The 144179-nt window shown below is 42.9% G+C and overlaps 1 protein-coding gene, 1 non-coding gene and 1 pseudogene across 3 annotated transcripts; all 3 read left to right on the top strand.

The window, feature by feature from the left end:
- The first annotated feature begins 10796 nt into the window (after positions 1-10796).
- LOC143436498 (large ribosomal subunit protein uL6 pseudogene) lies at positions 10797-11923 on the top strand (annotated as a pseudogene).
- A 17823-nt stretch (positions 11924-29746) lies between these two features.
- On the top strand, positions 29747-71942 carry E2f7 (E2F transcription factor 7). Of its 2 annotated transcripts, XM_076920188.1 has the most exons (13): positions 29747-29956; positions 30600-30692; positions 37964-38236; positions 44816-44984; positions 49287-49577; positions 51000-51158; positions 52543-52677; positions 61665-61850; positions 62340-62409; positions 64219-64702; positions 66189-66444; positions 67199-67620; positions 69262-71942. In XM_076920188.1, exons 2-13 carry the CDS (start codon positions 30600-30602, stop codon positions 69430-69432), a joined length of 2709 nt encoding a protein of 902 aa, XP_076776303.1. In that variant the 5' UTR covers positions 29747-29956; the 3' UTR covers positions 69433-71942. The 2 variants fall into 2 exon arrangements, with proteins under 2 accessions (XP_076776303.1, XP_076776304.1); XM_076920189.1 differs by lacking the exon at positions 61665-61850.
- A 12152-nt stretch (positions 71943-84094) lies between these two features.
- LOC143436552 (small nucleolar RNA SNORA17) lies at positions 84095-84230 on the top strand. Its single transcript, XR_013106508.1, has one exon. It is a non-coding gene; the product is annotated as a small nucleolar RNA SNORA17 (small nucleolar RNA).
- The last annotated feature ends 59949 nt before the right edge of the window (positions 84231-144179 follow it).

Below are 144179 nucleotides of genomic sequence, written 5' to 3' on the forward strand. Positions count from 1 at the left end.
ATTATAGCTGGAGAAAACTGGTCCTCTTCAACACTGGCTTATCCCTCTCTTGATCATGCCTAGAGAATATCTTTACCTAGATTTACATTTTCCGGCCTACAGAAAAATGTCATAGTTTGATCATGTAGATTGCACACTTTTTTCTTCATTCATCCACAGGCATTACATTTTAACTTCCGTGTGTCTGCATTATATTTCTTGCCTCTTTGATAACAATATCTATTCAAGAGCGCTTGATCTTGGAATTATATTCTCCACGTTGTGTTGAATTCACTTACTCATTTCTAAGCTTTTAGTCAATTCAGTTCGACTTGGGGTACTGAGTCACATCTTCTGATGATAAAAACATAGTACACTAATTACTGTCCAGTGGTTGTACTTCTTGTTATTACTGTGATTAAAATTTCCTGCCGGGCGGTGGTGGCACACGCGTTTAATCCCAGCACTTGGAAGGCTGAGGCAGGCAGATTTCTGAGTTTGAGGCCAGCCTTGTCTACAGATTGAGTTCCAGGACAGCCAGGGCTACACAGAGAAACCCTGTCTCGAAAAAAAAAAAAAAAAAAAAAAAAAATTTCCTTGAACAAGGGCTGGAACAATGGCTCAGTGGTTACAAGTACTGGTTGCTCTTTCAGAGGACCTAGGTTCAGTTCCCAGGACATCTGTGGGAAGTTACAACCATCTGTGACTCCAGTTCCAGGGTATCTAAGGAATTACACATGCACAAAGTACATATACGTACATACAAGTAAAAGATTCATAAACTGAAATAAAATTTTAAAAGATCCTTTTTTTCTTTATTTTTTTAATTTTATTTTATATTTTATTTACATTTAAGATGCCATCCCCTTTCCACATTTCCCTTCCCTAGAACACCCTGTCCCATGACCCCCCCCCTTTCCTTTTTGCTTTTATACGATTTTTTTTTAATGTTAATCAAAGGATTTATAAGTTTGGTAATACTCATTCAGAAGTGTAACCCAATACCCAACCTAGATATAAAAACTATCTTTGACTGGTGGAGACATGTGAACATCTGCCTCCATGCCCCCTCTCTCTTTCTCTTTCTCATCACCTACCTTCTCCTCTTCTTCATCTTCTGTCCTTGCTCCATCTCTTCCTCTCAATACTCCTTCCCACTTAGCTCCTCCTACATATCACTCTTCCTGTTAAAGTAGAACTTTTCTCTCAAAATACAGTTAGAGCATACTTATTCCTAATTGTACCAGTGAGGTACAAGATAGTCCTAATACCCAGTCCATCATTTTGTTGACAAACCAGAACCTCTGTCATCTCTTCTAACTAAAACACTTACTTTTGATCCTGACTTTTTTGGCTTTAGAATGAATGTCAGCTAAAAACCATCTACTCAGATCTTTTCTCTCAAAGTCAATAGCCAGGATTGGCTATGAGACTATGGGTCTTCAACCCCGTCAGAAATCCAGAATGACTTAGTTAACTGAAGTTATGGGAAGCACTAAACATAACTTCTAAAACTTAGCCAATTTATAGAGACCGCTGAACACCTGAAAAGCCCCTATACTACTGAACGTTGGAGCATCAAATCTTCAGCCTTCTGGCCCAGAATCATCTGACAGACCTTAGTGATGCAGGATTATTAAGGGCTGATTACTCTGTCTAGGCAGATATAATCAGTAGACTATTCTGCATGTGTGTCTTTTTCTGGACAGTAATTTGTCTGTAGATGGAGAGAGGCAATTCTTGCCTAGTGGCTGTCACCACACAACTGGAGTAACTCCCAAGATGCTTAATTTCTTCTTAGAATCCATGACAGGAAGCTGTCAGGAGCAGACAGGTCTCTAATCAAAATAAACATTAATATATAAATATTAATAGCGTCAGTTCTATGGACTTCTGATGTTTTGAAAACCAACTATCCATGTAAGGTAACCTGGACTGTTGTCTGTTCACTCCTCTCAGCTATTTCTAAATAAAATATGGAAAACACCCTAACAATAAACTCAAAACCATGAATTTGCTATAGTCCCTTAACTCATAGGTTAACCGTCCCAAATCAGTTAAAAAAAAGTTAAAAAAGGACTGGGTCTAGGCCTTGTATTCCTAAATGTGTTATACAGGCACAATGCCCATGAAAGTATCAATATTCATCTCATTTTTATATTAATAAGAGGCTCGTACCAATGAAAACCTTAAATTTGAAATCAAAGTAAATTTTGTACCATTTAAGAAATTATAACTTCATCTTGATAATAATTATACAGATTTCTACCAATAGGTTATGGCTATGCAATAAGTCCTAGTTAATCCCCCCTGTTCCAACAAAACCACTACATTTCCCTAGAAAGACAGACCATTATTAACCACATTAGTCCCCAAGCTCAGGGAATAGGGGCGCTGACTCTTCTTTAACTTCTTCAAGCTGATTAAGGGCATTGAGATTTTAGAAGAGGGGTGGGGGGAAGAGTAAGTTGATAAACCTCTGACAATGTGTCTTCACTGAATCCAGATGGAATTCTAGGACATCGGAGGTTTGGGCAGGTCTGCTCAGTATGCTTGATGAATAGATACACCAAGGCTGTGTATTCTGCAATATACAATTCTCAGAACAAGTTTTAGTATCAAGAAAAAAATTCCCCCCCCCCAGGGGGCTGACATTTTTTTTAAAGATGTTGGTTTTGACAATTTTTTTTCCGCTTGTTAAAATTGGTTGTAGTATTTACGTTTCAGATTTTATCCCCTTACCCTACTTCCTCCCACCACCCAGAAACCTCCTATCCCATCCCCCTCCTCATGCTTCTATGAGGCAGTGACCGCACCTACCCCCCTCACTATCCCCTCCCCGCCCTCACATCCCCCCCCCACTGTGTGTTCATTTTTTTTTATGGGACCAAGAAACTCCTCTCCCACCTATGTCCGACAAGGCCATCCTCCCCTACATATACCTCTGGAGTCTTGGGTCCCTCCCTATGTGTTACCAGGCTGGTGGTTTAGACCCTGGGGGGCTCTGGTTGTTTGGTATTGTTGCTTTCCTTCTGGGGTCACTAACCCTTTCTGCTCCTTCAGTCCTCTCACTAAGTTCTTTATTGGGAAACCCCTGATCATATCAGTGGTTAACTGTGAGCATCGTCCTCTGAGTGTGTTAGTCTTTGGCAGACCTCTAAGGAGACAGCTATATCATGTTCCTCACATTATGCACTTCCAGCCATCCACAACAGTGTTTAGCTTAGGTGGCTGTACATGGGGTGAATACCCAGGTGGAATGGTCTCCTGATGGCCCCTCCTTCAGTTTCTGTTCCATGTTTTGTTTCCCTATTTGCTCCCTTGAGCATTTTTGTTTCTCGTTCTAAGTAGAACTGAGGCATTCCCTCTTGGTCTTCCTTCTTCATGAGCTTCATGTGGTCTGCAAGTTGAGTCTTCGCTAATCCAAGCTTTTGGGCTAACATCCATGGAGATATGTTTGTGTAACTATCTTCTTTTATGGTTTTTGGAAGATTACTTTCTTGCTTTTTCTAGGTTGTAGTTTCCCTCCTTGTGTTGGAGTTTTCCACCAATTATTCTTTGAAGTGCTGGATTTGTGTTGAGCTACTGTGTAAATTTGGATTTGTCATGGAATATTTTGGTTTCTCCATCAATAATGATTGAGAGTTTTGCTGGGTATAGTAGTCTGGGCTGGCATTTGTGTTCTCTTAGGGTTTGTATGATATTGGTCCTGGATCTTCTGGCTTTTATAGTCTCTGGTGAGAAGTCTGGTGTAATTCTTATAGGTCTGCCTTTATATGTTACTTTGCCTTTTTTCCCTTACTGCTTTTAGTATTTTTTCTTTATTTTGTACATTTGATGTTTTGACTATTATGTGGCAGAAATATTTCTTTTCTGGTCTAAACTATTTGGAGTTCTGTAAGCTTCTTGTATATTTATGGACATCTCTTTCTTTAGGTTAGGGAAGTTTTCCTCTATAATTTTGTTGAGGATATTTACTGGTCCTTTAAGTTGGGAGTCTTCCCCCTCGTCTATACCTATTATCCTTAGGTTTGGCCTTCTCATTGTGTCTTGGATTTCTTGTATATTTTGGGTTAGTAGCTTTTTGTATTTTGCATTTTCTTTGACAGTTGTGTCAATGTTTTCCATGGTATCTTCTGCACATGAGATTCTCTCTTCCATCTCTTGTATTCTGTTGGTGATACTTGTGTCTATGACTCCTGATCTTTTTTTTAGGTTTTCTATCTCCAGGATATTGTCCCTTTGTGATTTCTTTATTGTTTCTACTTCCATTTTTAGATCCTGCATGGTTCTGTTTAATTCCTTCTCCCTTTTGGTTGCATTTTCTTGCAATTCCTTAAGGGATTTTTGTGTTTCCTCTTTAAGGGTTTCTATCTGTCTACCAGTGCTCTCCTTAAGTTCTTTGAGAGTGTTATTTATGTCTTTCTTAAGACATAAATCTATCATCATCATCATGAGAAGTGATTTTAATTCTGAATCCTGCTTTTCTGGTGTGATGGGGTGTTCAGGGCTTGCTCTGATGGGGGAGCTGGGTTCTGATGATGCCATGTAACTTTGGTTTCTGTTGTTTACGTTCTTGCGCTTGCCTTTTGCCATCTGGTTAACTCTAGTGCTGCCTGTACTTGCTGTCTCTGACTGAAGCCTGTCTTTCCAGTTATCTAGCTTGTGTCTGATCTCCTAGGGGTCCAGATGTCTCTGTGATCTTTTCAAGCTGCACTGCTTACAGTGGTACCTCTAGGATGCCTCAGGATATGGTGCCTCCAAGGTAGCAGTCCAGCTAGGTGTCTGCTGTTCTGGGTGCAGTGTCTCCTCTAGAATATCTCAGGATATGTTGTCTGACACTCTGAGTTCAGTTGTTCCTCTGTGGCTCTGGGTTGAGTGGACCTTCCAGTATATCTCAGGTGGAATCCCGTGGTCCACACAACAGCAGACCTGGCAGAGGTCTGGTCCAGGCCTCAGATCCGAGAACTAGTTTCTAAGACACTGTCCAAGTTAGAACGCCTGGGATCCCCGCTTCCTCTGGGTTCTTGGAGGTTGGGGACAGAGCTACCACCCAAGATCTGCTCAGTGCTCTGGCCCAGACCGGAAGGAACCAGTGTTCCGGGCCGGGAGTGACTTCCTGGGTCCTTGTGGGTCCCAGTTACTCCCTGTTTAGGGCGGGCCCTGCTGTCTGCTTACCTAAGATACTGCCCGAGTTACAGTGCCTGGGATCCCCACTTCCTCTGGGTTCTTGGAGGTTGGGGGCAGAGCTGCCACCCAAGATCTGCCTAAAAGATCCTTAACAGTATTAAGTATTTGATGTGATAAATGATAAGGAAAAAAAATATTTGCTCTCATCTACCATCCATTTTCTTCACCCCTCATGGAAAATCCTCATTTATAGACAAGCATGTGACTATCCAAATAATGGATAAAATTCGGAACTCTTTGCAATGAAATGTGGCATCGTGATGAAGTCCTGCCCAGTGTTACAGAAGAACTAGGTGGCAATGTCTAGGAGAATCTTAAAAATATCAATATATCGTCTTCCTTTCTTCATTGCCCTTGGTATTTTTTCTGCACTGTGGGTCTTTCTGGGATGGTGGTGATGGTGTCTGGGTTTTGTTTGTTTTTGAGACAGGGTCTCATGAGTTCCAGACAGGTCTCAAACTCTCTAGATAGCTGAGGATCATCTGGAACACTACTGATCCTCTAGCCACAACTTCCAGAGTGCTTGGTTTACAGAAGTGTACCGCCACACCTGATCTTACTATGTATTTCTGAAGGCCAATGTAGACTTTCGTGCATGCCAGGAAAGCACGTTATCAACAGAGGTACATCTTCAGCCCTCTTTGTGTGCCTTTAGTGTGGATATGACAGCTGGAAATTTTGTGTCCTCTTAAAATCTGGTAATAAAGAGAATGAATGCCTTTAGACCCAGTTCTAGAAAAATCTAGGTCTCTGCAGCCATTGGATTAGATTCACATTGCCACCCGGAAATGGCTTAAGAGAGATAGAAAGAGACAGAAAGTTGTTTTGTAATTAATACCAAACCTATTTAAATGGATAAAATCATGACAGTGATGGTCAGTTATTTTTCCTGACTATGATAAAATACTACTTGGTCTTCACTGTTTATTACATTCATAATTCTTCCTCAATTATTATAGTTACCAAATTAAAAGGTTATACTAACTCTAATTGTCTAAAAACTTTTACTCAAGAATTAATTATTACTTTTATCAAAAGATAGATAGTACTTATTTACATCAAATCTGTCCGATAGAATTTCCTCAGTGGTGGAAATGTTCATTACCTGTATTAGAATTTTAGCCACCTGATATATGTGGCTATTAATCTCTGGAAATGTGGTCAATAAGTGATGAGAACTCAAGGTTTAAATAACTTAGTTTAAACTATTCAAATTTCAATTAAAATAACTACATGTGGTTACTGTCTCTCATATTACAGACATCCATTCCTTTTTAAGCTATTCATACATAGTATCATAACATATTATGCTAAAACATCTACTTCTGGAATGAAGTCTACTTGAAAGGCTAGATTTGACTTGCTAATATATGATCAATGTAATAAGATGAGGAAATTTGCATCTACCAGAATTCTTATTAGAGAGATCACTGTATGATTCAGAAGGTAGTTTCATTTCAATCTCACGGTGGTATAAGAGACTTTGAGGGAACATGAAAATAACAAGCATAATAAAATTTGTTCTCTGTGATAGAGAACTATTGAATTTTAGACACCAAAAAGAAATCCAGAGAAGGAAAAGGTAAAATGTGGAGGAGTGAGTTTTTGTGAGAAGAGTAGGAAAAGAAATAAAACAAACAAACAAACAAAAACAAAAAAAACCTGCACAACCTGTAACAGTTCCTCTTTTGATCCCAGCCTTTGTTCAATATAACATGTCAAGATTATTAATGTCGATATCTGTTGCATGTTATCTACTGCCCTGTCCTTCTAAACACATGGTACAATTTCATTTCCTCAACATTCTAAAGTTAGTGTGTCTTGTACTGGAGTCGTGTGAGTAGAAGTGACATGTGTGACATTTCTGGACAGAGCAACAAAGCACTTGGGCATACTTTTCCACATTCCCTCTCCCTCAACACCATATTCAGAATTATAAGTTTCCAGTGATCAGTGAACCTGAGTGAGGACAACATTGAAAAGACCGTATGTTGACTTGTGATGTGGGAAATAGTTCTTTGTAATAGTAAGTCATCGGGAATTGCAAATTGTTTGTTACCATAGTGTCTTAGTTCAAGTTTTATTGCTGTCAAGAGACACTCTTAATAAAGCAATAAACTCTTTTAAAGGGCAAACATTTAATTGGGACTTAATTGGGACTGGCTTACAGTTTCAGAGATTTAGTCCATTATCATCATGTTGGGAAGCATAGTGACATGCAGGCAGACATAGGGCAGAAGAAGCTGAGAGTTCTACATCTCAATTCAAACGCAGCCAAAAGGAGGGTAGAATTGCACACTGGGAGGAGCTTAAGCATAGGAGTCCTCAAAGCCTGCCTACATGGTGATGTACTTCCTCCAACAAGACCACACCTACTCCAATAAGGCCAACCTCCTAATAGTACCACTTTCTATGGCCAAGCATTGAAACACATGAATCTATGGGAGCCAAACGTATTCAAATCACCACACACAACATAAACAGTTTATATCAACTGATATGAAAATTGATGGCTCAGAAAGGAGCATTGCTGTATTTTAAAAACTCAAATATTAACATTATATTAAGGAGGGAAAATGAATGGTAAAGAGAACATATGTAGATCATGAAAAAAAGATCTTTTTTTTTTTTTTTTGCTATAGCAGAATATCACTAATTGAGGAATATACATGATAGAAATATATTGGGTCACTGTCCTTGAGGTTGGGAAGTCCAAAAGTATGGTGCCAGGATCTGCCCCTTTTTGTTTCATCACCTCATAGCGGAAGAAAGAAGGGGAAGAAAGTACAGGAGAACAAGAAAGCAAAAAGAAGCCAAACTCACTCTTGAAATAATCCCCCTGTTGGGACAAGGAACCCTTCCAGGTAACATTAATCCATCCATGAAGGCAGAGGTCTCACAGCCTAGTTACCTTTTATTGTGTCTCCCTTGCTAGAGCTGCAGTACTGGGGTCAAAGTCTTCAACACACAACTTTGATGGGCACACCCAAATGATAGTGTTCATCTTATATTCTGACGTGTTTTGGATATAAGATCAAGAAAGCAAAAACATGAAGCAATTATCCTGGGAAAAGAACTGTGGTTCTGCCTATTTGTACCTGGAGCTGACCAGAATCCAAAGAGTCTACAGTGAAACAGTTTCTCATGGAAATGGTCATGTAAACCAGATCTGAGCAATAACTTCAATTGGCATTCTAACAAAGAAGTGGGAGGGGAGGGGGTAGATCACACAGGGCCATACCCCTGAACAGGAACTACAGACAAATGATGACTATTGGGAAAGGAGAGTCAGCCATGCCTAGAGATGAACTCCTTCACTGGTTGTCCAATATAAAGCAGACAGCCCTGAAACTATATACACATAAACAACAAAAATAGACCTAGCAGGTTGTATTTATATATTTGTACATGTGTATGGATGGATACATATACTGCTATCTATTTATATGTATAACAAATATAACTGGAAAAGAAAAAGGTATCAATATAAGAGTTGGGGAAGGGAGACATGAAAGGAAACAGAGGGAGAAGACTAGGGAAGAGAAGGGAAAAGTGACTTAACTATATTTTAATGAAAATGCATGAAAGATAAAAATAAACAAAAAGGATAGCTGTATCTTGGAGAATGGAAAGTGAACCAAATAACTAGTTACCAGAAAATTTTTTTCTAATAATCATTAGGACTGTCCCCAAATACTCTGTCTTACTATCCCTCAAGTGAAATTGTTCTCAATCAACCTTCAAAAGTACAACACAACCACATGACTTGCCTTTATCATTTGTAAGTAAAAATTAGGTGAATCAGTTCTGCAATTTATTTAAAGCAACAGCTTTAAGAATCAGAATATGCAGAATCTTACCCTCCTTGGCTTGCCAGTCTGTTAAATTAATAACTCTGTCTTGGGGTCCATTTTCAGTTTCAAATCAAGTACTTTGGCTGCCAATATGTTGATGTTGTTAAAGACAAGCTTTAACACAATGGGCAGGAATAAAAGTATTCCCAGGACAAAAAGGCTAGCATGATCAAGCTACATATGCCATTCTTGAAGCTTGGCCAACCTAAGACAGAAGTGCATTGCTTTTGATAATGCATATTCCACAATGGGTAAGGAGAGCATTCTTGTCAGAATGACCTAAGATAGGCTCATTCTTGTTTATGCAATAAAAAAGGGGGAGATGTGGAGCACTTTTGGGGCTGCCTGGCAGGAATCTGACATTGGCCAAGGACAAGGAAGTAGGCTGCAGGCAGGAATCTGACAATAGGCTAGAAAAAAAAGTAATTTCAGGCGGAATCTAAATCTTAGGCTAGAACAAAGAAGTAGGCTTCAGACATGAAAATGACTTTGGACTAAGACAGGGAAGTAGGCTCAGATATTTTGGGCACCCTGATAAACCCTTACAAATAGTAATCATGGGAGTGGTCGTGGGACTCTTTTTACTGCCTTACTTGTTCTTTGACTATTTGCATCTATTGTATTGCTAGTTCCTCAACCTAGAACTAACCTTAATACTTGCATGAAATTAAACTGGTATAAAAGCAAAATGAAGGATGAGGGATGGAATAGGGGGCTTATGGGTGTGGGGGGAATGGGGAAAGGGGATAACATCTGAAATGTAAATAAATAAAATATCCAATTTAAAAAAACAATTAAAAAAGAATTAGAATATGAAAAGACTGTCATAGAATATAGTTGTAACCCAGCCTTCTATAGGTGAGAGTACTAATAGTGTGAACTTGAAGCTTACTTGAACTGCATAGGCAACTTTCTCCCAAAACATACAAAAAAGAATCAGAACTTGAACCCTCATATTTCCTTATTCTTGTATCGATCACTGTGATTGACATTTTGAAATCCTGGATAGGAAATTCTCAGCTGATTTTCAGTAGTGTCTCCAAGAAATGTTTTCACTATTTTAAATGAGACCCAGAATTTCACCACAATAAAACCATATCTGTTCTGAAGATGCAATGTGATTAGATTTTCAGTACCAACCAAGTAAAGAAATGAATTATGCACTGAACCTTGGAAGTCCAAATAGAGTCAGTCTGTGAGGTTGACTTGTACAGGGATATATGCAAATACAATCAACAGGTACCTGACTCCTGAGGCCAGCTGTTGATATACTGTGAGTTTTGCTGTTCTAGTATCATATCATAAGGGTTAGGAGTTCTAATAGAAAGAGAGAGAAGGGGCAGAGAAAGAAATTTGGAGAGACACAGAATTACTATACAAATAAGCAGTAAACAAACACACACACACACACACACACATACATGCACTCACACAAAACCACCACCAAATTCCTAAGAAGAGAATAAATCTTGGAACCTGTAAAATTCTCCCTACTGGAGTTTTCCTAATTCCACTTGAGTCGGTTTAAGTAATTTATCATATCTTAGAGACTGTCAATTTCATCTAGATGTTGAAATTTTTACTGGCAAAAAAAAAACCCACGTTTCTTTGTAATACACATCAAAATGTACATTCGAATTCTTTAAAGGAGACTGGAATAGAAGGATAAACCAGAGCTTGGATGGAAAGCTGACCCGGACTATCTCCCAGCCACTTGATATAAGGGAATTTGATCTAAATACAGAATGATATAGGGTCCCATCTACTGTAAGAATGAAGACCATTCTCGGCAATCAGACTGTCCACATTTCAGAAAATGTCGACATCACTCTGAAGGGGCACACAGTCATTGTGAAGGGCCCCTGGGGAACCATGCAGAGGGACTTCAGTCACATCAGTGTAGAGCTGAGTCTTCTTGGAAAGAAAAAGAAAAGGCTCCGGGTTGACAAATGGTGGGGTAACAGAAAAGAACTGGCCATTGTCAGAACCATCTCCAGTCATGTTCAGAACATGATCAAGGATGTTATACTGGGCTTCCATTACAAGATGAGGTCGCTTGTTGGGAGCGACCCTGCTTAAACATTAATGCTTAATGGCCTAAGTCAGCCATAGGCCTGTCAGCCATACATGCCTACTGACACAAAGTCTTGGCCTCTGTGGGAAAGTACTAACACTAAAATAGATAGCTATAGATATTGTAGACAGGTAGCCTTGGTGGGAAAGTACTAGCCTAGATCAGAACAAATGATCAATAGATCTTATGGACAGGTACATAGTGATCTATTCTGCCCTGCTTCTTCTGTGAACTTTTCACCCAGCCAATATCCTGTTCTGAGAGACATCTGTACTCCCCCTGAGAACACCTGCACTCCCAAAAACAAAGAACACCCCACGTCACCCCCCTCCCCATATCCTGCTTCTATGTGTATATAACACCCGTGTGGAAAAATTAAAATTTGACAGCTTGATCAGACTTCCAGACTTGCTGTCATTTCTTGCATACCCCTGTCCCCCATTCTCTCTTTCAGGTGGTCCCTGGTCCCAGTCCACCGCCCTAATGGTCAGGGCATCTGCTCACTTCCCCAACAACGCTGTTATTCAGGAGAATGGGTCTTTGGTTGAAATCCGACATTTCTTGAGTGAAAAAATACATCCTCAGGGTTCAGATGAGGACAGGTGTTGTTTGTTCTGTCTCTCAAGCTCAGAAGGATGAATTAATCCTTGAAGAAAACGATACTGAACTTGTTACAAATTCAGCCGCTCTGACTCAGCAAGCCACAACAGTTAAAAACAAGGATATCAGGAAGTTTTTGGATGGCATTTATGTGTCTGAGAAGGGAGCCGTGCAGCAGGCTGACGAGAGAGACCTCAGTTTCCTAGCTCCAGAAACAAGATCCTGATCACAAGTACAGTTTGGGCTCTTTGGGGACAATAAAAGACTTATATATTTGAAAGGAAAAAAAAGGAGTGATAAAGACTGGAAGGTAAAAGGCTTTACGTGTTGCAGCTCTGGCTGGAATCCCAGTTGAATTCATCCGTACAATGACCCCCAGACAACGTCAAATGAAGCAGAGGAAGACAGTAGCTTTACCCAGCTTGAATTCAAACCAACATGAAGAAGAGATTGCTGTGAACTGAAGCTACTAAGCTTGGGTATGGTCTGCCAGCTTAGGTGACTGCTCAGATCTGGACCTGCTCACCAGATCTCACGCTACACTTAATCAAGCACGAGTAATATGGCAGTCCACATTCAGAATCTAACATCCTTTATAAAGGAGCCACCACCTTCCTCGTCTTCAGGAAGCATGTCCGTAAAGACACTCGTTTTGAAAGGAAAAAAAAAAAATGAATCCACGGCAATATTCATTATATCATGCCTAGGAGTGTTTACCTTGTGTGAGCTTCCCTTCAGTTTCATTTCATAAAATATTTCCATGTATTATGACTTCTGCAAGGCTTCGACTTTCCTTCTAAATAGTGTAAGCCTAAAAGTCTATGGTTTTCCCATTAAAATGCATAGTGGGATAAACATTCTCATGAGTGACACGCTGGCTTCATCAGGGTCAGAAGCCCAGAACAGTCACCACAAAATCCTCCCGCTTCCGTTTTCCAGTGATACGGAGCTGACATGTTGATTTACAAAAGTTCTGTAAACATCTAGAATGTGATTCAAATATATCATGGCAGTTTTATTGGACTAGCCTGCCTCTTGGTTCAACTTCCAAGGACCACGGGAACACATATACCCAGAATGCTTTGCTTCGGGATACATGTTCTTTTCTTTGAATGTTCAGTAACTTGAGCTTTAACAATCGGTAATTTTTCATCCAAAACCATCCATTGTTCTTTGAGTTGGTTCTCATAGCCTTTTTTATGACGGTATTTATGTGTCTCTCTCCCTATGAAGAGCAAGAGCTCAAACAGGGGCAATACTTCATCCTTCAGCCATTTTCTCTTCCAGCCCTATTCTCGATGCACACACAGCAAATGGCGAGAATCTCTCTCAGAGTTGAAAATAAGTCTGAAAACTAAAAATGTCACCTGCTTGGCAAAATGCAAACAGATTTAAAGGGAAGACAATATCTCATGATTAATTTTGGCAAGGCCATTTAAGAAAGTAATTACCTGTGGAAATTATAACTAATTATAAATTAATTATAAAGGCAATGGTAGGGAACAAAAGAAAAATAAGTGTAACAGCTCAGAAAATAGTAAGAATATATTTTTTAAAAACGTAGCTAGAAAATAGTTCACAGTAGAGATGGGTAGATAACTAGCTTAAGGCTGGAAAGGCATAAAGGATCTCCAATTTAGGGCCAACCTGGTCTGGAGAGCAAGTTCCAGGCTAGCTAAGGATACACAGAGAAACTTTGTCTCAGAAACGTTTTGATATTAGCTAGCTAATGTTCCCTACTCTTTCTGCTTTTCTGTTTCTATGTTCACAGTTTCTTCTCAACTATGGTTTAAAAGTTGACTCTGAAAACAGCTGTCAGTGTATAACCTAGGACCACATAGAGAGTCCCTCTTGATCACTGGTCTTGAAGAAAAACAGATAAAGTGGACATAAACTGATGGGTCTTGGCTTTACACTTTATACTTATCCACAGGGCCACCGAAAAAAAAAAAAAAAATACAGACAACATGATTTAAAAAAAAAATCCAATAGAATTATCTTGGCCATGTAGAACCCATTGCATCCATGAAACAGGAAAAACATCAATAAAAGATCCATGTCTGAAAGAGAGATCTTGGAACCTATCTGCTGTATCTTCCCATTGGCTCAGCTTAGGTTTTCTAGAACGCAAGTCAATGAAATCATACAGAACACGCTCTTGTGCGTAGCTCAGTATTTTTGAAGCTCTAGCCACCTCACTGTGTGTCCTGCCTCTTTTCTGCCTGACTAGCAGCTAACTATATCCCTCCACTACCATCCCCTCCTTTGTTCCCCTGTTGATGGACATCTGGATTGATTCCAACGAGCGTCATTATAAATAATGTGGCTGTGAACTGTGCAAATTTTGTACAGACATGAATTTTCATTATCTCAGGCAAATACCTATGTGTGGGATTGCTAAGTAATAAAATTGCATGTTTTACTTAAGGAACTGCAGAACTGTTTTTTTCAAAGCCTCTTGCTGTTTTGCTTTCCCTCGGGCCATGCATGAGAGTGGCAAGGCCTGCATCTTGTCGTCATGGTTTGATTATTAATGTTCTCACTTCTCAAGGTGTCCCAGTGGTTGGTTAATGGCTTGACACTGTAGTTTCCCATCACATCTTCCTGATGGTTGATAACCTTGGGCTATTGATGACTAATAACTAAGATACTGAGTACCTCTTGGTGTGATTATTGACCATTCATACATTTTAGTTTTTGAAACTTTTTTGCTCAAATCTTTTGCTCATTTATTTTTGATTTGTTTGACTTCTGTCTCTGAATTGGGAGAGCTCTTCATATATTCTGGAAAGTGTATTTTCTTTATATGTGTGTGTTGAGAATAGATTCTTTCCCCATGCTGTAAAATGACGTTTTAAAAAAAGCTGTAATTTTGATAGTCTACTCTATTCTGTTTTTCTTTATGGTTTATACTTCATTCCAGAATTTTTATGCTTTCATATCTTTATCTATGATGCATTTAAAAATATTATTTTGCCTTGGGTGTATGTAATATAAGTACTGATCTGTCGGTTTATTCCATGTCCAGTTATTCCAGTAGTATTTGTTGAGACTATTAGCCTGTGGTTAATCCACTTACCTTGAGCTTTTATCAGATATCAAGTAACTATATGTTTATGTGTATACAAATAGGTGTGTGTGTGTGTGTGTGTGTGTGTCTGTGTGTGTGTGTGTGTCTGTGTGTGTGTGTCTGTGTGTTTCTGAACTTTCTATTCTGTTAAACGGATGTATGTACTTTTAGGAACTTTGAAGCTTCATGACATCTTGAAGTTGGATAATGTTCTCTAATTCAGTTACTAATTTTCAAAAATAATATTTATTTTCAGCCCTGAGCATTTCCCTTTTACATTGTATAATACAGCTTCAACGTCTACAAAAGAAAAGATGGCAGAAATGCTTATTAAGGCTATGTCAAATCAATAGAACAATTCGGAGAACTTAAAACTTCCAGGATTTCCAGGTGAGCAGGCTGGAGGAGGCATGTTTCCTGGTGAGTCTATAAGGGAGGAAGAGGGTAGTGGGGAAGGGGTCACACAATGACAGGACATTCCCCCGGGAGATAAACCTAGGATGAGCTTCTGAAGTACACTAAGTGAAAGGAAACTCAAAGGAGAGATGTCTAGACTAATTATTCACTATAAAATGCTGTAAGCCAGCCGGGTCCAGCTGAGCAGTCTCCTGTCCTAGGAAGAGAAGCAGGAACCACTCCCGAAAGGAAAGAGAACAAATGATCTGCAGTTCTAACCTCACACAAGCCCACAGCCCTCCGGAGCAAGCGTCAAATCCAGTCGCAGGTTATAGAGAGACAGAGATACCTGACAGATGGGTAAGATTTTGTTATCCAAGATGACTCAGAGTGAAGCGCTCATGCGCGGTTTTCAGAGAGAGAGTAGGGTGTTGAAATGTGAGTCACTCTGGGGACCTGAGATCCGGACCATTCACAGGCCCAGGGGACTCAGTTTGGCCCTGGGAGAGGGAAAGGGCAAGAGGCAGCTGGGAAGAGCAAAGAATGCAAGTAGCCGGAGGACCAGTGAGCTACATACATAATGATTGTCGTATTAAGTGGAGATTGCCTGACCCTAGAAGGCAGAAGATTCTCATCAACTACAAATGAACTCTGAGCTGGAAGCTTGAAAATCAAACTCTGGAGTGACCTCCAATCCAAGAACTCTAAAGATACACAATACTCTCTCATGGCATCCCTCCTGCATGTTGAAACATGCTCAGGGGATTTTGTATTATTATTTTATTATTCTGTGTGTATGGGTGTTTTGTCTGCACATAGGTCTGGGCACCGCTTACATACAGGATACTCAGATGCCAGAAGAGAGTCAGATCCCCTTAGGTTAGAATTTATATAAAGCAAGTCATGAGCTGCCATGGTAACGACCCAGGTTTTCAAGAAGGGCATCCAGTGCTTTTAACTGCTAAGCTATCTCTCCAACCCCAAGATGATCTCAAAAGTCCCAAGACAGGTCCTCCGTTTGTACTAATCTTAATGCTACTGCTGCCTTGCAACAGCTAAAACTTAAGTAGCCCACAGCTAAGACCAGAGCCTGCAAAGCCAAATGTGGCCAGCAGAGGCCACTGGTGTGCAAATGAAGAAAACTGCCACTGTGAAGAAGTCTGCAATACAGACTCAGGAATAGCATAAACCATAGGAAAGACAACAGTCCATATGGTGACCAATTCACATAACTGGCAGGGTCTAACTTTCAAAGGCCCAGGAAGAGTCTGCTCCAATATCTACTTTTTTTGTTAACTTTTCTCCTTCACTTTTTCCTTTGTCATCTTTTCTTCCCTTGTGGTGTTGCTTTCTAATTACATCTTTAGAAAGATTTTTACTTTGTTGCATTTAAAATGTTTCACTTTTCCTTGTCATTCATCTTCATACATTCATCTAAGTTTCCTATGTCCATTTCTCCATGTTGAAGCAACATCTTTCTTTTCCTTGGTTTCTTGCTCACCCACCCCTCTTTACTTTCCTCCCTTCACACTCTACTTTGGTAGTATTTGGGTGTGTGTGTGTGTGTGTGTGTGTGTGTGTGTGTGTTAGCTACTGATGTGAACAGACACCATGACCAAGGCAACTCTTATAAGGACAACATTTAATTGGGGCTGGCTTACAGGTTCAGAGGTTCAGTCCATTATCATCAAGGTGGGAGCATGGCAGCATCCAGTCAGGGATGGTGCAGGAGGAGCTGAGAGTTCCTCATCTTCATCTGAAGGCGGCTAGTGGAAGACTCACTTCCAGGCAGTTAGGATAGGATAGGATCGTAAAGCCCATGCCTACAGTGACACACCTATTTCAACAGGGCCATACCTCTAAATAGTGCCGCTCCCTTGGCCAAGTATATTCAAACCTTGACTGTGTGTGTGTGTGTGTGTGTGTGTGTGTGTGTGTGTGTGTGTGCCCGTGTGCATGCGCACACGCACACGTGTATTGTACATATGGGGAGGGACATATGTAAGGGGTAGATAGTTTTATGCATACATGTAAAAAACCCAGAGATTGATGTAGTGTGTCTCCTTATATAGAAAGACATGTTCCCTAACTTGGACCGGCAGTTCACTGATTCAGATATTCTGGCTGTACATCTCGCATTGAGATCCACTGCCTCTGCCTCCAGAGTGTGAGAAAGCACCATCAATAGATTTGACCAACCAGAGGAAGATAATAAGAAATAGAGGACAAGGCTGAGGGAAAGCTGCATCCAAGCATCAATAAGAAAACAAAAGGTCTGATAGTGGTGCACACTGCTAATTCCAGGACTCAGGAGGCAGAGGCAGGTGCATCTATTAGTTTGTGCCCAGCCTGGTATACAAAGTGAGTTTCGGGACAGTCAGGGCTCCACAAAGAAACACTTTCTGAAAGAAGGAAAGAGAGAAAGAAAGAAAGACAGAAAGAAAGAAAGAAAGAAAGAAAGAAAGAAAGAAAGAAAGAACATGATCAAGTATCAAAGACTGTGATACATTCGAGAGATCTAGCCTAAGAATCTATGGAAAAAGAAAGAGCCAGCTGAGAAAAATACTAGAAGCACAGAGAACATAGCAGATGAAATTGTTGCCAAAAAATGCCCAAGTCTAGAGAAAGTCAAACACAAGAGGTACTCAGAACCCCAAACTAACATGAACAAAGAACCGCTTGCATATAACCATAAAGATGTCAAAAATACAAAGCAAAGAAGTTTTAAAAGCTATAAGAAAAAGAAAACTCCAAGTAAATTACTTACAAAGAGAGGACCATTAGAATATTATCAAGTCTCTCATTAGCACCCTCAAATCCAGGAAGCATAAAAATATGACACATATTCAAGCCCTGAAAATAAGTAACTGCCAGATAAGAGATATATTCAGCAAAATTATATAATACATATATATAATTATCTATTAAAATTGACAGAGAAATTGGGACATCTCAAAACAAACATAAATAAGACAATTTATGAGCCCCACCCACCACCCCAGCAGTCCAGAAGGTGCTTAAAGAAATATTAAACCCAGAGGAGGAAGAAAGGCAGCCTCAATCATGAGAGCCAAAGAAAGTTTACATCCCACTAGGGAAATGTCTGCACAAAGAGGAGGTAGGAAGCAATCTATTTTGTCCAGCATAGAGCATCAATAGATTCTTCATACTAATAGGAAACAAAGCAAACAACAAAACAATTCAGCCAATCAGAAAAATATAGCAAAATTACAGGAATTAATAAGTGCCTCTTAAAAGTCACTTAATTGTAAAAAACCTTAACTCACCAATAAAGAGACACAAGCTGTCTGACTGAATTTAAAAGAATAACTAAACCCAACCTCCTGTTGTCTGCCAGATGCATGCTTCAGTGGTATAAAGAATCCCACGGGCTGAGTCAAGCGGTGAGAAGCATTTAAAAGAAGAAAACAAACAAATTAACAAACAGAAATTGGAAACAAAAGACAGACAGAATTATGGTGTCTGATAAAGTGGACTTGAAATTTTTCAAACCAAGAAAAATGTACATCCTATCACTATATGATAAAGAAAACACTTCATCAAGACAATGTAACCATTGTAAATGTCTGTGTCGAATGTTGCACTCCCTTATAAAATGAACACTGGCAGACGGAAAAGGCCAGGTACGTCTTGATACAATGTTGCGAGTGATTTCAATATCTCCCCTCTAGGTAGGTCACAGACACTAAAAGCTAGCAAAGAAACTTCAGAGTTAAACTACACCGCAGACCAAACAGACTACATGGGTGTTTGCAGAAGAGCCCCCCACTTTGATCTCAGCAGCCCATGGACCCCTCTCTAACACTGACCACATTGTAGACCAAGTCTTAACAAATCCAAACTTGGATTATCTATTATATCTTACCAGATCATAATGCAAAAAATAAATGAATAAAACCAAACCTACAAGAAACTACACATGGAAAGTGAACAGTACGTTCTTGAGCGATCAGTTGATCATTGAAGGAATCAGAGAGGAAATTAAAAACTCCTCAAAATGAAATGAAAATAAAACACCGAATTGCCAGAACCTTCAAGATACAGTTCTAAGAGAAAGTCTTATGTTATGCTCACATATATATTATAATATTATATCATATCACATCACATCACATCATATTATATTATATATATGACCAAAGGCTGTATCTCAAGGATCTAGAAAAATGAGAACAATCCATGTCTGCCAGAGCTCTTGGACTTTATCCTGAATATGGTAATTAAGCAGATGCCTTCTTAAAACACAGAGTCTGGTGGCTGGAGTGCAGTTTGGGACAGAAATGTCTAGCTGCCCCCAAGAGTTCCCGCTCTTCACCATAACAAAGTGGCAACAAATCACTGTCCACCTTGAGTACAGTGCAGCACGAAGTTCTGCTTCTTCCCTCAACAGAGGGTGAGAAGAGTGAGAGATAGTCCCTCTCTGCCTAAGGATACGGCAGCTGGGTAGGTCTGAGAGTCCCCCCACCCACAGGAAAGGCACCAGCCATCCAGGAACAGTTAGCAGGCTTGAGTGAGAAGTGAAACCCTTGCTAAGCCGCTGAGGTTCAGAGGTTCATTTGATCTAGAAATTGATGTCCTCCTGGACGATGTGCAGGAGACCATTGCAGGGAAAAGCGTTCCATCAGAGGTAGCAGGGGTTTTGTGTGTTCGAACCACGGGCAGAAAACGAAGCATGGCTGTGGACTAGCTGGGATCCGAGCGTGGCGGAAATTAAATAAACAAGGAGAGGAACCTGAAGGAGGGATAAGCAAAGCAGCAGGGTAGAAGCCAGATCTCTGAGCACCTATAACCCACCAAGCAGGCATTGTCCTTGACCTCGCGTGAATATTTGGAGCAGAAGGAAGATGCAGTGTGACATTTTAATTGGCTTACTTTACCTGTTCTTCATGAACACGTCACAGAGAGATTCCAAGTAAGACGTTCTGTTTTGAGACTATTAAAATCCAGGGAGACTGGTACCATATGCTTACAATCAGGTGGGATGGTGGAGAGCATAACCTGTGTTTGAGTCCTAGATAATATCTCTGTGGTAGTACCACAGAGAGAAGGCTTCTTGTCTAAAATCAGAGCACAAATGATACTTTTTAGATGGCTGGCTGGCTTAAATTAGAGGCCTGTGGGCAGGAGCAACAGAATAATATAGGGTACATTTGCCCAAACTAGGTGGGCAGCTTGTATTTATATCAATTGAGTTTTGTGTTCTTTGCGCAGGCATTTTGGGGGTTGGAGATTTAAGGTTATAAATCTGGCTGGTGTATTATAAGTCTCCAGTGTTTTCATTTCACGAGACTAAGGGGATCTGAGTGAGCAGTAGCTGGCTTTCTGCTGGCCAGCCACAGGGGGCAGATGGCCTAAAACTACAAACTACGCAAGCAGAAAAGTAGCTCCCAGCTGCTTATAAAGTGCAGGGTGTTCTCTATGGTGAAAATACATGATAATATTATTATTTCATTATGAGTATTAATAATTAATGTATAAAGAATAAATTACACCAGCGGAGGCTTTTATGAATGCACACTGAATTGCCCAGCTCATAAATATTTTTATAGAGATTTAATAATATATAATATATAATATGTAATGTAATATATATACTAATCTTTTGTGCCAATAAGATTGCCAGTGACTTGAAAGACAGGACTTGGGGGCAGGTCAAAATACCACCTGTAATTACCCTTGCCAACTTCCTGGAAAAAAAAAAACAAGAATTAAGCTGCCTATATTGGTTAGGGGTCTTCCATACTCAGAAAGAACAGGACATGTTTATAGAAACACACTGGTCTAAAAGAATTGGCCAGCAATTCAGAAAGGGAGCCGCAGGCAGGTGGAAAATTCCAGAAACAGTTGCCTCTTGAGTCCAAAGGCGGTACACCTTAAACCAGGGGAAGCAGATTTGGCACAGGAAGTGTGAAGTCTGTGTGCTGGCAAAACAATCTCTTCCCCCTTGGAGAAGCTCACCCTTTTGCTCTGTCTATGGCCTCTCTCCTTGGACGAGGCCCATGCACGTTATAGAAGTCACTCTGTTTTACTTACTCTCCAAGTTCCATGAGGAAGAGATCTGTGAAGCACCTTCACAGTAACTGCCGTAATACGGTTTAGTCGAATAGCTGGGAACTGAGGAGCAGACAAGGTGATTAACTATCAGACTATGCAAGTCTATCGACTGCCATTTTAAAGTAGAACATTGCAATACCCCGTCTGCAGTCATCCAGCATTTGTCTCTCGACAAGGACATGGCGTTTTCCTTCTCTGAGGGACTAATTGAATATTAAGAAATAACGAAATCATGGGAAACTGCTAGATGGCTCATTGCACAAGGTACTCGCCAGGCAAGCCCGGTGACTAAAGTCGGACTCCAGAATTCATGTAAAGGGTAGAAGAAAAGAGTTGAGTCCACAGGTTGTTATCTGACCTCTGTGTGTGTGTGTGTGTGTGTGTGTGTGTGTGTGTGTGTGTGTGTGTTCACAAGCATATGTACACAATAATATTTTTTGAATCATTAGACAATAAGAGCCCACTGATTTTTTTTTTACCACTATAAAAATTTTACATCTTGCTCCTGTTAAATTTTAGTCTCACAGGTAATATGGCACCTCACATTGTCTCTTTTTCTGTGTTCTCAGTTACGTATCCTGGAGGTTTATAACATGTCACGCCTTTAAAAGAAGCACTAGGAAAATGACAAGATATTCACATAACCATGTTGTCCTTAAACCAGAAATTTTGGTTGAATTTTATTGACTCTGACTGTGGTCTTCTTTGCAATGTTTAATTACTTTTAAAAAGATCAAACAATTACACAAAGTCTGAGAAAAAAGAACAATTCACCCTAAGGGATATTCTGGCGTTATGTCATTGTGATTGCAAATATCTATAAAATATTTAACAGCTACAAGAAAACTAACCAGTAAACTGGTAAAAACAAACTTCTAGAGTAAATGTCAGTGAGCTTAAGAAAGCAGTGAGCACATGGGAATGCTATCCAGCGAGGAACCGGTGCTGAGAACCAGAAGACATCCTGCTTTAGACCAAAAGAGCAAGCAGAATGCCACTGCCTCAGCTAAGAGAAGGTTGAATAACTGAAATAAAGAGGACTTAGACACATAAAGGACATGCATGCCATCAGCTTATTAAAATGAACTAGGTCTAAAGGGGAAGAAATCAAGGCAACGAGTACTAAACATGACAGAGGTGTGTGATGGCTATTTTGGGGTTGTTAACTTGACTATGTCTGGCATGAACTATAACCCAGAAATGAAGGGTACACCTGTAAGAGACTTTTTTGCTTGGTTTGAAATGGGTGAATCCACTTCAACTGTTTGGGAAGGATTAGGAGGCGTGGCCTTGTTGGAGGAGGTGTGTCACTGGGGGATGGGTTTGGAGATTTCAAAAGTCCATACCATTCTACCTGCTGCTCACATTCTCTCTCTCCTCCTACCCCTCTTTAGTTCATGGTTGTTGCTGCGACAGGAGAATCGAGCCAATAAGCAGCACTCCTCAATGGCCTCTGCATCAGTTCCTGCTTCCAGGTTCCTGCCCTGTTTGAGTTCCTAACCTGATTTCTCTCAGTGATAGAGTGTGATGTGGACCTATAGGCTGAAATAAACCCTTTCTTCTCCATGTTGCTTTTGGCCGTGGTGTTCAAGAACAGCAATGGTAACCCTAACTAAAGCAAGACTGCAGGATGACAATCTGCACTACAATCTATCTATTTGGGCCCAATACACCATCTCTGCTGTTTCTTCAAGGTAGAAAAGCTCAACAAATAATAAAGTGACTCTCAGTCAGTCACCCTCCCTCCTCTACACCAAGGCTCAGGGAGCATTGTGGCAGAAGAGGTAGAAAGAATGTAAGAACCAGAGGATGGGTAGAAACCTGTGAGATGCTCTCTTCTGGATATATAATGTGGCCGTCTCATCTGGAACTTACTGCCTACCCAAGACCAGCACAAGATCAAGTCAGTCAAAATTCACATATAGATGGAAGAGGATCTCACAAGACCCACCCTTAATTGAAGAACACATCTTCTTTGGGATGTGGTCACTGGTGGGTTTCCCATGCTTCAGTAGATGCCCTGATACTCATGCATGCACATGCAGGCAGCATTAAATGAATTTGATGGCACAGGGAGAAAGAGAGAGAGAGAGAGAGAGAGAGAGAGAGAGAGAGAGAGCAAGCGAGCAAACATGAATGACAGGGGGATACATGGGAAGAAATGGTGATGTTGGAGAGAGAAATGAAGGATGAATAAAAACATATAAGAAAGCTATGATGCTGCTATAGGTTGCACGTGCACATTAATTTCTGTTATTTATATCTTACCACATAAAATGTAATATATGCAAGAGTAATATTTATTATACAGTGTCATATAAATCAGTTATGTACATATTTTTTAAAATCGACATTTTTCTTATTTGAAATGAAGTTTAACCCCAGTCTTTTCTCCTTTACCCCTTTGCTACAAACTCATCTTTCTGCTACATAGTGGAAATGTTTCTATTTTGCCCTACAAAGTATTATAGTAATTAAATTCTACTAAGTAATACTGTTTCATGGGTATTAAAGTTAAACCCAGACATTTAATTTTAAACTGAGAAACAAGAAAGCCACATAGTTAGTATTTGGTCTGACTTTATAACAGCTATACTATTAAAATTTGGATGTGTGTACGTAAATATTCATAAAGTGAGTTAATGAATAGAGATGTACTCCATTTGATCAAATATAGAAATAAAACATGTAATTCCAGAAATAGTCTTACAAATCTCACATCAAGTAATCAGCTTGATCCTAATCAAGTACTAACTAGGAGTTAGTAGAAAATAATTTTAAGAGGCAGAAAGAGGTTTCAGAGACTAAACTAAGCGTCCAAGAAATATTTAAAATAAAAAAATTTTCAGGCTTTTCAAGGGTCTTCCAATTTAGCCTGCCACATAGGGGAAACTAAGCCCTAAGTGCGACATGAAACCATTTATTCCATGAGAAAGCTCATGGTCAACCTTAATCTCAAATACTTGTAGCTCTGCTTTCTCAAAGTAAATTCTTTACTTTCTGTAGAGGACTGGAGATTCAGAGGAAGTTTGTTCATCATTTTCTCCAGAATCTCAGTTCTAGGGCAGTAGTCAGTCCATCATTACTACCCAGTGTGTCCATCATTACTACTCCTCCAAACACCATGAGCAAGCTTGCAGCATAAATAATGTCTGATGTAAAAAAGTACCGTGCACACACCCATCCCGACTCCAGTACACACTCAACTCCAAAGTCATCCAGTCTAGATCTAGGGGGTTTCAGCACAATCTCCTCCCACCCCGCTTCAGTGAGTACATGACAACATACATAGATGCACACATAAACACACCAAGTATCTTTCCATGTACTGAGAGTGCAACTCATAGTTCCAAGAAAACTGGCCCTGCTCTGTTGTGCAAACAATCCTGGGACTCTGTGGGTGACAACAAATGAATTCCCCTGTTCCCTATGGGACATACACTCATAGTTTGGGCACCTCCCTTGGGACAGCTGGACATCTACATGTCATTTAGGATGGGAATCATAACCAACCTTCAGTGTTCTTTTCTTTGTATTGTCATGAGCCAATCAGAGACTCATGCTCCTTGGGTTGCTCAGAATCTATCAAAAACAAATGTTTACCTTCTCTGGCCTGCTTCTAGTTAGAGAAGCTAGTGCATCAGGTTCTCATATCCATGAATGACTGATGATAAAGACTTTTTTTTTTTTTAATGACAAGTTCTCACTATGTAGCCCCAGCAAACCTGGAACTTACTGTGTTGATCAGCCTTGTCTCTGCCTTCCAAGTACTAGGATTAAAGACATGAGGGAACATGCCCAGCTCAAAGACCGTTTGAAACAGCAATTCTCAGTTCAAGAGGAACAATTAGCCTAGTCCGGTAATGAAGGTCTGTAACTCAGCTACCACAGAAGCTGAAATAGGAAGGCCACCATTTCAAGGTGACCAAGGCTATGGAGTGAGTTCATGTCCAACTTGCAGGACTTAGCAAGATCCTATCTCAAAATTAAACTGGAGAAATTGCTCTGCAATTAAGAATGCTGGCTACTCTTCCAAAGGAGCCAAGTTCAATTTCCAGTAGCCACACAGTGGCTCATAACCATCTGGAACCAACAAGTTTGATGCCTCTTCTAGACTCTGCAGGCATCGGGCACACAAGTGGTGCATAAACATACATACAAACAAAAACACCCTTACACATAAAATAAATATTAAATGAATATTAAGTGTCAAAAATGAAAGGTTGGTGACATAGCTCAGTGGTGGAGTATTTGTTCAGTCAGAACAAATAGCTCTCACCTACTCCACACTGTCCTAGTACAGGGGATTAAACCTGCAACCACTCAACTCCAAAGTCATCTAGTCTAGACTTCAGCACAGTCTCCTCCATCCCTCCTTCAGCGAGTACACAGCAACACACCTAGATGCACACGTAAACACACCAAGTATCTTTCCACTATTATAATCCAGCTATTATACAGATCTGTTAAGTGAGGTTTAAGAATTGCCAGGATGCAAAGCCAAGAGCCCTCTGTCACTTGAAACCTGCAGCTGTACTTGGGAGCACAGATGGCGCATTAAGAGCAATTTATTTCCATTGCTCGTGCAAGAAGAGGCAGATAACAAAGGAAGCTCACACGTTGACTGGACAACCCTGGCCATTCTACTTCACTACAATGTATTCTTTCCATAAAATGTGATTAATACCATGACTTTGAAAATCTTGGTGTTCGGGATCCCCCCCCTAAAAAAACAAACAAACAAACCCAACAAAACCCCAAAATGGTAAATTTGCAGGTTTGGGGGAAACGCAGTGGTTCTCAACCTGTGGGTCGGGACCCTTTTGTGGGTTGACCAACTCTTTTACAGAGATCACCTAAGACCATTGGAAAATACAGCTATTTATGTTATGATTCATAATGATAGTGAACAGTACATCACAAAGTAGTAATGAAAATAATACTATGTTGGGGGTCAGCACCACATGAGGAACTGTATAAACAGGGTGCAGCATTAGGGGCAACCCCTGGAGACTCATACATTGCATGATGGAGAGTGTCAGGCATCATCTGTAGGAATTCCGCTCTGCCCAGCTCTTGCATCCCTCCCGCCTCTCACCCACTCTCCTCATCCATCAAAGGTTTTCATTCACAACCACAACTCTTTCATCCGTGGAACAGAAAGACCTCAAAACCTCTGCATCTGCTTCAGAGAGCAGCACATCGACCTAACCCTAGATCTCACTGATGGGATCTGTGGATCCACTGCTGAACCACAGAATCAGGAGAATCCACAGCAACCAACAAGGAAGCATACACCTGGCACGATTCAAAACCCATGCACTGGGTGTTTTAAAAATGCTCAGTACTCAAGTCCAACACAAGATCAAGGGAATGGGGAATACTTGCTTGTGGGGTTCAAGTATTGAAATATTCAGGCATCTCCTGAAGTGGGTGCTAAAGCACACACTAGGTTGAGAACAAGTTCAGCACATCATGGCTATCTGGGGACTGATGCCAAATATGTGATTGTAGGACATTCTAGTCCGTGACTTTTCAACAGGCATGAAATCTGATGCAACAGTTTTTTATCTAGATACTAAGTTTCTGACATGAAACCGGATGTATCCGTTTTTAAAACGGTCCCAGGTTCTCCTGTTGAGAGGTAAGAGTGTGTGTCTTCTCTCCTGGAATATGGCTGAACTTTGGCCCACTGCATCTGAAAAGAAATTGATAGCCTCTTCCTTCTTAGGCTTGTTATGATAGGTTATCCTCTTTACCAGCTGAGACTCATTCTAGAGCCCTGAGGACACCAACAAAGAAGTCCAACTTCCTGGAGCTCCTGACCTTCAGGGAAGATCGGGACACACGCAGGAGCCAAAAGTAGGGGCTGTCACATATCATCTGATCAGCCAAGACACTGGTAGGATAAGAATTCTAGAACTTAAAAGGATCCATTTAATAAGTGTGTCAGAACAGTATCTCTGAGCATGTCGATCAAACTGTAACTTTTCCAATTGTTCTCCAGACCTAAGATCATTGTTACTTAAATGTACAAATCTAAAATTACATGTCCAGTTCTTAACTCAATAGACACCACTCTTGAATTGAAACTGATAGAAATAAGGCTTTTTTTAAAATGTCGATGACACAAAACTCTATAATCTCAATGAAACAAGCACATAAGTTTTGCAATGTCAGAGAAATAAATGGGCTTTATTTGTTGCTTTAATTTGGGTGTATGGGTCTTTGAATGGTACCCCCTGAAAATGTATATCTATGTAATAAAGTCTGGAACCCATGGGGATTACTTTATTTAGATGACTTTCTAAATTTATATAGTAAATAAAAGTATTTATGTAATGTTTATATATGTTATATATATGAACTGTTTTTTTAAGACAGTCATTTATGGTAAATTTATTGTAGCAGCCATAGAAAGCTACTACAGTCATAAATAATGCATTTCCTCATCTAAATTCTCCATCTACATGAGGAAAAAATATAGTAGATTCCAGTTTTACTCTTTCCATGTCCCCATGCTTCTCTACCCATTTACAAGATAGATTTCAGTTCAAATTTTTCTTTTGGTGTGTGTGTGTGTGTGTTCGTGTCTGTGTGTGAGAGAGGGGGGCAGGGAAAGAGGGAGGGAGGAAGAGAGAGAAGTAGAGGTAGATGCTAGATGTCTTTTTTTTAAATAACTTTATACATTTTATTTATTCATTTATTCATCCCTTTGAGACAGGGACTGTCACTGACCTAGGATAGCTTGACTGTCCAATGACCTTCTGGAAGTATCAGGTCTCCACAGCCTGGGTTACAGAATACCCCACCCCCAGCTTTTAAAATGGGTGCTGGGAATTCCAACACTCCTGCTTGTTTAGCAAGCACCTTACTGATTAAGCCATCTCCCCAACCCCACACCTTTCTTTTGACACGGGTGTCTTTCCATTATCTGGAACTTACTGATTAGGCTAGACAGGCTGGCCTACAAGCCCCAGGGATCAGTCTGTGCCTGCTGGAGCTGGAAGGACAGGCATCACCACACTCGCCTGGGCACCAGGGATCGAACTCTGGTCCTTCTCACACCGCAAGCACTTAAATGGCTGAGCCATCCCTATAGTCTTCAAATTGTTATTTGCCATAGACATATTTTTACTACTATTGTTTATTTGCCCGTGCTGATTGTTTTACATGCTTTCTGATCTTTTCTAAGGTATGGTCCAGTGCCATTTTTTGGCTATATTTACCAGCAACCTGGAGTAAAAACTGAAGGACTTGATTGAATATTTTGAATTCTTCAGACGGCTCATTGTACATATTTGAGAGCCGAGGGATGAAGGGTGGAACTTTTGCACAGAACCGCTAAGAAGGAGTAACGAGAAGGATAGTTTTGCACTGAAGTTTTCAAGTGGGGAAACACTGGTGGGCATGTGTTAAAGAGGCCGTTATAAATCCCAGCGAGGGTACCCTACAAAATAACAGTACTCGGGGAAAGTGCGGAGATCAGTACCAGAAACTCAACCTGGAGCTTAGGAGATGTGAACAAAAGCGATGTCCTCGAACGGGTAATAAAAGGCATTTGGAAATAAAAGAAAACCTGAATAAATAGTGACTTTAACAAATGTTCTCTACTTGCATAAGTGGCTGAAACTGGGTACTAGATGTGAGTGACCTCTTTAAAGTATCTTTTCGGTTTTGTTTTGTTTTTTTGTGCAAATCCAAAACGGTTCTAAACATGAATTTCTAGGGAGGGGCCTAAAACAGCAGTCTTTCCTTAGGTTCATATTTTAAATAAGAAACCGAAGGAAGTGAAAGATCTAATAGAAATCAGTAATATTCCAGATAGTCTTGACTGCCCCCCCCATCCCCCCAAGCTAGTCCTTTACCAGAAACTATCTAATAACACATCCTCGACCATTTCTAAAGCTCTGGGAAGGAAACACCAAGAAACCTTTGCAAAAACCCCTTTGGTGCAGCTTGCCGGGGATGTTCCCAGGGCTAACGGGCGTGCCATCTGCTCGCAGCCCAGGTGCTAACCAGGGTTCACATGTCACCCTACGGTGCCGGGTGCTAGGGAGCCGCCCTGGCAGGTCCGGGCAACTCCGCTGCCGCAGGTTGCTGGGGGCAGGGCGGCGTCCGCAGCATCACGCGCGTGCGGATCGTTTCCCCGGCTCCATCTGCTGCTCGGGGGCCGGCGCAGGTTGGTCCCCCCAACAACAAAAGGGCGCCCCGCGGAGAGCGCGCCGGCCCGCGCCGCCCCGCCCTGGCTTCCCGCGTCCGCGCCCGCGTCCCCGCGGGAACCGCTCCCGCGTCACCGCCTCCTCCAGGTACCCGGAAGGGGGGGGGGGCGAGGCGACAACAATCCGGCGGGCGGGCGAAGGGGAGGAAAGGCGCGGCGCCGAGCGCCAAGACAGCGAGAGGGCGGGGCTTCGGGCCGTGCCGCCGCGCCATTGGTCGGCATCGCCCCGCCGGCCGCCGCTCATTGGTGAATGCTCAAATTCAGTCTCAAGGCGCCAGAGGAGGTGTTTTAGCGGGGACCGCGATCCCGGGCTGGAGCTTGGCTTAGGCGGGTAGGAAACGCTGTCGCTACGCGGACGCCACGGGTGGAGCGGAGGATCTGCGAGCCTTGCCCTGCCCTGCCCATGTCGCCAGCCGGCCGCTGAGATCTACACGCTCTGCCCACGCACGCGTGCGGCTGCGGGCGTCCCCGGAGATAGCCTCCATCGCTCAGCGACAGTAAGGAAGCGTGCGGGCCCCGCGGATGGGGAGGCGGGAATGCGGAGAAGGGTTACCCGCCGCCCTGGCTGCCACCCCACAGGGTCTGGGTCCAAGTGCCCCTGGGGTTGTGCTGGCTGCAGCGCTGGGTGAAGGAGGCCGGCCCCTCCCCCACGATTTAAGGGGTTCCCTGGGAAGAGTTTTACTTGGGGTGTGCTTAGATGCCTAGGGAGGAGCTGTGCGCTTCCCGCATGGGTTGGTCTCCAGATCGGGTTTCAGTCTACCCCCTAGATCAAACCCCCTCAAAGTTGAATTCCTCCCGGTTCTTTGCGCCAAAATTAACTGACCTGGGAGACCTTGTAACTTTCTTGACATTTGCCTAACACCTTCCTTACTTGGTAACTATTTTGCCTGTTGCTTTTCGGGAGGAGTTACTTTTTGTTCAGTTCTTCTTCTTCCCAGATTTCCACTGATTTCTAAGTACATTTTAAGTGTGTGTTCGTGTGAGTTTTAATGAGGAATGGAGGGTGTCTGCATTCTTGGAAAATCCCAGGAATGCCCTAGGGAAGGGGAGGTTGATGTTCACAAGTGGCATTTTGTTGGTGTGGTTGTTGGAGGGAGAAATAAATGTGAAATCATCTTCTGATATAATTGTGTGTTCCAGATGGAGGTAAACTGTTTAACACTAAAAGACTTGATCAGCCCCAGGCAGAGCAAAGTAGATTTTGCCATTGAAGATGCAGAGACTGCACAGAAGGTAAGCACGAATACTTTATAGTCTCTCCCGTATCTCGGATGATGGTGCCTAGATTTCTTCTTGTATGCAACATGATTGTGGTGACCGTTATAGAGGAGTTTCTAGAGAATGGAGCCATTGTGACCTTTGTTTCAGCTCCTCTTAAGTCATCACTGCTGGAAGCAGCTCCTAAAGTCAAAGGTGCATTCTGGATGCCGTGATGCTGTAGAGCTCTCAAAAGGTGGTTAAGCTGATGCTTTGCAGAAATTCGAAAAGCTAATTCCCTGCAACAGAATTTTGTAGTTAGAAATACCGGATTTAATGTTCAAATGCTGAGAAACACCATCTTCCTCCTAAAGGACCAAGTGCAGAGATTTCTCCCAAGAGTTACAGTCTTGCCTGCTATACAGGGGTCAATGTGACTGACTCTCACCAGCCACTCTGAATAGTTTACAGCCCTTCTGCCTCAAATACACTGAGCCACACTCAGCAATGTCTAACCCACCCTGGCCTGCATCAGCCAAGCAAATGTCCTGTTGAGAAGGTATAGCTGTGAAATCTGAGCATTGTTTAAGCAAAAGCAAACAGATGTAACAAACCAGTTTCAGAAACCTTGAATAGAAATCTACAGTAGCAACTTCCTTGGGCATTAAACCTCTCTGGATTCCAGGTGTTAGTTTTAGGTTAGCATCAACAGTGAACCTGCCTGGTGACAAAAAAAAATTTTTGCCTTCATACAATATTTGGCAGTTACTGTGTTTGTTAGAGGGGGGTGGACATGTATATTCAGACACCATTGTTTTTAAAGAGAGTGGTTTTTTTTTTTTAATTTATTTATTTATTTAATGTATATGAGTACACTGTTGCTGTCTTCAGACACACTAGAAGAGGTCATCAGATCCCATACAGATGGTTGTGAGCCACCATGTGGTTGCTGGGAATTGAACTCAGGACCTTTGGAAGAGCAATCGGTGCTCTTAACCACTGAGCCATCTCTCCAGCCCTTAAAGAGAGTGTTTTAAAAATTACCTAAGACTACAACCTTACGTATATACTCAAAGTTTTGGTTCTGGCGGTTCCAAAATAAAACTTTTCTGTTTTTCTTTGTAATTTGGATAGTTCTGCCTAGAAAGTGGAGTGTGTGTGTGTGTGTGTGTGTGTGTGTGTGTGTGTGATATATAAAGTCTCTCTCAGTACTCCACTTCTCTTTCTGGTCAGTGATTGACCAAGTACTGTTCCCAAGGTTTGATCACCACCACCACCACCCCCAGTTTGCCTTGGTAGGTGATGAGTTTTCTCATGTCGGGGGAAGGGGGTACAGAGAAATTCAAATGACCCAAGAAATTGGGAGAGTGGTTAAACAGTCTCTTTGAACTAGAATGAATCAGTTGGGGTTTAGCTCAGAAAGGAGGCAAGGGATGAGAACAGAGTGGTTTTGTGGGGATCTTGGGGTTCCCTTTGACCTCTCCCCATTACTGAAGAATAAAGAGGTTTCCTAAGGAACATGACGGTCACAGAGACCTGGGTTTGATTTCCTGCTCTGCCACTTACCAGCTACATGACCCCATATACAAACATTTTTAAGGTCTTTTGGCAAACATTTGTGTTCCAAAAGCCAGAGATAAGGAGGTTTGATATCGCCTAACCTGTCTTAGTTCATTGGTTACCTTTATAAATCAGAGCCAGTGCCTAGCATCTCACCCATTGGGTTTTTGTAAAGAGACCCAGATGCAAAAGTAGCCAACTATGTTATACTCACAGACTAGAGGAGGAAGAAATACATGCATAGGCTTTGGGAAGCTTCAAGGGTAGGTAAGATTTGGGTTAAGCCTTACTGGGTAAGGAAATTCAACCTACCTAAAAGAGTTAGTGAGAAGGATGTTTCAGACAAAAGAAATGAGATTTGGGCCTTTGAGAACATTTGAGAAATCCAGAATGGCCAGAAGCCAAAGAGGCAAAGCTATTCCTTCCTAAGGTCCCTCTGGGAGATACCTGGAGGGATCACTGAATCACTTGTCCTTTAGAGGACATCTTTCTTGATATATACATTAGTCCAGATCTGCATCATGTACTATATGATCCACACATCTTCTGATCGATCACTCATGGGGAAACTTGTTTCCAAAAAAAAAAAAAAAAAAAAAAAACTTTGACATTATCACCCAGTTTTACTGTTCTTCGTTCTGGTGTCTGTCCTGGCCACTGTATTCATTGAGGTCAAAAGTTGGAAGGGGACAGGGGACAGTTTGGGACAGAGAAGTGAGTGTTAAGGATGGAGCTGTTAAGAAGACTTTGTGAAGTTGCTGGTCTATGCACTGGACTTGGGGGGAATACACCTCAGGCCCTGGAACGTGAGGAGATGGGGAGCCAGCAAGCAAGTGGGACCATGCAGGACCTGGTGGTGGTAGATGCCTGCGGTTCAGCACTGTGGAAGCTGAGGCAGGAGAATTGAGAGTCTGGAATAACAGGCTAACACTACCATGCCTGTCTTCCAAGTGTGTCCTTTAAAGGCCATTAGTGTCTTTAAGGAGGAGCTAAGACAGAAGGTGGATTTAGCTTGGGATATATACCTGTGTGCTATACAGACAGATGACTCTGCAAGAAACAGCTGGTGGCCTGACTTTAGAACTCTTGAAAAGTTATAGCCGTGGACCCAATCTTGGAATTGTGAGCGTGTCGGTTGACCTTAAAGCTGCATTTTATGAGTTTGGGTGAACTAGTCCTGAGAGAATAAAAGGAGCTAAAAGTCTGGATATGGATTCTTGTTGAGTGTAGGGAAGGGAGCCCAATGGAGGAGGCTGAGAAGGTACAGTCAAAACTAGAATGAGTGGTGTCTGGGAAGCTGCAGTCTAGATTTTATAGAGCCAAGAATCACTGCCAACCTTAACCACTTCAGTGGTTATCAGCCAGATGGTTTTAGCATCAGTTTGATTTGGCAACCAAGAGGTGACCCAGGTGAACACCAAGGATTTGAAGAGACTAATGGCTGCCGAACCTCTTGGAGGATAACAGGAGGGAGGTCTCAGTGTGGATCGATCTTTTGAGGAAGTATGTTCTGACAGGAAGGAGAGTTGTTGGCCAGACACCTCCTAACATGGAGCCTCTGCAGTGAGCCTTTAACAACAGGTGGGGGTTTTATCAGGCAAGGCCTTGCATGTGGCATTAGAGAGAAAGTGATGTCCGGAGGAATAGCTTGGGTGTGGCGGAGGGCAGAAAACCAGTGGGACATAGCGTGAGCTGCGTGTGAAGAGGGCACTAGAGGTTAATCCACTATCATCAAGGTTCTTGACAAAGCTGGTGGCCACATGTGAAGAGCTATATAGAGACGCAGACAAGTTGGAAACCAAGATCTTTTGGCTTCCAAGCCTTCTCTGTGGCAGTATACAGCACAATTCCCCATAGCCATAGCACCTGTACTTATTAATAAGAATGATATGCACTTGCACGGAATCTCATAGATGGCAGTGCTTCCCTTCATTGTCTGAGCTGATAATCACACGGTGGCTTTGTGGCAGATAAGCCTAGGTTCATTGCCTCCTTCATATCTGAGAGCTATGAGACTATTTTATGGCTGGCTTTTCTCCGATCTCTGACTGAAGTGATGTCCAAGATGGTGCAGTTTCGATTTCCTAACAAGCAGATCCCACTTGAGTTTTATGTGCGGGGATCCAGTGCCCAGGATTGAAGCTAAGGAAGGAAGAGAGTGGAAAGGAAAGGAGCAGAACTGAGCTGCAGGTGAGCCGTAGAATTCTGAGATTACACTGCAGGGAATTCAAGGTGACCCCTCTGAGAGGTCCTGAGCCAGTAAAGAGACCGCATCTTTGTTTGCTGGGGAGGACTTTTACCGGTCATTGAGTTCAGGGTTGGCCTCCCAGGAGTGGGTGTAGTCCTGGGCTCGTGGACCCTCATTAGCCAAGGCAATCCAGCCAAAGGTGTGTGTTGGCATGGCTCCCAACAGCTGGGAAAATGACTCAGTCATTCCTGAAGAGACCTGGTTGCAAACAGAGTCTACCATATGAGTAGGCAGCCTTATTAGAAAGCCTTGGGAATTAGTCTGAACCCTATCTTCACACACACACACGCGCACACACACACACAAACACACACACACATATGAAAACATGGAACCAGGTAGAATGAATAACCTGGTCTGAACTATTTTAATCCCATTTTGCTCTGCCCCACACTGTGTCCAGAAGGCAGTACAGACAGGGGGCACAGAGTCTAAGTAGATCATAGCGCACTTTCTTGCCCCCCTAACACAACTGCCCTCACAACACAATTCTTTGTGCATTTTTAAATGTCGATGTAGAGGTGTCGTCTTAGAGTTTCTGTTGCTACAATTAAACACCATGACCAAAAACCAAGTTGGGGAGGAAAGACTTTATGGCTTATACTTCCATATCGCTGTTCATCATTGAAGGAAGTCAGGACAGGAAATCAAACAGGGCAGGAACATGGAGGCAGGAGCTGATACAGAGGTCATCGAAAGGTGCTGCTTACTGCCCTGCTCTCCCTGGCTTTCTACAAGAAAGCAGGACCATCAGCCTGGGAGTGGCAGCACCCACAGTAGGCTGGGCCCTCCCCCATCAGTCACTAATTAAGAAAATTCCTTAGAACTGTATCTCATGGAGTCATTTCCCCAAGGTTCCCTCCTTTCGGATAACTCTAGTTTGTGTCAAGTTGACATAAGGCCAGCCAGCACAGGTATGATACAGTCCTAACCCAACCACATTACTCAATTTCACTTGCAGTTTCTCACATAAACTATACTAAAAATGCATCTGCCTGTGAAGAAATTGCTCATTCTGAATTGCTCCGTCACTGCAGAGAAACTTAAGAACTCATTCCTGTGTGGACATGTTACCCCCGGAAACAGAAGGGAGGGAGAGTAAATCTGTCTACTCATAAGCCCCGGACACACCTTGTGCCTTGAGGGTACTTTTTGGCAAGACGTAGAGTTCATTCGACACCTGGACTGGGCAAGTCATCATACGAATATGACCTGTGGAACCGGCCTCTGCGGTTGCATGGCCTCATGGCTGAGTCAAGACATTCATCCAGGAAGCTAAGGAAAAATGCAGTGTGCTGTATTCAATTGGGGCTGAGCACCGGGGCAAGTGGAAGAGAATGGGAAAGGGGGCAAGGCGATAGCTAGGTTTTCTTGGAAGTTCGTTATGCACTAGTGAGCTAGCTTGAACCCTTGAGGTTGGTATTTTTATGAACGTTGTTTTTCAGTTGAATACATTTCACTGAAATAAGGGAAGCAGGAGGAACTTGCCCACTGGCCTGAGACCCTCCATACATAACCACTCTCCCATGTCGTGTCTCCAGGCACCACTGGGCACCTTTTCTAGGACTTAAAGATAGTTTCCTTCTAATCTGCACCCAGAACGAGCTCTTTTGTAGGTGCGCCATTTTTAGAAACTTCTCTCAGCTGCCTTTCACACGCTCAGATTTTCACCCAGGCTGATGTATACATCTCCGAGCAATGTATTCAACCTCTATCCCTCAGGTTGTACAACTTCATCCATAAACTGGAATAAACAATAGTACCTGTGTCAGAGAATTAAGTTAGGAATTGATACAAGCCCAGGAAGCAGGGCACGATGTGTATCATTTCCCCTGAGGGGTCCCTTTGTGGGCACCCCAGAATGGCTCACTATCAGGGTCTTGTTTGCAGAACTGAACAACCCTCTAGGATGGTTGGCCGCCTGCTGCTGCTAAAGTGTGAGAACTGGTCACCTCCATCACTCCTTCCCTGCACTTTAGAATACAAGGGAGTGTCACCTTAGCTAATTGGCAGCTTCTGCTGACCTGAAGAACAAGAGTGTTTGGCCTGTGTCTAGTTAGGGTTTTTACTGCTGTGAAGAGACCATGACCACGGCAACTCTTACAAAGGAAAGCATTTCACTGGGACAGGCTTACAGTTCAGATGTTTATTCGTCCATTATCATCATGGGAGGAAGCATGGCGAAGTGCAGGTAGACATGGTGCTGCAGAGGAAGCCGAGAGTTCTACCTCCAGATCTTCAGGCAGCAGGAAGAGAGAGTGGTACTGGGCCTGGCTTGAGCTTCTGAAACCTCAAAGCCCACCCCCACTGACACACATCTTCCAACAAGGCCACACCTCCAATAATGCCACTCCCTATGAGTCCATGGTGGCTACTATCATTTATATGACCAGAGTCTTCTGACACAAACACCAGTTTCTCCCAGTCTTCTACCTCTGTCCAGAACAGGACTGTTTTAAGCACTGATCAGCCAGAACTGGAGCTTACAGTAGCTGTAGGGTGGTTGATACAGCACAGGAAAAGTGTGAGGTATTGAACCTTCCTCCTTTTTCATTCTATGAGTCACTGGTGACAAGAAGAGAATTTCACTAAAGGAAGGAAAGGACCTTTTCTGCTTTACGAAAGGTGAAAACAGTGGAAAGATGTTTGCTTCTGTTACTTGGATCCAGATGTTGGCTCTTTATGGTGTTGGGTTGTTTTGTTGTTGTTGTATCATGGGCTCATTTCCTATGTACTACCAAAAAAAAAAAAAAATTGCAAAAGTTGAAAAGCAAAACCTTGGCACAGAACCCTTCAAAACCTTGCTAGCAATTTGATACCACCCTTGGGGCATCTAAGCTTAGGACCTACTGGAAACCTCACTTGTTGTAGAGGCTGTAGGTTGATTTACAGTGACAAACTCAAATGGTAAATCATGTGTGGTGGAAAGGCTGCACTAGTCCTGTGAGGTAAGGGTCACGTGACAGGATACAGGACTCAGGAAATACAAGGCAATATAAGCAAAGCACTGCTCAGAAAACACGAGGCAGCCCTCGGGGTAGCTTACGATGGTATTTTATTGGCTACTCTCCCTTTAACTAGTCCTGTTACACGTTGCCTTTGAACATAGGACTACCAAAACATAACTGTTCTTCACTGGTGAATACAAACTTGTTAGGGTTTTGAAATATACCGCCCTGTGAACAAAAAAAAAAAAAGAAAGAAAAGACTCAATTGGGCTTCTTTGTTTCCAACTATTACAGGCATCTGTCGGTAATAGATACATTTGTGCAAATGCAAAAAAAAAAAAAAAAAAAAAAAGTAGCAGATCTAATGGGGTTTCTTGGAGCCACTGTTCAATGCCCATGGACCTCTCTATCCAATTATCCAGTATTGGCTCTTTCTGACCTTGAACATGTGATCTGACTGGCTTTCCAAGTCTGAGTGGAACATACTCTGTGCCCTTAGCAGACACCTGCCCTTTCTTGGCCTCGCTAAAAGTTTTCTTTGCTTCAAATAGGAAAATATATTTGTCGATCGATCAAGGATGACCCCGAAGACACCAATGAAAACTGAGCCAATTGACCTGTCCAAGCAAAGAATCTTTACGCCAGAAAGAAATCCTATTACCCCAGTAAAGCCAGTTCAGCAGCAGGTGGAGCCGTGGACACCCACAGCCAACCTGAAGGTGCTCATCAGCGCGGCCAGCCCAGACATAAGAGACCGGGAGAAGAAAAAGGAACTGTTCAGACCCATTGAGAATAAGGAGGACGTGTTTGTGAACTCCCTGCAGGTAATGAGCTGTCAGGGGAGGGGTGGGGGGTGCAGGGCGGGGGGTGGGGGGTGGGGGGGGCGTTGTAAAGCGTCACAGATTTACATGAGTATTTAAAAGTCACACCACAGTACCTAGCCCGGTCAAGTTCATTAAACCTGGCATCATTTGTTAATGGCTGAATTCTCTCTCACTCTAGATTCTTATTTTTCATAATTAACTGCTTTCTTCCCTTAACCAGGATTAAAATAACTAATAGTAATTTGATCCGATGGAGAAATTTGGATTTTGATTTAAATTATTTTATTTGTTTACATTCCTGTCGTTGCCTCCCCTAACCCCCCCCCTCCCACAGTTCCTCATCCCATTCCTCCTCCCCTTGCCTCGGAGAAGGTGCTCCCCCTAACCCCCGCCTTCAGGCTTCCCCCTTCCCTGGGGCCTAAAGTCCCTCAAGGATTAAGCACATCTTCTCTCATTGAAGCTGTAGACATATGTGTGCCAGGGGCCTTGGACCAGCCCATGTATGCTGCCTGGTTGATGGTTCAGCTCTCTGGGGTCTGGGTTAGTTGAGACTGCTGGTCTGCCTATGGGGTTGCTCTCCCCTTTCAGCTTCTTCAATGCTTCCCCTAATTCAACCACAGGGGTCCCCAACTTCAGTCCACCGGTCTGGTGTGTGTATCGGCTTCTGTCTCAGTCAGCTGCTGATAGAGACTCTCAGAGGACAGCCATGCCAGGCTCCCGTCTGTAAGCACATCACAGCATAGTACTGTCAGGCCTTGGTGTCCCCCTCCCCATGAGATGGGTCCCAAGTTGGGCCTGTCACTGGAGCTCCTTTCCTTCGGTCTCTTCTCCATTTTTGTCCCTGCAGTTCTCTTAGACAGGAGCAGTTCTGGGTCAGGAATTTTGACTGTGGGTTATATAACCCTGTCCCTCTGCTTGGATTTTTTTTTAAGCGCTGTTATTTTGTTGTCGATTGATTAGTTGAGTGTGGGTATGTGGGGTGGTGTATGCACACACGTGCAAATGCCCTCTGCTGTCTTAATCACCGTTCTATTGCTGTGACCCCATCAGTGACCATTTCGGGCTGCCGTTTAGCTAGTGTGACCCTCTGCTGTACTGTAATGGCAGGAATGGAGTGGTGGAGGTGATGAGGTGAGGCATTTTCTTCTCATTTTTCTCTTATAAAGGAAAGCATTTAATTGGCACTTGCTTACAGTCTCTGAGGCTTAGTCCAAGATCATCCTGAGGAGCACAGAGACACACATGGCACTGGAGAAGTAACCTGGGAGAGACATCCTGAACTTCTAGACAAGAGGGAGGCACTGGACATAGGGCTTTATCCTTAGTAGGCAAGCCCTCTGCCACCAAGCTACATGCTCAGCCATCCTTGCCGAGGCTCTTAAGCTGTCTTTAAACTACATTCCCCATGAAGAAGCAGGGCTGCTCAATAAATAGCATATTCGTACTGTTTTAAAAGACTTAACAATCAGTCATTTTCCCTCCCACCAAAATTTTCTGAGATCTCCACCCCCCCCCCCAGGAAAAATGACTTGCAAATTGGAGTCTTTTCAGCTATTTTATTCCCCTTTTTGCTGGATTTTTGTTTAAGCTGTAAAATTTGCCAGAAACACACACAGAAATTGGGAAAGAAAAAGAGAAGATGTCTCAAATTACAGCGTGAAGCTAATAGAGCAGAATGAGTTTAATCTACTACACGTACCTCTACAGTGGAGTCTTCTGGGTAGCTAGAGACAAGTCATGCAGAACTGAGAACAATCCCTTTATGCTTAATGCCAGAAATGGTTCATAAATCCTCTTTGTGTGTCTAGTCCATTCCTTGGCCTCCTCTCTGGATTTTATGTGTTTTGACAATCGCAGGAAGCCCAGCATCAGAGACTGGGCTCAAATCACAAGTGACTATGGCTAAGTCCCATCTTTAAGTCAATCTGTTATATATGTATGTGCTCTTGCAGACTTGCTTTGAGCTATTCTATTGGGGTTTAAAGCTTTGTAAAATTGAAACTATTATCATGTGTGGACATCTTGGCTTTGCTTTTTATTTTCTTGTTTGTTTGTTTTTTTTTTTTCCTCTGTATTTTTTTTTTCAGGACAGGGTCTTACTATGTAGCTCTGGCCATCCTGAAACTCACTACATAGAACAGGATGGCCACAAACTCACAGAGGTCCACCTGTGTCTGACTCCCAAGTGCTGGGATTAAAGGCGTGTGCCAGTCAGCACATTCTCAAGAATCATTTAAGGTTTTTGTCATAGTTACAGATGTCCTTTCGTTGCTATCCAGTGATTCACTGCGTGAGCACCATGACTACCTGTCTCTTCTGTCTGCAGCCATTAACGTGGTTTGTAGTTTGGGGCTGATACGAATATATGGCTTGTTCGTATCTCCTAGTGTATATGACCGACATTGCCTAGAGCAGTGGTTCTCAAAATAGTATTTTGCAACTTCTTTGTACCCAAAGGATCTTTCAGAGGGCTTTTTTTTTAATGTGTGTGTATCTGTTTGTCTGTATGTGGATTGCATTCATGCAAGTACCCACAGGGGCCAAAAGAGGGCATCAGATCCCCTGGAACTGGAGTTGCAGGCAGGTATGAGCTGCTCCATGAGGGTACCGGGAATTGAACCCAGGTCCACTGCAAGTACTCTTAACCACTGAGTTATCTCTCCAGCCCCCAAATTACTTTCTCAGTAATGCTAAGGTGTTTGACAATTAAATCCCCATTCTCTTCTACACTGAAGTTCAAGTGATTACAAGAGGTAGACACGTTAAGTACAAAAATAAGCATTAAATCATTTTCTGTGAAGCCAGCACTGAAGACATTTGAAACAGACATGGAAACCTGACCTTCACTCAGCAGCATAGGTGTCTCCATTTATTTTTCTACTATATTAAATATCAATTGATAAAACTAACTCCAGCCACTACCTTCAATCCCAGCACTCGGGAGTCAGAGGCAGTTGGATCTTTGTGAGTTCAAGGCTAGCCTGGTCTACAGAGTAAGTTCCAGGAAAACCTGGGCTACACACACACACACACACACACACACACACACACACACACACTAAACCCTTTCTCAAAGCCAACGACAACAACAAAATTCAAAATACTCACACAGAGAAAGCTCTGTGGGGTCCTCAGTAGATTTTAGGAACACAAAGTAATCCCGGGAACGCAAAATTTGAGAATGACTATATTTCCCCATTAGCGGAAGAGCCGACATTGCATGCATACATTCATTGAGCCGTTGGTCCCACTTTGCTCCCAGGCACCTGCCTGTCTCCACAAGGCGTGTGAAACATTGATTGACCCATGTCTCCTCTGCAACTGTCGCTTATTAGTCTGTCAAGGTACCGTGTGTCTGTGGCATCTACTGGTTTTCTCTTGACTCTCACTCATAATATTAAACGGTCCACATGACTGCCGGCCGCCATGGATTTCTTCCTCTTCTGTGTGATGCCTGGTTGTGTGTGCCAATTTGTATTGGGTTGCTTTTTTTTCTCATAATGATTTCTAGGAGATGGTTTATATTCTTGACACTAAACCATCATCAGTTACTTGTGTTATATATGATACATGTATCTTGGTTCCGTTGGATTTACTTTGTTTTGCTTTGTCTCCTTTCTGTTGATTCTCAGCTCACAAAGCTCTTAAGTTTAACATGGTTTTTTATTAGAGCCTTTCCTCTTTTTTTAAGATTTTTTTCTATCCTAATTTATTTTTTAAATTCACATACATGGCGTGCCTGCTTCTCTGTTTATGTACCATGTGTATGCAGCTGCTCATGTAGACCAGAAGAGGGCCTCGTATCCCCCTGGAACTGGAGTTACAGATGGTTCTGGGCCACCATGCAGATTCTGGGAATCAAATCTGGGGCCTCTGCAAAATTAGCCAGTGCTCTTAACGGCTGAGCCCATCTTTTTAGCCACTAAAACCTCTTTTAAGGATGGTCTTTTGAGGGCTGGAGAGATGGTTCAGCAGTTAAAAGCACTTGCCCCTGCAGAGGACATGAGTTAAGTTCCCAGCATGCACCTGGTGGCTCACAACCCTCTGTAAGTCATTTCAGAGAAATACAGCGTCCTCTTCTGGCCTCTGTGGGCAATGCACACGCACATAAGAAAACAAGTAAATAAATATGACCTTTTTGTATCTCTTTAATCTTTCTCTAGCCCAGAGTTAAAAACCTATTCTCCTACATATTCTTTATTATAATTTGCTTTCTATACATCTTGAGTTACATTCGGAATTGCTTTTTATATGTAACATACGTCAAGAACACAGCTGTCTGTTTCTGTTTGTTTAGTTATCTGTACATTTTTCAGGAGCTCTCCCTCTTTCGGTTGGCAAGGTGACATTTATCATATGTCACAATTCCGGATGTGCACGCTTCTGTTTCAAGAGCCTTTTCTTCTCCTCTGGCCCATTTATCTCTCCGAGGCCAGCACCATTTGGCAGTAAGATTTGCCAGCCACGTTCTTTAAGTGTGTAAAGTGTTCCCTGCTCTTTCTTCCATATACTCTCCAGATCGGCTGTTTGCTTTTGATTTTTCAGACACAATGTCACTACATAGCCCTGGCCTCCTGGAATCCTCTTTAGACCAGGCTGGTCTCAAACTCATGGAGATCTGCCTGCCTCTGCCTCCTGGGCTAAAGGCGTAGGCCACCGTGCCTGGCTCTAGATTGGATTTTAATAGGATTCATTTGACTGAATTGATTGGAGAACCGTTAACCAACCTCTCCATGGTGCCGAGCCTCCTATCCGTGAAAGCGGTCACATTCCCAGTTGCAAGTGCTCTCTAAAACAGCGGTTCTCAACCTTCCTGGAGCTGCGACCCTTTAATATATTTTTCTTCTGCTTTGATGACCCCCAAACATAAAGTTATTCTATTGGTACTTCATAACTGCAATTTTGCTACTGTTATAAACAGTAATAAAAAATTTTTTGGAGATAGAAGTTTATCAAGGTGATGGTGATGCACAGGTTAAGAACTGCTGCTCTAAGATCTTGAAAATTTGTGAGATTTATTCCTAAAACCCTTATCATTCACGTCGCTGCTATAAATAGAATCTTTTGAATGTATTTTCTCTTGCTATACAAGGATACAGTTTGGGTTTTTGTTTGGTTGATTGATTGGTTTTGTTTATTTGTGTTTTTTGTGTTCTTTTTGTTTTGGGTTGGGTTGGGTTTTGGGTTTTTCAAAACACAGTTTCTATGAGTAGCCTTGGCTGTCCTGGAACTCTCTCTGTAGACCAGGCTGGCCTCAAACTCCTAGAGATCAACCTTCCTCTGCCTCTCGCGTGCTGGGATTAAAGGTGTGCAGTTTGGGTTTAAAACATGTCTTTTTGTACTCAACTATCTTGCTGATTCCTTCTCATTTTTCAGATTATTTTTTGAGTGAACAATCATATTCTTTCCGGAGTGACTAGGGTTTATTTGTGCTTTCCGGTCCTTTGCCTCGGTTTCATCTTAGTGTCGTAAAGTACTCATTGGGATTTCTCACATAACCCAGAAAAGGTCCAGTGACTTTGGGTATCTATATGTCTCAGGGTTTTACTGTTGTGAACAGACACTATGACCAAGGCAGCTCTTATAAGGACAACATTTAATTGGGGCTGGCTTACAGGTTCAGAGGTTCAGTCCAGTACCATCAAGGTGGGAGCAGGACAGTATCTAGGCTGCCATGGTGCAGGAGAAGCTGAGAATTTTACATCTTCATCGGCTGCCAGGAGAATCCTTACTGGCTTCCAGGCAGCTAGGATAAGGGTCTTAAAGCCCACGCCCACAGTGACACACCTGCTCCAAGGCCACACCTCCAAATAGTGCTTCCCCCAGGGCCAGGCATATACAAACCATCCCAGTATTCTTGTTGCCTTCCCAGTTTTAAGGGGACACTTCCAAGGTTTCTCAGCCAGCCAGATACCTAGCTTTTGTATTTTTCATGAATACACAACGTGAAATTTGTCAAGCGCCTTTTTCTGAATCTATTGAGATAATCAGACCACGTTTCTCACTGGGTCTGTTTATTGAGAAGCCTTTTATTTTCAGCGAAGACCTGTTTATATGTGGGTAGAGACAAGAATGCTACTTGAGTAGCCTTAGACCAAGGACAAATCTGACTTACTGGTCCTGGTGGAGTTTCATCAAGATTTAGCCCATCTTGAAATATATGACAGTTTCTCGGGTCACAGTATCTCACGCTTTGTCGGTAACAGTCACCCAGAGTTCTGAAAAGCTGCACAGGGTCCAAGATGAAGACTGAGATGCTACCTCTCCAGCAAGCACCCGCTGCTGCTGTTTCTGCTGCCGGGTCTGCTCACCTAAGACAGGCCAGGGTAGAGCAGCCTGCCAGGGAACATCGTTCTTGTTTTAAACCTCTAACCGTGCGTCTCAGCCTCTTGTTATAAATGAGAAATGGCTTAGTCCAGATAAGACAATAGGAAAGGCATTAAGAGAATTAGACTAGAAGTTGTTTTCGCTGGAATCTTGACCGGTGTGGATTGGGGTCACTTTGCCCACAGCTTTTCAGTATCAGCAGTTAAGGTGGTGACCATGACATCCCCCCTCCCTTCTGTCTGCCCCCCATAGCTTGACGTGGTTGGCGACGGTGTTGTGGATGACTATGAGAAGCAAAGGCCGAGTAGGAAACAGAAGAGCTTGGGGCTACTGTGCCAGAAGTTTCTAGCTCGCTATCCAAGTTACCCCTTGTCAACGGAGAAAACCACCATCTCCCTAGATGAGGTCGCTGTCAGTCTTGGTATGTATCACCCCATTGCCTGGAGACCTGCCATCTGTGACAGTGGGAAGCTGGTTACGTCGGGTGGGCCAGAGGCATCAAGTACCCTCGCTTACTGACAGAGGGGCCCTGTAAGAGGGTAAGGAGAGGGGTGAGGGCAGAGCTGCCTCCACCACCATCAAATGTGCATATTCAAAGAAGCCTAGATTTAAAGAGCCAAGCAGAAACTCTGGGTTTTTAACCTTAAAAATGTGGGGATTGAAACTATGGCTTAGTGGTAGAGAATTTGCCTAGCATGTTTAACCACTAAATCATTCAGGGGAAAATGTGTTTAATGGTAAAAGGTAATATTTTATATTTACATTGTATATTCGTCTCATCTTAAGTTCTTATTTCAGGATCTAAAAATAGAAGCTGGGCATGGATATCTCCAATCCCAGTACTTTTGAGACAGAGGGAGGACTATAACTTTAGGGCCAGCCTAGGGGACTCACTGAGACTCTGTCTCATAAAGAAAACTACAGGTATCTTGCTCTTTATTTATTCGAAACAATGCTTCAAAGAGTTTGGAACTAGTACTACTTCCTATATAAAACAAAAAATCGAGAGCAAGAACATGACGCTTGACCGCCCGCCTCCGCCACGGGCTCCACAGCAAGCCTGTCAGAACAGAAGACGCACAGCTGGACGTAACTCAAAGAGCTAAGCCTCCTAACAAAGGAGGATGCATATGTGCCCGTGGCGGGAGCATGCGTAAAGTGTGCTGCCTTGCACAGCTGTAAACACATACGCAGTTGCTTTGGAAGAGAGACCCCTAGTGGGCAGGGACTGCCTTTGGTTTCAGGATGATCGACTTATTGACAGTCATTAATTAGAATTCCTGATAATCTGGAGGTTTAGGGAGTATCCACTTTAAAAACAAGGAAGTTTTACCTACGGGGGAGGATTAAAGGGGAGAAGCTAGATAAATGGCCAATAGTTTGCATTTCGTAGCTCTCTTGTCTTCCGTAGCCCAGAGAAGCATGTTGCAATAGCAGGCTGATAGTGTGAATCGTTTGAGCTGATAGCTAAGAAGAGTCTGACTGTTAGATACTAAGACAGTGGAGAGACTGTGGGTTCTGAGGGGAAGACTTGGGACTAGGTAGGCAGATAGTGCCTGGCACTGGACTTTCCAAGCTTGTAACCTTTTCTCATGTGTAATATAATCTTGGAGAGAGGTCACAAGGTTGGGCGAATAAGATTAACAAGCTTAACTCAGTCCTGGCAGGAGTCTTAGGAAATGACCTTGCAGAAAATGAGGGCTAAATGAGATCATCTGGTATCCCCATCAGGGTTCATAGTCTCCCCTGGCCCTCGCATGCCTGCTGTATACTCAAGTTTCCCCTGGAGGTTTTGCATTGGTATTAGTGTTGCAGAACACAAAGACGAGAGGAGTTTGAGGGGGAATTTACAGTCCTGGGGAGGATAAAAGAAGAGAGAGACCCCTTTTCATCTGACCTGTAAATCGTGCCATGTTATAGCTGCGTTGGGACCAAACTCCAGAGATTAGCAAACAGCTTCTCAATGCCTCATGATGACACAGACGTGCTAAGTAAAACGAGCCATCATCTCTTCTCACGTGAGACTGAAAACTAGTGTCTCTAGGAGCTGTTTTCCTCAGTGACCATCTCTTGGCCTTGAGTCCGAACCCCTTGCTCCCTCCTAACTTGCAAGACCCCCCATTTACCCAAAGATGTTCGGAGTTTGAAATTGTCGTTTCGGGAGTCTGCTGCATTATAGACTTGACTCTGGTGTTAATGAATGATCATTTAAAGACTTGGGAACAACTTTAGTAAATTGGAAACGGAACAGCCTTCGCTTCTTATACTGAGCTGAGTGATGTTCTCCGTCTGTTCCTAGGGAAATAGACTAAAGAAAGCATAGTTGTAATCGCTAAGTCCTTGTATGTACCTAGGACCATAAGTAAAATTAATAAGACCACCTCAGAACAAAGGAGGAAAAGGAGGCAGAATGCCGTTAAGAAAGCCTTCCTTACAGCAAGCCCCAGAGTAGCCTGTAGGTCCTGAGACCTTCGAGTGGAACTTTATGTGCACAGTCCTGTAAACCATGAGACTTAGGCGTGATCAGGATGATCACGGGCTGCCACGTTTGGCATTTACCAAACTGACCTACTAAGTGCCCGTTTTTTGCACAATTCTTATTCTCAACGCTTTCCCTGCTTGGGACTCCTGGCCACTAGGTGGAGACTGGACAGCTTATTTATCAAACACAGAGTAACACAACAGCCAGGCATATGGCCACCCCCAGGGTGTCTCAGTTGCATTCACTTGACATTTTTAATGGGAAGGTTTGTGGGATGGTGCGGGCTACACAGGATGTGTTGTTATGCGGAAACAGGCTGGAGAAAAGAACCAGACAGCTCTGCACACGAGGCTCCCGCCCATACCTTCCGGCAGGACAGCCGGCACTGAGCCTTGGAGGAGGGACAAGCCAGTCAGGATCGTGAGTGGAAATGTTCTGAATTGACCATGAAATGCCTCTTCATGTGTGTGATAAAGCCCCTCTTCATCCCAGAGGTCCCTTTGTTATTTGGTGTCTTTCTCCCATTATATCTTTGAAGAGACCTTCCCTGGGTCTGTTTCTGGCAAAGGAGACAAACAGAGCATCTTTACAGACGGTTGGGTTTTCTACAAAGCTCCTGGAGGCTTGAGTCTGGATACTTAGATGAGAGCAAAGGGGACAGCAGGCCTGGGGCTGGTTACACCACAGGATGAGTCACGAACCAGAGATGGTTAGAATCTGCCTCTACCGTGACTCTTCATGTTAGTGGGGGGTTTTAGGTAGTTCCACATCATGTAATGCTGAGATAAAGGTAACATCTGTTGAGGACCCTTTATAGTAATGGTCAACAATTATTTCATAGGATAAGTACTGCACTATAGAAAAGTTAAAGAAGTCGGGCAGTGGTGGCGCATGCCTTTAATCCCAGCACTTGGGAGGCAGAGGCAGGCAAATTTCTGAGTTCGAAGCCAGCCTGGTCTACAGAGTGAGTTCCAGGACAGCCAGGGCTACACAGAGAAACCCTGTCTTGGGGGGTGGGGGGAGGAGGGGCGAGGGGAGGGAAGGTTAAAGAACTTCCTAGGGTGGAACACTTATAAGGGATAGACTGAGGAGTCATGTCCAGGGAATCTGATTCTAGCCTTTCACACTTAACTAGCATACATATTTTCAGTAATTAGAAGAACAGTCCGACTTGGGGGAGAGCAGGGAAAGGAGGTGAGTTTCACGGCAGCCTGCTCTGAGTTGTGTGCTTCACTGTTGGCCTGATGTTGGCAAATGGTGACTGAGAGGACAAGGAGAGCTACTGCCAACCAAGGCAAACAGACGACCCGTGTTCCTCCAGCCACACAAGAAGGGACCCCAAACCCTTGAATCTGGGGTTCCCAGTTCAAAGTGGAAAGCAATATTTATCATACATTTTCTTTACCAGACTGGTCAGAGTTTGTATATTAATTAATTGCTACATTAGTCAAACTCCCAAGAAAGGCCAGTACTGTCTGAGGAGGAGATAATTATTAGCACAGTGTAATTGATGGTTAATTGTTGCTCTCCATGTGACAGGATGTAGGATCATTACAGGAACACACTGTGGGTGAGCCTAGGAGGCTATCCCCAGAAAGACTGAACTGAGTAGGGAAGACCTACCCAAAATCTGGCAGCATGATCCTATGGGGTAGGGTCCCCTGCTGACCAAAGTGAGAAGTCGGGACCAGCTGAACGTCAGCCTTGTCTCATCTGCTTCCTGACTGTAACTGTACTCGCTGCTTCCTGTCCCGCCACCGTGACTGTTCACCGTGATGGGCTGTCTCCTCAGACTATGAGTCAGAGTGAACCCTTCCTTACATAGCATCTGTCAAGTATCTTGTCGCAACAATGAGACTAGTAACCAATACAAGTCTACAAGTTAGGAATGCAGTTCCCACCAGCCAGCTGTCATGTCCAGTAGGGCCCGCCGTTAGTCATACTGGCCCCTCCACCACAATGCTCGTTCACTTTGCTTAGCTGTGTTGTGTTGTCCGGTCACACAGGTGGCAGTCTGCCCGTCTCCAGAGTTTGCTACTCTGGATGTGTTTGAAGGTTGGTTCCCAAGAACAAGCAGGGTCTGTTTGAATCTTCCTCAGACAGACTCGTGGATTGCCCACAGTTGCTGGGCATTAACTTGGACATCAGACCCGCAATTCACAGACAGACACATGCCAGGACTTGATACTCAGAAATGTGCAGCGTTTGCATGATGGCTTTTGGCTTCTTCTTCGCAAACAGGTGTGGAAAGGAGACGCATCTATGACATTGTAAATGTGCTGGAGTCGCTGCACCTGGTCAGCCGGGTGGCTAAGAATCAGTATGGTTGGCATGGCCGGCACAGCCTCCCCAAAACCCTGAGGACCCTACAGAGGCTGGGAGAGGAGCAGAAGTATGAGGAACAGATGGCCTGCCTCCAGCAGAAGGAGCTGGACCTGATGGAGTATAGGTTCGGAGAACGCAGGAAAGACGGGTCTCCGGATCCCCGAGATCAGCACCTACTGGATTTTTCTGAATCCGACTACCCCTCTTGTGAGTCTGTCATAAACTTGTGAATAATAACCAAGAGAATAAACATGGGAGGTGGCAGTGTGACAGCCCTGGGGGGCGGGGGGCACTCTCTCACTCTGCCTACTGAAGGTCAGAGGGCTCCCCGCTGGGCTGCCCAGTCCTCGTCATATGTGACCTCTCTCCTGGTTAGAATACGTGAGCCGTATATGATGGTCACATACTGTTTGCCTTCTCAAAGCATTTTATTCAATGACTTGTTACAGTAAATTACCAAGGAAAGCGGCCTCAGTCGCTGAATCTGTTAACACAGACAGACAACACCTGCTTGCCTTTGGTGCCATTTAGTTGTTTGGGGTTTTCTTTTCTTTTCTTTTTTTTTTTTTAATATCTATATGTCTTCCTTTTCCTTTCTTTTCCCCAATTTAACATGTCTCTTCTTCTCACTGTGAACATCGGTGCCCATCAGTCTCGCATCCTCCCATTGTGAGGATGGCACATACCAGGCATCACTGGCACCCTGCCTTGCAACATTAGACACTAAAGGAAGAATAGAAAGGTTTTCTTAAGCTCCCCAGCTTCATGCCTTTTAGCCCCGACCCGTGAGGAAGTTCTTACCTGTTTAGCCAGAGGAGACAATCATCTATCGGGATTCTCTACCTGCCGTCCACAGAAACACACAGATAATCAGTTTCCTCTCTGGGTAAAGACAGGCACCTACTCTGTTAGGGTACATTCTAGACATTGTGATAAGAGAGAAAAATGAGGTTCTTGGGCTAGGGAGATAGCTAAGGACCTGAATCCAGATCCCCAGTACCCAAATAAACTAGGGCGCCATGGTGAGTGCCTATCTGTGATCCTAGCACTGGAGAGGCAGAGATAAGAGGATCCCTGGGGCTCTCTGGCCACCCAATCCAGCTGAATCAGCGAGCTCCAGTTTCTGTGAAAGACTCTGTCTCAAAAAATAAAATGAATAAGCAACTGGAATATGACACGTGGACCTCCGGGTTCCACGTGTGCATGCACCACCCATACACGCAAATGGAGTTATTTTGAAAGACGAGTCAGTCAGTATTCAGAAAATAACTGAACCCTAGCCCTCTCCTTTTTTTCTGCCTGCATTGATCTTTTCAGAAAGTTGCTTGAGGGAAACCGCCATGTGGCTTCCATCACGTGATGTAAGTATGAAGTGTTACAAGCAGCAGAAAATCCCCATCTCGGAGTCTTCGACTGCGATAGTCGTCTTACAAGATGCAGGAAAATCCTCCCGGATTTCCTTTATGGGCTTATTTTTGTGATGTGCATCCAGTAGGCTATTACTGGATGATCCTTCCATGTGTTGGTGGGGCGAGATAGCTCTGGAAAACTGGTGGCGAAGTCTTTCTTGTGGTAAATTCTTGTTATGATGATTTCGATTCTCCTTCCTCCTCCCCCCCCCCGTTTTAGCATCTGCAAACAGTCGAAAAGATAAATCTCTACGAATTATGAGCCAAAAGTTTGTCATGCTGTTCCTCGTCTCCAAAACCAAGATTGTTACCCTGGATGTAGCTGCCAAAATCCTCATAGAAGAAAGCCAAGACACCCCGGACCACAGCAAATTCAAAAGTAAGAGCCTTCACCTAATCCACGTACTCCACACAAAAAGAGAAGACGGCAGATGCTCTTTCCCGCCTCTGAAATAAATATGTACAGAGAGGGTTTTTATTGATGGTGCTGGCTTTGGAGAAATGTGTTCCTTGTGCTCACAAAAGCCCTCTGTTCTTTAAGAGGTCACTCATCTAATAGAACCCTGCCAAACCCAAGTCAGGCGCCTTCCCCCCAACCCCCAAGGTTACAGTGGCCAGGGAGGCAGAATGCACCCCAGGAGCGCAGGCCAAGGAGGGTGTGGTAGCTGTGCATTTCTCTATGCTGACACTACATCCAAGCAGACTGTCTGAGTGTTCTTTCCCCTTTCTTCCCATCCCCCGCCTACTTCTCCGAAGGGTGGAGATGAAAGTTGTCTACAGGTAAGCAGGCGAGGAGTGCTCAGGGTTGGTGTCCGGGTGGGGGACAGGGCTGCTCTTGGAAGGGAGACAGTCTCTCCAAGTCATACCCACACCCCTCTTCCCTGAGAGCGTTTGCTGCAGGGTCCGTGCCCTAGTGAATTCGCCAGTTGCTTTTTGGGGTTTGGCTGGAATAATAGCCACCCTGTGAGCAGGACGATAAATTAAGATAAATTCCAGCCCTGGCAATGGCCCTGACAGCAAGCTGAAGTCTAACCCTTTATTCATTTCTTGAATAGAAAAGTAGGCACACTATCTTGCTCTGTCTTTCTTTTTTTCAAAAAAAAAAAAAAAAAAAACAAAAACAAAAAACAAAACACCCCTTCTCTGTCTTTCTGTGTCTCCCCACTTGGCAATTGTACATGCAATTTCCAACAGTTTTTCCAGAATGCGTTCAGATGGCCCTCACGCCTCTCCCCCTTGGCTCAGGTTTTAGGTGAGCAGCTGCTGTTTTTCATGACTGTACCTCATGACCTTGAGTCTTGGGCGTTCTGTGTACCCAGGAGTGTGGCTTCACTGGCTGCCCAGGGAATACCTGTCATTTTCACAGGCCAGCTGCCTGTGAGGCAGGTGCCGCTGCCTCATGCTGAGGGACACTCAAGACAAGCATTTGCTGCCCACATACCAAAGCTGTATTCATGAAACCTTCGGTCTCAGCCTGTTTCCCAGTAGTTTTACTATAGTGAAGCCCCCCTGCTTATCAGCAGAGGATTCTTAAGATTCCAAGTTGTGGGTGAGGGAAGGACACTTTGTCCTCCTTCCATCTTGTGTGTCTGCAGAGGTTTCGGGTACATAGATCTTGAGTGATATCATGACAGAGTCACTAATCTCATACTGCCTGTCCTCTGGAGGTTTATGTGGTGGCCAAGGGATGTTCCCTGTCACCTAAATTACAATGTGACAGCATTACGCTTGGCATGACCGTAGTTGTGTTTTATATCTTCAAGCAAAGGTCCGGAGGCTCTATGACATAGCTAATGTTCTGACCAGCTTGGCTCTGATAAAGAAAGTTCACGTGACAGAAGAGCGAGGCCGTAAACCAGCCTTCAAATGGATCGGGCCCGTGGACTTCAGCTCCATTGGTAAGGAGAAGCAATTTGATAAGGACCTCCCATATAGTCCTTTGTATATTCTGCATATAGACAGCAAAACTGACCTTTTCCCATTCCCCATGTCACATGGAACATTAGACTAATGACCTCCTTCTTGCTAGCCAGAAAACATCGGTGCGGGTTGCCATGTGTACATCTGAAAGGAAAGTACTAGATGCTTAGACCGTGAGTTTCTGTAACTTTCAAGTATACATATTTATAAGGTTTTTATTTGGTTCTGGAACTTTGTTCCTGAAAGTTTAGGACTAAAGGTCTAAAACGACACTTCTGGGTTACTTCTATGTAGACAAAATAAACCGTCATTTTATAGGGAAGTCCCAAATAGCATTAAAAAGCTACAATCTACTCAAAACTAGCATGACATAAGGCAGGTAGCTTCTAGATCTAGTGGGGACATAGTGACTACCTTTTATGTAATTTAGTTAAAAGGTTAAATACACCAGGATTTTGCTAAACCATCACAGGTGTTACCTTGTGTTTATTCACAGTTAACATCTAGGCAGTCAGGGGCTGGGTCTTCTGTGAAAGGTACTTTGCATGTGTCTCTGCTACCTGGGCACAAGCCTTTAAGATTATTCTTAAATTGTTCAGTGTTGGTGTTAGTGGCATAAATTTATAAGTAGGACTTATAAAAGTTGCAGTTCTCTGCTTCCCTGATAACATTAGGATCTAGATTCAAAACAAAACAAAACCACTTAAAATCAAGTGTAACTACTTCAAACCCAGTGAGTATTTACTGAGTGTGGACTGAAGGCCAAGTACTGTACCACATGCCATGAGAGATTTAAGTTAAGTGCAGGGCAGTCCATGCCCACCTGAGATAAAAGATGTCATCATTGTCCTGCTTCAATGCCTTTGGCTTCTCTTCACCTGGGAAGCCTCTCCTTTGCATTTAAAATAGTCCTGCCTTCCTTAATGGTAGGGATGCATTCTGAGATATACACCATTAAGCACTTTCATCCTTACGTGAATATGACAGAGTCCAGCTACACCCAAGAGGTCACTAGACAATATAATCTTACAGGAGCAGTGTTACATAAACTCTACACCTGACCCAAGCATCCCGTAACATATGACCATGTTGTCTCGGCCCTTATCTGGCTCAGATACCAACCCCATAATGTTCTCCCTGGTCACCTAGAGCAAAGAGCATCTATGCTGGACAGCTGCAGTATGGGAATTTCTATTTCAGGATTTCCCTTGCCTTACACATCCAAGGGCAGATCCATCTTTTGTCAAAGGCGTAGACTTGGCACCAGTTTGGAAGTTAGAAAGCAATTGAGTTCTAGGTGGGTGGTACTGGCTCTGTAGGAATTTAGAGCATGCAAATAAGGATCCGTTGCATTCCGTTTTGGTAAACTTGAAGAATAACATATTTAGGGGTAAATCTGCATTGGGGAGATCTCCCGTCCCGATTTAGGTATCGAACATGGGGTAGACAACGAGGTGACATACAATGAGCTGGGAACACACTTTTGGACATCCTGTAAAGTTGAGCCAAGAATTAATCTTGGCTCTAATAGAAGCAACAAGGAGTCTTTGAGCGTGGAGATGATAGAGGAGAAAGATTGCCATGTTGGTGATGCCGTCGAGCAAATCGGATCAGTAGAGACACGAGGTTCTTCCGTTGAGAAACCGAGGAGTTCCGATTCCTGCACAGCCTGTGAGCCCACAGCTGCCGAGCCCTGTTGTGGTTCAGTGAGGGTGAATTGCAAACTGATCGGACCCTACCCTTCAGCAGCCTGTATCATTTCTTCTACATTCTCCAGCTCTGGTACTGACGCTTTCTGTCATCAACCCAGCGACCACGCTTAGGAAATCCTTGATTTCCTCTTCACCCCTTAAGGGTCTCACATTTCAACTTCATTACTGTCTCCCCCTTCTCTCTCGCCGGCAACACAGTTTATTGTATGTGGGTGGTTTTTTTCTTTTTAATTTTATTGGGGTATCACTGGGACGCAGTAAATAGCAGAGTTTGATAAGTTTTGAGTGCGCATGTAATTTGGGTTAAATAATGAAGGTACCTTCCTCACACGTGGTCCCTGCTGGCTCACCCCTAGATGCTCTGCTTTTAGGACACACACTCAAGGTCTGCGTGTATAATTCTAGAATTATAAGTGGGTTATAGTAAGTTGATCTTCATTACCCATGGATTCCATATTTGTAAATCCACATGCCACTAAAATTTCTTTATCGCTCTAAAATAGGGTTCATGGCTTTTATAGTCATTTACATATATGCAAAACAACAAAAGGGGGTGGGGTTGAGTTTTCCAGTGGACTCATTCCAGATGAGGGTGTACAAGGCTTCTTGTTTCAGCTTCACGGTCTTTAGTGTCATGTGTTTACATGCTTGTACTTTTGGTCAGTGACTCTGCTTCTTGAAATGCTTTCCTAGAGGGACATCAGCAAGATGGCTAACTATAGACACCCTCACGTTGTGGTCACCACCCATAAAGTGATTTTCATTGCTACTTTATAACTATAATTTTGCTCCTGTTATGAATCATAATGCAGATGTCTGATATACAGGATGTATATTCCTTGTCACAAACTCACCCAAAAGGGTAGCAACCCACAAGGTGAGAAGTGTTGATCAAGGGGAAATGAAAGTGAGAACCCAGCAGTCTCCACTCACCGGGTACCTGAAACGTATCTGCAGCCCTCACGGGTCCTAGGAAAGAGCCCGCCATCTTGAAATTCAATTCAGGCAGCCAGGATGTTGTTCCTAAACAGTTCAGCTAGCTCGGCCTTGTGAACAACCAGCCTTGTTAACCCTCCTCATCCCAGGAAGTTCCCTGGGCAATCCCCCCTGAGTAGCTCAGTTTACAGAGGTCCCTGTGTAACCAGTGGCTCTTCCTAACTTCTTCTTGTCCCAGAACCACCTGACCATTCATGTCAGCCCACCCTAGCTAGAGGAAGCGTCCCAGCAACAAGCTAGTGTCTGAGGCCCACAGTGGCATCGTACCAGTAAATCTCTGGGAAGCTTGACCCACCAGGGCCCCGCTGGGAAGAGTGGCCCACTCCTCCATGACCTTAAAAGCAGCCACCAATCCATTGAGACTTCTGGAAACCAGTTCTGTGGCCCTGCTCATTCTCCTCTGGTCCCAAATGGTGACTGGATAAACTCTGTTCTCAGTTTCCTCCCGAGGAAGCTCTAAGAAGCAGACTGGACCCCACCTACCTATTTTCAGACCAGGAACCTGCCAGACCGCTGACCTTGAGTATATTAGCTTCCAGGGAGCCTGAGACTTCATCCATGCAGCCCTCGGATATTCACAGGAGCCCTGACAAGTTTCACTTGTTTACAATGCTCGAGTATTAGCAGGCACCTCGCTCCTGAGCATGCTCTCCTGCACATCTGGACCCTCGGGGACAGCATTACCTCTGTAACGGAACAGACGGGCACCCCACATCCAGATACACTGCAGAACCACCGGCAAACGCGCTTCCCCTGAGATAGCTGCTTGGCAGCCGGCAGCGTGTTCTGCATGCTCTGCAGCGTGAGCCTCTAAGACACCCACATATGTTGCAGATGTTAATTATAACTGAAGAAGTTGCATGACTAAAACATCTGCCCGGAGCCTAAGCCAAACAGCCTGTCCGCATACTGCCATTGGACATCGTGCCAGGAAAAAGCCTTGCTGTAGAAACCACCCTGTAAAACTGGTAGTCAACGGTTCTTCCAGCTGGAGAGTCAACACACGAGCTCCAAGTCAACGCACGAGAAACATTTTTAAGATGTAATGGAACCACATAGGAAATTCAGCCACGGACTCCAAAGGAAAGGAGCTTAATTACCTGACAGAATTCAAAAGTATAATTCCAAGAAATTTAATGAGCCATGAAAGTGTATGGATTAAGAAACTAGATTATTGTGTGTATAAGAAATTTAGTCAAGGAGCAGGAGATCAAGTGAAAACCAAAGAGAAATCTTCGAGCCAAATAATAACAATTAAAAAAAAAAAAAAAAGTCAAGAGGCCCAACAACAGAATAGATTATGCAGAAAGAATTTCTGAACTTGACATCCTTTGAACAGGACAGGTTAAAAACAAAGAAAAATGAAGAAAAAGAATAAAACTTAATGCCTTTGAGACTTACTCAAGCAGAAGTAAGCAAGCATTCGTATGGTGGTATTCAGAAGGGAAGGCCCTGAGAATCCGACACTGCTTAGAAAGTGCCGTGAAGTTCTCAAGTTCTTGGGAACGACAGAGAAATCCAATCTCGAGAAGCACTCAGGCACACGCACAAAATCTAAGAGGCCCGACAACAGAAACACCTCTCAGGCATGTTATCATATCCAAACGCACAAGATGCAAGTGTCAAGTGGCATTTCCATTGGACCAGCCCACCTCTCAACCCGGGGCCTTACACCAGGAGAGAATGCAATGATATTAGTCAGAATCCTAAAAGAGAAAGTGGACATCCTAAAAGCTCCGTGGATAAAAACACTTGCTGCATGTCTGTGAGAACCAGTTAGGATACCCACACCTCCAAAGGGCTCACAGGCACCCTCGCCTACATGGATGCCAATGACTGATCGCATATATAATTGTTTTAATCCTAAAAGGGGAAAAAAAAAATAGCTGAGAATACTATTTCCAGGAAAGAAATCTTTGAGAAATGAGGCTAAAATGTTTTCTAAGACAAAGCAAAAGCTGGTTAAATGCATCCCCACCAGAACAGCCTTGTAGACTTGTGAGAAAAGTCCTCAGGCTGGTGAGGTGACTCAAGAGGTAAAGCCGCTTGCTGCCATGGCTGACAGTTTGTGCCTGAGCCCCAGAACTCAAAGAACCACCCAAGATAACTCTGAAATGACGAAAGCAGTCTTAACACCAGGAGCCAAAGGATAACTATACCACAAGAATATAAAACATGCAAGCAAGGTTGTTTCAGAAAAGAGAGAATCAGACCTTATTAATGTAGAAAGCCGCACCTCCAAGAGGAAGAAAGGAGGATGCTCAGAACAACCAGAGAATAACGAACAGGATGGTAACGTACGTCCTATCAGCGATGACGGATGCACACAGATGACAACCCCCCATCAAGATGAAGGCCGCTGAATGAGTACACCGAGGCAATGAAAAGCAAACTAGAGTAGGAGAGAGATAGGCTACACAGACAGGGACTGAGACGAAGAGTAGCTATAGTTTTACATCAGATAAAATAAGCATTTGTATCACACATGGTAAAAAGATGCAATGGGAACTTGATCATAAAAGGACCAATTCAACCAGAAATGTAAATGTTTGTATATACACTTATTACTAAAGTATCCAAGTATAGAAAGCCAACATGATTAGATCTCTGTGAGTTCGAAGCTACCCTGGTCGACAAGGTCAGTTTCGGGCCAGCCAGGGCTACATAGGGCAACTGTCCCTCAAGAAATGAGTGACTGGTTGGAGGCTTCACTGCATTCTGCGATGGGTGTGTCAGCCAGATTTTAAATATCCACAAAGAAACATCCAAATGAAGCTATACTGTTAGAGTAAACGGACAAACGGACTCTTAGTAGAACATTTCCTCTGACAGCTATAGAGTTCACCACCACATCAACATGAGGAGCTTTCTCTGAGGTCATGCACGTGCCACACCAAAAACAAGTCCCATCCATTTAAATTAATTAATTAATGAGTGTCTAATAAATAAATATAGTATCATCTCTGGCCACAAAGGAATCAAACTAGAAGTCAACAAAAGAACTTTGTAAGTTGTACAAATAACATTACATTAAACAACATTCCCTTGATGTTCCATCTGTGGAAAGATCAAAGGGGATATTTAAACTTTTTTAAAAAATAAAAGATAAATGGAAATTAAGTACAACGTGAAAATCTGTGGGATAGAGCAGAAGTAACAAGAAGGAAGTTTGTAACAAGTGCCTGTATTTAGCAAAAACAGGTTTCAAATAAACAGCTTAATGAGGCAAGTGAAAGCCAGAGAAGAGCTGAACACAGTAGAAAGACATGTTAGCTACCATCTTAAATCTTTCACCATTCTTGCCTGGCATAGCACCATCAGGGCTGAGACATAAGTCGGAAAGGAAAGAATAGTGAAATGACCAGTTTCCAAACAGTGTGACTATGTAAAGGAAAAAAACCTAGACACCACCAAACCTTTTAGAAGCAACAAGTGGATTCAGACAGATTGCAGAATACAGACCAGCAGACAAGAATGAGTTATGCTTGCACACAACGATAACAAGAAAGAAGCCAAGGAAGCGATCCTATTCACAACAAATAAAATGCCTACAAGCAAATTTCACAAAAGGGAGGATGTATCTGCAACAAACTGCAAACCTGGTGAAAGGAATTGACCACAGCTTCTCAAAACTGTAATCCCAGTACTCGGGAAAGAGAGAGGAGTGGATCTTTGTGAGTTCTATGCCAGCTTAGTCTACATACTTAATTTGAAGTAGCAACGCTATAGACACCCAAAACAAAATGGGGGAAAAAAATTCTGAGCCAAAACCAGAAAACCAGGAGCGTTACAATACTTCACTTCAGAGCCTTACTGCAGAGTGGGGACCCAGACAGGATGGTAGTCCTTGACTCCAGAACATCCTAGAGCCTAGAGCATCCAAACAGAGCTACTCCGCTTGATAGTCAGCCAAGCAGAATAGTAGGCCGAGAAGTCCTGTTTACAGCCAACTAATCTTTGACAAAAGTGACAAGAGTCTCTTCAATAAATGGTGCCAATAGAACGATAACATTTTCATAAGACTCTGGAGTTTCATCTCACTAAAAAAAAAATAGGCCATTAAGCCATGATTCTTCTAGAAAACAACAGGTGAAATACTTCAGGGCATTAATCTGGGCATTATTTTTTTTTTTTTTTAGTACAATCCCAAAAGCATAGTCAATAAATAACATTGGAAAATAAGAATATATCAAACAAAACAAAAAAAAATCTCAATACAGCAAACAGTGAAGAAGAACTCTACAAAATGGCAGGAGATCATTGTGAACTGTCAAGGAAATAATTTCCAGACTATAAAATTCAAACAACTGGTGGGGAGATGGATAAAAACCGGTTACATGTCCAAGTGTCATTCGTCACAGGGAAGTGTCTCGCTCCAGTTAAATGACTGTCTATCCAAAAGACAAAACGCACGCTCTTTGGATATCACTGCTAGGATCGCAAAGTAGTATAGCCATAGCCGGAGGCGACGTGGAGGTTCCTCAGAACGGAGAGCCGAAGCTACCTGTCTTCCAGCAATGCCACTAGTAGCCATGGGAACGGAGACCAGTGTGTTGAGGAGGTAACTGCAGTCAGGGTTGTCACAGCACTGTTCGCAACAGCCAAAACAGTGGAATCAACCTGTCTATCGTCAGAAAAACAGAGAAAACGTAGCCTGTGTGAACAGGAGACTAGACCACTTCCCGCTGATGAGGCAGTAACATTTGGTCAACAGTGCCCTCCTTCCTTGCCATAATGCAAGTTTCCTACTCTTGTGCCTGCCCTGTGTGAGCTACGGGAGGCTCTCCACTCCCAGTGCCTCCTTCCTTGACCTCCCGCACTGTTCCGACTTCTCATACCTACTGTACTGAGCATTTTGGGGAGCCCTTCCCAAGCCCCCAGCATTCTGTCTCCTGGTTTGCCCTCCTCAGCATTCTGCCTTGTGAACTCCAGCTCTGCCATCATGCTTTTGTTCACCCAGCTGCACCCTCCTCGGCAGGAGAAGCTATCAGGTTCCTTCACCTGGACCGAGAAACATCCTCCAGGAAGTGCAGTTGAACAGTCAAAGCTTGCCTAATTTCATTTCCCCTTTAAGGGGTCATTGTCTTCCCAGATCCTAAGAGCCACGGATGTGTCCATTTCTGCTCGGCATTATATTTGATTCAGGAGAGCAGGCAAATACGGTCCCTGAGGCTGGCTTGACCTATTTTGTTGTCGTTGTTCGTTCTTTTTGTTTTATTTTCTGATTTTATAAAAAGAACATATATTTGGGCTTTTGTTACGGGAAAGTGAAAGCCGTAAAGATTTTTTTTTTTTTTCATTCAGTCTCAAAGCTGTTTGAGGTGAAAGTGCATTTTCTGAAAGTCGAGCTGGACTTTTCAGTGTGTGTTAAATCAGATTTATAATTAAAATAGATATGCTTTGAGCTTTATAAGAAACAAACAGCCAAGGCAGGTATGATGATCTGGACCACAGGGGTGGCTGTCCAAGTTCCAGAACTTTCCAACCTGACTTCACACTGACACCCTGAAGCATAAAATGGTCTCCATCCCCAGCCTCTAGCCCTGAGGGCTGCTGACTTTATTCCTTTGGTCACCTGGTAACCAGGCCTCTCGCTGAGTAAGAGAGAAATGAAAAAGGCAGAGTAGGGAATTGAGACTCGTTTTCTGCATTGCCCTGGAGCTTCAGTGAGAGAGGCTGATCTCAATTCATCTTGAAAGTGAATCTCAAAACATGCGTATGGACTGAACCCGGTCAGGTTTCTTTGCTGTTGGACCCTAACGGAGCATTAAAATGCCAGGCCTGTTCTAATTCGGGTTGAAGAACATCTTGCCCCACTTTGGTTGCTGTTAGCATAATTTTACGATACATATGGGTTCACTCTTCATTTTATAGTTAGCTACTTTTCTTTTTCCAGTACATGGAAAGAAATTAGGGTCTGAGATAGCTCGTTAACTTTTTTTTTTAAAAACTGAGTAACTCCATTTCAGTTTTAAGTTCAAAGCCATCTCTCTCTTTTCTAATTTATTTTTGTTTTATATACAATGATGTATTGCCTTCATGAATGTCTGTGTGGGGGTGTCAGAGGCCCTGAAACTAGAATTACAGACAGTTGTGAGCTGCCACGTGGAAACGGAACCTGAGTCCTCTGGAAAAGCAGCCAGTGCTCCTAACCACTGAGCCGTCTCTCCAGCCCCCTGGAACCATCCCTTTAAAGAGATGAAAATGACCCAAGGTGGTAGCTATACAGCATTCCAGTTCTCTGTCTCTCTCTCTAGATGAAGAACTGTTGGACGTCTCGGCATCCGTCTTACCAGAATTGAAAAAGGAAACATATGGCCAGATCCAAGTGTGTGCAAAAGAGAGACTGGCGAGATACGGTTCCTTTAACACGGTTCAGACATCTGAGAAGATACAGAGAAAAGTGAACTCAGAACCCAGCAGCCCACAGGGAGGAAAACAAGGTATCTGCCCTTGTTTGGCCCTTGGAGTCCATTGGTCGCCATGGAGACGTAGCCTTGGCGATATGCAGGCATTTTCAAATTATTTCTCTAGACCACGCCATTTTTTTTTTCTCAACCGCCAACTTTTCGCTCGCCTGAAGTCAAACAATTATTGGCTGCAAAAGACATGCTGACTTCACAGTGTGTGAGCATAGCCCCACGCCTGAAATTGATCCAGGCAGCCTTGATCAATCCGCTGGCTATGCTTGGCCTCCTCAATATGTCACAGATGTTTATGACTTGGGAAACAAGACTGGTTTTGCTTTCTTGCTTATTCTTAATGAGACCTGGAACCGTCATTAACACTGACTTCTGGACACTGCCCTTTTTGAAACAAAACCAGAACAGATTTGAGGTAGTCTTCACAATCCCTCAGCTGTGAGGAATGTTGTGTGTATCCACGCAAATAAGGCTTCTTCTGTATTTGCTAACCTTCACGTTCTCCTCCAGGGTCAGCCTATTCCCTGGAAATTGGAAGTCTGGCAGCCATCTACAGACAGAAAGTAGAAGATAATTCGCAGTAAGTAAGAACCCAGAGTGTGTTCTCTTCTATTTCTTAGTGTTAATGTTGGTCATACTGAAATTGATCCATCGCAAAATGGATTTTTTTTTTAAGCCACTCTTTTTATGAAGGAGTGACACATCTTTCCCTATGTGCCCAACACTGGGATAATATGACACAGATGTCTGAAAACTGCCCCCTAAGCTACCGTACCTTAAAGGAAGCAAAATGGACAAGACTGACACACTGAGAACTCACGAGTACTAACCTTACTTTCTCATCCCCGTAGCTCAATTATCTAATAAACACCGGGTGTTTTCCCAGCAGCCCGTGTTTATTACCCTCTATACCAACAGTCTTTTCAGAGGCTGAGATATTTATCCTCCTTAAAGAGGGAAGAAACTAGAATCCCGAGGTGTTGAATAAGCGGTCCGAGTTCACATAGCTCACACGCGACAGCTGATTCAATCCCCTCTGAGTTTAAACATGCTATGTGATTTTGAAGGTGTCTTAAAGGACACAGACAGAGCACTAGGAAGGGACGAGAAGAAACAGACTATGCAGCGGGGCTGAGAAGAGGCACAGAATGGTAATTAGTGGAGCTGCCGTTTGTCCAGACAGGACAGTTAGATGAAATATCATTAGTAAGAAGCATTTCAGGGGTGAGTGGGCATCGTGAGGATAAAGGCTATTACTATCAAGGCTGATGACCCAGGTTTAGTCTCTGGGTGGGAAGCACAGACCGTCTCCCGATGGCAGGTCACAGAACAAGGGGTGTGTGTTGGTCCCCGTCTGTCATGGTGCATATCGGAGCCATGTCGGCTGAACACAGAAAGACCGAGGACAGTGTAAGACGGTGACTTAGGAGTCAGAGGCATCTGACGGCATCTCGGGGTGGGGTCATGGTGAGCTTTCTGGTGGAGAGGGAGGGGCTGACCGCCATGCCTGGGTAACACGACTCTCAGAGCTCAATCGCTTGCCTAGGGAGGCCACGGTTGGAGAGAACAAATCATCTTCGCAAAACTGACCCTGGGCAGTGTGTGATCTGCGCAGCCAACAAAAATCCACACCCTCTCCCTACCAGAGGTTAATCTACTTCAACACATGAACTAAATTTAAAGCCCATTAACATAGTGAATGTTTTTTTTTGGGGGGGGGGGTGGTTATGTATAGAAGGTCCAACTTAAAATGGGGCTTAATTTTGAATAAGGACCGCCTAAGCATACTTTATTAATACTGAGCAAACTCAGAGGATAACAAAATACCAACCTGGTAGGTGGATAAGTTTACTTCCTCGTTGCTCACTCCCCCCACCCCCACACGCACTGAATTCTGGGTAAGCTAGATTAGCTTTCCTGTACATCAGCCTGACCCAGACTTTCCCCTCTACTCTTGGTCTCCCAGTAACTGGGAACCCCGTTATTACCATCGAACAGACCTGCAACGAGGCTCAGCTTCTCGTCTTTAGGAGGGTGGATTAATTTCTGAGCTTGGCTTGGGTTTGCCTCAGTAATAAACAGGAATGAGGGTAGCTATGACTACATAGCATTTGCTTCAGGGCCGAATGCTTGATACGTGGTAACCAATAGCTATGGAGGAACCAGTGTCTGCAGTCACCTGAGAGCCCCAACATCTCTTGCACACTGTTATCTCATGTCATCCCTAGCCATCCATCCAGAGTTACCCCATCTGCCTCTGGGTGACAAGGGAGGACATCTGACTATCATCTCTGGAGTCTTGCATCACTTCAGGCTTGGAATGCTGAGAATCAGGAGCTGTGGCAAAGCTCAGAGATTGGATGGTACACATTGTATCTTTTTATTTCAGCGGGGAAGCCTTTGTCAGTAAGAGAGCGGTGCCTCCAGCCAGCAGCGTCTTGGACCCTGCCCTCCCCGTGGACTCCGAGTACTGTGTCAAGCCTTTAGCCCAGCCCGTATTTTCTGTTGCTCAAACAGATTTGCCGCCCTTTTCCACACAGAATGGTCTAAGTGGACAAGTAGGTGTCCCCATTCCTTCTGCAGCCTCTGATGCAGAGAGCTTAAAGCCAGCTCTGCTCACCGGCCAGCCCCTGGTCTACGTGCCCTCCACCTCACTCTTCATGCTATACGGGAGTGTGCAGGAGGGACTGTCCCCAGAGTCAAGGTCAGAGGAGGACGGTGGTGGCTCCAATGTCCCAGCTGACCTGTCAGTGGCACCCTCTGCTCAAAAGCGCCTGTGTGAGGAGAGGAATCCTCAGGAGGAGGATGAACCCGCCATGAAAAGACAAAGTCAGGAATTTGAAGACAGCCCCTTATCCCTAGTTATGCCCAAGGTAAGGGAGTGTGGGTGAATGAATGTGTCTGGTGTTCGCTCTGAGTTTAATGAAGTCACATACTCTCAAGCGGTGTAGTCTGGAATAGGACTATATTTTCATGTGTTCCTCATATATTTCATGAAGCCCTAGGCTGGCTTTCCCAAAATAATCGCACCATAAAATAATACTATAAGAAAAATGATTTTTATTTAAAAGAAAAAAGTCACACTTATAAATTGCCCCCCCCCCAGTGTATATGGGAGAAAAAAAACCTTGCCTGTCAGTACAGAGTAGTAACCACTGTTGACGTGTTTGTATGTTTCTTCTCAGTATTTTTTTATGAACTTTAAAAAAAAAATAACAAGTTTGGAAACATTACAGAAATCATTTGGGCCCTGGGAACAAACAGTGGGGTTCCTGAGCCAAGACTGTGGGTGCCTCTGGAGGGCTGGGACAGACTGGGTCAGCTCTCTTCACTGCCCAGAGATTCTGGTTCCTTAGCTACAGAATAAGAACAAGAGAGACTGAGAGACAACCAGAGGGCTTTCCTCCCAGCAATTCCAGTGGGTCTCAGTAGGCCAGGCACTCAGCATGGAAATTACTCCGTTAATTAAGATGATAGTCCCATTAATTAAAAAATAATAATAATTCTACCTTTCCCTTGCCCAAATGGGTTTTTCTGATTTTATATATAGCCCAGCATTTCGGATTAGAAGTGTAAGGAGCCAGTAGGTGTCCCCCGTTCCTTCTGCAGCCTCTGACATAGAGAGCTTAAAGCCAGCTCTGCTTGCCGGCCAGCCTCTGGTCGTGCTAACGGTAGAGCAGGTGGAGGTGTCTGAGAGTAACTAGAGTGGATTATGTACATGCGTGAAATTGTCAAAGAACTAACTTAGGGCAAAGTAAATCAAATGACAAGCACATGTGTCAGACACCAAGGCGGCTCTGGGCAAGCCCACTTCTCTTAGAAGACCCTAAAACAGTGGTTCCCAGCCTTTCTAATGCTACAACCCTTTAATACTGTTCCTCGTGCTGTGGTGACCCCCCCCCTTCCAGCCATAAAACTATTGTTGTTGTTGCTTCTTCGTAACGGTAATTTTGCTAATATGAATTGTTAATGTAAATATCTGATGTACTTTCATTGTTACAAAATGACCTGGGGGCCGCAACCCCCAGGTTGAGAACCCCTGCCCTAGGAGACTACAGCACAGCACCAATACTCCTTATGGGTTACCAGCACAGGGGTTTCATAGTCCGAATGCCATGGCCAAATTGGCATCATCATAATCTCAATCGTGTGTACTTAGGTGTCACAAGCTTACACATACACACACACCTGTTTCTCTACTGTACCTATTAAATAGAATCAAAACAACCAGCCGTGAGTCCAGATGACACACGGTTGTTCTCTTGTCTATGTGGTATAGATAATTTAAGAAAACTCTTCTAAAGTTGATTACTGGAATTTTTACTTGGCTTTTCTGCTTTCTGGTTTGGTTGTCCGTAGAAACCCTCCAGTTCCTCAGACCTCGCCTGTCGTGTGACCATGGGAAACGGGAGGTCTACACCCCTGGAAGACGTCCGTGTGAAGGATCAGCTCCCTGTTGCGGAAGAAGTTTCAGGAAAGGCTGTCCCAGACGGCTTCGTTGCTTCTGAATGTGGAAACCCATCAAGAAATCCAGACACCGAAAAGTCTTCCAACGAAAATGAGATGACCAAAGACCCCTCCCTGCTGCCGTATCTGTATGTGCAGTCTCCCGCAGGTAAGGGCTTCCCGAGGCGTTCACACTGTGTGCACTGGGCTTACATCTTTGCCGGTGTCACCTGACCAGAGAGAGATGTTTCTTGATGTGCTACACCTGTCTCACTTCCGGCCTCCTGAAATGAAGGATGAGACGGCTGGTCTCCATTTACCAACTACAAAGGGAATTAAATACATGAGATGGATGGTGGGGGGTGGGGGGTGTTTGTTTGTGCATCACACTTTTTTTTGATGTAGAAACCACATATTTAAAAGATAACTTTATTGTTTGATTGACTGATTCAAGCGAATCTGGCATTGGTTCAGCATGTTAGTCCATTATCATGGCAGGAAGCATGGCAGCGAACAGGCAGCAGGAGACGGTTCTACTAGGCGTAGCTTGAACATAGGAGACCTCAAAGCCTGACCCCACAGTGAGACACCTCTTCCAATAAGGCCACGCCTCCTGATGGTACCACTCTGTGGAACAAGCATTCAAACACAAGACTCTACGTGGGCCAAACCAAACCTGTTCAAACTACCACACTGGTCTACAGAGTGAGTCCCAGGGCAGCCAGGACTACACGGGGAAACCCTGTCTCGAAAACAAAGACACTGTAGGTAAATGTTGCCACGCAGTCTTAGCCACCAGGGAGAAGGTGCCCTCGGTCACTGATCCGTCGTGGACTCCACTGGAGGAGCCATGAGAGATATGAACGTGAATGGAGTCCTGAATTGTGATTTTTTTTTTCAATTTTGTTTTTCTTCTCTTTCAGGGTTAAATGGTTTTAACATGCTTTTACCAGGCGGTCAAACCCCGCATGCCATGGCACCCTCCTCAGCTCAGCTGCCATCCTTCGGTGTACCCTGCATGTTCCTACCGTCTCCAGGCCTGGGCCCCTTTCCAGTTCTCTATTCTCCCGCGATACCTGGGCCCATCTCTTCAGGCCCCGGCACTCTCCCAAACACCGGACCCATGAACTTTGGCTTGTCCACCCTGGGATCTGCCTCTCACCTTCTCATCAGCCCAGCAGCCATGGTCAATCCAAAGTCCTCCACCCTCCCTTGTGCAGATCCTCAGCTTCGGTGTCAGCCCTCACTAAACCTGAGTCCGGTGATGCCAGGCTCACAGGGTGTCATCCGCCCCGAGTCCCCCGGTTACGTGAGACATCCGGTATCCATGGTAAAGGCAGAGCAGGTGAGACCCAAGGCTCCGTTGTTCCGTAAATGGGGTGTGCCTACATACGGTTAGCTTTCCTCTCAGCCACTTGACTGATACGAACAGGTATTACATCAGGTTCTACCTGGTTTTCCGTGCAAACCCGGTGTTAACTGCTTATTCCACAAAGCACTGGGCTCCAAGACAAGAGAAGCCATGCTTTAAGACAAACCTTTTCAATGTCATTTTGCTTCCCAACAGCAGAAGGAACTTTATGGGGAGGTCTTCATACTTGGACTGCTTCCCTGACCTGGCATTCATCTCTTTAGGCTGTTTTAAGGAGGCCATCCGGAATGTAACTGAACAGTTGTAGTACCGCTCACTCAGTTCTACACGTTCTTCTTGGCATCCACCATTTCTTAAAACATGCTGCCCGGGCAGTGGTGGCGCACGCCTTTAATCCCAGCACTTGGGAGGCAGAGGCAGGCAGATTTCTGAGTTCGAGGCCAGCCTGGTCTACAGAGTGAGTTCCAGGACAGCCAGGGCAACAAAAAGAAACCCTGTCTCAAAAAAAAAAAAAAAAAAAAAAAAAAAAAAAAAAAAAACATGCCGCCCAGGAGCCAAGGTTACACATACACACACTCATAAAACACACACATGCAACTGGCGCTCACATAATCGGTTCTGTGCTTAACTGTGGGATTTTTTTTTTTTTTTGTAGCCCTGTCAGTAAAAGTCTGTTAAAAATTCTTATAAGACATCGTTCACAGTCACTAAGTACTTCCCTCAAAAAAAAAAAAAGTCATTCTGTTTGGCCGAAACTCTTCAGTCAAGTTATGCAGAAGCTCCAAAGTTTGCTACATAATTAGTCATAATCATTTGTAGACACGACTTGATTTGGTTTTGGTTTTTGCAGTGCTGGGAATCGATCGAACCTAGGGCCCCACATAAGCTAGGCAAATGCTTTGCCACCGCTCCATAGCCTTTGTCTGAATGTACACTTTTTTGGAAAAATAATGTTTTTATTGAATCTTTAAGAATTTCAGAGAGTGTATTTTGGTTCCATTCATCTCATTCTCTAACTCTTCCCAGAGCTCTCCTCCCAACCCCCATCCAACGCCGTTTTCTCTCTGTCTTTCTAAGCCTGCTCAGTCCAGTTTGTATTAGACAGTCCCTCCTGGGCATGGGGCCTGCTCCAAAGTGTGGTCAGCATAGCCAGTGTCACATTAAAGAACGCTGCCTCTCTCTTTCCCAGCCCAGTCAACTGCCCGCCAGAAGCTCCTCAGCTAGCAGTTGGGACATTGTGCTGGGTTGTTTTTTTTTCTTTTTTTAATTAAAATAACCAGGATGTTCTCACATAATCCTTCTAGCCCTGTGACACTGATATTCATCCCTGATGGGGATACAGAAACTGAGGGACACCGAGGCGAAATAATTTGTCCAGTATCACAGAGCTAGTGAGGGCAGAGGCCATCCATGGCCCTGGCCTCTAGACCTCGGCCACATCTGTAACACTTTTTGGTAGGCTGCTTTTCTGTACCCAGATACTCAGCATTGTGCTAAGGGCTGGCTGAGTAAGATAGATGAGGGGACAGGCAGCTTAGTGACACCCGGTGGGAAAAGATCCCCATCTTGGAGCACAAAAACATCATTTCTGTTCTCTGCTTCTTCTCTGTTCAGTCCCCTGCACCAGCGACTCCCAAGAGCATCCAGCGGAGACATCGGGAGACGTTCTTCAAGACTCCCGGCAGCCTTGGCGATCCTGTCCTTAGAAGAAGAGAAAGGAACCAATCACGAAACACAAGCTCAGCCCAGAGGAGACTAGAAATCTCTAGCAGCGGGCCTGACTAGGCTGATGCTTCAGTGGATGGGGTGGCCTCAGTATCTGACGTTCCCTGTTGTCCCAGACAAATGTCTTAAGTGGAACATGGGCCACCCCGGTCTTCGGCTTGTGTCCTTGCTCTCTCGCTTGATCCACTGGTTCTGCTAACTTCCCAATATCATGAGTCATCTATTTTCCTGGAAGTAATTATTACTAATTATGCATCTAACATCACCTGGCGTCCAGGCTGTGCACAGTGTCACTGCGGTACAGCCGTGTGACTGCTTTGGTTTTTCTGAAGGGGGGTTGCCTAGCACTTAACCAGGGTAAGTGTTGGTGAGTGCCTTTTCACCTGCCCTGAGCAAGTCTGTAGTGAGAACTGTCTCTGCAGCCTAAACACGCTACTGCTTCCTTAGGCTCCGGGAAGCCACCTTCAGTCAGGAATCCTATGGTATTATTTATTTTGTCCCTGAAGTGGGACTTTACTGCACAAAGTTTACAACGTATCATCCTAACATATGTCTTCAGGGTATCGTGACTTGAATGTTTATACTTTGTTTTGTTGTTGTTGTTATGATTTGCCCTGCACTTATACTACAACTTATTAATAACGTGGATAAATGTATATACGTGATAACTGTCGAGACCAAAATAACTGTGAATGCTACACCTAGCCATTAATGAACTGTGCCGACCTCTCTGGGGGTGTGGGAACGAAAGCTGAAGTCTAGGTGCCTCGTGACCGCTCCTCCAGCAACGACCGACAATGAGGTCTCACTGTTTGTTTAAAACAAAACAAATCCTCCTGTGCTCGTCTCCCTTCACTCCTAATTTAAACGCTCACTGTAGAGTGCCGGGGTGCGTGCTTTCTCACGGAAGCCATTTATAATAATCAGGACGACGGAGCAGAATGGAGACCGTTAGAACCGGAACCTGGATGAGAGTTTCGGTTGAATTATGAAGTACGGTGAACAAGGAGACAGAGCAGTAGACAATTCTCTTATTCTCTCTTTCCTTTACACATTTTCCTTGTGTTCGGAGGAGAAGAGGAGGGGCATCCTGTCCATTTCCAAGAGTGTTCATTCATACGTTCCGCGGTCCTCCCGGAATAAGCACCGTGAGCACAGGGGTCGGCTGTTCTAACAAATAGTGCTGGAAACTGCAGGTGGCCCTTCGTGAGCCGAGTTGCTTTAGGGCTGTGTTCTCCACTGATGTCACCACACTCTTCAAAGTAAACCTTTACTCTTCTACTTCCTTTTCTCCTCTTCTTCCGATCAGTTTTCTATTTAAGCTTCTTGTAGTTAGAGTCTTAATATAAGACTATTTTTTCCTTTGTATTTTTGTACCCTGCAAAATACTATATAAAAGGATTAAAAAAATATTAATTTAAGAGACTCTGGGAGTCTGATCAAAGTAGTTTTATATTAACCACAGGATACTTTTAACCTTGCTGCCCCAACACTAGCTTTGGGAAGACTTGAGATAGGTAGCCAGTTTAACATATTGGCTACTTAATCAAATTCTTCCGTCAACACTAAACTTATAAAGTTGCAAGAAAAGGTATTCCCTTTTTTAAAAAAAAAATTTTTTTTTTTTTTTGAGTCAGGTAAAAAATTGCATGGTGTCTACGACTCTGAAGCCACACTGCTGGTTCCTTGCTGGAACACGAAGTAAACCCCTTTTCAGGAGTGTATCGGACATGCAGTGAGTGAGTCTGCTGTGCACTGCTTGCTTTTGAGATCCGTCATGCATAGGAATTTCCACAAAAGCATTTCCGTCAAGAAACACGTATTTCATTACAAACACAAACCTTGTTTCTTCTCTCGTTCCTGGATAGTCTTCATTTATTTTAACCTTTTGCTATTCCTTATTATTATTATTATTATACTCAATATTCTGTTTGTGAATTGACCATATTAACCTCAGAGAATTTATGATTCTTGGGAGGCGTCCAGCAATTCCATCCATGGAAAACAAAAGTTACGTCTGTATTAGGGTCCCACTCGGTGTGGCTTCTGGCTCCTCCGGAAGACTGGGCTTTGAAGCTGTACAGCTAGACCCGGGTGCCTGAGCCGGAGAAGCGGCGGCTTCTCCTTTAATGCAAGAAGATATAACTGTTAATGGAGGGCACCGGCTTTGAGTCAGCACAGAGGGAGGTGTGCTGTCTCAAACCGTGCCATCTGGGGTTTCCAAAACCCTTGCATTCCGGTACAAGAATTGGGGGTATAACGTATACTTGAACCTACATGCTAAGTTTACATTGCCCAGTGTAAGGTGCTATTCCTGTCCTTAAGTAACTGATGTAAAGCTGCTTCCTGCTTACCTCGTTGCACTGCTAGGCTTACGTAGGTGTCCATTCTATTGCTGCTTGCCGTTCCATGGTCATGGGTTTTGGCTCTGCTCTTTCCTAGTGGCTCTCTTCATCTGTAGCCAATCCACTTGTAAAGCTACCACCATGTAAACCAATCTCTTTCCTTTTAGAAAAATACTAAGCTTTATGAAGTAGCAATGAAAATAAATGCATTTAGTAAGACGTGTGTTATGTTACTTTTAAGACATTTCTGTGTGTCTGTGTGTCTCGTGGCGTGTGGGTGGAGGTGAGGTGACAACTTGTAGGAGTTGGTTCGTCTCTAAATTGTACCAGGGATCAAATCGCTTGGTCAGCTTCAGTGGCAAGCATCTTTGTCTTCTGAGCCGTCTCACAGACCCTGGTGAGTTCTCTCTGCTGCAGTTTATTGTAAGATTGCTAACAACAACCGCATGGATGCTCTCATCTTTTTACTGAGAGCTTCCTGTAGTTCTCACACGTACACACACACACACACAGCAGCAGGCTGATGTGTAAGCTCAGGGAGGTGGGAGGGGGAGGGAGCATGGAAGCATGCTGTTAGCTTTGTGTCTGAAGTCTAACTGGAAGTTTGGAGCTTCCAGAGGAGACTGAAATTCAATACAGCAGTCAGTCACAAAGTCAAAGGTGAGACCACCTTCCCAGCTCCTGATATTCATAAGGTTAAAGGCTTCTTGTTGTAAGACTTGCTGAATTTCATTCACACCAAAGCCTATTAACTTGGGTTTCCCCCCAACTCTCCAGACTCAGAGGGGTGTGGTCCATGGCGCCCAGGTGTCAGCTCTGCTGTCACATCAGTAGGTGGGACAGCTGGGACTTGAGCTGGTTCCACAAGGAACTTGATCTTTAACCTCTACAACATAGGCAATGCATTTTCCTCAGGCCATTGCTCCTTCCACGGCGTCTGGTTTCTCTGCAGTCCCCACAAACCAGTCGCAAACTGTTCATATCCCCTTAGCCCACATCCAGTGCCCTTTCTCCTGACTAATCAAACTACCCCAGCGGAACATCTCCCCAGGCGAGTCAGTTACCAGAATCACTTCCTGCTTCAGGAAGGGCTGGAAGTGAGCAACAGGGAGACAGACTCGTTCCTTGGAGGCAGACATGGGTGTATAATTCAGATACTTTCACTAAATCAATTTCTAGTTCCATTTCTTCAAACTTTCACAGCCTCTAGAGTGAGGGAACTCAATAGATGTGTTCCTCTTTGTTCTTTGGGGGTTTTTGTTTGTTTTGCAAAATCTCCATCACTCTGCAGAGCTCAGCACCTTTGAAATTCAGCATTTCCTGTAACTGATGCTGCAGCTGCACTAATATCCTGTTACAATAGCCTTCCGAGGTTCAGGATGTCCGCACCGCTAGATGGCCACTGAAGCACTTAATATTTCACATGGAACAGAGTAGTTCTGGTGATTAATTTGTTTAGGTGTTAAGGTAGGATTGATTCTGTCTTTGCTGGCCTGGATACATCTGGATTTAAGAAACCATACCAAAAACCCAAATGGCTTCCATTCTCCCACATCTAAATCCATTGTTACATGTAGCCCAGAGGTAACCTTTCATTTCAGTGGCTCTTGGAAACAAGTGCTCTGAAAAGCCCAGGTGTTAATGGGTTAAGAAAAAGCTCAGATCACTGATATAATTAAGCAGTTTGTTTGGGAGAGGAGGTATACTTGTGTCTGTATAAATGTAGGGGGTGGGGGTCAGAGGTCATCTGGTGTCTTCTTCTATCACCTCCTACATTATTTATTGTCGGGGGTGGGAGGGGTGGTCTCAGCCACCATGGTCCACCTGTCTCTGCCATCCCCTACCCCAGCTCTGGAGTTGCAGATGTACACTGCTATTCGCAGCTTTTACATGGGTGCCCAGGATTTGAACTCAGGGCCTCAAGCTTGTACACACCCAACACTTCACCCACTGAGCCATCTCCCTAGCCTCGAGGTTCACACTTGACAACACAATTATAGGTATTTAACTTAAAAGCTGCCTCGAATATGAAAACATTTTCACAGCGTTTTATGAGACACTACTCTGAGAAGCAATGAATTAATTCCCCCAAGCCCTCTAAAACTAACTTAGCACTTAGCCTCCTAGGGACAGAAGCTGTACATGACGTATCTATGCTGTATGACCTTCTCAAAGGCATATCTTCAAAACAGTGGACTAAAAGGGAGTTGCCATAAAAATTACAAGAAATAACAATGATAATAATAATAATGATAATAATAAAACTTTAGAAGGTTATTTCATTGTATGGCTTCCTTAACATGACACTTACCTAAAATTATACCACATAGTGTTTTCATTCTATTTCAGAAGAATGGACTACACAGTGTGTCTAATGCTTATAGAATGGATTTGGTCCCTCCATTCGGTCCTGCCTGTAACTTGCAGTCATATCCTGGACAGCTCTCTGTAAGTCACTGGCATGTGCTTCCCAGTCCGTCACTGCTTGCAACTTGCCTTGCCAGCTGTGTGCAGTACCCACTACTGCTGCCTCATGTCTACTCCTCCTCCTAGTTCTTATCCCAGTGACTGTAAACCTGACAGCTACATTTTTGAGCCTCTAGTGCTTCTGGGTACTTGATGTGATTTTGACAGATCCACTCATGCAACACTGGTAGACAGACAGGACACTGGAGCTGTGCCTTTTAAGGGAGAAGCAGGGATGCGTTTGAATTTAAAAAAAAAAAAAAAAAAAAAAAAAAGAGCAAACTAATTGGTTGTTGATGATGATGATAAACATTTGTGGGCAAAACAGCAAAATTGTGCTTAATTCAGTTCTGAGAGTTAATGTCGCTTATGGTAACTGAACTTTGAACCATGCTCCTGAAGAACTGATGGTGTCTGTGCCATGATGCTGGCATGCCTGTATATCAAATTCTGTGACTGGAATTAACTTCATATTTATTTTATTTTTAAAGATTTATTCATTTTATATGAGTACATTGTCGCTGTCTTCAGACACACCAGAAGAGGGCATCAGATCCCATTACAGATGATTGTGAGCCACCATGTGATTGCTAGGGATTGAACTCAGGACCTCTGGAAGAACAGTGAGTGCTCCTAACCACTGAGCCATCTCATCTTCTAATACAATGAAACCTGCATTTTATTAGAAGACTTTTTAACCGAGGATCTCTGTAGTACAGTCCTTACCTTGCACACACTATCTGAAACTGCAGAAGCAGCTGAGAGACGTTCAGCAACAAGCATTTTAAAACATAAACATAAAACATCTCTTCAGTCAGGGGCTGGAGAGATGGCTCAGCGGTTAAGAGCACTGACTGCTCTTCCAGAGGTCCTGAGTTCAATTCCCAGCAACCAGATAGTGTCTCACAACCATTTGTAATGGGATCTGATGCCCTCTTCTGGTGTGCCTGAAGACAGCAACAGTGTAGTCATACACATAAAATAAACAAATAATTCTAAAAGTTAAAAAAAAATCAATCACGGCCCTAGAGCATCACATGAAGGCTGGAGGCAGGAGGAACCAGATCATTTCCAATGATTCCTTCAGGCTTCCTGTATCTGTTTCCCTCACAAGCTACAGCAGTTACAGCCTAACACAAGAGAAAAAAAATGCAACTGTTTGGAACTTCTTCCACTCCAGATTTCTTAGGAAGTCACTCCTCCGTTCTTATAAATGCAAACTGGCATGATGTTGCCTGTGCCCTGTGTGCCCTGGAATACTCACCTCCAGACCCTACCTGCCCTTGGGGGTTGGAGGTGAGGTGGCACAGAGTCACCGGCACGGACTCCTCTAGGAGCAGGTGAGAAATGCCCCCCAGAAAGCTCATTTGAGCGCTGCTGCGAGCTCCTTTAATACCCTCCACCCAAGCCCCATTGGTCCCAAGAATTTTTTTTTTTAATAAATGAAAGCGTTTAACTAAGCTTACTGTTTCAGTGGACTAGGATCCACGGTGGTAAAGCAAAGTTATGGCAGCAGGAAAAGTTGAGAGTGTACGTCTTGATCTGCCGAAAGCATCTCTTCTAAACAGCAGTTCCCGATTGGCTGGCGGCATTGTCTGCACCAGCAACCCTTGGTCTCTCAGGCAGTCCTCAATTAGGTCCTCCTGCAGGAGATGTATTTGTGGCTGCACAGCCTGCAGCGTTCACATAGAGGCAGCCCCGCCGTTCCTGCTATGCATCTTCTATAGTTTAAATATAGGTCCCCTCTTTCAAGAGCCGTAGACACAGAGCTACAGGCGGTTAATGACAACTGAGAGAGGGGGAGAATCAGTCTTCTAATTGTGTATCCAATACCAAGCAGTCAGCCCTAAAGTATACATCTGAGCAATATGAAATGGTTGTATTTGCATATTGTGACATAACAGAAAAGAAAAGGAGGCATGGATTTAAGAGGGAGAGAGGGAGGGGTCCTGGGAGAGGTTGGAGAAGAGGGGAATGTTGGAAGTATATTCTAATTAAAAATAAAATGAAATTAAAAATACATCTAGCTTTCCCCATGGTTCATATGTTCACACCTTGATGCCATCGGTACAAGGTGCCATCTTTGGAAGGTATGCCCTAGGGGGAGAGCCTTGTGTCACTGCAGGAGTAGTACACCCCTGGCTGTCACTTCTTTCTCTCTGCTCCATAGCTAGCATTGTGACCTTTCTCTCCAACATTGCCATCTGCTCCCCTCACCAGAAGTGGCCCAATGTAGGTTGTAGGTGTCATGCCTTTGAATCTGTAAAAGAATGAGCTCAAACAAACCTTTTGCAATTATAAGTTAGCGACCTCCCATATTTTACCACAGGAATGAATAGCTAACTACAACAATACTCACCTTGGACCAGCTAGGTCCAGACAAGGTTATCTTCTCCAGTAAATAAAACTATTCGTGGGACAGACGCATATGGGTTCTATAAAGGGGACATGGGTCCCTGAACGAAACTCAGGCTTAGTTAAAATGGAAAATGCATCCAGGTAGTGGTGGCAGACACTTTTAATCCTGCGGATGGGGAGGCAGAGGCAGGTGGATCTCTGAGTTCAAGGCCAGGCAGCTCTACAGAGCATGTTCCAGGACAGCCAAGGCTACACAGAGAAACTGTCTTGAAAAACCAAAAACCAAACAAAACAAACAAATTTCAGAAACTTGAGGCTGGCCAGCAACAGGAATTCCACTCCCACCTCCTCTTTTTCCTGAAGTGACAGGACATCAAGCCACAAGAAAGGATAAACAGGCTGTCAGTCTTTGTGGTGGTTTGAATTTGCTTGGCCCAGGGAGTGGCACCATTTGGATGTGTGGCCTTGTTGGAGTAGGTGTGTCACTATGGACATGGGCTTTCAGACCCTCCTTCTAGCTGCCTGGAAGCCAGTCTTCTCCTGTTTGCTTTCGGAACAAACTGTTGAACTCTCAGCTCCTCCTGCACCATGCCTGCCTGGGCACTGCCGTGCTCCCACCTTGTTGATAATGGACTGAATCTCTGAACCTGTAAGCCAGCCCAGTTGCCCTGGTCATAGTGTCTGTTCACAGAAGTAAAACCCTAAGACAGACAGTCTCTAACCTTACGAATTGCCATGACATGTATTCCTTTCTTCTCTGGTCCCTGTTATCCCTTTAGACGTCACCTTGAATTCCTGGATGCAATGGCCAACTCTGTGCAATATTCATAAGCCTTCTTCATCCTTCACCAACACTGGCATCACACTAACAAAACTACTGCTTTACACACAGCCCAGGGATCCAAGGCTTGGGAATCTGCCTCCGGTTTTTTTGTTGTTTTGTTTTGTTTTGTTTTGTTTTGTTTTTCAGCCACAAAAATAATTTCAGGTAAGAAGACTCATGATCTCAGGTCCTACCAAGTCTGCCCCTTGGAGCTGCCATCCATAAAGCTTCAACTGGGTATGCAGAAGCAGTTGGCTTTTTCACCCTACGAGGCCGTCTTCTCTAAATGACTCAATCGTTTCAAGAGCACACATCTCAGAAGCATATGCAAGCTAATATGTAAAGGTGCTGGTTGTTTGTGAGCCCATGAGAACAAAATTGAAGGTCTCAACGACACAAATTGGATCTGTTCACCTAACGCACTACTACTGAATAAATAAAACATCTAGGTCTGTACACAGTAATGTGCACACATCTGAAGATAGTGCTGAGTAGGAACAGAAATGATACAAAGATGAGATTTTGCAATACTTCACATTTAAAGCACCTTTGCGCAAATATATAAAAGGATACACACACACACACACACACACAGAGAGAGAGAGAGAGAGAGAGAGAGAGAGAGAGAGAGAGAGAGAGAGAGAGGCAACCATGAGCTATTCCAGACAGGAAGAGCTTGGTGGCGGACAAGGCTACTAAGAGGTCTTCAACTGCATCTGAAATATCCTGTTTCTGTTACAGCAAAGGGAGCCAAAGGCACCAGTCATTCTGCGATAGCAAGTACTTGTGTCCGTACCTTTCTACCTGATGAAATGGTTTATACAAATTACTATCTTTAACATACAATTTTAGAACATGCTACCCATTTTTTGAGTGTGCCATAGGGGGTACCTATGTTTGGACTACCCATGGGACCATCGGTTTTGGTTATTGGGTTGGCCCAAGTATCTGCTGCAGCTTCCCACGGGAAGTTTGTGCATCATCAGATGCAGAATTCTGAGAGGCCACAGAAATATGGGAGGAAGTGATGTGTGTTCCTCTGGAGCAGAAGTTGTGAGGTAGAGCTCATGGTTTTCTATGTCTGTTTTTCGACCTCAGCCAGGAAACCAGTTGTCCCAGACCAGGGTCATTCGGTCATGCATGGTCTGGAACAAGAAACAGATCCATGGCCAGACCAGCCTGAAGGGAGCCTGCAGGTGAGCAGACAGAAAACACATTTTTGAGCTTCTGAGACTGGGGGTTGCCTGCTACCTTGAATTTATGGCTATGCTGGCTGACACACTTTCAAAGCATAATGGGAAACAGAGCATCCCACATAGCACAATTGGTGTGATTTCCTTTCTCTCTCTCTCTCTCTCTCTCTCTCTCTCTCTCTCTCTCTCTCTTTCTTTCTTTCTTAATTTCTTTCATTTTTTAACAACTAGTATCAATATATATTTATTTTATTTTTTATTGGATATTTTCTTTACTTATATTTTAAATGTCATCCCTTTTCCCAGTACCCCCCCACCCAGAAATCCCCTATCATACCCTTCTCCCCCTGTTTCTATGAGGGTGCTCCCCCACCCACTCCCAATTCAGCGTGCTAGCGTTCCCCTACACTGGGGCATTGAGCCTCCATAGGACCAAGGGCCTCTCCTCCATTGATGCCCAACAAGGCCATCCTTTGTTACATAAGTGGCTGGAGTCATGGGTCTTTCCATGTGTACTCTCTGGTTGGTGGTTTAGTCCCTGGGAGCTCCGGGGCGTCTGGTTGGTTGGTATTATTGTTCTTCCTATGGGATTGCAAACCCCCTCAGCTCCTTCAGTCCTTTCTCTAACTCCTCCGTTGGGGACCCCATGCTCAGTTCAGTGGTTGGCTGCAAGCCAATTCTGTATTTGTCAGGCCGCCTCTGTATTAGTCAGGTTTTGGCAGAGCCTCTCAGGAGATAGCTATATCAGGATCCTGTCAGCAAGCACTTCTTGGCATCCACAATAGTGTCTGGGTTTGGTGACTGTATATGGGATGGATTCCCAGGTGGGGCAGTCTCTGGATGGCCTTTCCTTCATTCTCTGCTCCACACTTTGTCTCTCTATTTCCTCCTGTGAGTATTTTGTTTCCCCTTCTAAGAAGGAATGAAGCATCCACACTTAGGTTTTCCTTCTTCTTGAGCTTCATGTGGTCTGTGAATTGTATCTCAAGTATTTCGAGCTTTTGGGCTAATATCCACTTATCAGTGATGCTGTGATTTTCTTAGAAAATGAAAGTTTTCAGAATGGCTATGAATCTCCCAACATCTTTTGTTTTAATTTGTAAGACATTAAGAGTAAAGAACTTAGTAAATTCAACACTGAAAACATGCATGTGCATGCGTGTATACATGTGTGTACATATGGTATATTTAGCCAACCGAGGCTGTGCATGCACCTACCACCTCATTCCCTTAAGAAAGGGTTTCTCACTGATCCTGGAGCTAGGTTGGTAGCCAGCAAGCTCCAGAGAACCTTCTGCCACCATCCCCCCCACAGCTCTGAAATTACAGGAGGTACAGCCCACATTGTGAGTGGGGGGGGGAATTCGAACTCAGGTCCTCACACTTGGACAAGATCTGCACCATCTTCCCAGCCCCAATATTGGAAACTGAATCGTGCCCCTGCCACCTCCTGAAGAACTTCAGCACAGCCTGGCTTTGCAGGTAAGCCAGTGACTTTGCCTGGCGTGGGGTCACTTCTGAAAGGATTGAAAATATCTAAATCATTTTCTTTATATCCTGGAACTGCATTTGTATTTCTTTCTAAAATAATTTCTGGTGAGCTGCTCTCTGCCTCTCCTTCCTCTATCTCTAAGTCCTTTCTCCCTGCACAAAAATACAGACTACTTCTACTGTGCCGAAGATGATAAGTGTGCTGTCTGGGTATGGGAACCACAGGGGCCCCGATTGCAGTGCCACTACACTGAGAGCCAGTCGGTTAACGGAGAAGTGAGAATCTGACACTCTTCCAAGCCCTTGGGTCTCATCAATGGAAAAAATAAAATTATTAAAAGTACAAAGTCCTTTGGGGGTGAGACATTAAAAAATCATCTTTTCAAACCGAGCTAACACTGCCTCAGAAAATTTCTTCCATTCTCATGGCTTATTTCTGGGGTTGACACTTCTTGAGGCTTATACATAGGTGGTGTAATATATAGGAAAGGCGTCGAGGTGACGCTGGCTCCTGTCACATGGCATTAGCAAATGTATGTCATGGGTATGTAACATGATTAAAATCTCAAAATAGAACATTTACTTTGAGGGTTTGATTATGGGACAAAAATTTTAAATACGTTTGAGTTTTTAATGAGTCATAAAAATGGACATAACTAAAGCCTTGTTGTCGAAGGAAAAAGTAAAACTTAATTTGGTTGTTTTGTTAGAGAGAAGTGTGCATAGATTTTTTTTTTTTTTTTTTTTTACAAACACACCATTATATATATAGCACGAGGTATTTGAAACATTGCTGCATAAAGTGTGGGAATATAGTCTGTTGGGGAACTGAGATTCGTAAATAGGCTCAAGGAAGAAAGAGACACATATGAAGATTACTCACATCTAAAAACACTGTGTGATTTTAAAATAGTTGTGTATGTCAAGTCGCTATTCTCTTGGCACTGCATAGTATATAAGAAAAGAGTGATGTAATTTATCTTAATATTTGTGAATATTATATCACAAACCACAAGTTTGAGAGTATCTTCCTTATGAGATTCTAATTCTAATTTACTCTTAAGGGAATTGAGCAACCATTCTGAAGAACACAGGATCCACGCAGCACGCCACCTCCTCCTAGTCCCCACGGGTTCCCAGTACTGTCCACAAGATGGCGGTAGCGTCCGCCCAGCGTGACAGCTCTCTAAAGCCCGATGTTTCCAAACCATTTATTTCCCTTGCAACCAATGTTAAATAAACATTTTATGTCGCCTTTGAATTATAATGACATATCTAGAGTGAATAACGGCCGAATCTCAAAGTGTTTTATTAAATTTTCCTGTCATGTGACAAACTAATTCTATAAATGCTTTTCTCACCCACCTGGGACAAATCTGGATGTTAAATTCATTTTTTTGGAATATGTACCTCTCTGTCTTTCTCTTCCCCAATGCTTACACACTCGGCCCACTCCCCAAATCCAGTTGCTAAGCAACTAAAAAAGCTTTGTTTTTCTTAAACACCAGCGTTAAACGGCCCTTATTTTCTCTAGCCAGAACGAGGCTGCAGCCAGATTCCACATTCTCTTTGTAAAATCCCAGAGCAGGACATGTATGACGTATGCCAATAGCATGGTAAATCACATCACAATGGATAAATGCAGGAAAAGAAAACCCAGAGTGCATCCGTCACTCTGCACGGGAGTATACAAGCAGCGTGTCAAGGGCACATTTTGCACAAGCAAGATCACAGTTTTATTGAGCACGTATTACATGCAAGGTACTCCACTAAATGTATACTTTTTCTAAATGTATACTTTTCTCCTTCAGGATGGATTGAGTGTCTGGGGTTTGATTTAGTACAAACTGGGAAGATAGACCCCTTATTTGGACCTTTGGGGTTTTTTTAAGGTTTCTTTCTTTTTCTTTTTCTTTTTTTTTTTTTTTTAATGTATATGAGTATGCTGTTGCTGTCTTCAGACACACCAGAAGAGGGCATCAGATCTCATTACAGATGGTTGTCCCCTCATTGACAGTGCACCTCTCTTTCAGAATGACAGGTTAATGACAGCTCTACCATCTTCAACATGATCCCAAGGCATCATTCTCTCCCAGGTAAACTAGAGGCAGGAAAGGATTGGGGAAGAATTCAGGGAAGGCTGTTTAAAGCCAGGCCTAGAGGGGGACATTTTCCCTCACCCACCCCTTATAAGTCAAAAGCTCAGGCAAACAAATATGACCACATGCAACAGATACAAGTACTTGGCATTCAGTTCTGTTAAGGTTAAACGCTACACACACTGTTTGCTTGGGATAAGCCAGGCATCTGTCCCAAGCAGTTCCATATAGTAATTAATTTAAACCCCACAACAACCCTACAAAGGTGGTACCATTATACCTACATGTAGACAGGAAAACCAAGACAAGCGATAAGCCCAGCTTCAAGTGGATTTGAACACAGTCTGATGGAAATGCTCATATATACACACTGTAGGGTTTGACCTTGAATGTGGGGGAGAGGAAAACATTATCCTTGGTAATACCATACAAGAATAGTTAGACGCTAAAGGAAAGGCAGCCTCTGCTGTGTAGTGCACAGAGGTCTGTGAACAGTTGTCGTCACCTTACATCTCTTAAATCTTCATTTGTAAAGCTGAGATGATAAGTCCAGCTATGGTACTTGGAAAAGATGGGGTGCGTACAATTCCTACAGGCTAAAACTGTCTGAGCCCAGACATCTGTACTTCAAGCCATTCTGATGGTGTCTGTTCTTGGGCAGCTTTGGGGAACCGAACTGTGTTCCATACCTGTGCAAAACTGGGGCATGCTCCTGGCACAGGACTGACGGGCCCAGGTGTCACCTCTTGCCTGTCTCAGTGTTGCTGACACTGACTGGGGTCAAAGGAAGGGATTTCAGCCCTCGCTTGCTACTTCAGCTAATGGGACACAGCCCGCAGAGACAGGGGAGCTGATCGGTGTTCCAGGGGCTGCTTGAGGGGCTGCAGCAGGTGGAAGACAAAAACTCAGTGAGTGACATTTCCCTGCCATTCTCTGTAACCCCCCAGAAGGACCAGGCTGAATTCTCATAGAGTTTGACAGAAGAGGTCTCATTCTTCTTTAAAGGGCCTCTCTGCCTAGTCTCTCCGCCCATTTCCTTACTGGTGGATGCCAATTTCCTTTATTGGGAATAATCTTTCAACTTTATAGTTCGATTGTGAAGCCACAAATCCAAAGGACTAGATGAGGTAATGTTTAGTTTGAATGTGTTTCAGCAAAGTGTCGTTAATGAGTCTTTCCTTGCTTTGATAAAGCAAAGGAGCGAGGGAACCAGAGGTCTCACTGTAACTAAAACAAGAGAAGTCTGTAAGGGGACAAGAACTACCAATGATGAAATACTTCAGCTAGACTATAAGAAGAAAACACGATCGCAGTCCAGGGGAAACACCACCCCATGTCTACCGTGGTTGGTTGCTTCTGGGAGCTCTGTAGAAGGCAACTATGTCACACAAACAAACATAGTAGCTCTTTTCTTACTTAAGGAACTTTCCCTGAGTTAGTTTTCTTTCAGTTGTTTTACATTCGGTTTGTAATAGAGGTAATGATTGTATTGTGATACAATGTCTCCGCTCTAAAAATCAAGTCCAAAAATACAGCCCCAGCCTATCTTATAACTAAACATTGTGACTGTATTTCCGGGCTGATGTGACAACTTCTGCAGTACCACAGAACTATGTGAAAGTAGAAAACCGCCTTCCTCAGGGAGGGCTAAGAAACGAAGCACAGATTATGGCCTGGGGGGCGGGGGGTGCTCTGGGTGATGAGCTTAGATTGTAACGGAAAACAAGGACCTGGAGACTCAACGTGGAAGTTGGGAATTAGACTTACAGGGTTAGGATCCCTGTGGCCTTTTGTACACGATGTAGCATTTTTGAGCCTCAGCTCCTTCTGAGGTACATGACGAGCCACAGGACCTGACACATAACCTGGAGGGATCTGAGGTATGGCAACTTTCTCTGCTACTTCTTAGATGTGTGTTTTCAAATCTAGGCATTGGGATAACAATTTATTGCCCCTAGAGGCACGGCATGTGTGGCCGCTGTGTCACAGGGACATCAGTATACCAGTAACAGGGAGGAAAGAGGCTACGGTTTATGCTCATTGTTCTGACCTGAGAACATCTGGATGATCTTAGCCTAACATTCTGTGATAATAAGCGAGCCGGAAGTGCCATCAGTCCATTGCCAGGGTGCGCGGACAGGGATCAAGTTTGAGACTTGAAAAAACCCCACCTAGGGCCACAGGATCAGGTGGAATTGAAGTCGAGACTGTTGACCCTCACATGGAGCCCCTTGGGTGGGCACCAGAAGGAGAGCACCTGGGATGACCACCAGACTGAAGCCATGGGGCCTGGACAGGGAGCTAGACTGAGATGACCCACAATCTAGCATTGCACAGGCCTTGGGGCCCAGATCACCACCCCCCAATGACCCCTATCTAACTTTGTAATGCATGAACAGGGCATTATACCCTGGGTACCACTAAAAGGAACAAATAAGTAATGGAGAAATGGAAGAGAAAGAGAAACACATGTGGGCACAATGAAGAGAGGCAGAACTGGAGACTCGGGGATAGTGAGGAATAGTCCAATACGAGTAGCTACCTGAGACCATGGTGGGGTCATGACCTGTGCTGTCACCAGGGGTCACATCTGGATTCATGGCCCTGCAGAGGCAGAGGTCTGCTACTACCAAAGGCTAGGTGCAAGTCCCTAGTCTGGGCTGCCACTCCAGGACACATTGATATCTGAAGAATGTGAAGAACTGGCCCAACCCCTCACATGGGTATCACGGGAGAGGGGACCCTGGCGTCATAACAGTAGGAGAGCTGACTCCGCCCCTAGCCATTAACAGTCCTCAGGAGAATTGGCCCTGCACACTGCTGGAGTTGCAGGTGACACAGCCTGAAGATATGATCATGGAAGAGCTGGCCCTACTACTCCATGGTAGGCCCTACTATGTCCCTACCAGTCCATGAAGTGGCATGGACTAAGGAGAGATACCCTCCTCCCTTCTTACCCTTACCACCTACAGCAGGTAGGGAACCTGACCCTGTCCCTCACCTTTTTTCTGAATGCAGCATTCAGAAAAGCTGACCCTGGATATGGGTGTTGCCAGTGAGCCATCCCAAGAACATGAGACTGAGAGAGTCAGCCCTGCCTCTTGTCTGCTGTGTGGTGGTATCAATGAGGCAGGGACAGATTCCCTACCCCCCCCCCCAATTTTGCCCTCATCACCAGCGGCAGGCAGGAGAGTTGGCCCATTCACACAGAGAGACACATACACACAGGGGTTCGGGGGATTCCACTGCCTTTGTTTTAAAAGCGGGCTTCAGGTTGTATTCACCTTTGATATACACGTTGTCACAGATTGGAGAAATTGCTAGCTAATTTTTTTTTTTCCAAGGGCACTACCTAAATTTCTTGGAACTTGGATAAAGATTCCGGTACAATTCAGAAGAAAGATTTAAGTCGCTAACGTTTCTCAGGATTATAAGTAGTGATGTGAACAATGCCTTCTTTCCCCTCTACTTCAGGTATTGGAAACCATTAAATAGGGAGGACAAAGTTTAGGTGTACTGGGTATACTGGAGTTTACGGCTAGAGGAGTGTCACAGTGAACACAATGTGGTCTGTGGTCATCTAAGATAAAATAAACGGTTAAAAAAAGTTACTGTAGGAAATACTGTAACAGTATTTAGATATAACAGATGTACACTGTCACATTTAAACAGTGCCAATTTAGTCAAGTAAAAAATAGTGCACTGGGGTGCAATTTAATGTTACAGAAGGTTTTCATGAACTTGAAAGTCAAACTATAACCATATTGGCTAGACCCAAGAGGAACCAACTGGATTTTATTTGATACTTAAAAATACAGAATAAGAACAAGTTTGCCTGAGTGAATAGTCAGCACTCTTAATAATTGCATTACAGCTGGACAGTGGTGGTGCACGACTTTAATCCCAGCACTTGGGAGGCAGAGGCAGGCGGATTTCTGAGTTCGAGGCCAGCCTGGTCTACAGAGTGAGTTCCAGGACAGCCAGGACTACACAGAGAAACCCTGTCTTGAAAAACCAATATATATATATATATATTGATATATATATATATATATCATTACGAAGCCCACTACAAAAGACACTAAGAGGAAACACTAGAATGCCTGGACAGCGTAAGCCATGAGGTGGCACTTACTGGGTGGGGACTCACACAGCTGGCCCAGATGGGAGGTGTGTAAGGAGAAGACAAACTAGGAGAAAAAGAACGAGTCAACTCTCCTTGCCTGTTGTAGTCTGTGGTACAGATGCTAAAGGCCAAGAAACAAACAAAAAGAATTTAGGAATAAGTAGTCTCCTTGGGGCAGCAGCAGCAAGCCAATTGGGGGAAATATACCCCTTTGGGGTTATTCTTGGTTGTAACTAATTCTCCTGTCTCTAAGATAAGTGTGACAGACTACGCCTTCATGTATTTCCGAGCTATGAAGTGTCCCAGCGCCACAGAAATGATGCCATTGCTGGAGCTGATTGAGAAAATTCAAACGCGGCTGTTTTGCAGTGTCAAAGGTTACTTTCCATGAAAGAGGGTCTGATAATTACTCCCCCTCTACGCAATACCCAAGAATATGGAAAGACTCTTTGAGCATCCTCCCATTCATTAGTGGGCAACACGAGCCGTGAACTTAAGGTCTACCTCTTGATTTCCAGAAGCTGGAAGTATGTGTTAAAACGTAGAAAGTGGAATAATGAACGCTGCTGGTTCTAAAGGATTGGTGGGGCGGTAAAGTAAACTTCACACTGAAACACAGAAGTGTCTGTCCTAGGTTGAGGTGGGACCTGGGAAACTAATCGAATGCAGATGCAAAGTGAGAGGATGGCTAATCAAACCCAGATGCAGTGGGAGAGGCTGCGGTGTCCTGGGCATGCTGCTATTGTAGCTGAAGGGCCTCTCCATAGAGAGGAAGGATAAGGGCCATGATGCAGGGACAAGAAGGGGGCCAGGGAGTCGGCAGAGGTGCTCTGAGCAACTGGTGGAACACCCCTGCCCCAGCGGCTGCCATACTATTATACTGTTGTCACAGGGTCTATTCATTGTCCGGAACACTCAGTCATGAGTTAGTCGGTCCTGACAAAACTTTAGTGCAATTGCCATCCCCACATTCTAAACGGTTCGCGAAGACTGGGGGAGGTTAAATGAATGAATTACTGGTGTTGGAAAACTATGGTCCTAACCTTGCTCCATCACTCTTTACGCTCTGAAGGTGGGGATATTCTGCCATCGCAGACAAAAATCACACCATAGACTCCAAAGTATAAGGGTTCTGACGTAATGAAGGATATTCTGTATTTAGTGCGGTGCAGTGCCCAGCTCAGTATTAGCCATTGTTACCAACCTGACACAAACCTTCTAGCATCTTCCCCATTCAGCAGAGAACTGGAATCCCGAGTCCTTGCTTATAACTACAGAACATTTCTGCCTCAAAGTTAAAGATAAAGGGTGGGGGTAATGGGGGAATAAATTGATTTAATCCCTGGATTATAAAAAACCAAGGTTATTATAACCTAGTTAAGCATTTTCAAAATTATTCGTATATAAAATGAAACTGTCAAATCTTTCTCCACCTCCCTTCTGAGTCAGGTCTGGGGGCAGGCAGGCAGCCACGGAGAAATTGTTCAGGACCCACAGCCTGCTGGCAGGCGGTCCCAGCATATTCTTGCTGACACAGCTCAAATGTCCAACTTGAGTAACTTTTTTTTTTTTTTTTTAATTTCCAAAGGGGACCTTTAAAAATACTTCCTTTTAGTGAGTAACCACAGGAGAGGTTATACTTTGAGAAAACAAGCTGAAATAGAGAAGATAGTGTTTTTTAAAAAATATTATTTTACTTCTTACAAGTCAGAGACCATATGGAATTTCCACCCTCACTTAGCACACTGATGACTTTGCCTGGCTTTCTGGAAACCCGACCCTCCAGACTCCAAGCTCAGTGGCGTCTAGAGATGAGCTTCTGTCTGGAACTGATTCTGCCAAGATGGGGCTATCACCCAGGAAGGAAGAGAACTTGTGAAGACAAGGAAAGAGACATCATATTTTGATGATGAGGAAAGAGACATCATATTTTGACCCACTGTGTCTTGTTCTGATCTTGTTTCTCAAAATCATAATTTATCTAATGTTGGTCTAGTAAGGCAATCCTCGAGTCCTTAGCTTTTAAGGGTTACCAAGGACAGGAGAACAGCGCACTGCTCGGCCAGCCTGTGTCTCTCATCTCTCTACAAAGCAGGCAACCAGATAAGAACATTGAGGTTCGGTGGCCACAGTCGTCCTTTGGTGTCCTGTGGCTTCGTCTATCCTAGCTATTGGTTGAACGTGGCTGGGGGTAAGAAGAGTAAGTTGTTTTTCACTGAAGGGTTTTTACTCAGTCAGAAGCTGAGCCATATCCTTATAGATAAAGCCATGTAAGATAGGGTCGCCTGCACGTATTTCCAGTATTATACACCATTCTTCCATATGTACGCATTCATATCTGTGGATGTAACCAACCTCAGAAAAGAAACAGTTAGAGCCAGTTGAGGTGGTGAAATCCCAGCACTCAGGATGCTGAGGCAGGACCATCAGTACTGGTTTAAGGTCAGCGTGGGCTTGCAGTGAGTTCTGGGGCAGTCTGGGGCTGGTTCAAGGAAGGGAGAGAGGGAAGGAGAGAAGATGGGATGGGGAAAGGGAGGGAAAGAAATGGATTGACTGCAGAAGAAAATTGTGTCTGCACTGACCGTGTACCCATGGCTTGCTTGTTACTCTACGATACTGAATCATGCTTATTCACATAACCTCTGCATTGCATTGGGTGGTGTAGGTTAAGCTGAAGGTAACCTGAGGGATACGGAAGGATATGCATTGATCTTATCTTACAAAAGGGTCTTGAGCAGCTATAGATTCTGGTGTCTACAGGGACCTGGAACCAATGCCTCAGGTGCCCAGGGAGAACTGTACAGTCCTGGGATATTTGGGTGCATTCTACAAATTGTTCTTATAACTCGATCTTCAACCTGGCTCTAAATGCAAGGTTTCCCCTTTGTATCAGCTAGAAGTCACTTGCAGCCACATCACCCCGCTTAAACACTCTCCCTGCTGTACTGGGAGGGTCTGCTGGTCCAGCTGTGCTTGGCTGATTTCATTGGGCTTTGCTCATATATTTGCCATTAGCCGGTGGTGGGTTGGTTAAGAGACAGCTGGTTTGGGAAGGCCTCTGCTGACTGAAGGCCCTCTGAAGGGATATCTCACCTCCCAGTTGGCTAGCTCACACATTTCCTTATGGGGAAGCCAAGAATCCAGAGAGAGTGAGGCACATCTGAGGACTCTTGTCAGCAAGCTTTATTCCGATCAGCCATTATTTCTGCTGCATCAGGAGAAGTCACCAGGCTGGGCAGATTCAAGAGGCAGGGATAGAGCTTACTAGCTGGCAGGAGGGACTTCTGGAGCTGTGTGGATTTGGGTTTGGTCACATGAGGGCAGAGCAAACCGAGCAGCATTTACCTGCTGTCCCCCTTGGCCTGGAACTGGATCTTGACGGGAACACAGTTTGTCTTTGGTGACTGACCATCGCCTTGACGATGGTAATATGAAAGACTGTTGGATCTGGGGTTAAAAGACCCAGGTTTGCATCTCAGTTGTTCCATTCGCTTACCACATGGTTGGCTTTTTTAAAAGGGTTTTTTTTTTTTTTTTATGTTTTTAAAAAAGATTTATTCTGTGCGTATGAGTACAAGATTCCTGACTTCAGACACATTAGAAGAGGACATCAGATCCCATTACAGATAGTTTTGAGCCACCATGTCGTTGTTGGGAATTGAACTCAGGACCTTTGGAAGATCAGTGAGTGTTCTTAACTGCTGAGCCATCTTTCTAGCTTCTCCATCCCCCCAAAGTATGGATTTGCTCATTTTCAAAAAGCCTTGACACCACCTGACCAAGTGCTTCCTTCCTGAGAGTTTTGCCATGCAGACACCCTCACATACTTAGTGAGTTAGGCGAGACGCTCTTTCTGAGTTTGAAGACCTTTGTGAGGACTCCCAGATGCTGCTGCCCCTCACCCCCTCCAGTACCCACCTCTACAAATGCCTTCTGTGTCCCCTTCGCTTTCTTCTCCTCAACTTGGTTTGGACATTCCACCAGTTTTCACTTGCTTTCCCTCATCAAACAGTAAGCCTAATTCTCCTTGATATTATTTAGAAAAATTGACAAAGTGCTTCAACAAAACCAGTGATATTGTTTTGGGGTAAAATTGGCACCCTGGCATCAATCTTTTGAGACAGCAGACACCTTCCCACGCTGATTATACCCTGGGCATTCAGACCAGTTTGCACATTCCACTTTAGTAATAAAAACTCCCTCTCTAATGAGTTCCATGGAAGGTTCTAGACACGTTCTTCCTCCCCCACTTGACTAGAAATAAAGCAAAGAGCCCTGGCCCTGACACTGCCTGGCTGGGTGGTGGTTTGTTGTTGTGTTGTGTTGTGTTGTGTTGTGTCTTAATCACCTCTCTTATACTTTATTGTTCTCTAAACTGAGGAATTGAGGAAATATGATAAGTTGGCCTCACGAGGCCTTCCCAACAGGCAAATCATGATATTCTAGAGTATTTACAAAGCAGAGCAAAACAATTTGGAAATACTTTGACTATTTCCCCATGGCGTGTTGTAGAGAGCCAGTTATTCTGTAGCTGCCAGTAACAGAGAAAAGAGAAGGAAACCAAAATCACAGGTAGCATAGATACTGCATGTTGAGTAGGGCCAACAAGAACAATCCAGGCTGGCGGGGTGGCTGGGTAAGAGGTGCTTGCCTCAAAGCCTGATGACCCAAGTTCAATCCCCAGGACATACATGAAGGAGAGAACAAACTCTCCTTCATACACAGCCTGATATGTGAGCCCTCCACACACACTAAATAAGTAAAAAAAGAAAAAAAAAATCCTTAGGAGGCTGAGATAGGAGGATTGAGAGTTCAAAGCTAACCTGGGCTACATGATGAGATCCTTTTTACATGAAAGCAAAACAACTAAAAAACAATAAAAATTATCTCACTTTTCCATTCTGATTTCAGTTGTAGGGTTATTATATTATCGCTTATACTTAGGACCATACACGAGCGATGTCTGTATAGAAGAATGCATTGTAGAGAAAGAAAAGTTGAAAGAGAAAAAAGGCAAAGAAAGGATGATACTGAACATTGCAGGCACAGTAAGAAATAGTCACAGGAACCTGCCCTTGGTGTCTTCTGTATTCCCGGTCTGTTTCATTCTGAGCCTTGGCTGCCCCTCTCAGTCAAGGCAAGACAGAAGCTTTGGGATGCACTTGACTTGGGATTGGGGCTGGGGTCCTTCCTCTTTATTAAACTTCTACAGCATTCATCCACTTTCCAGCTGGAAACTCGAAGGTGTTAGGCTAGTCTTAGATTAATTGAAGCATCCAGTGTCTGACACAGGAGACATCGCTAACCGAAGTTATCTAAGAACATGCTACACATTACAATTAATAGATAAATGTCACCAGTCAAAAATAATCAACTCCTGAGCAAAAGTTTAAAAAAGTTAAACTTCATGCTACAATTTTGAAAGAGCTTTGGAAACACGAAACACACCAGATCACCCATTTAGTGTCTCTTCCTGGTCCCTCGAAGTGCAGTCAATAGGGTGAAACATTAATCCCTCAGACAGAGTGCTAGGATGATGGATGTTGTTGTCTTCACTTGCATTCTTCTTCCACGGAACTCTTAAGCTGAGTGAATTGATGCAGATGAGATGAGATACACTACATCCGTTGGAAGTTTTTACTTTAATGAAAATTTCCAATATGAGATGTCAGCACAGATTTGTTAATTATAGGCTCAGTATATAACATGATCCACAGACATAATAGTACATAAATGATGTCTTACATGAATGACACTAAAGATCGTCTCCACATCCTCTCTTCCCAAGTCCCTAGCAACACCCGTCATCGTCTCTTCTGATGAGTTTGACTATTTCTGATACTTTAGGGAAGTAGAATTCAGTGGGATTCCTCCTTTCAAGGCCCATGTATTTCACTTAGCATGACATCCTCCAGGTCTATTACTGTCCTTCCAGATTGCCAGATGTCCTTCTTTATAGCTCAAACAATTATAGAGTTCCGTTATATTTTATCTAGTCACTCATTAATATTTGTACCCCATTATTTTGTATATTATTGAACATTGTGGTGATGAACATGGTCATGTCTTTCAAGAACCTGATTTTAGTAATTATCAATATTACCCAGCTACAAACACTATGACTTGCAATAATAGCCACTTGCCTGCAAGATATACCGGAACAATGTTACTGTTATCAATATACAATATACTGTATACAATGAACAATATACTGTAACAAAAGTTACAAGTGTTACAGAAATAGCCAACTACATTTTTTAAAGGCCCAATATAAAAGATAGAATGAATTCTTACCTGAAACTGCTAAAGTGGCCAAGAACCTGAGACTAGATAGGCCAAAGGGGAAAAACTTAACACTATTTTCAACTAAAGGAACACAGCAGTAGAATGACTCCTGACATATTGCTATTCTATATCACAAAGCCTCAGTCAACTGTCATTAGAGAAGCGTCTCTGTGGTTCTAGGTTCCACCTCTCCTCTTGGGGTGTCCGGATGCCACCGTTACACTGGCTCAGACAGGACAGGACAAAGGGTGGAGTCCAAGGTCTCCTTCCAGGGCGTCATACACCTCTGTACTCCACTGCATGTTAGGCTGAGGGTTGAAGAGGAGTCCAGGACAAATGGGGTCCACAGAGGTCTGGTCGGGCAGGAAAGCCAGAACAGTGTTACATCTCTTAGAAAAGGAGTAAAGAGATTCAGGGGCTGATGCAGGGTCAGGTGGCCTGCGGGCCTGGGTCTGGGGCAGTGTGGTGGCAATGTCAGGGCTCTGAACAATGGGAGCCTCGCTAGGCAGGCAAGTCAAAACAACCAACGATGAGTGTTTCAGGGTAGAGAGATCTCCTCTAAGTGTTCCAGCTCAGTAAAAGCAGACTGTCTCGAACGATCCTTGCTGAAATAGCTTGTGTTCTTTATTCCACGTGGACAGGGACGATATGAGCCTTGGGGAGTGGGGTGGGATGGGGGGGGTTGTAAATGCATTCTATCGGCTGAGGCTAAGTTGCTGGTGCTGCTCCATTTGCATGGGGGAGAATTCCAGGTGCCGGGCTATGTGACTGACTACTTGTGACCACCTGGTTGGGAGTTGCCGGGTTAAGTGCTCTGAAGCAGGCTTGGGAGCAGTGGGGTAGTTAGTTCCACTCCTGCTGTTCTCTGGATGAGATTTAAATCTCAGGTTTTGAGATTTCTAGGGTTTGAACAAGTTCCACCTTCACTAATTCCGGGCCAGTTCCTCTGGTGGGACAGTCCACGTGCTCCGCCTTTCTCCTTGAAGCATATGAGATATACTCAAGAGATCCACGGCTGGGCTACGGGCAAAGAGTGAGATACTTCAGTCCCAAATGGGATGTCTTAATCAAACCCCTTACCTCAAGGCTCAGGCATTTGGGGTTGTAAGAACCAGAGGCGGGGGCTGGAAAGAAGGCTTGGCAGTTAAGAGCACTGACTGCTGTTCCAGAGGTCCCAAGTTTAATTCCCAGCAACTACATGGTGGCTCACAACCATCTGTAATGGGATCTGGTGCCCTCTTTTGGCATGCAGGCATACATGCAGGTAGAACACTGTATCCATAACAAAATTGAGAGACAGAGACAGAGACAGGGGAGAGGGGAGAGGGGGCGGGGGAGAGGGGAGAGAATTAAGTTGGGCCTCTTTCATAGCCTTGGTGGGAGTGTGTAATGGTACAGATGCTATTTTTGTATGAAGTTTCTTAAGTATACCACACGTGACCCAGCAGTCCTATTTCTGGCATTTATCCTTCCTCAATTTCTTCCAGATCTTCCCTGCCTCTTTAGAAGAGCAATTTTTAAAAACAGCAATTTCTTTTTAAAACAGCAATTTCTCACCCCCTACACACAAAAATCTTGATTTTTAAAAATTCCCCCATTTTATTTTGCTCTATTGATCTCTGTCTGTGTCAGTGGTTTACAGCTTTAATTATTCCAGATGGAATGTTGAACAGTAGAAGTAACTGAACAGAAGTGAACACAATGAACATTCTTGCCTCACTTCCAGTCTCAGAGGGAAAGCTTTACGTAACTCACTGGTGAACGTGAGTGTTGTGATGGTCCTTGCTTACTGAGAACTCAGTGTGCACAGCAAACGTGACACACTGTCTCATGTAATTACAGCATGCTATAAACTCAACACACCCTCATCTATTCATCAGAAACTCAGATTTGGGTGATATAAATTGCTTGCTCAGACCACAGAGCTGAAAGGCAGGAAAGACGATAGAATTGTCCTGGGATGGACTACGGTTTAACAATGGATATAAATAACCTTGGCATCCACAGGCTGTGCTAGACAGACCCTTAGATGCTAATATGTAGACCTTAGAGTGTGAAGTTAATCATAAAAGAAATTAACTGCCTCCAAGAACAAAGTCCAACACTCTTTAAATATAGTAATATCTAGCACTGGCCATTTCAAAATTTATAAGGGTAAAGTGTCCAATAAGAAAACAATCATGCTTATGGAGAAACAGGACAATACAACCCATAAAGAGAAACTAACCAATAAAAATAAATCTAGAAATGACAGATTAAAAGATAACAATTTTAAACGATTTCTTTTAGTTTAATTATATAGAATCTTAAATCGTGTGTTTGGAGGGTTGTGGGGAGGTGACCACGTGTGGCCCTAGGTGTACATTTTCCCACACTGTCCAGAAGAGGGTATCCTATCCCCTGCAACTAGACTTAATAACAAGTTTTTGAGTGGCCTGACATAGGTTCTTGGAACCAGACTTAGGATCTCTGTAAGTGCTACTAACCACTGAGCCAACCGTCCTTCCAGACTCCATGGTAACCCTACAAGCAGTTAGTAGAAATATACATCTTAGGCTCTGGAATTTCAAAGCTAAGCTTGGCTCTCTGTTCAGGGGCAAAAGAAGAAGTAAAATTCAGTAAAAAAAAAAAAATAATAAACTAATAATGTTGATGATGGTGGTGGTGATGGCAATGACACAGGTTCATAATCCTTGTCTATAACTGTAAGATCCTTGAAGTTTCAAAACCCCAAAGTTTTAAAATAGTGACAAACTCAAGTCCAAGACTGTTTATCATAATATAACTGCAGAAATACCAATGCGCTTGATTTTGGGGTACCATAGGTATTACAGACAATGCAGTATACTCACCTCTTGTTTCTATTTTGAAATACAAAATAAACCCCTCTGAATTAAAAAAAAACAAAAAAAAAAAAAAAACAAAAAAACAAAAAACAAAAAACAAAACGCATGGCTTTAGAGATCCCAGCAAGGAATTGGGTGCAGCAATGTGATTAATTTGTCACGAGGACTTCGAACATCCGAGGACCTATTCGAAGCACTTTATATCTGTTCAATCACTTGACTCAATTAGCATAAATGTAGTGTTTCCGAAACCGAGGCCAAAAGGATCTGCCATCCAAGAACTCCTAACAAAAGCAAGAGCAAACAAAGGTGGCACAGCAATGCCTGGAGAACTTTGCTTTCTGCTCCTTACTCACTTGACCTTATTGTCTCGGGATCCATGCTCCCTGAGAAAGACAAGCCCGAACCGGACGGACGGACGGACGGACGGACAGATGGACGGGTCTACTGCATAAGGCATCAGGTTTCCAAGTTCTTAACCTTTCTCAGGAGGAGCGTCCTTTGCACACGCTCACAGATAGAGGCAAGGAGGAGAAAGCATCCAGCTCTTCCGAACTGAGTTATTAAGAACCCATAGGAAGAACCGGCGGTGGCGCAGCTCAAGGCGGCGCCTGCAGAGGGCGCGGGGCCCTCTGCACTCTCTCTCTACCCGCCCGTTCGAATCCCTCTTGGTCCCATCTGTCTCCTCCCGCGTCTCATGGGAAACAAACAAACAAACAAACAAACAAAAAACAAAACCCATAGGAATACAAAGAATATATATAAAAGAGAAATAAAATCGAAATTACATTTCAGTGAGTAATTACATCGGTAGGCAAACTAGTCTGTACTTCTAATCGGTTGCTTCTCGGCTAGCAAATACATATTAGGATATAAAAACCACTTGTACGAGTAAAACTTTTTTCAGACGAGGTTTTCATTCTATGTACTACTGGCTGGCCTGGCATTCACAGAGATTCACTTTCCTCTGCCTCGAGGGTACCGGGGTTCAAAGTGTGTGCCGCCATGCCTACTAAGTGAAATGTTTATCTAAAGGGAGTTTGCTTTTCTACAGAGTGCTGGTATTTATTGGTTTCGAAGGATAAATGACTGAGGAAAGGAATCACATTTAATAACCAGGATAACCCTTTTCTTTACTTGCTTCCTGCTGCATAGATCTAAATTAAATCAGTGGGAAATGGACTTCCACGTCCTGCTTGAAGAGCAAAATACCACCAGCTAATCTAATGTCCTACATTATATATAGGACACATTATGTAGAAAAGAGGAGGTCACAGTTAGGTGACATATCGCCAAACCACACTGGGTCCATGCTTGCAGGCACGGCATCCACAGGTAAAATATGTCCTCAATTTACAGAGCTGTGCGGGCAAAGATAAATTTTAAAACTGACAAAAGAACCGTCACTTCCCCTTGCCCCCAACACAGTATAAACGATAGAGGATTTATCATAATTGAGAGAGGAGGTGGCATTATCTTTACTCATCTAATTCTTTAGAACTAAAACGGGTCCACAGTGAAATTCATCTGTCATTCAATCCTTCTTAACAGTGGTTTATACAAACAAAGCATATGTTGTTTGAAGATACAAGGCTAAATTATCTGCCGGAGCTGAGACAAGAAACACAGATCTCCTACTCAGTACATCAAAAGCAACCACTGACCCACGTCTTCTAATTTATTTAGTGCTCCAGTACAAACTCTTATTTCCAGTATACAAGAGAAAGCGCCAGAATGAACCATGAGTCCCCCAACCCTGAGCTATGATGGTTTGTATATGCTTGGCCCAGAGAGTGGCACTATTAGAAGGTGTGGCCTTGGGCTAGAGAGATGGCTCAGTGGTTAAGAGCACTGACTGTCCTGAGTTCAATTTCCAGCAACCACATGGTGGCTCACAACCTCTGTAATGGGGTCTGATGCCCTCTTCTGGTGTGTCTGAAGACAGCGACAGTACACTCATATACATGGAATAAATAAGTAAATCTTTAAAAAAGAATACTCTATAGAAGGTGTGGCCCTGCCTGAGTAGGTATGAACTTTTTGGAGTAGGCGTGGCACTGTAGGGGTGGGCTATAAGACCCTCATCCTAGCTCCCTGGAAGCCAGTATTCTGCTAGCAGCCTTCAGATGAAGATGTAGAACTCTCAGCTCCTCCTGCACCATGCCTGCCTGGATGCTGCCATGCTCCCACCTTCATGATAATGGACTGAACCTCTGAAGCTATAATCCAGCCCCAATTAAATGTTGTCCTTATTAAGACTTGCCTTGGTCATGGTATCTGTTCGCAGAAGTAAAACCTTAACTGAAACAGCAGCTGTGAACAGAGAGGTTTATCTAGTGTACAAAATACAGATATTACATTGTCAGATTCAGTTCAGGCAAACCATGTGGGAATTTAGAACTTATTGTTTTGCCTACTGTTATACTAGATTCCCCTGGAGCAAACTCCCACAGGAAGATCTGTGTGCAGGAACTGGTCTCTTGGGAGATGGGTGAGGGGTTAGGAGAGCACAAAGAAGAAAATGAAGCAAGAAGGTTGTGAATTGAGCAGACTCCTGGAGACGGATTTCAGTCTGATGCTATGAGAGATCTTTGTTTGCATTCTAAAACAAGGAAGTTAAACTCCCAAAGTGATCACTCATTAGCTTAGCTTCAACCTAGAGCAACCACTTTTGGGATGCAAAGACCATTTCACAGTGGGGGATGGGGAGGTTGCCTAAAACCATCAAAAAGCATATGTATGTTACAATTCATAACAGTAGCAAAATTGCAGTTACAAAGTAGCAATGAAAACAATCTTATGATTGGGGGGTCACCACAACATGAAGGGTCCCAACTTGTTAAAGGGTCCCAACATTGGAAAGGTTGAGAACCACTGCCCTAGAGGGTCACAGATTCTCAGGATCTTCTAGGTCTCTGTGTCTGAGGGCACAGCAGCTCCAGGAGACAGAAGAGTAATACTTACTTCCTTAGTCATCCAGCCTCAGAAACAAGGAAATAATTACTTAGTAATTAATAACATTGCATTCACAGACAAAAAAAAAATGCCTTCAAAGAGCTAAGACACTCAGATGAGAGATCTTGGATACAACAAATACATTAAAATGCACTGAAGAGGAGCTGGGGCAGTGCTATACTGCCCACAGCAGCACAGTAAGAATGAAGAGAACATTTGATGTTGCCATGAACTGGGGCTCCTCACTGTTCTCCTATAGCTCCGGGCATCAGAAAGACATACATAGACAAAAGCCCTGTGCCAACCCTTAAGATACAGGCTACTACGGCATGCCCACTGCCTGGCTGGCCCCTTTGCCCCAGGCACCAGGCTCTCTCTTACAGAGCTCACCCCGAGACAAGTAGGACTCACTGCTCCTAGGCTGGCACCCATAGATTCCAGCTTTAAGACAGTCCCTGTCATCCTGGGAACCATGCTGGCTCTGTGGACCCAGACTGACTTCTAGTCCTTCCAAAATCCAAGCAAGTTCCAGATACTAATGACCCAATCTTCTGGCCACAGGTTTTAGTGAGATCAGAAACCAGGTCTACTCAATACTCAAACAGACAAATAGTCAAGACCACCTTGAAAGATCCCAGTGTCGGTTTGGCCACCATGAACCCAAGGACTAGAATGACTACTGTATACTTAGGTTCTAGCCCAGCCCTTGTAGAGTCAGGCCTGGCCCTGAAAATTCAGGTGACAAACCAATAAGAAGTCCCCATGAGCTAGGTTCAATGACTATTCTGGTTCTAGGTTGGTCTCTGGGGATCTACAGGCACAGGTTGCATGAATCCTTACGCATCTTCTAATGCATCCATTCCTAGATAGTGGTCTCGATTGCTCACTTGGGTATCAGAACACCCTGCCCAAAACAAACCCATCACAATCTTTTGAAACAGGAGAAGGATAGTCATTGTCAAAGCAAGTCTCTAAGACTGGCAGGTATGTTCTTCAAATATGCAGACACTAATTTATGGCAATCTTGCCCTCTGGGACAACACAGATAAACCTGAAAAGCATGATGCTAAGACAAATAAACCAGACAAAGAAACACCAAGACAAATTATTATGTATGTTGTCGCTTATGTCTTAGGTGGTTGCTATGGTAACGGAGAGTGCCACGGTTTCCAGGGGCTTGGAGAGATGTATAACTTTACAGTTGTAGAATGAGTACATTCTAAAAACCTAATGTACACTGACATGACTATTGTTGATGGCAATGAATTATATACCTGGTATACACCAAGAGCTCTAATGTTCTTAACACACACATACTCATATACACACAAGAATGTAACTAGGGGGAGGGGGGAGTGGAGAGATGGCTCAGCACTAACTGCTCTTACAGAGGTCCTGAGTTCAATTCCCAGTAACTACATAGTGGCTTACAAGCATCTGTAATGGGATCTGATGCCCTCTTCTGGTATACCTGAAGAGAGCAACAGTGTATTCATATAAATAAAATAAATATTAAAAAAAATAAGAATGAATGTAACTAGGGAAGGTGGTGGGTAACTTGTCTCTACTGAAATTGGTAAATATTTTAAAACACACACTATATACCATAAATATTTATCCATCAATTGTACCTCAGTCAAGATAGAGACATGGTGTGCTCTGTCAGGCTGTTTATCTCACCGCTTAAAATTCAATCTTTGATTCTTATGGCCAGGCATGGCAGCACACCTTTAATCTCGGCTCTCAGAGGGAGGCAGACGCCCTCTTCTGGTGTGTCTGAAGACAGTTACAGTGTACTCATACATAAGTTAAAGTGTCCAGGGTATATTTTCAACTCTATGTTATATGTCTATAAATTTGTATCATTTTTATTAGAATTATACATATAATCAAAATGCAAAAACCAAAAATGCCTAGGTAAAAAAATTCCCATTCCTTATAAATAACCACATTTCTATAAACGTCTTTCTAAAAAGAATAAAATTTTACATAAATGGAATTGTATTTTGGTATTTTTCCCACTCAGCATGTTACAAATATCCTTCAATTCCAGTAATATTGAATTTTGCTAAGTAAGTAAATTTTACTATTTGTATGTATTATTTAACTGGTTCCCCCTTCAATGGATGTTTAGGATAGTTCCATTTTTCTAAACTAAAACAGATTCATAAGAAACATGAGCACATTTAAGTCTTCTCATTCTGATATGATTGACAGGGGAAATACCTTTAATCTAATTTTTCAAGTTGTTGAAATGTGTTCCAAAACAGTCCATAGACTTATGATATCCAGTCATTGATTTAATGTGACTTTTAAAATGAATGTCATTCCTTGAGAATCTAGACACGTTTTTATTTTCTCTACTGCATTTCTTATTTAACTACAGGGGTCTTTGGAAATTGAAATAAATTTATTTCAAGAATTACAAGAATTTATGATCAACAAGTCGTAAATTCTATGATGATTATTAGACGATATAGTTCGGTATTGAGAAAAAATGAAAATGGATTTCCTTCCCCACTAGCATTTAAAATATTGCAATATAGAAGAGTTTTAAAGTTCATTCATTCTGAAGATACCCATTTTTTCCCAGATTGGTAATAGAAACTGAAAATTGATTTAAAATCTGCAGTATCAATTTTATTAAAAATATACAAACCATTAGCTATTATTCATGACAAAAAGTGTTTCAGTAAGGAACAGAGAGGAAACTTCGTGATAAATCTAAAGTAGCTTGGTCATCCCACCTAAGTTTATGTAAGATAGGAGGTTTGCAGGGTAAGACAAAAACCTCTGGCACTAACAATTTCTACAGTTTAGAAACTGTAGTCTCAGAGGGTTTGGAATAAAGAAGAATGTGTCTGTGGAAGGAACAAGGCGAACTCTTCCCTTTAGATATGCAAAATGGCTTTGTCTCCCACTTATGAACCTGAGGGAATCAAACCTATGGTTGCTAGACATACCCAGCGACTTAAAATCATCAGGCACCTCTGGTATTTGGGACTTGCAGAAGTCTAGGGTGGTTTGTAAATTCCTTTTGAAGATGAGCACTAACAGGCTTCTGGGAAGATGGTGACTTGGACAAAATAGTTCCATAAACAAGCATTAAAGATTTTTGTTTACCTCCTGTCTTAGTCAGGGTTTCTATGCCTGCACAAACATCATGACCAATAAGCAAGTTGGGGAGGAAAGGGTTTATTCAGCTTACCCTTCCATATAGCTGTGCATCATCAATAGAAGTCAGGACTGGAACTCAAGCAGGGCAGGAAGCAGGAGCTGATACAGAGGCCATGGAGACATGTTACTTACTGGCTTGATTTCCTTGGCTTGCTCAGCTTGCTTCCTTATAGAACCCAGGACTACCAGCCCAGGAATGGCACCACCCACAATGGGCCCTCCCAGCCTTGATCACTAAATTGAGAAAATGCCTTACAGCTGGATCTTGTGGAGGCATTTCCTCAAGGGAGGCTCATTTTTCTGTGATAACTCCAGCTTGTGTCAAGTTGACACACAAAACCAGCCAGTACAATTGACCCCTTGTCAACTTGACACACAAACATATCACTATTAAGCCTCAACCCTTACTTTCTTACTCATCCCCAAGATCTAAATAACTTTAAAAGTCCCACAGTCTTTAGAAATTCTTACATATTAAATTTTCAATCCCTTTAAAATATCCAATCTTTTTTAAAATGCATTTTTTTTGTTTTTTGTTTTTTGTTTTTGTTTTTTTGTTTTGTTTTTTTTACAATTTAAAGACTCTTAACTGTGGGCTCCACTAAAATACTTTCTTCCTTCGAGAGGGAAAAATATCAGGGTACAGTCACAATCAAAAGAAAAATCAAACTCTAACTGTCCAATGTCTGGGATCCACTCATGATCTTCTGGGCTCCTCCAAGGGCTTGGGTCACTTCTCCAACCCTGCCCTTTGTAGCACACACCTTGTCTTCTAGACTCTAGCTGCCTCTACTACACTGCTGCTGCTGTTCTTGGTGATCATCTCATGGTAATGGCATCTCCAAAACACTGCTATCTTTCACTGCAACTAGGCTTCACCAATAGCCTTTCATAGGCTCTCTTAATGGTGCCAAGCCTCAATTCCTTGCATGACCCCTTCAGTACTGGGCCATTGATTGCAACTGAGGCTGCACCTTCACCAATGGCCTTCCATGACCTCTCACAGTGCAGAGCCTCAGTTGTTCTTCATGACCCCTTCATGCCTTCAAAACCATTACCACCTGGGTGACTCTTACACATTACCAAGTCCAGCTGTGGCACAAGGTACAAACTTGACTATCTCTGGAATACAGCTTCTTTATGCTCTCAGAAAACACTTACCAGAAGATTTCACCTCAATGATACTGGTCTCTTCTTAATCACCACCAAGTTCTTGGCTCCAGCTAACCAGCATCAATAGTCCCAGTAATGCAAAGGTTATGATTTAGTAGTTCTGGTATCTTGTTAATCAGAGCTGATTCTTCAGTCCCAGCCAACCAAACCCACAAAATCGTCACAATCAAAACAGCAATGGCCCTGATAAGAGTCTTTAATCTTCCCTCTGGAATTTCACAAGCCAGGCCTCCATCTTCTGCACTGTTCTCAACATTATCTTCCAAGCTCCTACAGAATATTCCACAGAGCTCTTAATATCCCAATGGCTCTTCTAATTCAAAGTTCCAAAGACCTTCCATAGTCTTCCCCAAAACATGATCAGGTTGTCACAGAAATACCCCACAATGCTGGTACCAATTTGTCTTAATCAGGGTTTCTATTCCTGCACAAACATCATGACCAAGAAGCAAGTTGGGGAGTGTGGGGAGCCAACAGAAGGCGGCTATCATCCTTTTGGCCACCTTGAGCCATATATCCTGATAAGAGATTTGATTACAATAGCCTACAACAGCTGAGCACACTCTGATAACATCTTGCTTAAGATACCCAGGATTTTCCCTTGGGTGTGAAAGACTTAAAGGTGTGTGACTTAAGGGCGTGACTTAGAGATCAGATTTAGAGATAAGACCTAAGGGCATGACTTAAAGGCATGACTTAGAGGAATGGTTTAGAAGTGAGACATATAAAAGGCGAGAGGCAGACAGAAGAGTTCAGTACAACTTGGAACTAGGATTAGGTTAGACACTTAAAACAGATTAATTGACATTAGACATTAGACATTAGGCACTTAGCACTTGGAAGAAGTAACTTGGAACTTGGAGGCACTAGGGACTAGGAACTAGGGACTAGGAACTCAAGACTTGGGACTTAGAGAAGAGAGACTGAAGAATAAATGGGATTGAATCACACTCTGTCTGGTCTCCATTCTTCAAGTCCGTCCTCACTTTCTTGCTGAACCCCGACTTACAGACCAGAGCTGCTTGGGGCAGTGCAGGCTAACAAGTTAGTCCCCAAGGCTTTTGGCAGTGTGAGTTCCAACATTGATAGAGTGGTCCATGACATTTTGGCCCCCAAGCGTGGGGCAAAGCGGTTCTTTACATTTTTGGCGCCTAATGTAGGGCAGCTCGGGCTGCAACATTTTTGGCACCCAACGTGGGGCAGCAAGAACGAGAGACCCAGTGAGGGACGTTACTGAAAGAAGGATCCACCAAAAATTCAGAAGTGAAATGAAGGTGATCACCGCAGGAATCTGCTGCATCGAGAAAGGTAAGTCATGTTAATGAAAATGGGGCAAGAAATAAGTCAGCCTGAACACAACTCTCTGTTTTTGTTTTGTTGTTTGCTGCTCACGTGTGTTAATTGTCTGCTTTTGTTTCGTTGTTTGAATGCTGTCTTTCATGTTCAAAATAAAAAGAAACGTATTTATCTGAAATTAGAATCTGAAATACAACCAAAGGTTGATGATGATTTGTCAGAGCCAGATTGTGCTGACCTAGAGGAAGAGGCAGCCGAACATTACAACCCTGAATGGCCCTCTTCCCAAAGACCCCCTCCCTATGCGCCTCCGCCTCCAAGTGTTCCTGCAATGGAGATGGAGATTATAGATCCCAGATGGGAGTTACAGGAAAAAATATCTGTTCTTGTAGCTGCCTCTTAGCTTCACAGTTTAAACAATCACCCATTTCAACATATACTCAATGATGAACTCAAAATAATAGAAAAGTACAGTGGGTAGAGGAAAGTGGGGGTGTGTAGGAGGAGCTAAGGTGGGAGGAGTAAGGAGAGGAAGAGGAGGAGCTAGGGAGAGCAGAGATGTAGGAGGATGAAGAGCCACACAGCTATGGAGAGCAGTCGAACGTAACAACTTATATTTAGGTTAGCTAATTGGGAAACAACTCTAATTGTATGGGCATATTGTTATTGAGCATTACCAAACCTATAAAGCCTTTGATTAATATGTAAGCATTAGAGTTTCAAAAGAAATTTCAACTCCTTAAAAGAAATTTGCAAATATCCAAACTATTCCAAATCAGCCTGAGCATGCCAGGTAGGAATGAAGCTATGAAATATAATTAGGGAGAAGTCTGAAGATTCATATATCAACTAGATCTATAAGGCCCTTTAATACTAACTCGTAAATATTTGTTTTGCTAATTAAATATAAGCTACAGTTAACACTAGTTTGGAAAATAGATTACTCAACAAAATATTGTATGTTTGTTCTACAAAGCACAGATATAGTAAGCCCCACTTTATCATTAACATATTTTGAAGTCAGAATTATCACCTCTCCAGCTCCCTCCAGAAACAAAAACATACAAACCTATGTCCCAATGATAAACATCCAGGAGGGGGAATAGATTCTTTGGCTCTAATTTCATCCAGAGTCTTTAAAAGGTTAGTTAATGTGTTCGTTTTCTCATTGCTGTGACAAAATGCGCAAGAAAAGCTACTTGGAGAAAAGATTTAGCTTGATTGTCAGTTCAAGAGTACAGTCCACCATAGCAAACAAGGAGCGGTGGCAGGGTTTACAGACAATTGCACTAGGCTCCTCCCAGAAACCTAGCGACAGCCACCTAGCAACAGCTCACATCATCACCTGCAGCCAAGTGCAAGCCTACCTGGTCTATAAAAGGGACTGCTCCACTACCCCAGCTTGCTCTCTCCATCTTTCTTCTCTCTCTCTCTCTCTCTCTCTCTCTCTCTCTCTGTTCCCACATGTTCTGGGTCCTTCTCTTCCTGTTTTTCTTTCTCTTCTCTTTCTGTCCTTTTCTCTTCTCTTTCTGTCCTTCTCTGTCTGCCCCCACCCCCTTCTCTGCCTCTACCCCCTTTCCAGGTCCCCTCCCTTCCCCTCAATAAATATCCTTTTATACTAGGCCTGTTGGGCTGTTCAGGGGAACACCTCATCATGGGCCTGTCGAGGTCACCACCATTTTACAAAACCCAACATTCCCCACACATACACATGACAAAAACAAAAACAAAAAAAGCATCCATGGGTTTGAAAGAGAGCATGGATGGGGTTGCCTGGGAGGATCTGGAAGGAGGAAACGAGGAAACGGAAAAGGGAAACGATGAATTACAATATCAAACAATGTTTTAAAGTAAACTTTAAAAAGGAAGCAGAGAGAAATTGATGATGCCCCACTCTCTTTCTCTATTCTGCTCAGCTTGGAACCTCAGCCCACAGAACGGTTCCACTCATATTCTCAAAGGAGCAGGGCATCACACATCTCCAGTCAAAGATTTCTGGAGAAGCCCTCACAGACACAGCAGAGGTTTGTCTTCCAAGTTGCTCTATCAAGTTGCCATCATACTTGCTTGAATATCATACTTGCCCAACTCGTAAAATTATATTTCAAAAAGGACTGAAGTAATGGCATCAATTGTATCCTTCAGATTTCCCATTTTAAGGCAACTGGATATCCTGCATTCGTTTATGTATTCATAAACACCTAATAAGCTTATTATGAGTTGTTACAGAGCCAGGCACTGAGAAATTAATTTTCTACCTCTTTGAAAGGGAAAAATCAGCTGCATAATATAGAATGACATTGTTTCTTTTAAAAAGGAACTAGTGTGCCAATAACTACTGGGCACTCTCTGAACTATAAAAAAGATCGTTTTGGTGAGCACATACCATGCACGACTGCCCAACTGTGGGCACAGAATAAGTTTCTGATGTAATTTCGCAGTTACTATTTTAAAAGTTGAAATGTAGGGTAAATTTCTTCAGGGTTTTATATGATGTACTAGCATATAGAATATGAAGATGGTAGTCTTTCTTTGTTCAACATTATATTTGACCCCATGTGTCCGGCTATGTGTCTAGTTGATTGTTTCAAAATGTAAGCACGTATCTGCTCGGCTACATTACTATATTTTCTGGTTGTCTTAATTTTAAGAATTGAGTACCTGAGTAGTGAAAGGATTTGAGTTGGATGCCCACATGCACTTTGGTCTTCTTTAAATGGCTTCTGTAACTCTACCAGGCTGGGAGAGGTTTGGGGGTCAGAAGGTGACTTTGCTCTCACAGTTTTGAAAGTACAGCAGCTGTTGTAGCAGACTTTCTCAACCTCCTCTGTTCCCAAATCAACAATTCCTGCCAGGACTTCAGACCCAGCTATAATCCCTTTAGCAAATCAGCATTCTATGAGGTCCCAGTGACCACACACTTGCTCTCTGAAGACAAGACCAAGCTTTTTAAATAACATCAGAAATAGGTGTGATGGTCTTTTCATTTTTGTTTTTATCCATGGGGGAGGGGGAACACTGAGAGACAACACCTGTTGTTTACTGGAGGGTTTTGCTTTCCCTCACTACTTCAAAAGAGAACTTTGAAAACCGAAACAAAGACATTTCAAAGGCATCCTTTGCCAGGAAGCCAAACTTTATCCAAAAGCTGAAGGAATTGGCTTCTTGGTTCTTGTTGACAAAAATCCCCATGAGGCCAAAGCCTGAATTAAGCTTTTTCTTCCTCAGGTCCCAACACATCTAAACAGAAGAGGATGAGGAAGAAACACCAAGGGGTGACTCTCTTGGGTTGGGTCTGCATAGCTTTACACACCAGAACACTGTCTTCCAGCGAAGCCATGCCAAGAAAGTCCCAAATATGAAACAAATTAAATGATAAAATGGAAGAACTTTCCACTTCAAGTAGAGATGAGCAGAAGGGCTGGGGACGGTAGGACTGATGGGTGGGGGAGGGGAGGCTGGGTCAGACAAGCCCCTGCCTCACTTAGGGGATGCTAGACACAATTGTCATGTCCAAGTGGCGTGAGGGAGCCCCCCCCCCAATTCTGACATAAACACAAAGCCTGACTCAGATTTGTTTTCTAGTGCAGAGAATAGAATCACAGATGTACTTGAAATGAGAACTGTGTAGCTGTATTGAGTTTATAGTAACAAAAAAAAAAAAAAAAAAAAGGAAGACCAGGTTACTGCTTAACCAAACACAGAGGTAGTGATGGCAAAAGTATTTGTTAGGGACTTGTTAAATTTGTGCTTCTAAAACCACAATGTTTCATTTGGATCCCGCCTTTATATTTTTTACCCAGGTTGACCTTTGTCAAGACTGTCAATTCTTTAAAAGACTACCATTTGGACATCTATAAAATGTAGATTATAAGCCAGGTATGAGCAGGGTGTGGTGGCACATGCCTTTATTCCCAGCAATCGGGAGGCAGAGGTGAGTTCAAAGCCAACCTGGTCTACAAAGTAAATCCAGAACAGCAAAGGCTCTGTTATACAGAGAAAACCTGAGAAATCCTGTCTTGTAAAAACAAACAAACAAAACAAAAACACACACGCACACAAAAACCAAAATCAAAAAATCAAAACCAAAACCAAAAAAAAAAAAAACCCAACTGAAGTATGATGACTCATTCTTGTAATCCTAGTACTTAGGAGGCTGAGGCAGGAGGACTGCCACCAACTCTAGGCCAGTCCCGATTGCATTGTGAGTTCTAGACCAGACCTGACCTTCAAAGTGAGACCCTGTCTCAAAAATAGAAATGTGAACACTAATAATGCCCATCTCAAAGTTGTTATAAATATTGAGTGAGTGGACTTCTTGGTCTATAGTAAATTCTCGATAAACATTAGTTATTGCTACTAAGAGACTAAGTTACAGCTCCCAGTTGGAATGACATCAGTAGCAGAGATACCCCAGCTTCAGTGCAACAAACTGGCATAGGCCTGGCTTTGGGGAACAATACACATACATACCAAACCACTATATAGAGTCAGGATTTTTTTTAAGACTCTATAAATATTAGAGAAAGAGCCAAGGAAGAGAGAAACAAGAAGAAATGAGATCTAGAAAATCTGACCTTCCACGAGGTCAGTATTAGTCAGCAGTTGGCACCAGATATATCAGCTGATAATGCTAGGACATGGTTAACAGCAACCACCAGGACACTGTCCCCTCTTGGAGAACAGTGAGCAGAGAGACTAGACTGATAAGGCAGAGACACTACTTAGACTGCAGAGATAGGACCAGGTGCTAGATATACCCATAGGTAGAGAGAATTCAGAAGAACCACCTATAGTGACTGTGGTAGACTGCACTATGGGAGCCTGAAGCAGATGTTCTCCAAAAATGCCCTTGAGTGCCTAGCCTGAGGAAGAGCCTATGCTCACCACTGCCTCGGCGAGCAACAACATGAAATGCAAGATGTGATGGCCACAAATATCCAATAAGAAATGTCAGGGGACATCATTCCAAAAAAAAAAAAAAAAAAAAAAAAAGCCAGGAGGATCTACCGTGTGGCAGGAAGGCACGTGCACCCACAGGAAGCAGTCCTCTCTCAGCATGTGGTAATACATGCTAAAGATGTCATACAGAGTCCCTCATCTGCATAATGACTTACCAACCTTTCAGACACTACTGGAACCCCATGCACATAAAGATGGAGTTTCTGGACAGCATCATTGCAAGAGCTAAACAATGTGCAGTTATTTTTCTCAGGTACTAACGGAGTGCCTGACTTTAACAAGATGTATGAAATGTACAATCCATGTACTGCCTGCCATGTTTTTCTTCAGGCACAAGCGTATCATGATTGATTTCGGCACTGGCAACGATAACAAGATAAACTGGGCCATGGAAGACAAGCAGAGGATAGCTGACTGGCGTCAGACGGACTGCACTGTGATGCCTGAAAGGCCAGGGCCTGGTGGTTTGTCCCAAAGATAACATATAGATATCAGGAACCCCTTCCATGTGTCATCTCTTCATAGCCTTTGGGAAGGGACGTGAATCAGAATGGGGCTCTAGGGCTGGGGGGTCCTGAGGATGTGGGTGTGTTACAGGACTTAACTGGATAAAGCAAATACGACTATGGGCAGAAAGAGACACTTCAACAGCAGGTTTTCTATATGTCGACAAATAATAATAAACTTCCTGAGAAAAAAGGGGGATGGAATATTCTATTCACAATAGCCTCCAAATTTCCTGGGGGTGGGGAGCCTGGCAAGATGGTTCAACAGATAAAAGTTCTTGGCATGCAATCCTAGCAATGTGAGTTCAATCTCTGGAACTCACCTAATGGTGGAAGGAGAATCCAACTTTACTACTGTCCGCTGACCCCCCACTGTGGGACATGCATCATACAGTTACATTACACACACACACAAATGCACACATACACAGATGCACACAGAGTAATAAATTAAAAATAAAAAAATAAACTAAAGCATACCTAACCAAGGAGAGGAGACACCTGTAACAATGAAAACTTTAAAACTGAATTTAAGAAGTGAAGAATACACTAGACAACAGAAACAACATCCGTGCTCAGAGGTTGTCAAATTATTGCTGTAAAGATGATTATATTACCAAAAGCAGTCTACAGATTCAGCATAATCTCCATCAAACTTTTCCACCAAATTAAAAAGTTATACTCCTAAAATTCCTATGGAACCCCCCCCCCACACACACACACACGTAAACAAGTCTAAAAAAAGCAGCAAGATTGAAGCATCAGAATTTCTAATCTTAATTATATTGCAAGGTCATGGTATTGAAAATAGTGATGGAGTAGAATAAAGGACTTAGAAATAAGCCACATGGCTAGAACCACCTCATTTCTGATAAAGGTGTCAATATACCCTGGGGGTCAGAGGAAGAACACTTTAAACAGTGGTAAGAACACCGAATGGCAGTGTGCAGAAATCAGTTCAAAATGGGTCAAAAATTTTAATGTAATTTTTCTATGAAAGTCTGATAGAATTCTGTACTACAACCATCTGGCCCTGGTCCTTTTTTTTGTATGGAAGCTTTTGGTTACTGTTTCTATTTTGTTAAGGGTATGTTTAAATTGCTTATCTGATTGTTGAGATTCTGGCTTAGGGCCAGGAAGGAGAACCCGATCTCAAGGAGATACTGTTTGATCTCAAGCATCAAGTTGAAACAGGCCTTCCTCTAAAAAATGGTTTTACCGATGGTCTAGTTCAATATGCTTCTAATGTTTTTGTATCACGGGGTGCTATGGGAGATTTAGCTCTATCCAGTCTCCATGGAAGAAGGCTTTTGAGGATTCGCCATCATGTATAATCAGTTTTGCATAGACCATACATAATGATAATGGTTTCCCTTTTTATATAGACTGCAGAAATGGAGATTATGCAATGACTTGCCTGTCTAACTGGTTCATTAAATGTCCTAAGCAGCAGGACATTAAACAGGGGTCCGGGGAGGTCACCTGGAAGAAAAGATGGGGGGCAGGCGAACGCAAAGAACGAGCGGCTTGTCTATAGGCTGATCAAACCGCAATTTTTACTTTTTCACACTTGGGTTATATACACAAAAAGGCAGGATGTGGGGAAGGGGATGACGCAGGAGCGTAGGTGTTCAGGGGGAGTACAGATATCTTCCAGAACAGTGTCTCAGCTGGGTGAAGGTTCAGGGGACAGGCCACTATGACTCCATCTATGATTCACTTGTCCTAATCTAAGTTGGTACTATCTACCCAAGGTCACCTATCTACAAGGTCTATGACTAGAGTCTGACAACTATCTATCAAAGCTGTTTGTTTACAATAGATTTTAGCCATCTGTTTTAGTGTTTTTCCACAGAGACCAAGACTTTGTGCTAGCAGGCATGCATGTTAGGCCTACCGCTGTCTTCAGGCCTATGGCTGATTCCAGGCCTTCAGTGTATACACAGAGATGCCCCTGACAATTATATATAGTGGGAAGTGGAGACAAGTGTGGTTTACTAATATAAGAAGTAAGTCTTCCTCTGATTGGCCTTTGAGGTGCTTCATGGTTAATGGAGACGTACAATGGTACAATTCTGGGGACTTCCAAATGCGAACGCATGTATTCTGCTAAACAAATGGTTCCACACTTTTATGGAAACAATTAACAAAAAAGTATCTGGCTATGAAGGAGTTTCCCAGGTTGCACTGACATCCTGAGTGAATCCCCCAGTTCTTCCTATTAGGAATTCCTACTTTTCTTATGGCAGACATGTCTAAGAAGAAACAAACTTATTCATATGGTTAGCACAAGAAGAATGCAAAATATCACAAACCAAAATACTTCCATCAACCAATGAAACCAGTTATGTCCAGGATAACACACAAAATCAAACTAGGCAATCCTAATTAATTGGTCCCATATGCCACATTTTTTCAATTCCTTATTCCAGTCCGTATAAATTGTGCATCTTTGCTCTGGGTAGGCCTACCATACTGTACAATTATGCTGTTTTATGCACCAATAATTTTTCTTGGTTCAGGAGTGTTTGATGCATGCTCTGTAGTTGTTTCTCATTGTGCTTGGCCATTTCCTCCTTTTCTCTAATGGCTTTAACAAATTTATCCATGTGGCCTTTCTCCAATTCGAAATCTAACTGTGCATCAGACGAGAAGAAATGTGTCTGTTGGTAGTTTACTGTGTTTAATATCATCTGATTGTGTGCTACCATCTGGGAACTGTTACGTACCAGATAGCATCCTCTAGTTATCTTCCTTTCTACATGATTGTTTCATTTAAATAACTGCATCTAGCTATAGTTTCATTATTGATGTGTATCAAGAATTTATAGTTACCCAGGGTTTACACAGTCTGAGGCATAGTGGAATATGTCAATACTGTTTCTTCCATCCTTCGTATGGGTATGTATGGATATAAATACGTGTTGGATTCTAGTCTGTAAGTTTGTTCCATAGGGATGTATGCTGGTGTGTTATTAACTTTTATCCATATGAAGTGGTCCTTCAGTGTTACCCAGGTTTCCTCCTGTGTATACGGTGTTTTATACAATTTATATGGTTATGGTTATAATTTTTTATCCATGTATCCATTCAGGGCATTATCTAAAAATATTTATACTAAGTTTAATTCATTTATTATTTATATGTTACATGTGTAATATTTTATTGCTTCTTGTATCAGGCATTTCCTAGTCAATCTTGGTCTGACGTTTAGTTCGTGTATTTATTTCATTACATCTTGTGCCAGGTGGCTACTCTTATCCCTACTTCCCAGCTTAGTTTTGAGCAGGCCATTAAATCTTTCGATGGCTCCTGCTGCTGTTGGCTGATGAGCCATGTGATATCCCCACTGTCTGTTCATAATCTTGCAAGAGTTTTACACTTGCTCCCTGTGAAATATGTTCCTTGATCAGATTGTATAATATTTGGGGGTCCCATCATGGGAAATCCAATCCCATAGGTGAGTATGGTTAAAGATTAGTTTGGGTGTGGTCCTGCTTTTGGAGGATCCTTGGTGCATGCGTCTACAAAGGTGCATGCATAGGCTTCTTTCCATTGTTGTAATAGTCCTATAAAGTCTATTGGTAAGTGTGGTTGAAACTCAGCCTATGCTCTATGTCGCCCTTATAAGTGTGTGTGAATCTAGTTTTATCTCTTAGGCAATGTTTGCATTGGTTTGTCACATCTTTAATCCTTTTCCTGTAAATTTCTGCCTGAACATCACTGGAATGTGGTGTGTGTTCCTGCATGCTCAGGGTCTCATGTATTTTTAATATTTTTTTTTCTGTGATAATCTCTCCAAGTCTCTAGTTGGCACTGGCTTCTATTCTGCTTTAACCTTTCACTTGCTGGAGGCTGCCTTCCAGTTTCATTTTAACCTACTTGCTAGGCTGGCTAATTTATCCTCTGTGTAACTATGTCTATATTGGTTGCCTTCTTTATTAGTATGGACATCCACATGGTATACATATGCCTTAACTTCTTTGGCTATATCACACAATTCCATCCAAAATTCCTTGACTGTCTATCTTTGCCATTAATTTTCCAATCATTCGCTTTCTATTTCCTGACCGTATATGGCTATACCATTGGCTACACACCATAAGTTGGTGAACAAATGTAGTACATTTGGTTCTTCTATGAGGTTTTGTGCTGCTGCTGCTGCTGCTGCTGCTGCTGCTGCTGCTGCTGCTACCTCTGCATGTTGTGCAGATTTAGCTGCTCTTTGTTCTTCAATCACCATTCCATCCCCTGGTCTGTAGGCTGCCGCCTTCCACAAGACCATGTTCTATTTACTGGTTGTGGAGCCATCCATAAACCAGGCATTAACCTGGTTAGGGAATGCTGGTACTCTCCTGACCCCCAATGCCCTAGTGGTACCTATTTCTGGGGAGGAGTGGCATTTGGGATGGTTGATAATCCCTGTGGAGTCATAGGGCAGTTGGTCTGAAGTATTGACTCTGATACCTTTGGCACCAACTCCTGTGCATTGACACTGACCCCCCGTGCAGACAGGGTACCAGAGCAAAGCAGCTCCACTAAGTACCATTTCCATTGTAGTACTTTCCCTTCCGCAGGTAGACTGGCCCATGCTTTCTCTGGGGCCTTGATCCAGTCTAGGATCGGGATGGTGGTTCTGATCATTACTTGGTTGTTCTGCAGCATGTGGTGGTGAGTTTTTAAGGCCTCGTATGATGTCCACATTGTTTTCTCAAATAGAATTTGTTTTCCTACCATGAGAAATTTTTATAATAGAAGCCTAAATGGCCATTCTCTACCATTTCTCTTGGCAAAGATATCCCAGTTTCCATACTGTTTTAGGTACAGTATGTCTAAATATACTATGTCATCTGGTTGAATGTATTGTAGCATAGAATATTCCTTTATATATTCTAGCACTGTTTTTCACAGCTTGTTCTTGGGATTTATCACAAATAAAATCATTTGCTTTCCTTATAATATTACACAAGGGCTTCAGAATGACTTGTAAATATCATGTGTTTTCTGCATATCCAAATAATCCTATATGATGTTGTACCTCTGTTTTATTGGTTAGTGTTTTAAGCTGTTCTAACTTGCTTAATGACGTCTGTAGGTATTTCTGGTCCTGTAGTGGACCATATTACACCCAAGAACTTGACCTTTGTATCTGGTCCTGATACCTTATCTTTACTGACGGCCCAACCATCATCTCTCAATACTTGTATGGTTCAGTCTTCTGTTTCTTGTGTATTTTTCTTTTTTCTTGTCCTATTATCACAATGTCATCAACATATGAATATATAACACAATTAGATGCTGGCATGACCTTATCCAGTGACCATTTTAGAACATTGTGGACAATTATTGTGCTGTTTAGGTATCCTCACAGTAGTCTTAAAAAATTGGTACTGGCTTCCTTGTCAACTGAATGTGGTGTATTCTCTGCTTTGTGGGGAGAGTGGTATGCTAAAGAACATGTCTGACAAATCTATAGTTGATAGTCATTTTGGTGTTGCTTTTCTTTTTTTTTTTTTTTAAAGAACTTGTTTATTTTTATGTCTATGAGTACACTGTCTTCAAACACACCAGATTGTATTAAAGATGGTTGTGAACCACCATGCAGTTGCTGGGAATTGAACTCAGGACCTCTGGAAGAGCAGCCAGTGCTCTTAACCGCTGAACCATCTCTCCAGCCCCAGCGCTGTTTTCTTACTCCTCATGAGAATATCTTCTACATCTGGTAATTGTCCTGGTAGTTTAGGGGACAAATTCATTAATTCTCCTACAATCTACTGTCATTTACAATTTATCATTTGGTTTTAAAACTGCTCAGATTGAGACTATTAAATTGAAGCTTTGAGTTAGTTCAATTACCCCTTTCTTTAGTAGGATTTAATAGTTTCAGATATCTCCTCATTTCCTCCCTTAATTGAGTATTGTGGCGTAAATGAGGGTTTAATTGTTGGTAGCCTTATAGATTTTATTTTTACTTCTTCTAGGTTACATCTTACTTTGGCAATCTTTTTAAATTTTAGGAAATCAGGGGAAATTTTTTTAAGATTGTTGGGAAGCCTAGAATATTTCCTGGTGCACTGCAACATGCAAAACCCAAGGTTATTATCTTATCATGTACTATCAATTCTAATTTACGTATTTGTACTATGAATTCTCTCCTGCCATTCCTTGTGTAATTATTGTTCCCTTACTTGGTATATTGTCTGGCAGCCCTGTGTATATATTAACATCACTGCCTGTGTCAATTAGCCATATGACATTTATCTTCTTATATAGGGAACTCAATTTACTGTTCCATTGGAGGGAGGGGTTGAGGTCCTGCAAGATGGTGGGGTCCAACATGGCAAATTCAGACACTGGTTTTGTTTCTTGCTTGAGGCATTCTTTAAATTCCAATGCATGTGTATGCTGGGAGGCACTCAAGGCTCCACCCCTAGCTGGAGAGCTATGGGCAGCTGGTGGCTGCCAGGGAAGGAGAGTTCTTCTTCTTCTGGTGATGTAGCACTGTTCCACTGGACTCCTCACATCCATGCACACAGGAGCAGTATTATGTGGATTATTTGACTCAGTGGATTAAAAAAAATTTCGGGGAATTCAGGGGATCTGTGATCCAGATCTTGAGGCTGGTAGAAGTTTCTTATCTTATTCTTAATTTTTGGGGGCAACATAATATATGGTCTCATTGGCACCTAACTTGACTCCTGTTGAAAGGTATATGCATTTGCTTTCTCATAGTTGGGCGCTGATGGCCACCTTTGTGGTGGCCTTCTGTTCCCTAAAAAAGGCTTACGTTTATTCACTCTAAGAATCCTATTTAGCGTATCTGTCTGTGGGGTTCTGTCTACAAATGGCATTCCAGGTTTTCTGCCAAAAGGGTCTAATATTTGTGAATGGTCTGAAAAACCTGGGTGTTCTCCTTCATTGAAATGGCTTCCTTCTTACATTTAATGTTACAACTTTTCTTGATCTAACTCCCTATACCCTTTAAAGAAGTCAATTACCCGAGAAACGGTTTTTCAATTTTGAAGTGGTCCTGCCAAAGTAAATTCTCAAGTGTAGTGGTGTAAGGCCTAAAGATGCAAATGCATATATCTCCAGGCTGCAGTTATCCAGTCTAGGAGAGAGTGTCCATTACTTTGAGCAGCATCTAGGACTTGTTCTAAAGCTTCATATACTGCTGGGGTTTCTACTGTATTCTTACTTGACCTCATCTCTAACTCTGACAACATTTCTGTGTCTGCTTCTTCCCCCCCCCCCCACCCCAAACATCTAGGATGCATCCTTCATCCCATTCTGGGCATCTTCATGTCTCAACTGATCTCTTTCTCGAGGAATGTATGGTCTCATTTCTATTTGTTGCTCGAGCCACTCCTCATCATTGTTACCGAGTACATCTCTAGGTGTATTAACCTTGGAAGATGTCACTGTGGGGGATATATGGCTGTCTTGCCTTATCCCTGGGGTTAGGACAGTATCTCAGATTCACCCCCGACCCCATTTCTTATTTATATTAGTGGCTAGCCATTTGCCCATTAGTCTGTCTTTATCTGTGTCCACTACGGTTTTAGTCAGTATTGCTGGAACCTCTTTACTAGCTGCATGCTCTACCAGTCACTCCACTCCTTGTGGATTTGTTACACAGGTACCTCAATCTCACATCCTTAAACCCAGCTTTCCTTTTGACCTTATTCTTTGTTCCAAGCCATTTCCTCTCCATGGGATCTGTGGCTCATGGACTCAGTTTCATGGCTTTGAAGCCACTGAGCAGTTACTTGGTTCTGGTGTTATCATACATGCTAGGGAGTATAGGACTTTAATAGTTTTCTTTTATATGGATATATACCACCCAAAGATAGTTTAGGTGGGTTTCTTATTACTTTTTCTAATAATTTATCTGCCCTTCTCACCAGGCATTTGGACAACCACTCTCTGAGGGGTTTCCCTGCACCTTCAGCTCTTCCTACTGCGTAAGCAGCAGTTGGCATTAAGGTGTTGTTAATCAGCTGGTGATGAGGTCCCTCACTCCTGGCTTTAGGTTGGTGGTTTCTTCTTTTTCACTGTCTCCCTTAGAGCTATGGCTAGTTCTGCACCTGGGCCGCAGAGGTTTGTTGCCAATTTAGTAAAAATTTAGAATGGTCAGGACAGCTATAGTCCTTAGAGGATCCAGTTTCCTTTTCAGGATCCCGCCATGAAGTTGGAATCCTGCCAACCATACCAACTGTCTCCAAGTCTCATCCAGCTTAGGGCCAGGAAGGAGAGACAGAGAGACCCGATACCATTTGATCTCAGGTTTATTCACTGCAATGACAAGCATCAGTCCAAAACACACGCATGCAGTACCTGACTGAGAAGCAAGCAGCAGAGAGGCTCAACGGCAAGGTTCTCAATCTGTCAGTCATGTGACTGTTCAGTCATCCTCTGGTCAGAGAACAAGACAGCATGACAGTCTTCACTGTCGCAGCATCAGGACCTCTGCCTGCTACAAGGGGCAGTCGCTCTAGCCAATCACACTGCATTACATCATTACATGTTGCTTCATCCTAGCTGCTACACACTGCTGACAGGAGCTAACGCCTCATCGCTGTAACCTTCAACTCGCTCCTGATCTTACTTCTCATTTACATGCTCTCTACAAATAGCTCCCCAAAATGACAGATGGGATCGCACCAAATAATATGCTGTTGCACAACAAACAATCACCAGAGTGAAGAAACAGCCCACAAATATGAAAAAAAAAATCTTTGCCAACACCAAATACAGATCAGTATTTACGAAAACATCGCTGCAAAATTAAAAACCATGCAATTACCTAACAAGTAATGGCCCAATGAAGTGACTATACAGTTTCCCAAAAAAGATACTTCAGGGCTGGAGAGATGGCTCGGTGGTTAAGAACACTGGCTGCTTTCCAGAGGGTGGGAGTTCAATTCCCAGCACACATATGGTACCTAACAACCTTCTGTAACTCCAGTTCCAGGGATTTGATGCCCTCTTCTGCCACACATGTGGTGAATAGACATACAAATGGGAAAACACACACACACACATAAAATAATAAATATTTCAAACAAAGAATATATACTCAAATTGCCTAACACAAAATGGCACTAGGCATGCATGTGTTACACAGATAGACTCAAGAAAGTACTCATATATATAAAAAAGTAAAATTTAAATGTAAAAGAAAATGACAAATGTTGGTGAGGAGTTGAGGTCGGGGGGAGGACTTACTTGTTGTTGGTGGAAATATAAACGGATGCAGCCACTATGGAAATCAGTATGGAGGCCACTCAAACAAGAAAAAGTAAACCTGCCATATGGCCCCCTACTCCACTCTCCGTTCCATGTCCAATGGATTCTAGACATATTTGCACATCCATCTTTATTCCTGACTACTCATGGTTATGACATAGAACCAGTCTAGATGCCCATCAGTAGGTGGATGTGTAAAGAATGTGTGAGAGTGTGAGTGTATGTGTGTGTATAAGTGTGAGTGTGTGTATGTGTGTGTGTGCACGCGCGTGCGTGCGCGAGCGTTATGAAACCAAAAGGGGAACCATGAAAGGGGAACAGGAGCTCTTAGTAGAGAGAGAAGGCAGGAAGAGAGAGCAATGAGAGAAGAAAGGGAATTCCTGGCTGGCAGGCCAAGGGGACTATAACTGAATGAGGAGATGGAGAGAAGATGCATGACAGCAGATGGTTTATGAAAATGTTATAATGAAACCCACTACTTTACATGCTACGTTTAAAAAAATTTCAAACCCCCCACAATACTCTAACTATAGTGACTGTAATTTAAAAAAAAAAAAAACATAATAGATGCTGAGAAGTATGTGTATGGGAGAACCCCCATGGTCATGTACATTCGTACAAATGTGGAAACGGAATAAAGACTTTCAGGAAACAGGAACAGTAGCTGTCACTTGATCCATCACTTTCACTACTGGGTACATATGTAAAGCAAAGGTAAGCACTGTGATGGAGAGATGTCTGCACTCCATAAGAGTCAAGAAATGGGAATGACCACGGGCCCAGTAATTGATAAATGGGAAAAGGAAATATAAAACATGTATTATTCAGCCATAAAAAGAATGCAACCCAGGCATTCATGGCAACAGGAGGAAAACTGGACATTGTGATATTGAAATAAATAAACCAGATATAGAAACACAAACACTGCATTCAAATCTCACTCATAAATGCAACCTAAGAAAGTCTGCCTTGCAAAGTAGCAACAGAGTAGTAATTACCAGAGGCCATGGGAGGAGGTGAGAGAGGATGAGTGGGAAGGGAATAGACACCACATACAGAGGTATAACTGGCTAGACAGAAGATTTTAATTTCCTGGTAGTGTAATTATGACTGACAACAATCACATAACTCAAAATAACTGACAGAAAAAGATTTGGGGGCTAAAGAGATGTCTCGGTAGTTAGGAGGGCCAGAAGTTCAATTCCCAGCAACCACATGGTGGCTTACAATGGAATCGGATGCCCTCTTTTGGTATGTCTGAAAAACAGCTACAGTGCACTCATATAAATAAAATAAATAAATCTTTAAAAAATATATTAAAAAAAAAAAGATTTGGATGCTCCCCAAATAAACTAAGAATATAAATATTTGGGGTGATATATCATTTATCACAATTTGATCATTATACACTGTACACATGTTAAAATATCACATCAGGGCTGGTGAAATGGCTCAGCGCCTAAGAGTACCGACTGTTCTTCAGGAGGTCATGAGTTCAAATCCCAGCAACCACAGGGTGGCTCTCAACAATCCATAATGAGATCTGATGCCCTCAGATGGGTGTCTGAAGACAGCTACAGTGTACTTTGGGCCGGAGCGAGCAAGGCCAGAACAAGAGGCAGAAGGGAAGAGGAAAAAAAGATTTAAAAAAAATATATCACATCATACCCAAAAAGGTAATCTTATGTGTCTTCTGACCTCTGTAGGCACCAGGGCACCATGTGCTGCACATACATTCAGACTGATAAACACAAATATACATAAAATATTAATAAACAATCTTTTAAAAACCAAGTATCCCTCCCCAAAGTATATAGTTATATTTGTTAATATTTTAAAATTTTAATAATTAAAAAAAAAGTCCAGAAACCAAAACTCTGGCACCTGTGATGTTTAATGCCTGTCACTAGCTGGCCTTCCTCCAGTAGGAGGAAGTTATTCACTGGTACTGTGGTACCAGTGGCAAGGGGTGGCTTCATGATGGGCTCCAGCTGCAGTAAGAGACTCAGTCACACAGCTTTGAAGAGTGCTGTCACCTGTCTACCCAGGCAGGGAAAGGTCCCTGAGCAAGTGGAAAGTCTGGCCTGTTCAGAACAGCAAGGTCGCCACTGTGGCTGTCAGAGAATGAACAAGGAAGCTCGGAGGGCACAAAAAGACTAAGACATAAAACGGGGTCCTTAAAGACACTCGTACAATTTTGGACTTTATTCTGGAAACCTGTTGCAGCAATCTGTGAAGACAAACTCATGAGCTGGGTTGAAATTACTGTCTCAGCTAAGACTCTAAAGGAAGTGGTCCACCAGCCCTGTGGCTAAGCAGTCATTCACTCAAAGCCAAATTGAAGTCATCATTCTTCCTCACGATGGCCAAGCAAACCATATGCAGGTCACTCATCACAATCGCACCGTAGATTTTGCAAGTGTATCCACGTTAACTGTAGAAATCATTAGTGTCTGTATAATGGTCAAGCTTCCCTTAGATGCCAACTATTTACTGAGCTATCGAGCTGAGAATCACAGCTCAAGTATCAAGACCACAAAGTTGACTTTAAATTGGCAGCTTTGGACAGTTGGTGCGTGCGCCACCCACAGGTCACTGAAAACGCCAATCCCCCTTGAAACAGTCCAAGTTTGATGAGGTTAGAAGTGAGGGAAAGTCTGGAAATACTAGGAAACAGTCGGTGATGATTGCTCCCAGACCAGAGATTGCGTAAACGTTCCTCAAACTCGCAACAGAAGCAAGCTGTCCAAAGGCAGGGTGCCTTACTCACAGCAAGTATCTGCTTCCTGGACTTCATTCTAGCTCAAAGTAACATGTCAGCATTTCTAATTCTGTGGGTCTAAAGCCAACCCCATCAATCATCTTGAGGCTAGCTTTGTCATAGACACCCCCGAGTGAGCTGAGGTAATGCTTTTCAAGAACAGACAGACACACACTCTCTATGTAGGAATCTCTTCCAATATCTGGACACCTCACCCAAGAAAGGATCTACAGAACAAATGATGCTAAGAACAAACAGGCCTGGTACAGCACAGTGATATGTCTTCACCCTCATTACTTGGGAAGTTGAGACAAGAAAAATCTCAGGTTCAAGGCCAGTCTAGACTACATGGTGTGGTTTGTTTATTTATTTATTTATTTATAAATAAGGGGGAAAAGGGGACAGGAATGAAATGACCTGTGATACAAGCTCCTGCAAATGGACCTCTTTAAAAGTCCTTAACCAAACACAACATTGTTTAGGTCGCCACTATAATTTAATGACTACATCCAGATGATAATAATTTATACTGAATAACAATACAAGTCCTAGAATTACAGTTTCAAAATCTGAGTCCTAAAAGTTGTCTGTCATGACTATAATTCATGTGCCCTTTGCTCAGGTTTCTTCCATCCAATGATGCCCCCCCCCTTTTTTTTTTAGGTCCTGAAAAGCCATTATGGTTCTTTGGCAGTAAGTAACAGAAACCATCTTGGCTTGGTACAGCAGGAGTACTAATTGAAAAGTTTGAGGGGAGCCACCATTTAGAGCCACCATTTAGAAAGCAGAGCCTTAAAACTTACACAACGGGCTGGGCAGTGGTGGCACACGCCTTTAATCCCAGCACTTGGGAGGCAGAGGCAGGCAGATTTCTGAGGCCAGCCTGGTCTACAGAGTGAGTTCCAGGACAGCCAGGGCTACACAGAGAAACCCTGTCTGGAAAAAAACAAACAAACAAAAAAAACCTAAATAAAAAAATAACTTACACAACGGTGGCAGGGGAATTGGCCCAGTGGTTAAGATAGCTGTTTGTGAGCATGGGCTGGACCCTAGGCACACTGCATATAGGTAGCAGATGTGCAGCTTGGCTTTCATGAGGTTCCTCCTGAACGTGGGCCATCCCTGAATCTGTTGCCTGCCTGTGACTTCCATTCCTCTAACCTGGCTGCATTTTCCAGGAGATGTACCTAGCTCTGGTGCCAAGCAGCACAATAAAAAGCAGAGGTTCTCAACCTGTGGGTCTTGACCCCTTAGGTAGTCAACTGACCATTTCACAAGGGGTGTGTGTGTGTGTGTGTGTGTGTGTGTGTGTGTGTGTGTGTGTGTGTGTATGACATATCAGATAGCCTGCATCTTAGATATTTGCATTACGATTCAGGTATAAAATTACAGGTATAAAGTAGTAATGAACATAATTTTATAATTGGGGTATCACCACAACATAAGGAACTGTATTAAAGGGCTGCAGCATTAAGAAGGTACTCTAGCCGGGCGGTGGTGGCGCACGCCTTTAATCCAAGCACTTGGGAGGCAGAGGCAGGTGGATTTCTGAGTTCGAGGCCAGCCTGGTCTACAGAGTGAGTTCCAGGACAGCCAGGCTTACACAGAAAAAACCCTGTTACAAAAAAACAAAATAAAAATAAATAAATAAATAAAAATTAAAAAAAAAAGAAGAAGAAGAAGGTTGCTCTAGAGGAAGGTGTCTAAAATCTGACTCTGAACCTATTTGAGTCCTCCAGGTCTACAGTCTAGATCTTGCTTGTCTCCCACTGTGTTCCCTTCTTGTCTCCCTTAGTTATTTCAATCTGAAAAATCCTGGTTCTTCTCAAATACTGCATACTGTGTATTGATTTTATCGTCTCCACATGTAATCCAGCTACTCAGGGTGCCGAGGGACAGGCACTTGAGGGTTTAAAAAAAAATCAGCTTTTTTTTTTTTTGTCCCTGTGTCTTCTCTGTCACCCTTCCCCTGAAGGCACTGAACATAAACTAGCTGACTGAATGGGATAAAGGCTGGGAGATAAGAAGCAATGGGAAGCAGGACCCAGTGGAAAATATTATTGCATTACATGGCTGACTCATTCATTATAACACAATGTCAAAAGTCAGAGCAGCAGGCACAGAGCTCTAAGTGAAAGCCAGCTAATCAGTCCAGCGTGAGACCAGGAAGGCTTGGGGAGCCTGAGAAGCAAAGCTGTCAGAACAGTCTGAGAAATGCCTTCTGGGGACAAGACGATAGTTACATTTGCTGATCTGTTTTAAATTTGGGGAAATGCAAAATATGGAGAAAGACCAACATGAATAAACCACCCGCTGCAAATGATTCATCAACTGTATGCAATCAGTTCACGGCCAACTTTTCTTTTAGCTAAACATCAACTCCTTGTGGGCAATTATTTTGAAAGACTTAGTGTTTTGATCACAAGATATTAATTAGCTATGTCTTTCTAAATGTTAAGAACTTTAAGGACAAAACCTCAGTGTTATCAACATACATAAAATCTGTTGTTTTTTTAAAAAAAAAAAAGAAAAAACATGAAGTAATGAGTTATTCAACAGTCAGGTTTCCCCAAGTGTGTTAATCTAAAACACATGTTAGGCCAGAGAGACGGGGTTCAGTAGGTGAAGGTGCTGTCGCCAAGCTTGTGATGATTTGCTTTCCATTCCTAGGACCCATCTAACAGAAGCAGAGAGCCAGCCTCTGGGTACAGTCCCCTGACCTCCATGCTTACACGGGGACACACTCACTCACATGGTAAATAAGCAATAAATAAATAAATATAACTAAATATAAAAAGAAGTGTGTAGACAGCCTATACAAATTTGATCCTAAACCAGGGAGTTCATAGCTTTTGATTTGTTTTGTCTTTACATTAAAGACCTTCTGTCTACAAGTTCCACATGTCTTTATCCTTATAATTTAGTTTTCAAAGACACCAAATTGTCCTGTGTGGTTGCTCATACTTTTGGCTTTACTGAGTCGATGTCTGTTTTTTTCCTCCTTCCTTAATTCTCATTCTTTTTCCTCACTATACACCAGTAGTTAGAAAGAAAATTTGGACCTGGTGATAACTGATGATCCCCTCCCCCCCACCTCCCAATTTGCTTTGTAGGTGGCAACTGTAAACTTCCGGTAGGAATCACACGATTTCCTTTTGCCCTTCAGGGATGTGAGCAACCACTGACGGTATTTTCCTAGACTCATGACCTCATCCTGGATTTAGGTTAGCATTTGGAGGGCTTATACAAAGTCTCTCTCACACACACACACAAAAATTGTATTATTGTCCAATTTTCTTTTTGTGGAGAGGGCTGTTTTTCTTATTGGCATATATTTTCTCACATTCTAAGACTAGGGGAGTTAGGAAGTTGAGGAATGGGGACCACAGCAGATGGTATGTAGCTCTATAAGGAGGCCATGCACTCCCTTAAATAGACATAACCCTTCCTCCCCCACCCCACCCCCGAAATTCACCTGGTTATAAATAAAAAACCAGATGGAGTCATTTGTAAACAGTCACGCCAAGGATAAAACATGAATATCAATGACTGCACTATGAAACAGAAGCAGCAAGCATATTCCTACCCAGGCCAGCTGCAAGCAGTTAAGGTGTTATAATAATTCTTTCTGTGTGTGTGTGTTCATCGCTGAGCCACCTGCTAAAGTATTTAGTACTACCCACTTGACAGAGCTGACAGAGAATTTATACTAATTGCTCCCAAGACTGACTGTTTTTAAGATAAGGATGAGGCTAGATTCACTTCTTGTTTAACAGGTAGTAAAGAAGAGAGACTTTCTGTGATGATATTTATTTCACAGGCCCAAACTCAGTCCTTCAAAAAGGAAAGAGTTTGTTTTTTCTATATACCTATTTGAAGGAAAGATTTCAGATTCGACAACAATCACAATTTTAACCCCCAAGCAAGTGCTGGGGGGAGGGCAGCAATTATAGAAATGACACATTCACCAATCAAAAGTATGAACACCCTAAGAGTCACTACTTGACATTACATCACAATCCATCCATGTACAGACAATGGATCACATCTGTTAACGTCCCAGGCTAGCCTTAATTGAAAGGAGCAGTGTCTTAGATTCCGTGACTTTCTGGATAGTCATTCTACAACCAATTCCAAACGTGAATGCAGAAAGTAGCAGCAGGATAGTCACTGTGCAGCTATTTACAGGCTGCCTTGTTCGGGAAGGACCGTACAGGCAATTATGTAGAGGTATGAACAGTTGGGTGCTGTGGTCCAAACAAGAAATAGATGAAGAAAATGGTCAAAAAGAAAGCAATAAAGATAAGGTCAAAGGAGCAAGTTTGAATCTAGATAGGCGAGGCTTGTCTGCGAGCTTGCCATGGAGGGTACTACCAAGCCGAGAAGGGACTGTTCTCAGACTCAAGGACATCGCTCAGTGAAACCTAATGGAATTGACTTCATGCTCATGGTGTTACTGAGGCCTTTATCTTATGGTTACTGTCTTTTGGATTTTCATTAACTCTGTGACTTTCAGATTTTTATAACAAATCGCAATAAACAACAACAAAAAAGCTCAAGATTATATACGTTTCAAGTCAGGGCTTCCTCCAGATTGCTTTAGAAACCTGCCCCAACTCTGCTGGACAGTGACAGGCCCAACTTAACATAACAAACCCCATTTTGGTTTCAGACTTGCCCTTAGAATAAACTCAAGCTACTGGAAAACCCCCAACTTTGTTCCAGGAACCATGTCACCGTGGCAACAACCATAATTCCCCCAACCAAACAGCTATTCCACCCCTAACAACAACCAATCATCAGTCTTAAGGAAAAAGTACTTAATGTCTCAAAGTAAATTGATTAAGCTAGCAACCATTGTTCATACCAAGCTAAAATCATTACTAGCCAATAGAAACTTGCCAAGCAAATGTCAACCAAATAACTGCCAAGTTAAAAAGTTCCTTACCCTGCTACAACCATGATAAAAAGACAAGGCTTGTACCAGCTGAGTACCTTCCACACCATCCGCTATGTTAGAGAGATTAGAGGGCCTGAGCTGGCTTAAATAAAGACTCTTTGCTTTTGCATATTAATTAGATTCCTGGTGGTCTCTGGGGACCCTTTGATCTGGACATAACAGGCAGTAGTGGCACATGCCTTCAATTCCAGTACTTGGGAGGTAGAGGAAGGTGGATCTCTGGGAGTTTGAGGTCAGCCTGGTCTGCAGAGTGAGTTTTAGGACAGCCAAAGCTACACAGAGAAACCCCGTCTTGAAAAAAAAAAATCTGATCCAAATCCAAGGATAATCTAAGTGCTGTAAAATGGCCCAGGAAAATCCTTGGGTCCTTTTCTTCATTTTCTTCCCAAACATTCAAGGATGCATCAGATAAACTTTAGGACAACAAAGAAATTCTCTGCACTATAACCTACTCTTTCCTGTGATAGGGAGTAACTGTGGTACCCAACCCTCATGCATTAATCCATTACTTTAATATACATTAAAATATGAAAGTATAGATTGACTATTCTTCACCTTCTAGAACTGAATTATACACCGGTGGCTTGAATGAGAATGTCCCCAATACGCTCATGTACTTGAATGCTTAACCTCCAGGAAGTGGAACTTATTGGAAGGTGTGGCCCTTACTGGAGTGGGCGTGGCCTTGTTAGAGGAAGTGTGTCACCAGGAGGTAGGATTTGAGGTTTCAAAGGCTCAAGACAAGCCCAGTGGCTTGCTCTCTGCCTCCTGCTTGTGGATCTGGATGTAGCACTCTTTCCGGCACCATGTCTGCCTGTGTGCCACAATGCTCACTGCCATGACAATAACAGACTAAACCTCTTAAACTCTAAACCAGCCCCAATTAAATGCTTTCCTTTTAAAGAGTTTGCCGTGGTCATGGTGTCTCTTCACAGCAACAGAACATCCATTAAAACATACATATTAAGCAAGAATCTAACATATCTTATAAGACAAGGCATAGGGCAACATGAGGCAAGCTCCCAGCTCCCTTATTTCTTATCTATGACCTCAGTGAGCTTCTTGAGCTACCCTAAAGCCTGGCACCACCGAAGCACGAAATGCACAAAAATCATGAGCTCCAGGTATTAGGAATCTTCTGGTAAAAGCAAAGAGTTGGGGTAGAAACCTGAGCTCCACAAAGAGCTATTGAACCCATGTCAACAGCTCGCTGAATTTGCTGTGGTGTTTGGCACATAAGTAAAATCCCTGTTTATTTAAAACCAATGGAATCCAATTCTCTGTTTGCCTGTAGCCTAAAGAATTCTAAACCAAAACAAGCTTACAAGTCTATCTGAAGCGTTAGACATGGATAATCAGAAAATGAAACAAAATACAAAGAGAGAAAATATACTCAATCCCAACAAATCATCTCTATCTAGGGCATGATAAAAGGAGGAGATGGTTTAGTGGTGGGAGGAGAAGAGTAAAATACATCAGTATTTTTGGAGTTGTATGTGTTTCCCCAGTGAAACAGCTTCAGAAAACCATAGAAGTGATTCCTCACCACAGCCTGAACTATAAACAACAGTATTCAATAAGATTCCATGACTCAGTGCTCTGTTGCCGTGAAGAGACACCATGCCCACGGCAACTCTTATAAAAGAAAAGCATTTAATTGGGGCTGGCTTACAGTTTCAGAGGTTTAGTCCATTATCATCATGAAGGGGTGTCCCATCATGGTGGCATGCAGGCAGACATGGTGCTAGAGAAGTTGGGATGTCTACATCTGGATCCAAAGATAGCAGGCAGAAAGCAAGCTACTGGGCTTGGCTTGAGCTCTTGAACCTCAAAGCCTTCCCCCAGTAACACACTTCCTCCAACAAGGAGACAGTTCCTCCAAACAGGCCACACCTCCTAATCCTCCTCAAGTTGTGCCACTCCCTAATGACCAAACATGCAAATATACAAGCCTATGGGGGGGGGGGGGGGCGCATTCCTATTCATACCACCAGACTCAGTGACATGATGGTGAAGCGAACGCTTCAGGAAGAGAAAGCAAGGAGCAAAACGAGCACTCTGGTAGCTGCTCCGGAACTGGAGTTTGGGAGAGGAGGAAATTTTAAAGCTTTGATAGATGTCGAAGAGTGGGCTGACTCCTTCGTTTCTGTTTCAGGCACTAATGATGATATGTGCAGTTTTGTGTATGTAGTCCCCAGAGAGGCTGCTGTCCCTATAGAGTGAATGAAAGACTGAGCAAAGCAGAAACATTAGTCAACTGAAGGAGGACCACGCTCTTGAGTCACTCGTGTGCCATCCCATGGACTCACCACAGCAAGCCTACGAAACAGCCATTACCTTCTGAAAAAGTGGAAACTGAAGCTCAAAGGATTATGGTACTGCCTCAGCCTGTACCTTTAGGATGTTGCATAATGAGAACTGCCACAGTTTGCCAGTGAGGCTCAGACTCTGCAGTACTGGAGAACTGGGAATAAGCCAACAGTGTTCCGCAGCCTTTGAGCTGCTCCACCCCTGGTCTTCTGGCTGTCTTTCTCCCACTGGCTTCTGTCTCTGAGTCTGAGACATGAAACCCAACCTAGTGTGAACACGGTCATTTGTCAAGATAGACGTGCTTTGGGTTTCAGATGCGTAATTTCAGGGCTGAGGGACGTTTGGGAGGGGTGAGGTGAGGCAGAGCAGCCATTTCTTTACTCAGAGGCCACCAGCACTGTGAGATAAAGAGCAGGACTGCCACCCTCAGACTGTGGGACAGGCAGGGATGAGAATGGAGAGTCCCTGGAAAGGAAAGGGGAAGACCAACGTAAAGAGAAGTGCTGAGCTGCAACAAACAGCATCTGCATCTGGGAGACTTCCTAGGAACCCCTGTGATTCTAATGCCACTCTACTTCCAGCCTGGATTATTGCTTGTTTGGTTTTGTTGTTTGTTTTAAAGATTTGTGGGTTTTCTTTTTAAGCACATGAGTATTTATCAGCATGTCTGTTGTGTATCATCATTGTGTCCAGAGTCTAGATGAAAGGGCTGGACCCATGCTGCTGCCATTGCAGATGGTTGTGAGCCACCACATAAGTCCTGAGACCTGAATCTAGATCCTCTGCAGAACCAGCAGGTGCTGTTAACTGTTGAGCCATTTTGATAAGTCTCAAATTTACCAAACTTACCAGGCTAGGTTAGACTCAAACTCATGGTAATCCTCCTGCCTCATCCAAGCTAGATTTTCCCCTTCAAACATTCTATGTGTGGCATGATATTAGAAATAGAGAAGCAAGCCGGGCAGTGGTTTACTCCCAGCACTTGGGAGGCAGAGGCAGGTGGATTTCTGAGTTCGAGGCCAGGCTGGTCTACAGAGTGAGTTCCAGGACAGCCAGGGCTACACAGAGAAACCCTGTCTTGAAAAAACAAACAAAAAAAGAAGAAGAAGAAAAAGAAAAAAGAAATAGAGAAGCAGACTGTTCTTTGTCCTTGTTCCCAAGTCTTGCATTCTCAAGTGGTGGGCTGATAATAGTGAGGGAATCCGTCTTCCTATATTCCCAGCTTAAGCAAATAGCAGGTCTACTCCCTCCCTCCCCAATCCATTCCCATATATAATACATATTATTGTTGGCTTAATACTTTACAGCTTACAAATTGGCCATATTTCATAGATAAGGATCTGGAATTGATTAGCCTGATACAATCACTGGTTGTATAGCATGACACAAAGTTCATCCATCTATTCAACAGATACTCATTAATTCATAATGTAGTAACTTGGCAATAGACAAAACAGAGCCCCTAACTACATCATGCATCTTCTGTTCTGGAAGAAGAGCTATGCCTGCAATAAACAAATAGACAAACATATGTATACCACAGAAACCATAGAAAGCCATAAGGAGAAAAGCTATGAGTTAGAGAAGTGAGATCCAGAGTTCTTGACAGGGAGGGGGCTACAGCTTCAAAAGTGGTAAGCAAGAAGATAAAATAAACAACCAAGGAGACAAAAATCTCAGAGGCCAATTCTGCCTTGCGAAGTCCTTTGCAGAGCTGGTCCTACCACCCCTATAAAATGCTGTCACTTTCTTGGAAGATTTTGCTCTCAACCTGCTTCAAGTTCTCCACATCTCTCTTTAGCATCAGAATGATGCCCACAGCCACTAATGTTGAGTAAGCCATAAGTGGGCAGAAAAAAACAGACATGGACATCCACATTTGAAATCAGGGCCAAGTGAGGAGCGTGGTTATTATAATCGGGAGCCCATTAGGAAGGAAGGGTCATTTGTCCATGGAATAAGTTACTACTTCTTTTTTCTTTTTTCTTTTTTCTTTTTTAGTGTCCCTTATCTTTCAAACTTTCCTCTCTGAAGACAAATGGTTCTGTGATTATTTCTGCTTTCTCTGTCATGAAAAAAATAAATCAATCGAGAATGAGAGCCCTAGAGATGGCTTAGTCTGTAAAGTGAGATGTAACAACGGACACTGAGGAAGTTCAAAGAATCATTAGGTCTTGCTTCAAAAACCTGTACTCTACAAAATTGGAAAATCTTAATGAAACGGACAATTTTCTAGACAGATACCACTTGCCACAGTTAAACCAAGACCATGTAAACTACTGAAATAGCCCCATAACCAGTAAAGAAATAGAAGCAGTCATGAAAAGTCTCCCAACCAGAAAAAGACCAGAGCCAGATGGTTTTAGTGCAGAATTCTACCAGACTTTCAAGGAAGAGCTAATTCCAATACTTCTCAAACTATTCCACAAAGTAGAAACAAAAGGAAGAGTGCCAAACTTATTCTATGAGGCCACACTCACCCTGATACCTAAACCACACAAAGGCTCAACAAAGAAAGAAAACTTCAGACCAACTTTTCTTATAAACATTGATACAAAAATACTCAATAAAATACTCACAAACTGAATCCAGGAACAAATCAAAGACATCATCCATCAAGATCAAGTAGGCTTGATAAGATCTTGATAAGATCTCCTTTAGTTAAAGGAGATCAAGGTGATACAAATTGGAAAGGAGGAAGTCAAAATATTGCTATCTGTAGATGACATGATAGTATACATAAGTGACCCCAAAAATTCTACTAGAGAAGTCCTACATCTGATAAACACCTTCAGCAAAGTGGCTGGATACAAAATTAACTCAAGGAAATCAATAGCCCTCCTTTATACAAATGATAAACGGGCCAAGAATGAAATTAGAAAAACAATACCCTTTAAAATATCCACAAATAATATTAAAAAAATCTTGTTGTAACTCTAACCAAGCAAGGGAAAGATCTGTATGGCAAGAATTCCAAGTTCCTGAGGCAAGAAATTGAAAATATCAAAAGATGGAAAGATGTCGCATACTCATGGATAGGTAGGATTAACACAGTGAAAATAGCCATCTTACCAAAAGCAATCTACAGAGTCAATGCAGTCCCCATCAAAATTCCAACACAATTTTGTTTATAGATCTTGAAGGAGAAATTCTCAACTTTTATGGAAAAACAAAACAAAACAAAAACAGGATAGCCCAAACAATCCTGAACAATAACTTTGGGAAGACACATCATCCCTGACCTCAAGCTGTACTACAGAGCAATAGTGATAAAAACAAAACAAAACAACAACTGCACGGTATTGGTACTGAAACACACAAGTGGTACTGAAACACACAAGCCAATCAATGGAATCGAATCGAATTGAAAACCCAGAAACAAGCCCATAAACCTATAGACACTTGAGTTTTGATAAAGAAGCCAAAACCATACAATGGGAAAATAAAAGCATCTTCAGCAAATAGTGCTGGACTAACTCACAGTCTGCATGTAGAAGAATGAAAATAGATCCATACTCATCACCCTGCACAAAACTTAAGTCCAAGTGGATCAACATGAAACTCGATACACTAAATCTCATAGAAGAGAAAGTGGGAAATACTCTTAAACACATTGGTACAGGAGACAAGTTCTTAAATAAAACACCAATGGCTCAGGCTCTCTAAAATCAACAATTGACAAATGGGGCCTTATGAAACTGAAAGGCAAAGACACTGTCAATAGGACAACACGCTAGCCTACAGATTGGGAAAGGATCTTCTCCAACCCTACATCTGACAGAGGGCTAATATCCAAATTTTACAAAGAACTCAAGAAGTTAGACAGCAACAACCCAAATAACCCAATTAAAAAATGGGGTATAGAACTAAACAGACAATTTTCAACAGAGGAATCTGGAATGGCCAAGAAGTACTTAAGAAATGTTCAAAGTCCTTAGTCATCAGGGAAATGCAAATCAAAACAACTCTGAGATTCCATCTTACACCCATCAGCATGCCTAAGATCAAAAACTCAAGAGAGCACATGCTGGCAAGGATGTGGAGCAAGGGGAACACTCCTCCATTGCTGGTGGGAGTGTAAACTTGTACAGTCACTGTGGAAATCAACTTGACATTTTCTTAGAAAACTGGGAATGGTTCTACCTCAAGACCAGCTATAACACTCCTGGGCATATACCCAAAAGATGCTCCAACATCTCACAAAGACACTTGCTCAACTACGTTCATAGCCACTTTATTTATAATACCCTGAAACTGGAAACAACCTAGATGTCCCCCAACTGAAGAATGGACACAGAAAAGGTGGTACATCTACACAAAGAATACTATTCAGCTATTAAAAAGAAGACATCATGAATTTTGTAGGCAAATGGGTGGAACTTACAAGTGGATATTAGTCATAAAATACAGGCACCATACTGCACTCCACAGACCCAAAGAAGCTAAACCAGGAAGGCCCAAACCAGGAAGCTTGCATATCACTTAGAGCGGGGAATAAAATAGAAGAGGCAGATGGAGGAAGGGAACAGGGAGGGAAGAGAGATGGGGAGGAGAATGGGAGATTTAGGATCGGGTGTGGGAAAGGACAGGAGAGATGGCTAGATGGCCATGAAGATGAATGGAAATCTGCAAGTGACAGGGGTGCGGAGGCCAGGAGTATCTCTAAGACAAGGGAGATGTCCAAGAATCAATGGGAATGACCTTAGCTGTGACTCACTACATAGGAGATATGGAACCTGAAGAGGCCACCTCCTGTAGCCAGGCAGGACCCCCAGTGGAGTGATAGAGACTCCAACCCACCCACAAAACTTTCAACCCAATGTTTATCCTGTCCACAAGAAGTGCAGAAACGAGATGGAGCAGAGACTGAGGGAATGGCTAACCAGTAACCGGCCCCAACTTGAGACCCATCTTATGGGCAAGCACTAATCCCTCACACTATTAATGATACTCTGGCTATACTTGAACACAGGAGCATGTCGTCCTCTGAGAGGCTCCACCCAGGAAGCTGACTCAGAATGATGAGACTCCCACAGCTAAACAGTGGATGGAGTTTCAGGATTCTTACAGAAGAATAGGAGAAAGGATTGTGGACACTGAAGGAGATAGGAACTGCACAAGAAGACCAACAAAGGCAACTAACCTGGACCCTTGGGGCTCTCAGAATCTAAACCACCAACCAAAGAACATATGGGCTGGACCTACTCACATGTAGTACATGTGCAGCTTGACCTTCGTGTGGGTCCTGAGCAACTGGAGCAGGGGCTATCCATAAAAGCAGTTGCCTGTATGTGGGATATGTTCTTCTAACTGGGCTGCCTTGTCTGGCCTCAGTGACAGATGAAGCACCTAGCCTCACAGAGACTTAAAGTGCCAGGGCAGGGGGATACCTAGGGGGAGCCCACCTGCTCAGAGAAGAAGGGAAGAGGGATGAGGGAAGGATTGTGGGAGGGGCTGGTTGGGAGGGGGCAGTGAGTGGGATATAAAGTGAATAAGTAAAAAAAAAAAATCAAATTAAATTAAAAATAAATAAGTTCACAAGATTCAGAAGGTTTAATGGCAGAAATTTGTCATAAAATCTGCCTATCCCAGTAGCTTAGCAGAGGGAGAAAAATAAGCCCTGGTGAGGGAGTGAGAATTTACAGAGGTTATTTCTGCCCACACCCATGGTAAGGTCCCCTCACTCACCCACCAGCATGCCGCCCTCCTCTTCACTGGGAAGCTTAATGTATGCTAACACTCATTAACCAAGATTATCTTGGGTTAATTAGCATATAAATTTATACATCCTCTCTTGTAGAGATAAGTCCTCAGAAATCAATTTTAAAAAGTCTTCTAATTTATGCAAACCCCTTTAATTGGATTTGTCATTAATTTTATGTCCATTAAGTTTCTATTTTAAAAATGAAGAGAGCTTGGCAAAGGCCAGAACACACACAAATCTAAGCCAGACAAAGAAATTCTCATTACTAATTTAAAAAAAAAAAAAAAAAGGCGGCCGGAGAAGCTATACACAGGAACATGGCCTTATATTGGCTTGATAGCATATGAAGCTAACAAGGCTGTTTTCAAATTATTCTATTTCTTTTCCAGTGGAGCTGAATCTGAAGGATAGAGCCAGACACATGGGAGTTGTCAAAATGCCAAAGGACGAAGCAGGGAGTCCAGCCAGTGTCTACGTGGGAAAGTTCATTTTCACTGGAATGAATTTGGAAAGGAACATCTCCAAAGAACCCAAAGTGTAAAAATTGCAGTAACTGATATTTAATCATTTTGCCTTCATCTTTAATGGATAACTAAATATCTTCCAGATCGTTACTAATAAAGCAGTACTATGGGCTTTTTAAAAAAGACTTGCTTTACCTAATGTAATTAGGGGGGTTGATCGGGAGGAGGGGGGGCTCACATCCAGCCCGGTTTTAATTTTGATAACACACCAATGACTCTCCAAAGACCTTGCCTCTAAGCAGTCACATCTGCTTGCCTAATTGACAATGTAAGAGGGAGTTGTCGTAATTTGTTTTCTTTGGACTGCATCAAAAATCTATAAACCATTCATAGCCATATGGTACCAGGGACAGCAGTCATATAAATCCACACCAGTTATTCTGCGGAGAACTTAGGATCTCGAGTCATTATTGTTTTTTTTCCAACTAATATCTGCACATGTGAAACTTTCCCTCCTGGAATTCTCCTGAACAATTCTAGGAAATTATATCTATGCTATGGGGAGACTCGGCTCTGACGAAGTAGCAACAGCCAGAAGAGGAGAAAATACATTCTGTGGTTGTTGAAGCAGAAATTTTAAATCAGCCACCCAATGTGGTGTTTTCAGAAAATAATTTGTCTCAGAATTACAAAGGAAAACTTTATTTTCTTTTCCTTTTGACGAATGAGCTTGTGTTAAAATAAATTTGTGTAATGTTTATAATTATCTGTACATTTAAATACTGTTTTGCGGGCTGGAGAGATGGCTCAGTGGTTAAGAGCACTGACTGCTCTTCCAGAGGTCCTGAGTTCAATTCCCAGCAACCACATGGTGGCCCATGACCATCTGTAATGGGATCTGATGCCTTCTTCTGGTGTGTCTGAAGACAGCTACAGTATATTCATACAAATAAGATAAATGCTTAAAAAAAAAAGTAAATACTGTTTTGCTTCCCTGAGAATCATTCTTTATATATTAAAAAAAATCAGAATAAAATGATTCAAATAGATCTGAGGTAATATAAAACAACTGGTTGGGACCAGATGTGTGAACATATTGGTGGTATGAGGGTGTGGGTATTAATATGAGGAAGAGAACATGTGTTCATGTGTGTGTTTATACATGTATATGGGCATACCTGTTAAGATATCCTGACATCTAGTGACATGCAGTGTCTTGAAAAATTACCCATAACAATGGTTTCCTGATAAATCCAGTGGTTGCCCAACACTAGACATAACTGTCCTGACAAGCTGTCCAGCCAGGCCTGGACACTCAGCATGTGCCACTAGAGGCTGCAACTCCCAAGTGGCCTGCAGCAAAAACAAAGGCAACCATAGCTGGGGCACAGATGGCCTGGGTCCTGGAATTACAGGCATCTGCTGTGGTTTCTCACATGCCAGAGATACAACTTTACCAACATACACTTCCAGACACTGTGGTTGCCACGTTTTATTACTATGAGTTACTAACAGCCCAGCACATGAGGGTTATTAGGATTGGTAGAACATCCGTTTTATATAACTTCAGGACCTGCCATGACCTGAGAGATGCATGGCTCCATCCTTATCAAGAAATGGACATCTTAGCTGGACATGCTGGCTCAGGCTCACAATCCTATCATTTAGGACGCAGAATAGGAGGAGTGCCACCAGTTCAAAGTGAGCCTGAGCTGCCTAGTGAGTCCTAGGCTAGCCTGGGCTACAGACCACAAGCCCATCTCCACAATACCAAAGAAAGAAAAGAAACAGAAAGAGAATAAGAATGATAGAACAGAGCCCTGTGCCTGCTCCACTGATTTTCCATACAGTGGGAAGGTTCTGTTAATGCAGTCCAAAAAGCCAGCTCCCCTAGGAAATAGAAACAGAAATGAAAATGTGCATTTCAAAAGGCAAGATGTTGAAGCATGGGCTTGTTTAGAACATCCCTCCAAATATCCCACAAAACAGCCCCCCTTTGTTACCCCTCAATAAGATCCAAACTCAGAAACTCCTTTCCTACTGTCCAGTATTCCCCATCTCCCCAATTTTGTCCTTTGAAAAATCAGATTGATTTAAATAAGTCCACAGCTGTTTTCAACTAAATGTCAGCAGCAAAATACCCCGCAAGTCACAAAGTACAAAATCACTTGAAAAAGCACCCCTATGCTTCCACGATATTTACCCTTAATGCAATTGATGAATCCTGGGGGAAAAAAATGTCCATGGTTTCTGTAGAAGTCTCTATGAATGTAAGTAATTTGATTAATACAGAAAGCTTCAAAAGAATGGGTCTGGAAGTCCTAATTATTAATTACACAGATCCCAAAGTGAATTAATTCAAATGATGTATTAGCCATTGAAGATCATCCAAAGTGAGTTCCTGCAGAGATTGGGTAAAATTACACGAGGAAGTACAATTCTTCACAAGCTAGATCGATTATCCCTGGTTTGTGTCCATGTAAATTACACCAGGAAAGCCGAGGATAAAATAATGGAAGTCATCAATTTCCCAACATGTAATTCTGATTTTCATGTTTTTAATCTAGCAGAGGAAAAATCATCAAGAACATTTTAGGAAATCATTTTAGGAAATATATATATACACACATACCTTGGTTTTCATAAATTTGATGCCCCTAAACTATATATTTAATGTGTAACCATTTGATGGGGTTGAGTATCTATGTACCCCGTGATGCCAACACTGCACTCCTGGCCTGTTTGAAATTGTCTACATCGTTACAGTGAATATTAGAAGTATGTTACATGATTATTGTCTCCTTTTAACAAAAAAGATTAAAATCAAGATGAAGTTTGACAACATAGTAATGAAGCATGCTGTCTACACTACAGTCACGCTGTAGAATTTCATCTTGAGAGCATCTGCTGGTGATACAGGCAAAAGAGTACCGCAGAGTACCACCAACAGGCTTCCTACAGTACAGACAGACAGGACTGAAAATGGAATGCTATAGATTGTGCTTGTGTATAAACTCATCTGCCTGGAATGCATTTCATAAAGAGGGAAAAGTTACATTATACCAGGTATACATAAGATGCACACCAAGGCTAAGGCTGCAGTTCTATTATTTTCTTAATCACATTATTATGTCCTAAAAAAGTAGAATATTCCAGCTAGCCTTTGATGGCTTTAATGTGACCATTCACTGAAACTCCTGGGTAGCCAGTTTCTGTCTATGGCTAAAAGAAAGAGCTCTACCATCTTGACAAATGTGTTGTCGTCAAAATCCAATATTAAACTAAAATGAATCATGAACAAATGATGGCTTAGTATTTCTTGTACTGAAATAAATCTTATCTGCTGCCTGTTTTAATGGCCTATGAACCATACAGGGACTTTAGGTTTTTGACAATTATTTTGAGAGGGAAAATGCTATAGAAACAACACGTGGCCTGCAGATAAAGCACATTCTTTATAGGAAAGGTATGGTCCTTAATCTATGTTAATATCTAGATGGCTCAATTGCAAGCAAAATCCAGGTACATTTCAAAATAATTTTTCTCCTGATTACTGAATTTACATAACAATGTTAAATGTTTGTACTAATAAATATTTAGATGTTTACATTTGCTTGTTTTTGTTGTTTTGTTCGGGTTTTGGGTTTGGTTTGTTTTTTAGAAAGTCTCATGATATAGGCCTGGTTGGCCTAGAGCTAGTTATTAAGACCAAACTGGCCTGGAGTCACCAAACAGGCCTCCTCCTCCTGCCTCCCCAGTGCTAGAATTAAAGGCATGTCCACCACATCCAGAAAAAAAAAAAAAAAAAAAAAAAAAAAAAAAAAAATGTAAGCTTTAATCCTTTCCTTGAGTAATGTGCAGTAATCTGCACATATTTGAAGCACATGATTTCTGTGTGAGGTTCAGGAGATGAGCTCAGGACCTTAGATACAATAGGCAATAGCTCTCCCACTGAGCTACAAGACAGCCTTCAAAGAGAGGAGTGTCCTCATAATTCTGTCATTCTAATTAAGATGCCGAAATGGTTTATCACTTACAAAAGTATCCTCTCTTCTCTGAGAGGTATGCCTCCTCCACCCTTGTCCCTAGGCAACCACTGTCCTGCTTTCTGACATAACACGTTCTATTGCATTTTTAGAATCTATCCATAATAATCCAAATAACTAATACTTTTTCCTGTGGCTTGTTTTGTTAAGCTTGAATTGTAACTCATCTACTAGGGCCATGCATTTTAGTATTTCCCACTTAGTTGAAGGATAATATTTGGCCATATGGATATACAGAGTACGCTGGGCTACGCACTTTCTGATAGGCCTTTACGTAGCAACAAAATTTCTTAGTAATACACTTACTTTTATAATGCGTCCCAAAGTGTTTGTGCCATTCACTTTGCACCCCCCCCCCCACAGCAATCCTTATTCCACATTCCTGACACTCCTTGCTGTCATTCTGCAGTTCTACCTGTGTAATGATCTCTAATCCTGGTGCTAAGTGCATTCCCCAGGACCAGTGACTGAAGGATGTTCCACCTCAGGAAACCCAGTCAAGCTCCTTCCATCTTTTTTACGAGACCTCAAGCTTCCCCTGTAAAAACTGTACTGGGTATAAATGATTTCTTCAAGCCTGCCGTAATGGAAGATTCTAGTGAACACCACACCCACACCAGCTTACTAATCAGCAACAAAGAGTCACACACCCTTAGGATGACCTTCCCTGAAAGTCCCTGCCTGGGAAAACCCAGCATTATGGGAAGAATTTACTATCTGTTCAAGGTACTGAGCAGATAAGATTCCAGACTGATCACCCTGGAGCTACTTTAGAGAGCCTGCAATTATCATCCCTCCCTCTGAGGTCACACATGTCTACCACCTAAAATTGTTTTCTCAAAGACTTGGATCTCACTAGCCTGGCTGGTGCAGAACTTGTAGATCAGGTTATCCTCAACTCACAGATACCCCCTTACCTCTGACTCCCAGGTGTGAAAGCTATCGAAGTGGAACGCCTTATTCTCTGTCTCCATGGGACACAACAGGCTTTAGTGGGCACTGTGGTGGTTTGAATATGCTTGGCCCATGAAAGACGGCTCTGTTCAGGGGGTGTGGCCTTGTTGGAAGTGTGTCATTGTGTGGATGGGCTTTGTGGTTCTATACTCAAACTCTCCCCAGGGCCAGAGAGAGACAGGAAGCCTCCTCCTGGCTGCCTTCCAATCAAGATGTAGAAGTCTCAGCTCCTCTAGCACCAAGTTTGCCTGCATGATGCCATGCTTCCCGCCATGATGATAACAAACCGAACTTCTGAAATTGTAAGCCAGCCCCAACTAACTTTTTGCCTTTTTAAGAGTTGCCTTGGTCATGGTGTCTCTTCACAGCACCGGAAACTCTTACTAAGCCAGGCACTTTTCTTAGATTTGCATGGAGGTCTCCTATCAAAGAGGCACATGTTTCTTCTGGATAAGTACAGTCAACTCTCCCACACCTCCCTATCTTTTGTAAACCTGCACTTCTGGCTCTACTAAAGCCCCTCCCAGTCTCTCTCTCTTTCAAATGCCAGTCAGCTCTGCTTACCCCAACTCTTCACAAACTTACTGACCATTCATGGATCTTTTGGAAACAGTGTTCATATCTTGCCCATTTCACTCTATTTTCCACTTACGAAGTAGTAAAACCCTTCTACTATTCTAAACCCAAGTTCTTTTCCATAAGTCTGTACATTACCATATGTGTGTATATGAGATAGACACATACATCAAGCAGTTTTGGCTAGTCTATGATATAGCTTCCATTTTCTCTGTCTCTGCTGCTGAGAAAAAGTTATGATTATGATGAAGCTTATGCATTTTTTTCCTTTTGGTTATAGTGTTAGGGGAAGAAAGGAGGGAGGAAGGAAAAGGAGGGGAGAAAGAAAACATTGTTGCTGGGAGAACTTATTGTCTGTTCAACGTGCTAAACAAACATGACCCCAAGACCCCACCAAAGCTATATTAGAAAGCCTGCCACTATCACCCCTCCCTCTGACCCCACACATATACATCTACCTCCTAAAATTGTTTTCTCAAAGACTGGGAAGCCATCTTGAAAGAGAGATCATGAAGGTATAACGAGCACCTTTACTTCAATCAGTCTAACTCTGCAGAGTTCGTCTCCTCAGGATCAGCACACACTGAAGTAATTTCGCCTTTTGTTCCCCCACCAATGGACCAAGGTCACTTTTGGCTGGATAGTGGCAGCAAAGGAGAAACACTGGAGAAAATAAAAGCAAGAGGGATCTTGGAGCCAGGCCAGCTGGTGGGACTGCTTTAGAGGTGTCAGACACCAGACAGTGAAGGTGGGCTTTCCATCAGACCACAGTGCCACAAGGTTGTAGAACACTGGGCTTATTCTTTCAAATGACCTAAAAGTGGAAAAACTGTGTGACTTCTAGGAAGAAATCCAAAAGGCACATTTCAGAAGAGGCTCTCCTTGCTCAGATCATAACCCTAGATACTGGAGAAATGGAAAAAATCTATCGAGTACACACCCTTTGAAAACAGTGGGAAAGAGCGAAGTTCTACCAAGGCAGAAGGGTTTCCTAGCTGCAGTGTGTGGAACAGGGACTCTGAGCGGACTGCAATTCAATGTCAATGATAAAACAATAGAATTCTCTTTCAGTGTGTTCCACTGACAGTCAGCAGGTACAGGTGACATGGTGTTGGACTAAGATGTTTTCGACTGAGTTTAGTGTTAGTTCCGCCACCGATGCAGAGTGAGCTGCTAACCAAAAAAAAAAAAAACCTGTGGCTCCCTCTCTACTGCCCATTATTAGATAATTCCCCAAAGACACTTTCGCCTGAGCTATTTTAATAAAAGGAGACTAAACACTAAAGTGAAAAGACCTCAACTGAAAGTTTTTCATGAGTAATAGAAGTTGAAAACCTCAGAAGATACAGTATCTCTGTTGAACTGGTTAGAAGGTTTCGGGGAAGTTCCATATTTCGCTAAGTCACCCAGCAGGATGAAGGACACAGGTCTGACTTGCGAGCTTTGTTTCACACAGCACAATATCTCTCTTAGATACTCATCCAATCTGCCAGGCTTTAAAGTGTACTGAATACTTATTATAGTCCAGGCATTATGCCAAGGGATGGAGATACAAAAAAAAAAAAAAAAAAGATGCAACGACTATCTTTGTCTAGAGGAAGCTCACAGTCCATAAAGAAAAAGGCATCAACTGTGTACTACTGGCTGTCAATTCTACCGGAGCAAAGCACCATGCAGTTATGTAAAACCATCAAGTATTCCTGAGGTGCCTACAAAGTCTCCTGTGTGAGAGCGACGACCTCCTGAAGATCTAAGAATTAAGACCTAGTGGCTTGTTACACACTGCCTGCATGGTTTTAATATGCATGGTGAAAAATTATTTTTATTTGAATTAGTTGTCAATGAATTTCACCAATTTTTTTTTTTAATTTGGAGCCAAGTGAAACAGCTCCCTGGGTAAAGGTGCTGGCTGCTGAGGCAGATAACCTGAGTTTGGTCCCTGGAACGTACACAGAGGAAGGGGAGAGCTCACTCCTCCAAGTCCTCCTCTATCTTCACTTGCATGCTCTGACGTACACACACACCACAAGTAACAAAAAGTTTACAATTTAATTCCTTGAAGAGTCAGAACATAGATACTGGCCGGCATTCCCACATGGCCCTGTCTGATTGAAACTCAACGGAAGTCCTCCCTCGGAACATTGTATCCAGTTTACCACAGACTTGATTCTCTCACACTGCACCAACTTAACTTACTGTATCAAACTTTTCCCTCCTTCAGCTCCGACCTCGGTTAATTATGATAATTTTAAGCCCTAGAGATCCCAAATGTTTTCCACTCAGTCCAACACATACATTTTCCTGCTGGAAACAGATTCTGTCGTCAGGTGGACAGCAGAATTTAAGATGAATATAAAACCTGTTGGTAAAGTGTTTGTAAGCACAAGATTTGAGTTCAAGTCCCAGGATTGATTTTATATATATATATAATCCCCTTCTAGTCTCTATATAATAATATATATTATATTATTATTCTTTAATAATAATATATAACTCTATTATTAAATAATATTAATTTTATAGATTTAGAGATAAGAGATATATGCCACCTGATATGGAACCAACAACACCACTGGGGACAGACAGGAAGGTCCCTGGAGTTTGCTGGCCAGCCAGTCTTTCCTAGTAAGGAATCCCAAGCCAATAAGAGACCATATCTCAAAAATCAACACCCTAGGTTAGACACATACAGGAGGTGGGGTGAGGGGGGGGAGACAGACAGACAGACAGACACAGAAGAAAATGTTCAAGTGTGCTTCCTACCTGGGCCAACCTGAGGTCACAGAGATGGAGAGTTTGGTGCACATCCTTCAACATCAGTGGTTACAAGTGAATCTAATGTGGCCACTTCAAACAGCAATTTGGTAAGAGTCATAAACCTCTTGAGTTGCATAAATTCTTTGACATGGCCATTACACATAGCAGGATTTGTCTTACAGGTAAGCTGGGCACACTGACTGTTGCTAGAAAATAACAGTGACAGGGTAGACATGGCCTCAGTGTCTGGTTAACCGATAGCGTACACTGAGGGCAGAACATTGGAACACAGCCCTGGAAGAGACAGACAGAGGCTGCTGGGAAATAAGAGACCCACGTCTGAAGCAATGGCTTCAACATGTTCTTTTTGTACTTTTATATTGTATTATTTTTTCCACTCACTCCTTGAGGTTGTATAATACAGAGGCTATTTTTGGAAAAATACAAAGGCAAATGCCTCATAGGGCAGCTGTAGGGACGTAGTCTTGGCAACTGAGAGTTCTGAATGAGAAGGCTTACTTCATTCCGTAGTCTCTGGAGTTGGATGACTTTTGTTTTCCATATGGATGTAATCTTTTTACAATAACAGAAAAAAAAAGGTAGGATGGGTTTTTTGCCAATCTGATGGAGGAAATTTTAACTCATTTAGCTTTGAATTTCCCCAGTGGGACTAGAGGTTGGATGCTTTCATCAAATCAGGCTGGAAGTTTTTTTCTAGCTTCAGGGTCTTTTTAGTCGCTTTGATAAAATGAAATCCAAACTATGTGCTACTTTTTTTCAAAAAGTTGTAATAACTTGTGTTTTTTTGTTGTTGTTGTTTTGTTTTTTGTTTTGTTTTTTGTTTTTTGTTTTTTGTTTTTTTTTTGGTTTCTCTGTGTAGCCCTGGCTGTCCTGGAACTCACTCTGTAGACCAGGCTGGCCTCGA

This window comes from Arvicanthis niloticus, chromosome 22 (assembly GCF_011762505.2).
Source record: "Arvicanthis niloticus isolate mArvNil1 chromosome 22, mArvNil1.pat.X, whole genome shotgun sequence".
Lineage (NCBI taxonomy): Eukaryota > Metazoa > Chordata > Mammalia > Rodentia > Muridae > Arvicanthis > Arvicanthis niloticus.

Excerpts from the sequence above, each read along its gene's own strand:
- E2f7 (XM_076920188.1), top strand. The coding sequence starts at position 30,600 with ATGGAGGTAAACTGTTTAACACTAAAAGACTTGATCAGCCCCAGGCAG. Across the intron at positions 49,578-50,999 it reads TGAATCCGACTACCCCTCTT|CATCTGCAAACAGTCGAAAA; the intron begins GTGAGTCTGTCA and ends CCCCCGTTTTAG. Across the intron at positions 52,678-61,664 it reads CGTGGACTTCAGCTCCATTG|ATGAAGAACTGTTGGACGTC; the intron begins GTAAGGAGAAGC and ends CTCTCTCTCTAG.